At 33.3% G+C, this 111611-nt stretch overlaps 4 protein-coding genes across 4 annotated transcripts in view; 2 read left to right on the forward strand and 2 right to left on the reverse strand.

The window, feature by feature from the left end:
- Nucleotides 1-3094: 3094 nt before the first annotated feature.
- LOC124353067 (39S ribosomal protein L40, mitochondrial) lies at nucleotides 3095-25921 on the forward strand (the record flags this gene model as incomplete). Its single annotated transcript, XM_046802883.1, has 4 exons — nucleotides 3095-3195; nucleotides 7701-7877; nucleotides 13212-13410; nucleotides 25744-25921. Coding segments are annotated over 4 exons (591 nt in total), but the record flags the coding sequence as incomplete, so codon positions are not given.
- Nucleotides 25922-30609: 4688 nt separating this feature from the next.
- On the reverse strand, nucleotides 30610-35999 carry LOC124371227 (E3 ubiquitin-protein ligase RNF139-like). Its single transcript, XM_046829563.1, has 2 exons — nucleotides 35842-35999; nucleotides 30610-33063 (listed from the first exon to the last, which is right to left on the reverse strand). The coding sequence occupies exons 1-2, from the start codon at nucleotides 35989-35991 to the stop codon at nucleotides 32275-32277; spliced, it is 939 nt and encodes a 312-aa protein (XP_046685519.1). The 5' UTR covers nucleotides 35992-35999; the 3' UTR covers nucleotides 30610-32274.
- Nucleotides 36000-39325: 3326 nt separating this feature from the next.
- LOC124371234 (cytosol aminopeptidase-like) lies at nucleotides 39326-69687 on the reverse strand. The gene is made up of 9 exons (XM_046829574.1): nucleotides 69508-69687; nucleotides 68122-68299; nucleotides 66606-66708; nucleotides 55919-56099; nucleotides 49455-49601; nucleotides 47182-47373; nucleotides 46009-46158; nucleotides 42657-42733; nucleotides 39326-39547 (listed from the first exon to the last, which is right to left on the reverse strand). Exons 2-9 carry the CDS (start codon nucleotides 68157-68159, stop codon nucleotides 39401-39403), a joined length of 1035 nt encoding a protein of 344 aa, XP_046685530.1. The 5' UTR covers nucleotides 68160-68299; nucleotides 69508-69687; the 3' UTR covers nucleotides 39326-39400.
- Nucleotides 69688-94870: 25183 nt separating this feature from the next.
- LOC124371244 overlaps nucleotides 94871-111611 on the forward strand; it is a 21502-nt gene continuing 4761 nt past the window's right edge. Inside the window, exons 1-3 of the mRNA XM_046829584.1 lie at nucleotides 94871-95204; nucleotides 107249-107399; nucleotides 109495-109561. Of these exons, the coding sequence (XP_046685540.1) occupies nucleotides 107269-107399; nucleotides 109495-109561 (198 nt within the window). The 5' untranslated portion in view covers nucleotides 94871-95204; nucleotides 107249-107268. The remainder of the gene's footprint in view (nucleotides 95205-107248; nucleotides 107400-109494; nucleotides 109562-111611) is intronic.

The following is a 111611-nucleotide window of genomic DNA, read 5'->3' on the forward strand; positions in this document are numbered from 1 at the left end:
CTGAACTAAATTAAATTCAGAGGAGTACAGAGCGAGAACGCGCGGACTGCTCATTCCACTATTCTAATACGCGGGCTATCTCTAGTTGGCAGGAGGGGCCCCTCCATCCCCACTCTTTCTCACCACCTGGCATGATCGCCCCATTGAACACACACGGGAGGAGCTTGTCGAGGGAAATATTTCGGCTTCTCTTGGGTACTCATACCCCCCCCCCCCCCCACCCCCCCCCCCCCCCACCCCCCCCCCCCCCCACCCCCCCCCCCCCCCACCCCCCCCCCCCCCCACCCCCCCCCCCCCCCACCCAGATATCTAGCTGGGCAAGTTATTAATGTTGTAAGGTTTCTTTGATATCTAAGTCTAGGCCATAGTTGGTTTTGTTGTTTTGTAACGTTAGTGTTAAATTTGAGTTTTTTAAAATTTTAATTTACGAGATTCTTCTTGTTTCTGTATTTTATTAAAACATTGTGTATAATTTGTACATATCAAATTTGGATAATATATCGAGCTGTCCAATAAAACAACCGAATAACGAATGTAGGCCTCTTATTAAAGTCTCCCCGGCCCAAGTTGCAAAAGACGAGTTTCGTGTTATTAACCTAATGCTATTATCCTTCTGAATAAAGCAATATAAGGTGACAAAATGACAAATAACAATGTCATAAAATTAAAAGTTTTTTTAATTACATTTTAGTGTGGAGTTTTTTTTCTTGTTCTACATCTGTACTAGGAGTCGTGGTCTTGTGACTGAGTCTATCTTGTATTTGCTGCTGTGAGCCGTTGCGCCATCTATGGATATGTATAATGATAATAATGTTGAAATCAGGGAAATTCAACCCAAATAAAAGACGTTTTTATTAATTTAGATATTTTGAGAATAATAGTTCATATTGGCCTGACACAAGTGCTTCCGTCTATCAGCACAGTCTTTGTTTGGCCCACTGGCCTGAACTAATGGCAACAAACGAAAAACATCCCTCGAGGTGGTACCTGTCACTAAAAGATCAAATTGTGGAGGGTCTGTCTGATAATGACCCCCTGAATGTAATATTACAGAATGGATCACAAATACATCATCATAATGTACACTTTCTAGTATTGTACTTTTCTTGTATTATTTTCGATTTTATTCTAGTATTATGCTTCTTATTGTATATTGTTGTTCTTCATGTATTGATTATCATTGTTGTTTCATTTGTATACTAATTATTTTATTTTCTGAATTTGCAACAATTCATGTCCTAACTATCAATACTATTACTAGTGTATTTCTACTGATATTTACGTGCACACACACCATATAGCATTTTTTGCGTAACATTTCCACTTAACTAATGTGTCATTTTGCAGCACTCAAAGTGTTGATATTTTGATTACTAATGTTATGCCAGATAATACACACATTTGTTGCCATATTTGAGTGGGCATTACATCCAACTATCCTATTACACAGGAGCAAATCAAAACAGATCAATGTTTGTACATATTTTAAAAGGTAAAATGGTAATAAAGCCTTGCGTAAGTTTTAAAAATGCTGTTAGTGAAGAGATATTCTTGCAGTGGTCTGTATGCTTCCAATAGTCTGTGTCATTAACAGTGCTAGGTGAAATCCTCTGTCTTGTTATTGTGATGAAGTATCAGTATGAATAACATATAGATACAGGATATTTATGGAATTTAGTTTGATAAAGGATTTAAACATTATATCATTACAGCTCAACTATCCTCCTAAAAATTGGATAACTAATGAAAAATGAAACAACTTAATCTTTCTTTGTAAATATATAAACCAATTGTGGAATCAATACTCAAGCATAACAATTTTTTCAACACAATTTTGTTTCTACATGAAAGCCCAAACTTTAAACTATTTTCAACATAGTTTCCACCGATGTTCAAACACTTGTTGTAGCGGGTGATTCATTTGTCTATACCCTCTTCATAAAAGATTTCCACCAATGAATGTTGCCCACAGCAGTTTTCACTTCATCATCGGTTTCAAAGCGTTGGCCGCCTAGCTCACGCTTCATGTGCATGGACAAGTGGTAGTGAGACAGTGCCAAGTCCAGGCTGTAGTGTGGGTGATCGAACTGCTCCCAACGAAATTGTCAAACCATTGTTTGAGTGTCACCAGCGGTATGGGGTGGAGCATTTTCATGGGAGAACACAATTTTGTTACTGAGCATTCCTCTCCATTTGTTTTGAATTGCCTTAGTTTTCTTAAGTTAAGTTCACCTGTGCGGAAATACATAAGGCTTTACAATACCTTGCCGCATTAATGGTTTCACCTCCTGAGAGAAAATGAATCAGCAAAACCAATCCCAAAAAACAGTGCACATGATTTTTTGTGCAGATATTGTCGTCTTGAGTTTTTTGTTTCTTTGGGGATTGTGTTTGTTGCCACTACATTGACTGCTGTTTGGATTCCAGTGTAACATGACGGACCCAAGTTTTATCACTTTTCACAATTTTGTTTAAAAAAATCCTCACCATCATCACTTCCACCACAAAGAAAACACCACTCACTCAACAAAGCAAGAAAGAAGTTCAAGTCACTTTCTTGACTTTTCTGTATCGTGTGAGAAAAGTCAAAGCACTTCCGAGTCTCTTGGTTTTGTGCACATCAGTGAGCATTTTTGGAACCCATCGGGAACACAGCTTGCGATAACATAAGTGGTCCATAACAATTTCGTACAAAAGAGTGTGTGAAATTTGTTGGAAATCGTCAGATAGCGTTGTCATAATGAAACGTCTGTTCTCTTGGATTTTTTTGTCAACTGCCCTTACCAGATCATTGGTGAAGAGAGATGGCCGACCATTCCAATTCTCATCATGCACATTTGTTTGAACGCCATTGAACATTCTAACCCATCTTCTAACCATTATTTCACTCATCATGTCTTCCCCATAAAAATCTCAAAATTGACGATAAATTTCAGTCGGTTTTCACATTCCTTGCGTTCAAAAATGTTATTATATAATGAATCTCACAATTGGCAGGATCACTAATTTTCTAGTATTGAAATATTGATATGATATTTTGAAGTAAAATGTAACTTTTAAGTTAATATAATATTTATTGAATTTGTATTCTCTCTATTACAGATTAACACTCAATGAAAAAATTGGCACTTCATTAATAGCCCGGTCGGTTTCTACAGATTCACCACTTTGTTTTCAGGTCACACAGTTTCTTTGGTAAGTGTTTTTTTTGGCTGCCCTATGTTATCTATTTATATGGTCTGTAGATCAGTATTTAAAAGGGTGATGTTGCCTTATTATAAGTCATAGTTTTTAACATTCTGTAACACTGAAATGATCTATTATAGCCTAGTTGGGTTTTCTAAAACTCCACCTTCAAATTATCTGAAATCCAACTTTTTATAACAATAAAGACAAACCATTGGCTGATGTCATAACTAATTGGCAAATGCTGAAATCTTCCTTGTTACTGTAACATTATAAGAGGAACATTTTCTCAAAATTCCCCAACCATTCCCTTGTACTCCACCCACCCCTTTAACATCTAATTATGCAAATCATTATTAATGTCCCATTATATTTTCAATAAAGAATGTTTGTTCGTATATATTTTTTTTTCACTATCATCCTTACAAAATCCTCTTTAATGGTGTCCTTACTTTTTTGAGCAATTAAAATAAATTACTATTATTATATGATTATTAGTGATGTAAAAGTATCAATATTTTATTAATTGAATACTAATAACATTGCATCATAACAGTACTAGGAGAAGTTCTAGTCTCTTTCATAAGCTTTAAAATTATATTTACATTAATAATTTGTACAACTGGATAGGGAATGGTTGAGTTTTTATCAACTGAGTGTATAGATGTGTCAGTAGAGGTTGTGAGTGAAATAGTACAGGGTGGGTTAGTTATGTGCTATCTGGAGTTTTGCACTATGGCTTTTATATTCTGACATAATTATATGTGTACTATATTATATTTATATTATGTATATTAATTTATGAAGGTGTTACCTAAAATTGATTATCATACGTTTTTTGCTGAGTTGATTGATATTAATTGTTATATTGTTCAATTATTATATTTAAGGTTTTGTTGTTTTTATACTATATTATCTCCATTTGTTGTGATATCATTGTTTATAGTTGTTTTTATATTGTTCCTTAATCTAATATTAGGTATGGAAGTTATTGTAGTCATACATTCAATATTATGATGTGTAAGCCATTCAATATAATGATGTGTAAGTCATTCAATATAATATTTAATTGATGATTTTTGTAAAATGTAACCGTTGTAAATATGTAAATAACATATTTATGCATAAAATATTGTTTTAATCTCTTGAAAGAGAAAGATTTCTCTGTCAATTTTGAATTGGCTGAGTGTTAGCAGAGACTGTTACTCAAAAGCTGAAGAAATTAATTTCTGTTTGTCTGCCAGTTTATTTATGCACATATCTTAAAAACAAACTGACCTTTAGATTTTAAATTTTTTGTGAAGTTTCATTTCTATATAGGGAACTTTGTGTTCGATGATGATACATATTATTCCATGAGATTTCGTAGAGGGTGGGCGAACTTTTTTGATAACAATGAGAAAATCACAGAACTAACAGATTTATAAACTGATTACAATGACATAGTAAAACACACATACACGCGCACACACACGTTACATTGGATCTGTTGGATTCTCCGATATTCCATTGAGTTGGTTTATTTGTATATAGACAAAATAGAGATCTATGATGGTTAATTTGAAGGACTTCAGTGGTTTTCTTGTAAGGTTGTGCTATAACACATGAATGCGTAAGTACAACGTAAGTTGAAACGCTTATATTGGGCATACATATCCTTCGAGCGTGAATCTGTAGGCTATTAGTATTTGAAAACTTGAATATTGGCCATTTTACCACCTGTTCTGCTAGTCCTGCATTCTACTTTAGCACTTGTTTGATATTTAATTTACCGCTTATAAAAGACTCAACTCTGCTTACTGTGAATACCTCAAATAAAAATGTTGGGTTGGTTTAAACATGGCTTCTGATCTGCCATGCTTTTTCCAGCAGTGTATCAATAATTATAAACAAAAATGCCTTATTTACAAGTGTTTTATTTGTATATTTACTGTTTTTCTGAACAACTAAGTCATCAGTGGCCTTAAATTAATGCAAATTAACAATTACCAAACTATGATTTACAATTATAAGCTAAATAAATTAACTGGAATCTAGTTGCTTATTTAAATAATTCATATAACGAAAATCTTATAAACGAACAGTCTAACTATGTTTGTTGTGAACAAATAAAAATTCCTTTAAGTTATATTATTTAAATGGTTGACAACTGTATTCTTTGAGGCAAGCTGAGAAGTCATTGCATAACTGAGAGGCCAAATTATGGAAAGCTCCTCCTCCCAACTTCAAGTCTGACTTTACAACAATTTAGCAGGTAGCTATGGTGTGTGCTATTTTGCTAGACCTCCTCCGAGAACAGTAATTGCTCGCTCAGATACTTCGGTTTCTAGTGTGATAATCTCTTGTGGACCATGCAAGGCGTAAGTAATCTGCAAACGAATTTCATTGGCAGCAACTTGATAGCCTCTTGATAGGGATATACACGATCAAACCACCTCAAATTAAAAATTAAACGTATAGCAAAGTTTTGAAGGTTCTGAATACGATCCATATCACCCCAAGAGATGCTATTACTGTTAGCAGGTGAAAACATGAGCTGAAGCTTAGCAAATTCCTGCAATACACTTCTGAATCTGTACAGTTCTCTCAGTTTGCCAAGAGCACGCTGAATAGCATGAGTGACATAATCAGTAAAAAACTATTAAGAAGATGCAGAGCGCTTAAATTCGATCACTCACAGCCAAAGACCCGCCATCAAGAGCGATCCCCACACTCCTGTCCATCAATGCCTGTACTAGGTTGTGTGGGATGACATGAAAGACAGTACACTTGCCTACATTTAGCTTTAGACCATTTTCTGCAGACCATTTCCTGATGTTTTCAAAGTCAGAATTAATATCGGTAATTTCCTCTGAAACTGAGTTAGAATCATAGGACAAGTGCAAGTGGCAGTCGTCAGCATACAGATGTGTCACTCAATGTTTAATACATGTTGGGAAGTCAGAAGTGTATTAATTGGATTGTGCAGAACCAAGACAACTTCCCTACTGTACAACTTGCCTTCTAACCAGAGAGACAGAACATGTCTCAATCTTAACCTTCATAATAAAATCATCTTGGCTTCTTTCTCCAAGATAAGATTTCACCCATAATAGCATTTTCAAAACTATAGAAATACATCTTAGCTAAAACCACTTTTCGACTTACAGAGTCAAAAGCCTGTGAAAAATCTAACATGATAATTGAACTATATTTTCCGGTGTTTTTAGCATCAGTGCGATAACAAAATAGATTCGTCAAGGCAGTACATGTACTGTGGTTGTATCTACAACCAGATTGTGTATTAGACAGAATATTCTTATCGTTAACATGTTTTATGATCTGAAAAATGACTAGTTTTCCAGAATTTTTAACATTGCAAGCAAAATTGAAATGGGTGTAAATTGGTTAACGCTTTGAGGGGTGGGCACCTTAGGTAGGGGTACTTTCTTTCCACCTCCGAAGGAAAACCTTTGGCCAGAGACTTGTTTATCAGATGTGTAATGGCACTTAAAGGTTAAGTACTCATGATTTTAATTATCTGTATTAATATTTCATCGGTTTGTGCTGCTCTTGATTTTATTTTGTTCATAACTGATTAAGGATCTTTAATAGTGACTGCATAGAAAAAAACAGCTGCCACTTCATCTTCTTTCTTCACTTAAAAATAATCAATATTTTCCATCTCAATGACAGCAGCTACAGGACGTTCTTTATTAAACTTAGAAAAATCTATGTGCAACCTGTATCACAAGGGAGATTGATCTTAGATTATTTTGGGTTGGAGATGAGGTTTTGAGAGGGTAATTCCTAAATCATTGAACACTTTGAAAATAGATCACTAATTCCCTAAGTTTCTTTTAAATCTATGACCAATGGAAATTAGCAGGGGCTGTGCTTTTGATTGCCATAAAATACTTACATACCTTCATATGTGTTAACAATAATACACAGGAAGAAATGAGGAATGTTTATATTTATGGTATACATGTGAAACAGAAAATAGTAATAATAATAATAATAAGAAGAAGAATATCTTTATTAATTTACATTAAAAACATAAAACCAATATTTAATACATTTTATTGTTTTGTGAGGCCTTTCGATATCCAAGATATCTTCTTCAGACACATCACAAAATTTGTGATGTGTCTGAAGAAAATATCTTGGATATCGAAAGGCCTCACAAAACAATAAAATGTATTAAATATTGGTTTTATGTTTTTAATGTAATTTAACAGTGACCAATATAAGCTCCATCTACGGCATCTTTATTAATATTCAATTGTACTTGTATAAAAAGGAAATGGTTGATATCAAAGATCTAAAATATTTTTAGTGAATATTTGTATTTTAATAAGATTTGGCACTTAAAAAGTTTATGATTGTCTACTTTGTTATCAGCCATTAAAACTATTCTATAGCGATTTTATTCTGTCTGTATCTTTTGTATTTTAAGTTATTTTAATAGACACATTTAAACTGTGTTCTAGTTAAATTGTCTTCTAGTTAAATTGTCACTGTATATTTTCCAGTGGTGAACCACTTAAGAAGAAGAAACGACTTGATCCTGCTATCATTAGAGCTCGTGAAGAAAAGAAGAAAAAGAAGTTGGAAAAGCAGATTCGTCGATTAGAAAAGAATGCACGACAATCCAAACCCATTGATGAATGTGAAGTACCAACGGTCCTTATTGAACCTGAAGAAGAAAAGTAAGTAGGGAATTAATACATTTTTTTCAGTTGAGAACTAACTCTAGCGTAGAGACCATGCCTTTTTGTGTGGTAATTGAAAAGGACCAAATTGATTTGTTACTAAGTGTTATGCTGAATTATCATTTTCAAATTAAGGGCCAATCTCATTCTCTGCCTTATTTTATGAAATATAAGACCCTATGGGGTTTAATCAAAGGTAACAGCCTGTCTAAAAAGAACAATAATTATTTTTTATTATAATAATATATTTACATTCTTTAGGATAATAACAATGACCAAAGATGTCTCCTTGTCAACCTTAGTGTCTCAAGTGCACTAAGCATAAGGTTTTACAAATGAGATACTGAGGTGGCTAAGTCGTACCTTAGGGATCGAAAGTAATTTGTCAAAGTCAATAATTACTGCTCCGAACTGATTGAGATTAAATTTCGAGTCCCCAAGAGTCAGTACTTGGACCAATTTTGATATTGCCTGCATTTTTAAATTAAGTACAACAGAACTCGAAATTAACAGCAGTGTAGTGTTATCCCAGGCCTATCAATTTTTAAATAATCTCAATGAACATCTTAATTTCTAAAAACACAATTTACAGAATTTTCAAAAAAATAATCGTCTTTATTCTCCTTGTATGGAAATAGACGAAAAGAAATAGCACACCAATTGAATCACTGAGATGTAAAAGGATAACATTTCATTATTTCTTAAATTAAACTGAGATATCAATTTTTTTTGTCCAGCCAAGGTCTATCAAGTGAGAAGAACAATAATATACCATACTATATTGAAGTTGTCATGGAAATATCTGTTCTCAATTGAGATTTAAAAGAATGGTATGTTGTCTTTTTAGATCTTACATGAGAAGCAGTTTTCATACTGATGTAAAAGGATAACATTCCAGTGTTGGTGTTTTGTATTGTATTACTTATTTATTATCACTGCATGTTATTTGTTTGTAGGTCTTTATTTTTGTATCGGCTGTTAATAGCTGAACTTCAAATCATTTGTTTTATTTTGTCCAACTAAACCATATAAAGTTAACAAGCAAAATAAATCTATTTTCTCTAACTGAACCTTATAAAATCAACAAGCAAAATAAATCTGTAATTGAGAGAGTAGGCTACTATAGATAAACTGCTTCCAAAGAAACCTGAGCAGAAGTAAATTTCTGAGCAGCCACACGTAGGAGGGGCTCCCCTCCAGTGGTGGGGAGTAGGACAAGCATCTTCTTGTCTCTGTTTTATCAGCTGTGTGGATCATGTATCGCTCATGCCATTTTGTTTGCATTGCAGCTACTGACCTATTCCATAAGTATATTATATTTTTGTGTCTAGGCCTAAACAGGTGTAAAATGTTAATTGAACAGACTAATGTAGCCATAGACATATTCCAGGAGCTTGCGTTTTTATGTGAGATTAGACACTAAGTGGTAGCGGCCAGAGCAAGTGTGCGAGTGCCAAGCAGTGGTGGGAATACTGGGAGAGGACGGCATCACTGTGGTGGAGGGGTATTTACCCAACACTGCGTGAACTAAAATCGCCTAGTGTCTTTTTGTAAGCGGTTTACTTTATTAGACAAACACATGGGTCCTAATTATATTGTGTTTGTGATTAGGGCCCATTTTTTTAAATTTTGATAAGTAAACTTCTTAAAATGTCTGACTTGGACTCTGAAACTTACGATGGTTCAATGAAAAAAAGAGGGAGTGGAAATATGAGAAGCAGAAAAAAGGCAAGAAGAGAAGGTCTTGAGTGTGCTACAGGGAAGCTGGTAGAACAAAAGATACTTTCTTAATGGGTTTAATAAGTTGATGTTCAATAACATTAGCCAAAATATGATTCCTCAAAGAAATACTAAAGTTTAAGTGTGCAGAAGTATTTCCTGAGTTTGCATAGCATTATATAAGGCACTTCAGAGCTTAACTGGTCTACTTTATAAGGGTGAATTGCCCAGCGACAAAAGAGGATTTCACAGTAACCAATCTAGAAAATCAGATAAAGTTCTCATGAGAATCAAAGATCATATTGAATCTTATCCAATAAAGATTTCACACTACTCATCCAGTCAGTTACCTACCTTGATGCTACTGTAACTATAAAATAATCCATGAGATGTTTATTGAAAAATATCCTGATCTGAAAAATGAAGTAAAGTATGAGTATTTTCTAAATATATATAAACAGGATTACAGTTATAGGTTTGGACAACCCCAAGTTGATGTGTGTTTATAATGGAAGAACTTAGACACAAAAACAAGATGTTCCTTAACGCTAAGTCGACAGCGGCGGCAGATATGCTAGAACACAAGCAATAGGCCAACAAGTTCTACAAAAAAATGCAAAACGTTCCAGCAGTGTGTGAACCTAAAAAAGATGCAATGGCTATTTCTTTTGATTGCATGAAAAACGTTACATTGCCTGCTTTGCCAATGCAAGAAATGTTTTATCTAAGAAAACCATGGTTGAACGTATTTTCTGTGCGCAACTTAACCACCAATAAAGCTGTCTTTTACACGTACCATTAGGGTTCTGGTAAAAAAGGCTCAAATGAAGTATGTAGTATGTTTCTCAATTATATAAATAATAAAGTACCTCCTGAAGTATGAAGAAAGACTGTTCATGACTCTAACCATGACTGGCTGCTTTTCAGCTATTCATCTATATTTCCCAGTTCATGGTTACAGCTTTGTACCTTGTAAACGTAACTTTTCCGCAGTTAAAACGTGCTATTCGTAAGTTTGATAGGGTGTGCACACCAACACAGCACAATGTGAAGGGATACAAGGTTTGTTCTAAAGAATTTTTTTTCTCTCTTAGGACAAGAAGCTTATAAATTGCACTTAGTCCTGTAAGAACCTTTGCGCTGCTTCCAGAGTGACAGGATATTCAGGATAGGTAAGGTTAGAGAGTAGGGGCCGCCTCCGATCGAGATCCATGAGGAAGAATTATGGCACTACATCTCAAAGTCATGTCTCTCCGGAAGAAGGGGAGGCCAGCTCTGAACCAGCCTCTCCAGTCAAAGTAGGTAGGGGGTGCCACACCCTTGTTTAGGCTAGCAAGAACCTCTGAAGTTAGGGAACAAACCCCACCAACTCCAACAGTCATCTCCCACAGTAGACTAGACCTATCAAATTGTCCATGAACCCCAGAATCTCAACATTCGCGGTTAGTGATGTGCCGCTCCTGGACATCTATAAGATTGCTCAGATTTAAGTGACACATCGGTTTTTGCTGTGCCCAGTGGTGGGTTCAACTGGAAGGTATAAACCAGCCAGAAGTGATCCCTGCTGGGTTAACTAACAACCCTCTTCTAAAGAGATTACAACACAGCGATTTTACTGAGTTCAAAAACTGATGGCCGACAGTTTTCAAGAAAACCACCAAAAGTGTTGACAAACGTGAAGACTTCTCCATCAGTAAGTATAAGCACTTAGAATACAGTGCTGAAAGGCCTGAGTATGTTGTGGCTCGTCCTTTCATTGACTCAATAGTATCAGGCACCTCCAATTTAAAAAGTCAGGACCAGTGAACCTGCCTTCCACTAAAGCATATCACGGTATGTTATTAGTAAAGGCCAAAAAAGTATTGGAGTTTCAAAATACAGTCCACTACGTTACGGAAGACCATCTCAAATTCTATCAGAAGATCCTGACCTGGGACCAGTCCATACCTTTGGAGGGGAATGTTGTGGAAGAAAACAACAGTAAAGTGAATACGAAGAATAGGGACATTTTATTATTTCAAAAAATAAAAATATTTAAACATTTCAAAAATATGTAAAAGAAATTTTTATATTAAAAAAAATATATACCAGTACATGTTTAATAAACGTTCCATTTTAGTATGCAATTTAAAATGTATTGTAAATTAAAAAAATATTTTTTTACATTTAAACGCATTTTTATTTTATTGAGATTTTTAAGGATATAATATTCCAAACCATAAAATACATTATCGTTAAATAACGTTTATCAAAATTAGATATCAGTATATGAAAAGCTGAACACAAGTCGTAAGTCTACATATTTGTAACTATACATTTTCCTAATTTAAACAGATAAAGAGTTATTTTTTGTATATGCCATATCCAAAAACAGAGGTAAATAGAATATTATCCTTTTACATCTCATCAATTCAAATAAATGAAATATTTGGGACTCCAGGTGGACAATGACTTGACTAGGCAATCCCACGTAAACTGTGTGTCTTCTGCTTCTTTGTCTTCATCATCCTACCTGATGTACAGTTTGCAAAATACCACCATATTCAGTTATTAAAACTAATATTGTTGTTTGGTAGAGTCACGGTTGTGGTATGGACTTCTTGTTTGGGGCTCGGCACCTCAGTACCAACTTGCTAAAAAGGCTTTTTGTTTTACAAAAATGAATTGTATGTGTTGTTGCTGTCATATCTCGTAGAAGTTCATGTAGAAATGCATTTAAAGACAGAGAACAGCATTTTGACTTTCCCATCTTTGTATATCTACGAGACCGTCGTCAATGCCAGGTTTCATTGTGCATGTGTACTAGATGGAGCCGAGTAGATGACCAAAATACGCGAGTCCGAGTAGACCTGTGACAAACCCAACATTGCTCAGCTGAAGCGGAATGTCTCAAAACTCCCCTGTCATTTAAAAAATATAACAGAACAACAATTTTTCAAAAACAACTAAAAAAATACCTAATAGAGGGTTGTTTTTACTCAGTTAGGGAGTATCTAGCCTAAACTGTATTGGATTAATAGTTTTTATTATTCAATATAAGTTTAATCTTGTATTGTTTATGACTCTCATACAAATATTATATATGTTTATATTGTAATTTACAATAGTGTACTACAGACGGTTTCCATACATGTAATACATGTGAACGACAATAAAAAGATTGAAATTGAAATAAGTGTACTGCATAATATATTAATTAATCATTTCCTCTGTGACACAAAATATTACTAATTTACTGAACAGTGGAACTACCTTGCAGTAACATTGACAGATCAACAATAGCGTACAAAAATATATTTTTTAAATAATTCATCAATACTTAACTCTAAGATGACCAGTAAAGTACTATCCTACAAATTTCAGCAGATTGTAGAATAAGTAAATTAATTTTGACTTTCCTCGAATACTTGTGAGGTGTCGATAATATTGGTACTTCCTTCTTTAAACTTAATTAGAATATTTTTAAACATTTATCATTTTATATTTTGGATAAATATTTCAGAGTTTATATTTCACTTTAAATTTATGAACAGAACAATTTTATTTTGCATTTGTCTAGGCCAAAGTTTTAAGTTTTGTTAATACAAATTAATTGAATCGCTGGATGTGTAGGATTCGCAAGCGTAAGATACCACCTCTGACTAGCGCTCAAGTGGACGAGCGCGTGTGGCTCACCAAGGACTGGACCCGGTACCGCTACCAGCAGGCTATTGGTGATATTTCACTAGTAGAGAGACTGGCATATTCCCAGGCTCGCGCACTGAATGAGTTGCGTCAGGAGAGTGAAGAACTGTACCAGGAAGCAATACAGGTAGAGATATCTCTATAATATCGTATTATACCCTTTATAAACTTTTATATTACAAACTTCTTATAGTCAGTATTAATTAAACAAAAATCATCAACCATATCTGGCAAGGATGTTTTAGTTTTAGTTAATATTTATAAATAGGTGGATAAATAGTTTATAAGAGTTTTGATAGTATATGATTTCTTAAAAGGATGTGTATAACCAACATATGTGTCAAATTCAATATGTATTCTTCACAATTTTCTCCACTAATATATTTTAATTTCAAAATAAAAATTATTTCCAAACTTAGCAACGGTTTTAGATACATTCTCATGCAAATTTTAGAAAATGTATTGTTAATAACATTATTATCTTAGTGTACCTGGTAAATGATTGTAGGTGATGATGAAGCAATGATTTAGAGAAGTTTTTAATAATCATGTAGCTGAATACAAATTTAAATCTTTCAGTGTCAAATATTTTTTTTTAGTTTTGATGCCAAGAAATGCCTCATCTCCTACTATTTGCCTCACATGATAGACCAGGGTAAATTTGTCATAATAGTACTAGTTTAGTAAAATTTAATATATCTTAATTTTTATGAAGCAAATTTATGTAACTTTTTAACATTTTTCTTAAAAACATATGTTTTGACATGCAGTAATTAACTCCTTCACTGTGTTTGACGTAATATTACGTTCGTAGTGATTACGTAATTATTTGCGTAAATATTATGCATTTTTATATTGTTCCTGTTGTATTGTTTTCTGTTATAATATTGTGCAAAAAGCATTTCTATGACAACCACCTATCACACAAGTATTCCTGGTGTTTTCTACTAGATGCCAGTACTTCCTTGGTCCTTTGTCATGAATCCTTAACTACCATGTGTTGTTTCATGTCACCCATCCTAGAATATTTTTTGTTTTATTTCTAGTGTTCATTGCACCATGGAAACATCTGATGCATAAATAGGTGATTGGCTATGTTTGTGTGATGATACAGACACGGATACTGTAGTTAAAATGACTTAGTGGACAATATATAAAAATTAACGAAAATTTGAAAAAAGGCACTATAAAAAACTATTTTTGCACAAAAAGTATATGATATATAAACTCTACAAACCTGTTTCTGTAAAAAAGCAAAAATTTAAGGAAAACAATATACTTTACATAACAGCCAAAGTGTTAAGGGATTAAAATAACAATATGCAATAAAAATAATTTTGTATTTACATAAGTATATTTAAATAATTTTTCTAATTTCTAATGTCATGAATCCTTAACTACCATGTGTTGTTTCATGTCACCCATCCTAGAATATTTTTTGTTTTATTTCTAGTGTTCATTGCACCATGGAAACATCTGATGCATAAATAGGCGATTGGCTATGTTTGTGTGATGATACAGACACGGATACTGTAGTTAAAATGACTTAGTGGACAATATATAAAAATTAACGAAAATTTGAAAAAAAGGCACTATAAAAAACTATTTTTGCACAAAAAGTATATGATATATAAACTTTACAAACCTGTTTCTGTAAAAAAGCAAAAATTTAAGGAAAACAATATACTTTACATAACAGCCAAAGTGTTAAGGGATTAAAATAACAATATGCAATAAAAATAATTTTGTATTTACATAAGTATGTTTAAATAATTTTTCTAATTTCTAAGATATAATATATCTACAATGAAAAAACCTTATGAAAGTACTTTTTTAAACCTATACAATAAATAATGATCAAATTGGGCAACTTATTTATAGTGTTTTCTTTTTTTTTATTTGTACACAACAGTTTTTTAAAAACGTCTTGTTGCTATCGTGTATAACATTGGAAAATTTTTCTTAAATTATAGAAAACTGAACTTGATGTAAGCCAAATTTGATGAGATGTCAATTTTGATGAGGACCGCTCGTTGCTGCGCCTATTGATGTAGGTCAAATTTGATGTGAGTGTAAATTTGATGAGACTCCCAGGTTATAACACCAATTTGCTATGTGTCACTCCCACGTTGGTTACGATAATTTGCTGAGTCAGTTCTTTAGAATTATTCACTCACCATGTAGTTGTACGCGCCTTGTCACCAGTGGCACGTTGTTATACCATGTTGTTCATCATAGTATCGGTCGCCATCTTGCCCAATGCTAGCTGTATTTCCTCGTATTACTCAAAAATTATTAGATTTGAATGTCTCTGGTGTTATCACCAGAGACAAGTCTGTGTGTATGTCAGGGTTCCAAAATATATTAAGTAATAATTACAAAATTTAACATCACTCCACACTTTTTGTAAAAGGGATATTTAAAGAAAGTCAAAGCAAGTGACCACGAGATTAGTTTATTAAATGTCACACTCTCAACAATATTATAAACTCACTCACCTTGCAGTGCTTTGATAATTTTAAAAGTCTAAACAATATCCCATCCTTGATTAAATTTCAATATACTATACAACAGATCATTACTTTCCCAGGAGAACTAACACAACCTCCTTGCTTCGAGTCTGATGGTAGAAGAAGGAATCTCCGTATAATACGACGGATACTGATTCAAAACAACACTCATCACTTCTCTCGTTCAAATCAGCGTCTTCACGAATAAATTTAATTTAATTCTTTCTTATAATTGTTGAAATTTATCACGTTTACTATAATTAATCAATTTAAGTATTTCTATTTTCTTTTTATTAATTTTTCAAAGCTTTTTATTTAAATTTTTAGCAACATGTGCTTTATGACGTCATAAATTTACAAGTCATTCATACCACAATTGGCTCTTCTGCGTAATTCTATTTAATGTTTTTGTAAAAACACGAATTTTGGTTATGTTTACTTCATTTTAATTAATCAAATCTTTTCCCGTATAAAGTTCAATCAATGTCTTCGTTATTAAATAAATCTCAATTCCGACAACATGTGATTCACTGATGTCACAGTCTCCCGATTCATTGACGTCACAGTCTGCCAATTCCCCGCGAATATTCAAATGTCGTAATTTGACCTGTTACACAACCCCCAAATATAAATTGATCATATATTTGTTATCAATTTATATTTCTCCTCCAATTAAATCTTTTAAATTTTTGTCCAATTACGCTATTATTTAAATTTCTTGATAATTTTGTTTAAAAGTATTCATTTAAAAGAAAGTAAAATATCAAAGCAAAGCTTACAATCATATTACACAAATTACAATGTATTAAATGTTCACACAAATTATAATTAATATTAAATGATTACACAAATTATAGTGTACATATAAATCAATACAATTAATACAAATATCAATGAATATATATATCAGCTACACAAATTATAATTAATATTAAATGATTACACAAATTATAGTGTACATATAAATCAATACAATTAATACAAATATCAATGAATATATATATATATATATATATATATATATATATATATATATAAGAATAGTACTAAAGTTTTAAATATTTTAAATTGAATACTTGTAACCTCTATATGTTTTGAACATAATGTTTAACGTGTCCATTTCACATAACACAATGTTTAATACAAGTTAACTCTATCAGATTATACACTCACAAGTTATAATAATACACAAATACTTTGTAAAAATCCTAAATATATTCTTACTGATAAACAATATTGTAATATCCTTATATTGTCATCTCCTACTAGAAACATATTACATATACTATCTACTATATTACATTATCCTTGTCACATCTTATTCTAAATATTTATACAACCCTATACTAATCTGACTAATTGTCAGTTTTTTGGTTCAAATGAATTTTATACTTTTTATTGTTTTATCTGACCGTTAAGGTCAGATATTTTTATGTCAGCCCGTTTTTTGAAAAGGTTTATTTGTCATTATTATGACGGGGCATAGGCTGACTACATGGGAGCCTACAATATTTTGAAAGAAAAACTGGCTTATTCCCCTCAAGGTTAAATTTTGACAGGTAAAAAAAATATTTATATAATTAGAGGGGTTATTCTTTTATTGGCACATTTCATTAAAGAGAAGGTCACAAGTTTTATTTCATAAACATGTATTGTTTTTTTTTTATGTGCTTCTCTGTACATTCATCCATCCACACAAGCCAGTTTATAGACCATGTTTTAAACATTTCTTAAATAAAATGGTCTCATTCAGCATCAGTATGGTCATTCACACTTTTGAGTTTTCACACTTAAGAGTTTTCATACTCTTATTCTATGAATCTCTTTAGTTCCCTTACATTACGGATCCCAAAGAATTCATTATTGTCTAATCTGGTTAATGCATATGCATTTTCTCTTTTAATGCCTGCGATTACATATGGTCCTTCATAAAGTAAGAAATATTTTTTAATCTTCTTATCTAATACATTTGATAAAATATGGTTTTTTACTAATACTTTGTCACCTATTCTATACTTAATTGGATTTAATTTCTCATCGTGTCTTTTATTCCTTATTTCTGCCTTACTTATTAAGTTTTCCCTTACCATTCTAATTTTATTCAAATGATTAAATTTACATTCAATTGGAAACTTAATTATTTTACTTAGAAAATTATCAGATCTTCTTCCAAACATTACTTCATATGGTATTGCTTCAATGGTGTCCTGTACTGAATTGTTTAACACATGTTCAGCAAATAACAGAATGTCAGGCCATTGAGTATGTCTTTTATGACAATATATCCTACAAATTTTATTTACTTCTTTATTTGTCCTTTCCACTATTGAACTTTGTGGGTGATAAGGTGTACTGTGATAAACTTTAATATCTAAGTTATTAAGAGTTGTGTTCCACAAATTTGAATTAAAACATGGACCATTGTCGCTGACTATTGCTTTCATTTTTCCTACTTGAGGTATAAACTCTTTAGTTACTTTACTTAATACACTTCTACTGTTTGGTTTCTTTATGGCATATAATTTCACAAATTTTGAAAAAACATCTACCATTGTTAATATGTATTGTACATTTCCTCTTCCCTTTGGTAATGGACCTATCAAATCTATTGACACCAAGTCTAGTACATTCTGAGATATTATATTCATTTGTCTACCTTCTTGTCTTACATTCCCATGTTTACTCTTTTGGCACAATATACACTTTTTTAACTGTTCTTTTACACTTCTTTCCATATTCTTAAAAATACAATACTCTTTAAGTATATTAAATATTTTATGACCTCCTAAATGTCCATATTTTAAATGTGTAAAATTAACTAAATCCTTTTTAATACCTTCTGGAATACATACTTTCCATACATCACTATTTTCATCCTTTCTCTTAAAAATTATCCCTCTATACTCCATAAATATTTTATTTATTTTTCCATAATGAACTCCTTCGCTGTCATTTAAGATATTTTTTATATTTCTCAAATACTCATCCTGTTCTTGTTTTTTATCTAGATTCTTTAATATTTCCTTTATCTCACTATCTTTAAAACCTAAATCAATTTTGTTGTACAAAACCTTGATACTGTATTTTTCTACTGAATTTTGACTATCCTTCTGTGTAATCCTTGACAGTATGTCTGCTGGAATCTTCTCTTTCCCTTTAACAAATTCTATTTCAAGATTAAACTCTTGTAATGCTAAAGCCCATCTCAACAATCTACCATTTGTTAATTTACAACTTTTTAAGAATGTCAATGCTTTATGATCTGTTCTCACTATCACTCTGGGATGTCCTATTAAATATGATCTAAATTTTTTACAAGTTAATACTACAGCTAACAGTTCCTTTTCTGTGATCGTGTAAAATTTTTGCGCTTGTGTTAAAGCCTTGCTATAAAATGGTATCACCTGTTCCTCATTGATTTCATCTAACTGGTATAATATTCCACTAATGTTAAGGTCACTTGCATCTGTATTTAAATAAAATGGTTTGTTAAAATCTGGATGTTTTAAAATGACTGCATTTAAAAATTCCGTTTTAATTTGTCCAAATGCCTTTTCTTCTTTTTCTGTCCACTTCCATTCTATTTTATTACTCAATAAATGATTTAACTGTCCTATTAAATTGCCATAATGTCTTTGAAACTTTGCATAATACAAACATAATCCATTAAACATTTGTAGTTCTTTTATGTTTGTAGGTCGCTTAAAATTCACTATCTGTTCAATTTTATTTTTATCCATTTTAATTCCTTCAGCTGAAATAATGTATCCTAAATAATTTATCTCTTTTCTTAAAAGTTGTGATTTTTTTAATTTGACTGTTATTCCTCCTTCTTTTAATCTACTTAAGACCTGTTCTACATGTTTTAAATGTTCTTCATATGTGTTTGAAGTGATTAATATATCATCCACATATGTAGTTACAAATTCTGTCAAGTCATGACCTAATACTTTGTTTAACCCTTTAATGAACAACGCAGTACTAACATTCAAACCATATGGTAGTCTTTTATATTGTAAATTCCTCCCTTCGAAGACAAACGCTACATATTTTCTGGACTCTTTACTTAATTGTGTTTGTAGAAATCCCTGTGATAAATCTAATGATGTCATATATTTGACTCCTATAAACTTTTTCAATACATCATCTATGTTTATTGGTGATTCCCTATCGGGTATTATGTGTTGATTCAAATTCCTGCTATCTAGACATATTCTCAATGACAGATCCTTTTTAACTACACACACCAATGGGTTAGAATATGGACTATCAGACTCCTCTATTATGTCTCCTTTTAACATATTTTCTATTTCCTTTCTTACACCTTCCCTCTTTGAATAAGGTATTGGATAGGATCTCCCTACAAATGGCTTTTCATTTGTTATATTTAATTTGGCCTCATAATTCTTTATACAACCTGGTTCATCTGAAAAAATATCTTTATTTTTCATCAGTATACTTTTTAATTTATTTAAATCTTCATTTTCCTTTACTTCACAATGTTCTAATATTTCTAAAACCTGTTTATCCTTCTCATCATTAACTTTGTCCTTCATATTTTCTGTATGTGTTTTACATAGAAATTCTATGTTGTTCCAAGAATTTTTCAGCTCATCTTCACTTACTAATGTATTTATGTAATTGCACCTAATTAACTTTATACCATTGACTATATCCTCTGATTCACTGTTTGATTCAGTAAATTCAACATTTAATACTTCTTTATCTACCCTCCAGCTTTATCTTACCATGTTCAAAGTCAATTTTTGCATTGTGTTCTCTTAAGAAGTCACATCCTAGTATTATTCCCAAGTTCACTGCTTTAACTACTAGAAAATTTATTTGAAATAATTTATTTTCTATTTCCACCTCTATCATGACCTGTTTATCAATCTTTTTACTTCTAATATCTGTTACTCCTATTATACTTAAATTTGTTACCGGCAGCTCTAAAATTTCAAGTACACTTCTTTCTTTTATCTCATTATAATACTTTTCGGACATTATTGTCGCCTGGCTTCCTGAATCTATTATCATGTGATACTCCTCTTTATTTATTTTTCCAAGTATCTCAGGTAGTGCTTCTGCTACTGGTTTTATGGGAATTTTATTATAATTATCTTCATTGGTCAATTCATCAAAGATGTCATTTTCTGGTATAAAAGCTGTATTCACCCCTAGTCTTAGTCCGGATTTTTTCTTATCTGATCTTATCAGATTTCTAAGCTCATTTGCTAGAATTGTTAGACCCTCTTTATTCAGATGTATTAAATCTTCACACCATTTTCCTTTATAGAATATTTCCTTTTCATATAATTTCACATTACAGTCTGTATTATCATAGTTATCATAATACTTCTCTGCCACTTCTAAAACTGTAACTTTTTCATTATTTTCTTTACTTTTTATATGTTCATTTATTCTTTCAAGTTTATTTAAATGATATATGTCATTCTCACCTAACTTTGGTATGGGTGGAATGGTTACCAAGATTATTTTATCAGCTTTCTCCAGTAAAACCTCTACTAGTTTATCATAATCATTACAAATATTTTTTACTTCTTTATCCCTTAATAAATCATTTGTACCTATCATTACTATTAGCTGTTTTTCTAAATTATTTGTATGTTTTAGCTCTCTGGTCAACTGTTCAATTGTCTGACCTCCTATGCATAAGTTAATTCTCTTTCCTCCTTTCTCTCTATATTCACCTCTTAAATTCATTATTTTCTCCCCAAATCTCCTAAGTTGAGAATCTCCTATCATTTGGTATCCCTCAAAATTAGGTTCCTTTTTCTCAATCGTTTCCTTCATTCTAGCCTGTCCTACCCATTTGTTTTCCATCCTGTTTTCCTCTAGTCATCTATTACCTCTCATACTTCCTCTTCCCCTTGTATATTCATATTGATCTCTCTGATGCCTCGTTTCGTTGTTTTCATACCTTTCTTTCTCCTTTCCATAATCATTTGTATCTCTACCCCTATTATTGCTTTGTCTTCTCCTATCATTCTCAAACTCTAGTCTCTCCCTATTATATGTGTTCCTATTGTAGTATTAGCCTACTCTAGTCAAATTATTTCCTCTAATATTCCCTCTAACTTGTGTCCCTCTATATGGTGTATCTCTATGTCCTAAATTCTTGTATTGATTTACATTTTTATTGAGTGTTGTCTCATTTCTCATATCAAATGATCTGTCATAACTTCTATATGTGTCACTATTCAGTATATTAAGTTGATTCAACAGGTTTTCTAGATCTTCTGATCTTTCAACATTTTGGGCTGCAGCAATTGCACTACTTATGGTTCTAGGAACATGTTTGCTTATATATGCTAGGAATGTTCCCATGTCAATTCTAGTTTCCAAATACTGGCTTTTATTATAAAATTCCAATACATAGGTTACTAGATTATCAAATCCAACCCTGTATGTACCGTTACCCATTAGTTCTTTTTCAAATTTTTTCTGTTCCCCTATGGACCAATATTTCCCTTTAAAACTCCTATAAAATTGTTCAAAGTTTTTCCAATTATTTATATGCTGTCGCCCCCACTTTCCTGCTTCATTTTTCATATATTTTAAGATTATCAATACCTGGAAGTCCCATCCTTCTCCATTTTTCTCTATATATTTTTTACAAGCTTCCAAAAATTCCATAGGATGTACATTATTTTTTATTGGATCAAATTCCAATAAGAATATTTCTGTGTTTGCTGGTTGGCTTATTCTCATGCCCACCATGCTTTGATTTCTCATCATATTTTCTAGTTGTGTTTGTTTGTTTTCTAATTTCCCTAGAGTTTCATCCAATCTCTTATTCAGGGATTTTTCTACCCTATTTCCCATGTCCTCTATTTCCTGTAAACTACTGCCCGTTACTGACTTGTTTTCTACATCCCTAGTAGCCTTACCATTTTCTGTATCCTGGTCAAGTTCTAAGTTAGTTCTGTCCCTATCTACTCTACCATTTAATTCATCTAGTCTTGTTTTAAATCTCTTATTTATCTTTTCTAATCTTTGATCTATTTTCTTTTTATCATCCTCAATGTGTACAAACCTTTTCTCAATTTCCCTCATATCTTCTTCTCTTTTATCTTTTAATTTCTTTATCTCCGTAGTAACCTCTCCTCTAACCTGACTTTTAAGTTTATTCCTCTCACCTTTGTTTTTCTCAGCTTGTTCATTTATTTCAAGTCTGACCCCCTCCTCCAAGTTCTTTAAGTCTTTATTTAAAGTATTTAAGTCTTTATTTATCTCTATTCTCATAACCTCCGTTGTCTCTACTATTTTATTGTTTAACTCACCTCTCATCTGTTCCATGTCTCGTTTTAACAGTTCATTACTTCTTTGAATTTCCTTTTTTAGTTCCTCATTATTCTGATCTATTTTATAATTCAGATCCCTTAATCCCTCATTATTTTTATCCATCTTTTCATTATTTTTATCTATCTTTTCATTCAAGTCCTTCCTTAATTCCTCATTATTTTTCTTTAACTCCTCATTATTTTTATCCATCTTTTCATTATTTTTATCTATCTTTTCATTCAGACTATTCATCATAGTCCTCATGAATGCAATAAGACCTTCATCCCTATCAACTCCTACTGGACTACTGACTCTGCTAACCTCATTCTCTAATGAATTTCTGTCATCTCTTGTCGACACCTCCTGTTGTTGTTCTGTATTAGGGGATGACCAACCTAAAAACCCTGTATCTCCTGAGCTATGAAGATCTATTTCTATTGATCTAAATATTGGTGTGGGCCCTTCATTATTTTGTTCGCCTTCCATTTTGTAGCCTATGTTTAATTTGAAAATTTAATTTAGGCCTTATTTTTGTTTTATTAGCCTACCAGGAAAATTTTACCAATTTATATTATAACTAGGTTGTTCAAAGTTATCAAACTTATAGACTAATAATAATTTGTCATACTTCTTCTAGACACACACCTGAAAATACAATTTACAATTATATAAAAACAGTAATTTTCACTTAGTCTAAAATATGCTACCACTAACCTACTTAAATTAGTTGTGGAAGTTCGAGCCCTCCAGTTGGTGCGCCATTTGATGTAAGCCAAATTTGATGAGATGTCAATTTTGATGAGGACCGCTCGTTGCTGCGCCTATTGATGTAGGTCAAATTTGATGCGAGTGTAAATTTGATGAGACTCCCAGGTTATAACACCAATTTGCTATGTGTCACTCCCACGTTGGTTACGATAATTTGCTGAAAGTCAGTTCTTTAGAATTATTCACTCACCATGTAGTTGTACGCGCCTTGTCACCAGTGGCACGTTGTTATACCATGTTGTTCATCATAGTATCGGTCGCCATCTTGCCCAATGCTAGCTGTATTTCCTCGTATTACTCAAAAATTATTAGATTTGAATGTCTCTGGTGTTATCACCAGAGACAAGTCTGTGTGTATGTCAGGGTTCCAAAATATATTAAGTAATAATTACAAAATTTAACATCACTCCACACTTTTTGTAAAAGGGATATTTAAAGAAAGTCAAAGCAAGTGACCACGAGATTAGTTTATTAAATGTCACACTCTCAACAATATTATAAACTCACTCACCTTGCAGTGCTTTGATAATTTTAAAAGTCTAAACAATATCCCATCCTTGATTAAATTTCAATATACTATACAACAGATCATTACTTTCCCAGGAGAACTAACACAACCTCCTTGCTTCGAGTCTGATGGTAGAAGAAGGAATCTCCGTATAATACGACGGATACTGATTCAAAACAACACTCATCACTTCTCTCGTTCAAATCAGCGTCTTCACGAATAAATTTAATTTAATTCTTTCTTATAATTGTTGAAATTTATCACGTTTACTATAATTAATCAATTTAAGTATTTCTATTTTCTTTTTATTAATTTTTCAAAGCTTTTTATTTAAATTTTTAGCAACATGTGCTTTATGACGTCATAAATTTACAAGTCATTCATACCACAATTGGCTCTTCTGCGTAATTCTATTTAATGTTTTTGTAAAACACGAATTTTGGTTATGTTTACTTCATTTTAATTAATCAAATCTTTTCCTGTATAAAGTTCAATAAATGTCTTCGTTATTAAATAAATCTCAATTCCGACAACATGTGATTCACTGATGTCACAGTCTCCCGATTCATTGACGTCACAGTCTGCCAATTCCCCGCGAATATTCAAATGTCGTAATTTGACCTGTTACAAACTGAGCTGTTTTTCATCAGTGAAAAAGAATCAAATTACTTTTCTTAATAAAAATAAAAGGCTAATTCTACATTACCTGCCCGTGTCAGGACTACTTGGTTTTTCTGAGACTGTTTTGCTCTGGGCCCAAGAAGAAGCATTTTCTTCTTTCCTTAGATATCTTTGTTCCTTATATACCACCACTACAACCAATAACAACAAATAATGGAAACCACACAGCTACCAAGTGCTGATTAGCAGACAACTGGTGACCAACTGATTCGCAGCAGAAGGACAAACTACGAACATTATGAATAAATTTACACACCATAACAAATTTTTTAGTTGAAAACCATTAAATTTTGGCGAGATTTGAGTCGTAAGAGCAATGAATATAATTGTAGTAAAAAAATTATAGACACCTGCTAATTCTGTTGTTAGCACTTCATGCAGAGAATGCTGGTAGCTGTATACTCGCCGTTGGCATTTCTTAGGGATGGCAGATTTGCCTGTCAATGATACTCAAATTATTACAAGAGCTTTTAATTTGCTCAAATGTTATTATATTTGTGAGATAAACTATGGGTTTTATTGTGTGTTTAGTTTTAATTAAAAGTGCATTAAAGTATTATATTTGAACTACAACCATGATGTTTAATAAATGTTAAATTTATTGCATAAGAGGATGTTTAAAATACATATGTAGATCCATTAAACTAGCCTACTGTACATTATATTCTATGTGTTTTTTCATTGACAGATTGACCCTGCGTTGCTACCATTTGTAGTGCAAGGCCCAGTTGTCACTCCTCCCATCCCAGATTATGAGAGTCCTGATGGAGAGTATGTGGATATTACCAAGAAGTGGACATAGAACTACTAGCTCTCTAGTATTATCACTAGTCTCTGTTATAAATAAATGAATGTATACTGGTAAACAGTTCATTTCTTAATTCAGTCCTTCACACATAGTTATAGCAGTAACTCACGTTCTGATAAGGATGAAAGAGAGCCCTGTACAAGTTGAGCTTGCAGGTCAGAGTCTGGCCGTGTGTGAGACAGTTAAATCTCATGGAGTCTTGTCGTACTCTCCAATCTCTTGGAGTGACTTGTCATTTTCTGATCATGAGATATATGCCTGCCAGCCGGCTCTAGGTAGATTGAGGGGATTGTACCGATTCAGAACACTGCTGCCTGAGTCTGCTAAATTGCAAGTCACTGGTTTTGTCGGTATTCTACTACTGTTTTCAGCTTATAGCAACAGCATCTCAGAAGAAAATGCAGACCAAATTCAAAGAATGCAGAATGCCGCATTACAGTTTGTCTGTAATGTGAGGAAATTTGATCATGTTTCTGTTTACCAAGAGGCTATACATATGATACCAATGGAAACAGTGTGTAGAATACAGACTTGCTGTTTGGTATATACGGTCCTTACACTGAATGAACCATGCTCTCTTTATGAGAAGCTCTATATCGGGAAGAGGTCCATCGGTGCACTACCTGGCAGAGTGAGAAGCTGCACTTTCCTAAGGTCTTTTTGGAGATCGGGGAATAACTGTATAACGCCCAAAACTGTACAAAGACCTCCCCTGTGACATTGTTCACTAATCCTGTACTGCATTTAAGAAAAATGTAAAATTATTGTACAATTCTGGAATTGCTGCTATTGGAATGTTGTAATATATATAAGTTAATGACTAGGAGTTATTTTGAAAACCAGACGTATCTGAAAATCGCTTTTCAATAAAAGGCATTTTTATTTATTCATTGTTATTATTATTATTGAGATATTGGATTCAGAAGAGTCATAAAAATTAAAAGTTGTTGAGCTGTTGGTAGGATTTGTGCCAGAGCCAAGGTTACTTGTGGAACAAAGATTGAATAACTGGTTCAATATGCAAAGCCTCTCCATCAGTTGCAGCATTTAGAACAATCATGGTACTTCAGACTCAGAACTATAGTATGGGTACAAAACCTCTCTTTTACAAGATAATATTATATCAGCATTTACTGAACTGACACACGTTTCATGTTATGAGTAAATAAAATATTAGCATTTTACTTCATTTCATATATTAAACAATGAAAAAGTATCTCATGCTTGTGGGTTTTACATCTCTGTAGCTATTTGTGGGCTAAATAAATTATAGAAATGAATTATATTTATAGAATTTTCGTATTATGCTGGTGCAAAATAACTTGCAATTATCAGTGGACATTTAACTTGTAATGTTGTAACAAAATTCAGGTTACTTATCTTAAGAGCTGGCTGAATTGGTGGCAATCTTGATTGTAGCCCCCATAAGAACAATGCTAAACCTCATGTACTTTAAAACTTAATTTTAGTTGCAGAATTAAGGAACATGACTCGTATTAATGATACAATCAATATGCATCAAAAAATTTGTAGTTTTATCAATATTTTTATAGGTTATTCAAAAAAATCTCAATTTTTGTACTTTATAATTTAAGTATTCAATAAGTATACTATTTACAACAAACACTAAAAAGCTTTTTGGCACATATTAATTTTTTTTTATTTAAAATTTACATAACACTATGTCAATAGTAAGGGTGTAAAAGTGTGTGAAGTTTAATATTGGTCTTTGGGGAAAAAGCTCAAGTTTACTTCAATACAGTTGACTTTTAAACTGATGTTCAAATTATGCTTAAAACTGCAATAAGATAAACATATAAAACTATTGGTGAAGTAACTAAAATTGTTTGAACTTAAGTAAAAGAAACTCCTCCTGCCAATCCCAAGCCTTTGAGACTGTTGTCTATTGTAATACCCAATTATTTGGCTACATCTGATGCTTCAATGTTTAGAAGCACTTTCTCTTGTCCCATGACTAGCTGCCTGCATTTAGTTGTATTTGCCACTAGATACCACTTTTCCCAACTGGCAGAAAGCTCACAATAAGAAATTCAAAAAAGGTACTGCTGGTGGAATATAAGGAATGTGGTATGACTATTAATGTGTGAATGTGGATACATATACTGAAACACTGAAAACATATGATGGGCAAATAAATATACATGTATTCTGTGTTCGTCTGTCATTTTTCAGCATGACAACGCTATTTCCAAGCTGCACAGAAAACAAAAGACTTTTTGCGATTGTTCAAATAGAATGTATTTTAGGTATGTCACAGCCCAAAGTTGGTGATCAGCAACTTTCACCTTTTGTGCATATTTATGCAACGATTGAGGATGAACAACGGATCTGCAAGGCAGAGGCAGGATTTGTTTGCAGAAGGAATCTCGTAGTTATTAAATAGATATGTGCAAGTTTGTAAACAAACTAAGTACAATCATATGATAATTAAATAAACATGTGACATAGTAACGCATTTAGCATAATGAAATGAACAATAAAATGAAATTTTGCATTCAACCTCAGCAAAGCCTGTTACTTGACATGTAGTGTGGCTTACTCCTACAGTAAAATTCCATTAATCTGGCATCCTGTAGTTTCGCAAGCTTGATAATCCAGCATGCCTTTTAGAAAAAGTAGGTAACATTTTCCTGAATAACGCAAAACATCAGTCATTTAATATGCAATGTTTTTCCATTCATGTGTCCACCAGCGGTTAGACAGGCAAAGAGAAGAGGCTTGGCATTGGATGTCGGCCTGTGTAATCGGTTGGACTTTCATATTTTTGTATCAATTCAATTGAGCCCAGTAATGGTAATTCAATTTCAGAGTTAATGTACTCAGCCCAGAACGACTGACGTCTCGCCATTTGAAATAGGCAGGCAGTGTCTAGAGAGGCTGACGGTGGCAGTGCGGTACAGAGTTGGGATGAAAGCGATCTTGACAGGGTTCCGCCCAATTGTTGTGATGTGTAGAGTACACACTGTAAATAAACCGTAAAAAAAATAGATCTTATAGATCCACGTATAAAGAGAACTACATGAAGATTATATTTGAATAATAAAAACATGTTTTACTGTGATTATTTCTTTTTTATTATGTCTAGATTATTTCCATGATTTATATCCGATAATCCGGCACATTTGATCATTTGGGATGCCTCAAGTTCTGACAGTGCCAGATGAAAAGGAAGTTTACTGAACAACAAATTTCAATTGATGACTGAACATAACTTTACAGATGCTAAAAACGGAATTATCTTGGTAATGTTATTTTATATTTATTTATATTTAAAATACCTCAATTTTTTACAATTTGTAATTTTACTGTATTTCAAAAATATTATAGAGACAGTTCTATTCATGATAATATGATATCAGATGATTTCAAAACTGCCATGTTCAATAAGTTGTTCCATGTTTTTCTCAAATAGCAATCTAAATGGTTTAAGAATTATTTTCTACTTTCTTTCGAACAATTCATAGACTATATTGTTTTTGTGCTGCAATATTTAAAATCATTATGTGTACACTTGTAATGTCTCATACTTGAGTTAAGAAAATTAATTGTGGTACAAAACTTGTAAGTTATGTGTTAATACCTACAATTTTAGAATGTACTTGCAATAGATATTCAAAAGTAAGTTTAAATTGTTTTCCAAAAGAATTGCTCTCTGAGATTGTTGAAGAATTCATTAAAGTGGGTGGGTTTAATTAGGACTAGTTGCCAAAGTAGTCATTGGTGATTATGCTTCAATTAACTGTCTTAAGTCTTTTTTTTTAAATTTCACAGGTATTTATTTTAAAACCTTTTAAAACACTATGGCACATTTTTAATACAATTAAACAAATGGGAAAAATTTTATCTTGATGAAATTGCCAGTTCATACTAATATTTTTGTCGCTGTTTGCATTTGGATGTATATAAACCCTCAACATCACTTTATTACCAACATCCAGTTTCACAACACTGAAAAAGTACATAAAACTGTAAGTATCTGTAAAATTGATGTCTGCCCGTATATGTTGTACAGGCAATCACAAAACAATTTGTAAAATATATTTGCATGACATATTAGCAGTTATTTAAAATCATGATCCTCTTAGAATTAAACATTTCATCATTCTTTTATGTCACATTCTATGAGCAACTGAGTTATATTAGTTTTTTAAGTCATAAGTATATGATTTTTATTTTTGTATATACAAGCTAGAGCATTTTATTGTTCCATAAAAATGTTATTTATAAAGGTATTCTATGATCATTTTTTATTGGTTCGGACATGTGTAATCTATTATGTTATCTAATGAGTTTTGAAGAAATACTAAGTTGGATCTTGAATATTCTATACCAATTCAAACTAAACAAATAAAAAGGTAAAAATAGTATAGTATAATTTAAAAAAATTACAACACCAAATATAACACATGTATGTCTACACTTAACATGTCTGTTATGTACATTGTTAATTTGTGTATTATTATGTAAAAATTGTAATACTAATTCTAGTATGTAGTAAGCAAACTGCCTAGCAGGAAAAGTATTAGAATGAAACATTTTGTGAAACTGAATGTGAGTTAGTATTGTTATAGACCAAATTGCAAGGTCATTGTACTGCTCTCAGCTCTTAAGTTCTGTGAGAGAAATGTAAAGGAAGTATCATTCAACACTTTCTTCTGGTAATGGTAAAGAAAACCAATTTACCCAAAATGTGTGAGTGTAGTGGAATAAAATAAAACCTCACTGTATGTTTCTAATATTTTAATCTATTAAGTATAAACACGTACCGATATTGTAATTAAGCTTCTGTTTACAAATTGCATTACAAAATATACAGATTAAGGTACCTTAACATATGTGAGACTATGTACAACACTTAAAATTACATTACTTACAAAAATGTCAAAAGCAAAATTATAGTTACAGACAGACATAACACCAGGCTTAGAAAGAAACTTACTTTGTACAACCTAAAAATCTAGAATGCTTTTGTTTTATTTTTTGCAATTTACCATGAGTGATAAAAATTTGTATTGATTTTATTAAGTAGTAAAAAATACTTAAACATTTCTGAACTATGTTGTTGATATCTTCATTAATAGATTTACAATTACAATTTTAAGTTTCTAATGAATTGGAATACCATTTAAGAATATATATGTATGTAAAGTATTAATACTATTTGGAAACATTTCTTTCATATGGTTTTGTTAATGTTTATACAAGATCTGTTTTAATTTAATGCAACCTATTCATTTTGGATGTGTGTGATATTGTGTGTATTGTTTTTCCCATTATTAACTTTTGTAATAGAAGCACCTTCAGAGTTTTTGTTGAATAACCATAACAGTAATGTAGCAAAAAATTAAAAACCATCGGATGTGTACAGATCAGTGAGACATCTCGCAATCGAAAACAACAAAGACAATTTATATTGGGTTTAATTTGTTTTTCATATGAACTTTGAAACTTATTACAACTTAAGGAATCTCCATTTAGGAAAAACAATTTTATTTGAAATATTTAGTTGATACTCTGCTCATGTGTGCTTTCCAATTTATAGTGTTTAAAAGCACCCCTTTAATTCTACTCAACCTCTGAAAGGTAGTATGTAATGTTTTTAAATTATTATTCACATTTTGTATTATAATAATATAAGTGACTTTTGACATTTTTCAATTATTAACTATTTTTACATAACCAGTAGTATAAGATTAAATAAAACCAATAAAGTTACAGCCTATTAATGTCTGTAAGGTAAATTACACGTACAACCATTGATAATTAATTACACTCACATCATTTATAATTTCAGTTATTATAATCATAGCAATCAATACATTATGAGAGAATGTGCCATTTATTAGTTTAATAATAATAGTATTATTATTGTAACTACGAGTATAAGTTCAAGACTAATTACTTTTAAGATAAAAACCTTCATATTATATATTTGATAATTTTTAAATTTTTACAAGTATTTTACCCTAAGATCAATAACCTTTTTAAAAAATAATATCTTTGGTCCCAATTATTTTTATCAAATAAATAACTTGAAAAACCCAAATCATTGAAGATATTTTATAGGAAAATATCATTAGTAATTTGCAAGTACAGTAATAGAATAATTCTGTATCAAGTGTACATATTATGATAGACTCTTAGACTGTCTGGACTAATTAATTTTACTGATCAATGAAGATACCAGAACACATAATAAATCAGTCTTTTGTGCTGCTTACTTCCAGTAAGCTGATTATTTAAAAATTCATGAACGTTTTACAAAATTGCAATTCTTAAATTACTAAACCACATCTCACAGTTAGAAACACAAGACTTGACACTGGTAGTAAGATAAGCTGGTTGATATGTCGTCACATCACAGAAATGCTCAGTATTTGAGAGACACGCTCAGTCAAATTTTAGTTCACGCTTGCAGATTGGGCAGTGGTCCGAGGCCTTGAGACATTGTCTGAGACACTCACCATGGAATATATGGTGGCAAGGGGTGATGCGTGCAAGCCGCATGGGGCTGAGACACACCGCGCAGACGTCATCGAACTCTGAGAGCTCCTGGCTGGTCGCGTAACGATACTGTGTGAGAACGGCTCTCTCCATACTGAGATTATGGAGGCTGTTGAGCTTCATCTCCTTGTAGCGGAGGAAGACATTCAAGTAAATGGCGATACAGGCCGAACGATACTGACCATAGAAGACAAGGGGAATAGCGAACAAGAACGAGATGATGGCTGTGTACGATCTGAAGAGAACAGGTACCCAGAGAGACTCCAAGTTCTCCAAGATGGGGAGCTGTAGGAAGATGATGAAGGAGAGTAGGAGTTCCACAAACACTTTCTCCGTCACGATGTAATATAGACCTGTAATGAAGTTGTAAACCAATGTGGGCTTGTAGTGCTCTAGGCCTTGCTCCAGTCCAAACACTAGCAACATGAACACTACAGTGATGATGAAAGTAACAGCCTTGGTCCACTCAAGTACAATCTTGGTTGCAGACATCGCTAGGTGTTTTATGTTGGAGTGTTCAGCCATCCGGACCCATGGTGACCAATCCTCCTTCTCAATGAGTTCCCGGATGTATGAAACACAGTATGCGATCACGTTGTAGAACATGAGTGAGTAGAGGGCTGTAACACGCTGGTTCGGTACCAACACACGGTCACACAATACGAAGAACACTAGCTGTAACAATACATTAGTTGGTTAATTACTACTTCACTTGCCCTCTGAAATCAAGTATTTTTCAGAAAATATGTTTCTCAGTTTTTTTACAATATAGTTGCATAGACAAAATATTGTTGCATTTCTTCAAAATTAGTCTGATTATGTTGTCTATTAAAGGTTCCATTTATGTTTACTTTCCCACCCATACGAGTATGATAAATTACTAAATTTTGGATTTTAGATATCTTTGTAAGCTTTGATTGGAACAAAATGAACAGCCTAAATTTGAAAGAATTTGGTATGCAAATGTTGTTGGTAAAAACAAAATCAAATGATTTTCAGTTTAAAAAATTTTACATTTATAGGTATTTATCCATAAACAAAGTTTTTAACCCAACATATCAAAACTGTAGCTTAAAATATTGCTTAAACCACTTTTATTATGTTTTTATACTTTTTAATAATATTGTAATATTTGTATGATACTTATTACATTTTCAAGAAATGTAGCTATTTGAAGATTAACTTGCTACTTTCTCATATTTACACAAAATTTATAAAATAATAAGTTATTTTAATTTCAGATATTATGTGATATAAAGCATACATAGAGTCTGATTTGAGTAAACAGACAATGCCGTTTTATAAATATGTTCATAGAATTTTTATTTATTTATTTTTACATTGTAATATGTTTTCACATTAAAGGCAAGGTATTAGGCAACATATATGGGTTTACAAGGGTAAAAATGCCATAAATAAACCACTTTGACATTTTGGAATACCATGCATACAAGAAGCAAAATAAACTAAAACTTTTTCAAAGTGATGAGTGAATGGAGGCCTTTAAAATAAGGTACAGCACAACCTACCTATACATTTGAAAATCTGCCAAAAATTACCCTTACTCCCCAAAAGCACCATTCTGGGGTACTTTTGTGTGTTAAAAATTATATTCCTGAATTCTTTGGCATTGAAATATGGAAGTTTATGTTAAAACGAAGAAGGAAGGTTTCTCAGATCAAAAAAGAGGCCGCTATATATCACGGACAAGTGGTCAGCCTCACTCTATATACATACACAGGTTTGAGAAGCCTACTTTTGTCAAAAGACAACTAAGATGGGTTTTATAATAGTCTTTAAATTTATAGTAAAAGTCAGATAGTAATGTTGTCTTTGATATCTAAATTACAGTACTGACCAAGCATTGCATACCTAATATTTGCTAAAATGTCCAGTTAAAAGTATATTTGTACTAAAACTTTTATTTTTCAATCTGGATATTTTCTTACTCTGTGCTAATAAGTGGTTGCAGAAAAGGTTGAAATAAGAAGTGCTATTACTATGAAGTTTACTTTATGCTTTCACACCATACATATAAACAAATTGAAAATAGTGGTTAAATTAATAATTAAACATATGGTTCGCCATAAAGCTATGTTTACACAGATTAGTTGATCACATACAACAGGCTCTTACAGTTAATATTTGGTTGCGTAATACAACTTTAGAGGCCAGTGGGGCATAGCCTGGAGAGATTTTTGTAATAAAAATTGGTCTATATGTTAACCAGAAAATGTATTAGAGTTACCAGAGAATATTACTGTAAAATATCAGTAGTCTGTCCAGTAGTTTTTTACTTAATTGAGTAACAAACATACGGACAGACATCATTGGCTTTTTATATAATAGTATAGATTTAGTTCACTTATTTTATATTGTCAACATTGGCAAGAAAATATTTATGAAACAATAAGCTTTTTATTGCAAAATTTGTTATGAATGTACTAAAATAAACAGACTTAGTATTCAAATTCTTTTCCTGTAACAAGTTGTTATTAATCAAGCCTCAGTTGAAAGCCTCTTCTCATATGTATAGAAAGTCAAGGACATGTCCCAGAGAGATTCTAAATAAAATTTATGTTCAGAAATAAAATATATAAAACACAAAAGAGTCTTAAAATACTCAGTGCAACAAATTTCTCACCTTTGGCAAGCAACTGGGAAAATAGTAACAAGAATGCCACGAGACTGCGTGGCACAGGTTGTAGACCTGTTTCCATGACCATTGTATTGACTGAGTCCACAGTTTTTCTATATGGTATCTCTACTGCTGATATAATCTGGATAGTGATATTAGGCATTGGAGTTGACATGATGTGTTTTGGTTGCAATTCACTATTGTGGTTCCGTGATATCTTACTTTTTTAAATATTTTGTTTAGCTTTGTGATTTAGGATCTAGTGCCCAAAAGTAAAGTATACACCAAAATTATGTTATACATCAGTTTTTGTAACGCAGATGTTCATACATTTTTTTCAATGTTTTGACTGTATACGATTGTTTTGGTTTCATTATCACATAATACAAATTAATACTTGTGTGAATAATATCACAGCTTTTTCATTTCACTGATATACATTTTATTTTGCTATATATATGTTCTTAAAATGTGGAATGATGTTTCTTCTGATATAATCAGATGTTTTAACTTTTTCTTTAGTATTTCAAATTTTATACCTAAGTTGCAAAACCACTTGAAAATGATGGAATTTCTTTGTCTGGCTGTATTACATTTAGTGTATCAAATTAGGTAATGTGATAATATTTTTACTCAGTTGACTACAGTGAAGATATTGGTCATGTGCATTTATACTCATTCCACGTGTCCACTGTTGCGTATGCTTGGTTCAGAATATCTCCACTGGCTGGGCTAATATCTATATACTTCTCTATAATCATGTCAACTGTCTTCCTAGGAATAATCAACTGAGATAATTTGACTAAAACTTTTACCTGATTGACTAGAGTGAAGATGTTGGTCATCCGCATGTATGCTCTTTCAACCATGTCCACTGGTGTGTATACTCGGCTCAGGAATGTCACCACAGGTTGTGCAAAGTCTGTACACCTCTCTATAAACATGTCGAATAAAATGAAGGACATCTTCTAAAAACTTCTAAAATAAATTATGAATAAATAGTAATAAAATAGATTTTATAATTCATGTCCATCCAATTTTATTATAAAAGGATAGCATACCAAATCCTTTTTAAACAATCTCCTAAATAACTATAAAAAATGGAAGGATACCCCCCCCCCCCCACCCCCCCCCCCCCCCACCCCCCCCCCCCCCCACCCCCCCCCCCCCCCACCCCCCCCCCCCCCCACCCCCCCCCCCCCCCACCCCCCAATAAATGTTGCTGTTAACAACTTATTTATTGGTTATGGGTATTTTAAAAATATTGTTAGTTGTTTTAATGTTTGACTTTTAAAAGGCTACGCACTGAATCTGATGATGGCTTATAAACCTTCATATCAGCTAAATATTTTTCTAAAATATTGTTGAAATGTTGTAAAATGTTTTTTAAAAACATCCACTAAATCCTTGGTTGAACTGAGATAAAGCCAAGGCTTTTTACTCAAATACCTCCATAAATACCAGGTATACCTCGAAGAGGTTTAAACATTTGATTTTATATTACTTGCCCATTTATGCACTGAACATATTCAAACTCTACACAATTCATTAAATAGGTATTAAAAAAATTCTGTGAAAATTTTAGCTCTCTAGCAATTGTTTAAACGAAATGCTAATACAGTATTTTGAAAAACTATACTTTAAAAACCGTAGAAAAAAACTGTATTTTTGTTTTGTAAAAATTATTTATTGTCATATTCTAATCAAAAAATTAGAACATAGCCTATTAAAAAACCTAGAATCACAGTCAACAATTATTCTAACTGTTATCCAACCACAGTGACACACTAATAACAGTGCTTAACAAATGAATCGTTAGCTCTTACAAAGAAATTCTGTGGTTTCCGGAGAAGTTTCCTCTTCAATTGTTTTTAATTCCTCATCATTATTGAAGCTACGAGTATAAACTTGTTCCTTTAAGTAATCCTATAGAAAAATATCACACACAGTTAAATCTGGGGATCGGGGTGGCCAATCTAAAAATTCACTTCCACGACAAATCCAATGGCCATTTAGGTTGTCATTTAGTAATCGACAGGATTTGCGAAATGAGGAGGAGAAACATCTTGTTGGAAGATTGCTTCAAACCATTTCTGGAACCGTAAAACGACAATGAGCGTTGTTAAACAGCTGTTCTTTAAAACTGCAACGCAAAAATCATATCAGGTAAGTCAAGAAATTAACTTTTATAGGAAGCAAAATGGTCAAATTTTCAATATGTCACAATTTTGTTTTTACAATTGTTAGGGAGCTTTAATTTGCACAGAATATTTATAAAACCTACTTTATTACTTGTTTAGAGTTTGAAAATGTTCGATGCATAAATGGGCAAGTAATTAAAATCAAACGTTTAAACCTCTACGTGAGACTCTGTATATTGCTGAAAATAGGAGACAGTGGAGAACCGATTGCCATCCCCTCATCTTGATGGTAAAATTTGATCGTCGAAAATAATTGCATTGATTGCATAGTTCTAACAGTTCCATAATTAATGTCACAGGAAGTTATTTCCCTTAATGTTTGTTCTTTGAGACGTGATTTAATAATTTCTAGTTTCTGGAACTGGTACATTTTTTAATAGACTTTCAATGTCAAAACTTACTAGTTTGTCAGTTTCAGCCAACTTCAGGAATTTTAGCTTTTCTACAAAAACCCTGGAATTTTTTATAAGAGATTCAGTTTTTCCTATCAATGGCATTAAAATGTCCAAAAGAACTTTAGACAATTCCCTTCAAGGTGAATCATGAGAACTAATGATAGGCTGGAGAGGGATGCTAGGTTTGTGGATTTTGGGAAGGCCATACATATGGCGAATCTTTGAATGGTGAGGAGTTAATTTAGATCTAATATTATTTGAAAAAATATGTTTGTGTTCTCTTTAAAGTTCATACAATGTGCTAGTTTTACGTTCAAAATAATCAATTTGATCTTTATTTAAAACTGCATATTTGCCAGTACTTAAAGTTGCCGTAATCTTATCTTTATATGTTACCAAGTTAAGTACAACAGTAGTGTTGCCTTGATTGGTAATATTTCAGTAGTACCTTTATTGTACTTTTTTATTAAACTCAATTATAATTAAGAAAATATTACAAATCACCAAAACTCTACTACAGAATTGAATCGTTAGTGGTAAATTTAGTGGTCTGCAGAATATAGATTTCAGCCATCTTTTATTATCTTAACAATGTTTGTCAAAGCTGATCTTGTTTCATGATTTTACAGAATTATATTTGTATAATATTAGACTATAATAAATTTTAGGATGAAAAAAGTATATTTATATTTAAGCATTAACAATAAAACTGCAAACCTAGATTTTAAAACGTCCTAATTGTTAACTAGCTACTTGTGATTCACTGTACTGCATCGCTTTATTTAATCAACACCAGTAGGGAATCAGAAACAGAATGATGACTAGTAACAGCCAAGTTTTTTGTTATTGTTTAAATTTTTTTATTTAGATTTTGACTGTTTTTATGGTTGCTATTGTTTATTTATGAAAGAATAACTAATAACTATGTATACAATATTACCATTTTACATATACTCCTTTTGATTGATTTGGGATTGTGTTTTATATATCTTTGCTTATGTTGCAAGTGACTTCAGAGACTTCACCTAAGGCAATTTCCTAAAAATACCAAAGGGTATTCAAACTAGTAATGACCTACTATTTTGAGCTATTGAAGTGTATTTTTTACTTCATTCATAAATTTGTTTAGTGTATTTTGGATTTCAGAGAGGTCACACAAAATTACTCCAACTTATTGAGTTGTCCTCAAACCGATATATTATGCTACTTTTAATATATTTTATGTTCTGTTGCAGTTTTCTTGGACATTAATTAACAAGGCATTTGACATGATAAGCTCACTGAGCTAGCATTACAGTAACTTATGGTATAGCTCAAGTCATGTCTGGCTGGCAAGTTCTTCCGTATTTGTGTAGATCATTTCTTTTTTTATAGTTTCAGGAGCTCTTCCACCAAAAAGGCCAGTTGTATTAGTATTTAGCAAGTAATTTTACATTGCACAATTATATTGATTTTTTTCCATAAGTAAAATAGTTAAATAAATAATACCAAATATTGAAATATTTTCAATACAACTTCCCAGCTGTCAACAGATTGATACCCATCTGTATTAACACGTTGAATTGTCTGTTATCATATTCTGTACATTCAATACATCACTAGTGAATAGCCATTATTACCTAAACAAAGTACAATGGTTACTATCTGGATCTATTGGTAGCATAAAAGATAGAAAAACCGTCAATTGTCAATAGTGTTTTATTCCATAACAAGTAAGCGTCAAATTTTGTAATACAGGAAATGCATGGTTAACAACTCCACATCTAAGGTAACTGCAGTCAGCATTCTACAGACTGAATAAGTAACTGTATGAGAGTGCGAGTAGGACGCCCAGTCATTCCTTTTTGGAGGTAAGGCAGGTTATCGGCTGGTCCCATCACACCCGCGATGTCTAGATGTATCCAGTCTCCGGGTGGAGCAAACTCCTGGCAACAGCACACAACTTGAGTAACAACAATCAGGACTATACAGACTGGATAATCAACTGTAAGAGATTGCATGTGGGTCAGTCTTCCTCTTCTAGAGATAAGGCTGGTCATCAGCTGGTCTCCATCTTGATAGTGATTCAGTTTGTATAGCAAGAACTAGTAATAACAATGAGAACATTTGTATCACTTTTAGAGATAGGCATTCAGGGATGAGACTTTTCTGAGGATGATGACGATCAGGATGCGGACCCAATTTATCAACCAAGACCTTACATGTCAAGTGATTCTAAAGGCAGTTTGATGAAAGCAGGTTATACCATTATTTAGTTGTATTTTATATAATATTTTACGAGGGTTGTCATGAACCTTAAGTTGTCTCGATAAATGGCTAATACCACCATGATTTTATTTTAGGCGAGTTCAACTTCGAGTCTTTGAGTTTCATTTTAACTATGAGTACAACTTTGAGTATTTCCAGCATTCATGTTTTAGACCTCTAGTGTACTAATCTTCACTCTTTCTAACTACAGCAGCAATGTCCCGTGCTGCTTGTGAGTTGACATCAACATAAAGGGAACTCAATTTTAATAATTATTAAGTTCGTATGCAAAATTCCCATAGAACATAGGAACCATTAGGCCCACTCCCATGACATTATTTAGTTCATTACCACTCTATTTGGCAGCAACGTATGAATACATTATTATTTTATTTTTAACATCTAGAAGCGGTGATTTGCCACAATTAAACATATAAGTGAACTTTGCTATTCATTACTAAGACCTCAGAGGTATCCAACCCCATGTGTTTCGTCCATTCGGTTCAAGGAATCGCTGAAGTTGATCATGTACGCGATAAAAACGCTACATGTGTGTTGGGCTATGGAATAGCTCTCTGTGTGGTACCTGTTTTGCTGGCTACCATTTACAGAAAAACTACTAAAAGTAGTGAATTTTCTTCCGGAAAAAAACTTTTTATTATTATTATTATATAAAAAAGTTATTATTTTCTGTGTTTCTGTTAATTTCAGAGAAAAATTTGAGTTTTTCTTTCAAAATTAGGATCATTTGGTAACCCATTCATTTTGTACTTTTTTATGACTTTTTTTAATTTGATTTTCTTTCCACTGATTATAGCTTCTTGACCATAGTGGTCTGAAATTTCTGTATTAACCACAGGCACTGCAACATTGGAAAGGTTGGAAATTATGTTATTGATAGCTAATTGTGAGGTTGTTGTTATTCTTGTGTGGGTTTTGATTAATAATTCAAGATCAAAAGACCTTAGTAAGTTGGCTAGATGTTTGGTGGATAGGTGATTGTTGTCCAAAGCGTTAATATGAAATCGCCCATCAGGACGAAGTCAAGATCATGATGAGTCAGGTCTAACAGCAAGGATTCTAATTTTGAAAAAATATGTTTTAGTTTCCACTGGGAGACCAATAGATGCCAATGATGACCAATTTTTAATTTTTGGTTTGAAGTTTAATCCTGGCTGCTTCAAAATGTTGTTCGTCCATTTCTCTTATCGTATAGGTTACTGAAGTGAAACTTCGTTTAAAAAAATTGCAACACCTCCACCTTTAGTATAATGACGGTAATATGAGTTGGTCAATTTAAAATTTTACACACCTCAATTTTTATATTGTTAAAACGGTTTTCGATTACAACAACTAGATCTCTACTTAGATCTTCCCACTGTGATGGAGCAGCCTTAAAACAAATTGATTTTGAAATTTTGCAATTGTTCTGCCAATTTGATTTGAGTATGTCAACTTTGCTCGTCGCCTTGAAGTGGGGTCTCTAAAAAAGCATGAGAAACTTCCGCCATCAGAGAGTCGGTCTGTCATTGCCGTGGTGTTTGGAGGTTGGAAACTTTCTATGGAGGGGTCAGTAGACTAGCCAGTCTTGGGCTCAGCTTGTCTAGTTCTGGCGGCATTGAACGTGGCGCTTGAGTCGATTTATTTCCTCCATCGGATCGAAGGTAAGTCAACAGGAGACGTACGAGGACTTTCTTCCCAAGAAACGTAAGATACATCCCATGCACTGTGAAATGTTGTCTTGGGATGCCAGCGAAATAAAAAAAGTCAACACAGGGATGTCTCTTGCCTAGCTCCACGATATATGTATTTACCAGGAAAATTTGCTGGTTGATCGGGTGGCATGATGGCAAGTCATGGCAGTGCGGAAAGGAATAATAACCCTATGTGACAGTAACCCTAGAGAAGGACCCCAGAAAGTTCACCAAGCGTCCTTCAAGATGCTCATAGATGATTTTATCATCTCCATCTGCCACATCGTTGGTGCTGGCTATTACTATAACACAAGACCCCAAAGATAGGGTACCAGTGGATCCAACCGTTAGCAGGCCAGCTCCTGGTTTACAAAACTCCAGAACATTAGTTGATGGTTGCACCAAGAATCCCCACCACGTGACGACTGTGACTATCGCTTTCTATCTGGATGACAGGGTAGGTGAAGAACTCTTTATTCTCCATATCCACCGCAGCCGTTTTTGTGGAGTCTCGAGACAAGCGGTTGTTTTTAGGAATCAGACTTTCTCTTTTTCTTCCTATTTTTCCTTTTCTTGACGAACTGTTTTTTTGTTCTTCGGAACAGCTAGTAATACTGATTTCAACGAAGTATGATAAATTAAAGTAACCACAACTGTTCCAAAGAGTATCAACATACTTATAGCTTATAATCCAACTAACCGACTATTGAATAGTTTAATTTAAATTAGTATGAATATTTTTTAAACTGATATCTTAAATATAGCATACATAATTGTGCTACAGGTGTCAGTCATTTTCGTCTAAATGTCCATATATATTGACACTTTAGTGTGTATACAAGATACATATCACAATTATTGTCCTCCCCTCTTCCCTACCAATACGACTGTGTAGCTGTTCACTCTACTTAGTTACACCAGCTGTAAAAATTCTGTGATAATTCATTTTGCTCTGACTAAATTGGTTGACTTTAAAGACCACTGATAAAACAAAGCATAACTTAATCGTTACTTAAATATACTGACCAGTAAAATTGACATATTTTGAAAGCACACTTATTTAAATACAACAAATATGAAGATGTTCTCTAACCTTCAGAAAAGCCGCTGCAGTGCAAGAGCCTCCTCCTTTCCCTTTTCCGAGGTTGTTCACATCAGCAGCAGGGAAATCTGGAACATTGCACATTTATCTACACGTGCATACCAAGAGCAGTAATTATAATTAGTAGTGACGTACTCTCACTAGATGATAATAATTATTTTAACCCTCTAACTGGTAATTGCTATATATATGGCAGTTTAGGTTACTCGCCTACTGGCACTGTCAGTATGCAGACGTTTCGGAAATCGGTTATTTCCATATTTTTGTTGTTTCGGTTTAAAAATAAGCATCAATTGATGGCAGAATAATCAAGCTATAGACAATAGACAATAGACAATAGACAAATCTCTTTATTTCATGAACTTTGAGTACAGAAATGTCGTCAAAAGTTTGCAAGAGTTGGAATTGAAGTATATTATTACTCAAAAAATCAAACTTTATTTCTCTTTGTATGGTTAGAAGAAACATCTTGTACGGGCAACTGATTTGACTATGACCAGCTGACCGGGTTTACTGTCTTATTAGTTTACTTCTGCTATTGTTTTGTTTTGGTATCATCTGCCTAATTGATTTATATTGAGTTTATGTTTTGGTTATTAGTAATATGGTGATGAAGACACACTCAATTTTAGGGACAAATCAAGTGATTTGTGAGAACTGTTAGATTCTTAAATTGGAACTAGCTTCCTTATCAGGCTAGTTCAAGGTTAAAAAATTGCTAAAATATAAACTTTTTTAATAACACCACTAAAACTATATATATATTTTAGGTGAGTATAAAATTTAGCACCTTTTGTATGTTTTGGATTTTGTATAAACCTTTTATACATACATGATAAGATAGTGCAAAGTTATAAAAAATTCATATCAAGCACATTCAAACACCAAAATCTTTTTATTAAATATGAAAATAATAATGAAGATAATTTATTACTATTACTTTAAATATTCTAAAAACAATTATATATAATAAGTTGTATATTCGAAGAATTTTGAAAGGTATATAACAGTTTAATGTAAATCTGACAACGGCTGAAAAAAGGGTGCCTGTCCAGGAGCAGACACCACCAGTTCGAGGGTTAATGTATCACCATTCTAATGGTGTTATATATTAAACTAATTGAAATCTTGCATTTAATTTCTATGTTTAATGGCCTTTTGATTTATAATTAAATATTTCATATGACAATTTACTTGTTTTTACCGATTTTTATTTAAAGAAAAACATGAATACAAAGTTTGTTGTAGTTCACCACATGAATGTACTTTGCTGTTTATAATGTGTATTGGACTGATTTTTTTTCTATTTGTATAGTGTATGCATAATATAGTCATTTCAAGAAACAGTTTATCCATGAAAGTTGAATGACTTATGGAACATTCTAATGTAAACTATGTTAGGAAAGGTCAAATTACAGCACATCCAGAATAATCTTGAAGAAGACAATAAACTGTCTCTGGCAGTATTTGTATATAACATTTGTACTTAAACTAATACAATTTATTATATATTTTTTTACAAAGACATCTTTCATACCCCATTAAAACTTACAAGATAACCTATCTTCTAGCTAAAGTAGAGGCACCAGAGTAGGAATCACCACACTCTGTTCCTTGCAAGAATCTCTGCTGATAGATAATCATGACCCTGACTCAAACGTCAACCTCATAAACCAGAGGAGAGGTGGTCAGACTCTGTCGCCCATTAGGACCCCCTCCTGATGGAAAACCAGAGTAGCTCACCTGTCATCTGCTTAGAGTAGTGGTCCCAGAGGGGAAACCGCCAAACTTTGTCACCTGTGAGGGCCCCCGCCTGATGGACAACCAGAGTAGCTCACCTGTCATCTGCTTTTTTTTCCTTCCTGAGGGAAAAAGACAGTTTGTCCCCGCGCTTAATCCTAAAAGGACCTTTGCGCCCCCCTTACTTTAATTTTGTGTCCTCAAAATCCGAGACTTTTTCAAAAACCAATCAGATTTCAGGGCTCCTGCTCTCTGATATCCTTGGGGCGGAGGAGATATACTCCCAGATATCTTTTCCGAGTTTCTAAGATGGTAGGACAATCTAACTAAATGTGCTCTGTTGATTCCTCCTCTTCTCCACAGAGTCTACATTCGTTAGTCTGGCTAAGGCCTACCTTCATAAGATGTTTCCTTAGGGGGCCATGTCCTATCAACATTCCTAATAGTCTTATATCCTCCTTATTCTGATCTAAGAGAGATGTCCACCCTTTAACATAAGGAGAGATAAACATTTTGGATAGTCTTAATCCCGAGGCTCTACTCCAATTATTGTGTTTTATCCTCTTTTCCCAATCTTTGACCAGAGCTTTAATGTTGGAGAAGGCTATCCCGCAACCTGGCTCAGGCCCCACCATTGTGGATTCCGCTATCTTTTTGGCGAGGATGTCTGCTTTTTCATTTCCATGAATACCTACATGACCCAGTACCCAACCGAGTATTACTCTGTTATTCACTGCCAGCTCTGCTAGAGCATTCTTACATTCCCAGACCGCTTTCGAATCAAACGAACAGATATCAAGTGCCTTCAGTGCAGCCTGACTATCAGAAAGTATTAGGTATTTTAATCCTTTTGTCCTCATTTGTATGAGTCTTCTGGAACATGAGTCTATTGCCATGTCCTCCGCCTGAAAAACCGTGGCATGTCTTCCTAGGGGCACAGCCATGTTGACTCCTGGTCTGTGTATCCTGCCCTAGAGTCAAGGCATGAACCCTCTGTGTAAAACTTCAGAACTCCTTTTGTAGGGTAGGCCTCCTTTTTAATCCATTTCTCCCTACTTCCGATAGAGACCATATATGGGTTGTCAAAGGAGTATTTCTTAACCATTGAGTCTGACACTTTGGTTAGCATTTCAGCCTCAGGAAATACTTGCAATATCTTCATGTGGCCTTCTAAGGAGGTAGCATTTATTACCTTTGTTCTTAGAAGCTTCATTGCACTTAGAGCAGCTGTTCTCACCACCTCCTGCCCCAGAGGAGCGTATCTCAGGACCGCTTCAATTGCTAGTGTTGGGCAGGAGCTCATCGCTCCCTTGATGCTTAAGCAAGCTAGCCTTTGAAGACTCAGTAGCCTTTTAGCAGCTGTTGTTTGTTCTACTTTCGGCCACTACACTAAGGAAGCATATTTGACCATTGGTTTAATTATGGTTTTGTAAATCCAATACATCATTTTGGGTTTAAGTCCCCATTTAAATCCAAAAAGTCTCTAACAGCCCCAAGGGCCATAGTCGCTGTCATCTGCTTAGAGTAGTGGTCCTAGAAGGAAAACCGTCAAACTCTGACACCCGTGAAGGCCCTGGCCTGATGGACAACCAGAGTAGCTCACCTGTCATCTGCTTAGTGTAGTGGTCCCAGAGAGGAAACCGCCAAACTCTGTCACCCGTGAGGGCCCCTGCCTGATGCAGCTGGTGCCAAAGAGCCGTTGAGTTGCTGAACACCCCTGTTGCAGCCTCACCCAGCGCTATCCTCATGGCCCCTGCATCACAATCATCCATATACAACTCATCTAACGGTTTAGTTAATAATTTGTCTTTTTGTGTATCTCGAAATTATTAATCATTCCAGCACTCTCTGAAAAAAGCAGAAGAATACAAAAGTAATCTTTAGTTAAAAACACTTCATTACATTCTAATAACTGATGTACATTTAACAATAAGAAAGTGAAGATGATCCTGACATTAGCAGTGAGTGCTCTACATTGTGTAAGTACACTGCAGGCATGAGACCCAAAAAATTTGAAAGGGTAGGCAGACAATCTTCTTGTGCCCATTCCAGTAAACGTACAGACAAAATAGCCCGAGGTTGTACCATATGGCTGACCCACTGGTAGCCTTTGACTTGTGACGTACAGTTATGCAGATTTAAATCTCCAAATTCAAGATTGATTATCATCAATACACATTCATAGACATGCTTGGTAAAATTTATAACAATATTCATAATATATTTAGCATTTTATGACTTCTATCAGTGAAAATTTCACAATGAACATGTTAATGGCAGAGCACACAAAATTTTTACATTAAAAAGCTCTCATTTTGATTTGGTTACATTTTGTACAGAAACAACATAAGTAGTATATTGAACTTTATTTATGTTTGAACTTATATTATGCACATATAGTAATCAACATTAGATGCATACTCCAAACAGAGCATGTTTTCATTGATTACATTATGTTTATTTAACTTTCAAGAAAAAATGGACTTGTACTCAATACAGGTTTATCTTCTTTATGAATACCTACATGTGTATATTCAATGGATATTGTACTTTTGTACATGTATCCAAGATAAATAAATATAAATATATATATATATATATATATATATATATATAATCTTTCTGTGATTCTTCTTGTATGAAGTATGCATTTAAGTATGATTTTATTCACGTACACACTGTACAAAATGTTTAATATAAATAATCATATATACTCAAAATATTCTTAAAACAAGAACAAAGAAAGTAACTCCTGTAATTCTACAATGTATTGTACCTGTGAGGGTGGCGATGTCAAGGGTGAACTTGGGTGTGAACTGTGCTGCATAACACAGAGCATCTGCAAGCACCAGCCTGCCCTCTGCATCTGTATTGTCCACTTGTATAGTCTTACCATTCATGGCCACCACAACATCACCAGGTTTGGTGGCTGATCCACTCGGCATATTCTCACAGAGAGGCGTCAACCCTGCACACACATTCAAACAAACTCCAAATATTTTTTAATCATTTAAGGTTGTAAAATAATCAATACCCAATGTTTTAGCTCTTAACACTTTGACTGTGGCAGACACTTTACGGCACAGTAGTCTCCTGACACTAGTCAAGATCACTCAGTATAGAACTGCAGTGAAGGTTTACCTCTTAGCTACAAAGTACTTGATAGTACCCAGAATCTTGGCTGTCACCACAAAAAATTAAGGGTGTTGGTCACAAAGAAACACAGAATTATAAAAATGTATTATTAAACAAAATTTGAATTCTAAAAATACTTAAAGAGTGAATTTGAATACTTTTATGTAACTGACATAACATAATTGAACTGATTTAAGTAAGATTTTTGAGAAATGTTTACAAAACTATGGAAAACTTAGAGGAAATTTGAAAATTATATAACTTGATCAAAGTTAACTCAGCATGTCCAAATATTTGTTATAATGAACCTAACTTCTTTATACCTTTGATTGTGGTTGTTTTAGTGTTTACACTGGTCCCTACAGTGGAACTTTTGTGAACGAACCTAGTACAAAAACAACACAGAGGTAATAAAGTTTCACTAACTTAGCTATTTTATTCAGATCTTGATAAATTTTTTCTGTTGATACTCAATCAATCGTCAATTTTGTATTAACATTTTCTTGGAGAAAAGCGAAAGTGTAATATTTTTTGCAAAACAGTAAATAACAGAATAAATTTAGGATAGAGCAAGTATGCATGTTGACAGGATATCATAGACCTTACCTAAAAACAACTGAACACTACATACAGATTGTGAAATCTTCACATGTACTGACAAAGTAGCCAGGCAACCAAAAGATAAGTTCTGTGCAATTATAGCTGACAACCATGGCTGAGCATGGGTTCAAAGACACAACAAAACATATTGTTATTTGTGGCACCTCAGGGATCAATACTAGGCCATTTCTTTCTGTCATTTATGTTAAGAGCTTATGATAACAGGGTAAATAATAACAAAAACTGTTCATCAGGTATAAAGAAACAGACAATATTTTTCTCTGCTCAGATTATATGAAAATAAGCATTTCTATATGAGAGCAAATTTCTACAATTTAGTATCAGAATATCTAAGAAGAAACTACCTTTAAGACAACATTAAGAACCAACCGTAGTGAAATTACCTCAAATTTTACCCTATAAGATAAGCTGCAAATACTTTTATGTCCTTATTTTTGGTCACAATTAATTATGGGAGATGTCGCTTTAAAGATCTCATTTATGCATCTCCAAACACTTTTATCTTGTATATTTTATACTTTTGAATATTTAAATGATTAAGTATAAACAATTTAAGTTTTTTTAATACCCATTAAAAATATCAAAAACAATAAAAAGCATTTGGATGCCTATTAATTAAATCTTTAACCCATTAAGGTAGTAGTTAAATGAGCCTCTGCAGGCCTGGTAGCAGCAATTAATTTAAGTGAAAATGTAAGCGTTTAGTTATACAATAATAACTTTTTTTTGTTTATGTTAGAGCAATGAAATTTGAAACATTGTTTAAAACATTTGTTCCTCTACATTGCTATATAAAATTGAAAGAAACAAAATGCTTAATTTAAAATCTCTGTCAGAGAACACAAGTGTATAAGATGACCTATCAGCTGATCAGTAGGAAAACAGACAAATAAAACAGATTAGCCACAGTATGAAAATGAAATTATTTAATTGTTAGTGGCATCTAAACACTTAATAAGAGAACCATCAATGATATCTAGTGGAAATACGGTGAACTACGTGAACAGTATAATTTTAAATGCTGATCACATAACCAGCCACCACGACAACGTTCGGTTCCAGCCGAACACCACGTAACCATCACGTATGTTTACCTCAATGGGTTAAAGGGTCATTTCCCATAATAATATGATAATTAAATATGGGTGTAAAAGTGTTTAACAGAGATTTAACACCGTTTATATAAGGTTAAAATAAAGATGGCCATCAGTAACGACAGCCGATCCTCAACAGACTAGCTTCTACCTTATCCCTTGAATACAATTTTTATTAATGTGCTCAAATCACACTCACCGACAATGTTGATTGGAAGTTTAAGTTTGGCAGCAGCTTGTAATGTTGCTACTACACAGGCAGCTCCCCCCATGTCTGCCCTCATGTCACTCATACTGCCAGCAGGCTTGATACTGATGCCACCCGAGTCAAACGTGATCCCCTTACCTTCAACCAATAACTATAAGTGAATAGACTCAGAGACGGTTTCCAATAAATGTACAATTGTGAGATAAAGAATGCTAAGAATATTTTTTGATATTGCAGACATAAGTTATGCTGAACATTTCTAAAGCATCAAGGATCGTATATAGCTGTGTAAACTATAAACTTATTAAAGTAACTTTTCACCTTGCTTAAGTACAATACTAGTATTATTTAAATCCTAAAAAAATAGGACAGCTACTTATTTCTAAACGGATTTAAATATTTTAAGACACTACATTTTTGTCACAATTAATTTATATTTTTAGGAATGGCTCCATTCATGAACATCAATTTGTAATAATATATTCCTTAGTATATACTCTTGTTGGTTCACAGCATGAAACGGTAATAATGGACAAAGCACATTACAACTTAAATGAAATCTTAGCAGTACAAATAAAACAGACTACAAACACAACTCGATTAATCATAAACTACCATGACTAGATAATACGTAAAAAGTTAATACATGCACATAACCACGACAAGCAATCATCATCTAATTGTAACCCCAGTAAGAAGATTCCGGTAATTGTTAATAATTAATTATTGTTTCATAATACTCTTGAAATAATTTTAATCGTTTTAAGGTTCAACCAATAGAATGTGTTAATTTATTTTCTTTTTATTACAAATAGCTACTGTAATAGCCAGGTATTAATTTATTAAAATTTTGTTTTATAATATATATTTTCTAATTAAATAAATACTATGTTATGAATTTTTATAGGCCAAATTAAATTTGGAAAATGGGTAGTAATTTTTTTTATTTAAACAGAAAATATTTATGAAAATTTAATTTTAACGAGTTTTCCAATTGTATAAAATATTGATTAAGTAAATATTATTTTTTTAATGATTTGAAAGTTCATGAGTCATTTTCTTCATATTATTGGAGAGGTTATTAGATATATTTCTTCCAATGTGACATGTTGATGTTTTATATGGTTCTAAACATATTTTACAAACATCATTTGTAAAAAGTACTTATAAAAGTACTGAGTTTGAAGTGATCAGCTTTGATTTGTTGTAAATTAAACTGTTAACTAGCATCGTGGTTATTCATAATTTTAAAGACGCCTATGACTTACTCAAGCGATGATTTCAGAAAATACATGGATTTGTGTGTCTTTAGAAACTGTAAAGTGAATTCTATAGTAACAATTACCCCTGGCTTCGCACACAATTTCGTAGGCTTTGTAATATATATGAGCACTTTTGGTTTGAGTGATATATTTCCAACGCCAATGTTGAGTTTGCCTTGTTCACACAATCAAGAAAATATGTCAAAGAGTGTATATTTGACCATTGTAATTTATTTCAGTATTAGTATTTTTGTGTGCCATAGTTGATTTTGCCTTGTTTTCCCAATCAAGTAAATATACATACATACACAGGTCATGTGTATGTAACGCAACGTAACAAAAAAATGATAATTCACGTGAATGGAGATGACAGTGACAGTGAAACTAGTGACCTTGAAGATTTTGCTGACGAATATAGAGTGCAAACTGACCAAGGAACACAGGAAATATACGTCAACAGAATGTATGCTGACGGTGTTTGAAGTATTTTGACAGCCCCCGCAATAATAAATATAAATAATAAATAAATGTATTTATTTTCTCTTTCTGCCACAAAAACATACATAAAATATATGAAGAACTTACATGATTAAAAATCATAAACAATATAGTTATACTTGCCAAGACTGACTATATGTACTAAATGAACATGTTTTAGATTTTTAAAAAATAACATAACGTAACTTAAAAAATAACTTAACATAAATTTTTTCAGTCTCCTTACATATAATATTGTTATAAAAAAACTTGTAAATATACTAGATTATATAAAGATCAGAAGAGAAAATTTAGGGCCTCCAAGGCACGTGGCCTGTTCGGAGGTTCCAAATATTAAAAATACATTAAACTTGTTTTACAGCGTCCAGATTGTGAAAGAATGAATATTTTATTTAAACTTTTTCGGCCAATTTTCTTCTTACTATCAGTGCTTCTTTTCTTTGTTGCATGATAAATTATTGAAACAAAAATAATAGAAAATATGTCATATAGAAAATATATATATATATATATTTTTTTAGTTTACTGTATGTAAAAGAGCATCTAAGCGAAAAAGATGGAAAATATTTATGGTATACAAACATAAATGTTATTGCTGAATTTGAATCAGAAAGTCAATGTGTTCCAAAGTTAGCAGCCACTCTCTAAGTCTTTTCAAAAATGTGTCAATATTCAATAATTCTTTAATATTGCTTGGTAATTTGTTAAAAATTCTTGGTGCTATAAAATTTAATGTTCTTGTAAAAAATGTAGAATTTGGTTTAGGAACTGTAAATTGATTCCCGGATCTTAATTTTTGCTTATATTCTATATTTTTTTGTGGCATATTACCACTCTTGCAAAAGAAAATTTTCAGAACTTTATAAACAAAAATATATTTCAATGGTAAAATTTTCAAATCCAAAAAAAGCGGACGCGAATGGACTGTCTTTCCTTTATTTAATATTAACCTTACTGCATGTTTTTGTTGAACATATATTGCATTCAGATAAGTATCGTATGTACTGCCCCAAAAGATAATTCCATAATCAATTCTGCTCTGTATCAATGAAAAATATAGCATACGCATAACTCTTTCATTACATAACTTCCTAAGAAAATAAAAATACCTTAAAATATTATTAATTTTGTTTTTTAAATGATTTATGTGAATTTTCCAATTAACCTCGCTATCAACAAAAATTCCTAAATACTTTATATGCGTTACTCTATCAACTACAGCACAACTATTCCCAATACATACAGTTTGAACACCTAGACACTTAGCACATTTGTAATAAACTTGATTTTCGAAGTTAATGTCTTTTTTGAGGCTGAAATTTATATATTTAGTTTTTTCTACACTCAGCAGCATGTGATTCATAGTAAACCACCACTGAAGTGCTTCCAAATCATTTTCCATACTGGACCTTATACTGTTCCAACTAGATTCTGAATAGCAGAGAGCTGTGTCGTCAGCAAAAGAAGTTATTTTTCCTTGTAAACTACCATTGTATAAGTCATTTATGTAGACAATGAATAATATTGCTCCCAGGACAGATCCTTGGGGTACACCTTGCTTTATTATTCCAGAGTCACTTAATACAGAATTAACTCTTACACATTGCTTCCTATCTTCCAAGTAACTCTGAAACCATTTGTATGCAATTCCACGCACTCCACATTGATGTAATTTATCCAATAAAATTTTATGATTCACAGTGTCAAAAGCTTTTGTTATATCGAGGAAAAGACCACTAATACATTTACCCTCATTCAAACCATCATTCACATCTGTCATGAAATGCAACAGTGCATTCTCTGTATTCATACCAGATCTAAATCCAAATTGATTATTACTAAAAAAATCAGTCATTTCAAAAAATTTTAACAACTTTTGTTTCATTAGTTTTTCAAAAATCTTTGAGAAGCATGAAAGCAAAGATATAGGACGATAATTACTGCTGTTCAAATCAGAACCTTTTTTAAATATTGGTATTACTACTGCATTTTTTAACTGCGTTGGAAAGACTCCACTGTTGAAACTCAAATTAATTATGTACAACAAGACATCCATGATTTTGGGATAGATATTCTTAATCGTGAAGGAACTAATTCCATCCAGACCCGGTGAAGTATTATTTTTAAGTGATTTAATAACGCTCACCAGCTCATGTGGTAGAACTGAATCAATAAAAATTGAATTTACTTGGTATACTTTTGTAAAGGAATTTTTATAATACAGTAGAGGAAAATTTTTTAATTGAGGATCGTTTAAGTTTAGTTTACTCACTATATTTAAAAAGTAATCATTAAAATAGTTTGCAACAGAAAATGGATCAGAAATCAATGTGTGATTTATGTCTAGTGTTATAGTCTGTTTGATTTGTTTAGCTTGACCAGTTACTTCTTTCAAAACTTTCCAAGTGCCCTTGGAATTTCTATTGCAATTTTCAAACTTTCGTTTATAAAAATTTTTTTTGTTCTTTTATGTATGTATGAAGTCTATTTCTAAATTTTAAGTAATATAGTTTCAATTTGGTATTGTTTGGGTGGTTCTTAACCAGTTTAAAAATATGGTTCCTTCTCTTAATTTTTGAATAAATAAAATTAGTAATCCACGGTTTCTTTAATTTATATTGATTTATCTGTCGTAATTCCACTCTACTTTGTATTAAGAAACTTTGTAAAGTTCCCACAAACTCATCAAATGCCAAAGACGCATTTGCCTGATTATAGACAAGAGACCAGTCTGCGCTATCCAACAGCTGATCGAGCCGAGCGTAATCAGTGCGGTAGCGGGGCGAGGACAGCAAAGGCTTGCCACCCTCTCCCCGCGCACCGCACACCTGCACGCTCACACAGACCATGGAGTGGTCTGTGATGTCCGCGTGCATCACAGACGCGTCTACAATAATCCTGTTCTTACTGGATACTCTCATATAAGCATGATCGATGCAACTTTCAGACTGTTCTGTAATTCGTGTTGGCTCCCGTATTAAACTCTCAAACCCGTTTACAGCCATCAGAGTTTTATAACTATCTACAGACGCACAGACATTGTCCAATAAATTTATATTAATGTCTTCAATAAGTAAAAAGTTTGCCATATTTTTAAAATTACAATTTGACTTATTAAATTGGTTCCTCAACTCATCGATGAAAATATCAGCTGCATTAAACACAAACCTATATACAGCAAGTAAATAAAATTTTTCTTTACAAAAAACAAAAGATATCAATAACGCATCTGCCGATTGTAACTCAAATTGGATACAATTTACATTGTTGATTAAATCGTTAGTATAAACCGCCACACCTCCAGCTCTATAATTATTAAATTACACATTGAGTTTAACATTGAGTTATTAAATTATAATTTGGTATTTTATAAAATTCAACTTCGTGCAATAAATATATTCGTGCTGTGAATGCAATATTAGGTTTTCAGAGTACCCAAATTATTTGTCCTTCACGATATCCGAATTATTTAGTAGTTGTAGATTATTATATAGTATAATGGTAACATATTAATATCGCACATATTTGTGTTAAGTTAGAGAAATTTCGTTTCTGATTACTAGTGTAAACAATCAAAAGACAACACACACTGACGCGTTGTTTGTTGGTAAGTACGCTGGCGCGTACCGTCTGATGTTCTCTTCTCAGTGTTCGGTAAGAAAGTGCCCGCACCAACGCGGCAACACCGCGGCATCAGTCTCCCCACTGCTCGCTGCCTCTCCACACGCTTCCAATACGAAAGTTACATCTATTCAACTATAGTAGTTAAATAAATTAAATAAACATATGATTGTGCTGTCATACAACAATGTTTAAACAGAACAGTTGATTACATTTAAGGAACTCTTTCAATCTATAATATTATATAAAAATCTTTTTCATTTTTTATTTACCTGAATTTTTCCGTGAACGTTTACGATATTTTAATAGTTATTGTTATTTGGGAATGACGCAAATCCAATAAATAAGATACCATTATAATCTGTACAGCAATTCTTCAAGTAATTATATAAGATTCTAAATTTGTGTTTAAGAAATTACAAATAAATAAAATTTATTAAAAATATTATTTAATATATAAATTTAAAATTATTTATATATTACATTATTAAAAACTATATTGACTGATATGAGGTGTATCCAGAAAGTAAGTTCCCTAAAGCAGGAATAATACAAAAACATTTAAACAAGAAAAAAATTATTCTTTTATTTTTTCCCTTACATCATACTTTTTATTTTTACACTAATACTTTTCAATCATTGTTCAAACCAAGACATCCGTATACCAACCAACCATCGACTTCTTAGGAAAGAGAAAAACTAGTTTCAATGGAACAATACCAAAAATATAAGATAAAGCAGTTAAGACAGTTGCTTGGGAAGTATATTGTGAAAAGGGTAAAAGGTATGGGAGAAGAATACTGGAGAGAGTATTATAAAAAAAACTATAGCAAATCAGACCCAACGGTGCAAGAACCTGTGACAGATAATAATCATAGTGATGATGTCTAAATAGAAAAAACAGAAACATGGCCTAGAGTATCTTTTCAATACATAATGTACTTGGATTTTTTTATGCTATCACATAATAACATGATATTTCAAAATTGTGAGAAGAACCTAAAGATCTTCCAGCAGTACATCTCCATAAAAATATATTAATATAACAAAACATTAAATGGATTGAATCATTACCGACTAGAAGAATAGGTTTATCCCCAGACTTTCCACCCTTATAGGACATCTCCAGGAAGACTGGGGGTTCCACAGAGCCTCTGGTGACACTCAGGAATGAGCCCATTTTATGGTCCTGAGCCCAATTGGCGTCATGAGCTATAACTTCTACTCCATGGCTGGTCAGTGCTTCAGCAGCATTCTGTACCAATCATAAATTATTCACATATTCATCAAGAGTGGTAACAAATTCAATCTTTACAAAATAATGAAATAGGATAATGAAAATTGGAGGATTATATACCAAAATAAAAATCGTAAAAGTTAGGTGTTGTAAGAAAAAGTGACAAAAGAGTTATTTATGCATGTATATTCATTGCTTACATATTTAATTAGATTATGTGATTCGAGTTGTATATTTATGAGGTTATTTGGGTTGGCAGTAATTTGTGGTAGGTATTATCGACTCAGTTTTATCTGTAATTGTTGTCATATTAGTGGTGGTTATATTGAAATCTCTGCCTAGGTTTGTATCCAAGCCATGTTCAACTCACACCTCATTTTTAGCTGGGTGTTGGGTCTTTCCTTAAATGGTAGGGTTTGTCAGTCATTATATATGTTATACAAGTACAAGTGATAATAATTAATAAAAATACAATTCAGTATGCCAAATGGTTGATCTGTACTGGCTTAATATAAACTTTAATCATGCAATCCAGACTACAGTATTATTTAGACTAGTATAAATATTTTTCTGAAAAATTTTATTTCCTCTACTGATGATTGCCTTTCAACAGTTGCCACGGTTGTAAAATTTCGCTAATATTTATTATTATATTAAACTAAATTATACTATAATAAATAAAACATAGATTGACTTTTTACATTTAACAAAACAAATATATTCATGGATATTTACAAGGCTGTTAACACGTTGAGTGCTGCATGCCAAATCGTAAAACAGTGGTACGGGCCTAAAATTTTTTTTACATAAAATTCTTATATTAACATACATGGACCTCAGAAATGTTGATAGAAGTCAGATGAGAAGATTCTATGGTGCTGATAATGACGTCACATTCGGCGTCGGGTTAACCCGTCACCAGGCCCACAGATGAGACAAACATAATTTTAATAGTTCTAAGTTAAACAAAATGAAGTACAAAGATTTTCTTATTGAAGTTAATTTCTTTAACACTTTTAAAAGTTATTTTTCAGGTTCTGGGAACAAAATTAGTTAATTACATAAACGTTGGGTATACCCGTCATCAAATCACTGAACTTAGTTTATAAGCTAAACACAAAAAATAAGACAAAGAACAAACATTTTTAAGTTAACACTGTAGGATATTTATTGTTAATGTTTATTTACAACACACATGTGTTGGTTAGAGCTATTTACATCCCCACCTACCCCTATAAAAAGGTTCGAATTTTATTCCTTGTGGTACTTGTCAAAGCACCGCACTACACACAATGCTGGCTCTTCAGGACACTGCGAACAGAAATACATGCTTTCTTTTCTTTTCCCTTCTCTGCTGCACACTCTGCATCTTCTTCCTCTGGATTTTCCACCAGGAGTTTGAGAAATTTTCGAAATGACATGTTCAGTCAGTCACTGTCTTTTTGCTGGGACATTAGGTATGTCGTCTTTTGGTGGAAGAAGTTGCTCAATGATTCTCAACCTAAAGTCGTATAAGGAAGTTTTCACTTCAGGATTTGCAAAGCAATAAAGGCGATAGGCATTGGTGACAAACATCTGCAATACGTGGACAAAAACCTTTTTATACCAGCGCAGGGACTTGTGATCACACGGGTAGTAAGATAAAAGTTGATCATTGCGATCAACACCCTTCATTTTGGCATTGTAGTGTATTATCGGAATGGGTTTTTGTTTCATTTGTCCACGCCTGTTACTTGCTTCACCCATGTCGTTTTCAAACTCTGTTGATATATAATTGACAACTCTTTTATCTTTCCACTTGCCTACCATAATCCCCTCCGCATAACGTTCTGCTTTTTCTCCCTTCTTGAGTGTAATAGTTTTCAAGTCTGGTAGTGCTTTTTTCTGTCTTTTCTGAGAGTTCCAGTGCAATAAGTATCTTTTTGCAGAAGTTCCCAAGCAAGTGTAGGACTGTTATAATAATTATCCATATATAATGAATGTCCCTTGCTCAATTTTCCAGTCATCAAATATTTTACTACTTTTGAGGTATGACTTTTCCCTGACAGGATTCCCTCACTCCCACTGTAAACTGTAAAATTAGTAACAAGGCCATCAGGTTCAGTCAAAGCATAAATTTTTATCCCATACTTATGCTTTTTGTTTTTTATGTACTGCTTGAAGCTAAGCCTGCCCCTCCACAATATCATTCCTTCATCTAGAGAGAGATCTTTGCCAGGAGAGTAAACCTGCGACGTTTTATTATTAAATGAGTCAATAAGCAGGTTTACTTTAGACAGCTTGTTAGTGGTTTCTAGAGTATTATTATTGAAATGCAAACACCTCAAAATCAAAAGAAATCTGTCTCGACTCATTGAGTTCCTGAAAACCTTGAAATCAAAAAGATAATTAGTCTTCCAGTAATCTTTAATTCTGTTCAGTCTGACAGTACCCATGTGCAACAAGATTCCAATAAAAGTTTTAAATTCATTTACTGTCAGGTCTTTCCAATCATTTATGCGAGACTTAGGTTCCAAGTTGGGGCCAAAAAATAGTTCCCTGGCATAGAAGTTGGTAATTTGTATTATATTTTCAATTAGTATGATGTCAAACAAAACCCAAAGCCAATCAACTGGCCTATTTTGTGTTGGTTTTGGCCAAAGAAGTTTGTTTTCCCCTGTAAAAGGAATATTACGAAGACCATGTTGGATCAAACGTACCTTCTTCAACTGAGTCGGTGTTGTATTCTTCCGCGCTGTCTTCGTTGCTTGAAAGTTCATTTTCACTGTCTTCTGAATTGTTACCAGAAGTTTCCGCCATATTCATGAACAAAGTACTCAAAATAATAAACAAACTTATCACTAAACACAGCACAATACAAAGTAAACAATAAAGTATAGGTAATTACTGATATCAGAATTGAAGCCGAGACTGGCGCGCACAAAGAACAAAGGAGTAATATCTGAGGGCCTGACAGTGAAAACAACCTCCTCACTCAAGAGCTGAGCTCAGACTGAGCCAGTAACTGTGGAGGGGACAAGCGTCGGGTAAACCCGCCGCCAGGCTGTGGCAGTAGACACGCGTGACGGGTATACCCGACGCGCCGCACCGAATGTGTTAAGTCAAATCAAATCATGTTTATTGCAGTAAGACTTCTACAAGTATTGACAATGTCTATTTGCCGCTAGATGGCCAAGTCAAAAGTATATAAAACAATGTACTATTCTAAAAACTAAATAAAATAAAAATCATACAGAGTTCGAACAGTAGCATTTACAGCTACTTTATATAAGCTTAGTGGTTTGAGACATCTTTTCTAGTTTTTATTTATTTATTTATTGTTTTTTTTTTAGCAGGCTGCATTAAATTTAGTCAGAACAAGGTATTAATAATAATTGTAAAAAGCAACAAGCTTGTAACAAAATGTATAGAACTCTACAAAAGTCTCCAATATATATAAAAATAAACAATAGGTATGAAATTCTACAATAAATATAAAATTCAACAACAAATATGGTTAGATGTGCCGCTTGGACTAGAAGCAGCTTATATATCAAGGTTAAAGATATTGTGCCTATGCAAGCCTGAAGGGTTGCCACATCTTGCAAAGAAAATCAGTCTCATTACTTTATTGTCACATTTTGTATATCAAGTAAGATTAAATATATAAAGGATTATAATAGTTTGAAGTTCCATCTCCACAAACAGAGGTTTGCAATGGTCTTGTATACCAGCCTTGACTACTACTCTAACAGATGTTTTTGCAACAATAAAATACTGTCTATTTTACTACAGTTTCTCCATAGGACCAGGCCAGATCTCACGATTGAATGAAAGTATACGAAATAGGTAGTACGAAAATATTTTTCAGGGAGGAATCAATATGTCCCCAGGTTAGATGGTGATCAATATATATTCCTAAGAATTTTACAAAGTCCAATAAGTCATTGTCCAAATAATTATTGTAATTAAATCTTAAACTAAAAACTATTTTTTAAGCTTTTGACTCATTAAGGAGAAAACCATTAGATTTAAACCAAAGGGAAGCTTCTTTCATTGTATTCTCTGACAAAAGTTTTAGATCATCTAAGCTCTCACTAATATTAAAAAAGGTAGTGTCATCTGCATTTACTATCAGCGGCAGTAACTGAGCTAGGAAGATCATTAACACATATCAAGAAAAGCAAAGGCCTAAGTACAGACCTTTGAGGGACTCCACATTTGATTTTAATTTCTTGTGACCAGTTGCCTTAAGTTGCCCAGTTGTAACCCTAAGAATGTTCATGTAATATTTCAATGGAATTGGTCCAGTAGCTTTTATGTGATTAACAGACAGACACCACTAGATTTTTATGTAATAGTATAGATTGGTTTATTTACTATTCTTAATATTTCATGTTATGGATCACTTCATATGGGCTAAACCTTTAGCTGTTGTATAAATAGATAATCTGTGAGTTGTAAAGTATTTAGTGGTAATATTATTAGAAATCCAAAATCTAATAAAAATAATTATCAGCTACATTGTGAGGTGTACAGAAACATAAAAAGTTAATGACTGAAGTCAGTTATGAGTTAGCAATATTTATTTTTAATGGAACAAATGTCAATAATGATGACTGCAGTGGTTATAACTGTAACTTTTTATTTTATAATAATATGTTACAGAGCCCTGCCACTACTTGAATTGTTACTTGTTATACATTGATGTTTATCATTAATAATAAAATAAAATAATATATTTCCATTTGTAGTTATAAATGTTATCGATTATTTATGCAGAGTTTCAGAACTATATATATATACTATTTTGATATTTGCTGTCCAATTAAAACTAAGCCTACCTAATGATGTACCGGTAACTGGAGTAATGTCTCATAGTATAGATAAGAAATGGTATACTGTTGAGATGAAAAATATTAGATCAATAATGTTAATATATTACAATAAGTCCCTTGTTAATCCTAACTACAAAATCAGTTACTTGAGGTTAAAGCAAATTTACAGGTCTCAAGTTAAGATAGCAAGAAAACAGGCAAATGAAAACTATACTATGAATGCTACAAATAAATGTAAAGCAGCTTGGCATATCATTAACTCTGAGTGTGGAAGGTTGTCTAATTCAACAAATAAGTATGATAGGCCTATACCTATTTCTGTCAATGCTTTGAATACTCATTTTATAAATGTAGGAAGTAGGCCTAATGTTAACAGTCCTACAAGTCATGATAATGTCTCTGATCCTGTTGATATAATTATTGTCAACATGGAATGCACCTCCTCCAAATGTTATTAAATGGAAAGAAGTTACTGTAGATCATGTAAATAAAATTGTAAATAGTTTAAGTAATTCTAAAGCTCAGGATGCCTATGGTATGTCTAATTTTGTTCTAAAAAAAGATTGTTTCTAGCATAGTAGATCCTCTAACTTTCCTGATTAATTGGGTTCTACATGATTATTGTACATACCCTAAGTGTTTAAAAATAACAGTTACAGTACCAGTTTATAAGAAAGGTGATAGGCAGGATGCTAATAGCTATCGACCTATTTCGCTCATTCCTGTAATATCTAAGGTGATTGAAAGTGCAATAAAAAGTCAAATAGAGTGTTATTTTGAAGCCAACAAAATGTTATCCCCATCTCAATATGGGTTTAGGAAAAACCTTTCTACTATTAAGGCTGTGGAAGATGTTGTATCACATGTAATGAGTGGTTTTGAGACCAAAAAAGAAACATCTGCTGTGCTATTAGACCTAAGTAAAGCTTTTGATGTTGTTCCTTATAATGTTCTTATTAAAAAACTACAATCTTATAACATTAAGGGAAAAGAATTATTGTTAATGGAGACATATCTGACTGATAGATATAAATTTGTAAAAATTTCTGAAGAAAAATCTGATGTTTTAAGAGTTTTAAGTGGGGTACCTCAGGGCTCTGTCCTAGGCCCTTTTCTGTTTGTGATATTTGTCAATGATCTACCTGCTTTTATCCCTGATAAATGTATTTTATATGCAGATGACACGACACTGTTAACTTCAAGAGCTAATTCTGAAACTAACTGTACTGTTAAAAACTATATGGTTGAGAGATCTAACCTATGGTTCTGTGCCAATCAATTGTCTGTAAATAGTAGTAAATCAGAGGAAATTGTATTTAGTTTATGTAACTTAGATGATAAGACTGTGAAATTGTTAGGAATTACATTAGACTGTAAATTGGGCTGGCATCATCACACAAGTAACTTGTGTACTCGCTTATCTAGAGTAGTTTTCCTACTAAGTAAGCTAAAATTGCTTTTATTGTGTTGAGGACTAGGAAACTGCTGACATGAGTGACCTTAAGTTTTAACAATACATAGCCTACCATTCTAGTCTAATATTTTATATGTTTTATGTTGTAGGCCTTTATATTTATATTTTTAGCATAGAGTATATTTTTATGTTCCTATTTGACAATGTCTATTACAATGTTGTATGTTGTTTAATGACAAGAATATTGATTGATTGATTAATTGATTGATAATATATATATATATATATATATATATATATATATATATATATATACTGTTCAATTGTTCCTTGGATCCAAACAAAAATAAAATATCCGATAAAAATATAGCAAAAACACTTATGTTGTCTGTCTATATGCATTTTTAACATCATAGCTCAAGTTACACTGTTATTATTTGGCACAGATATTTTTTTGCAAAGAATGTCTTTTGACTAAGAATTAAAACATATTTTCGAATTGGTTTCAACCCACTTGATAGTTTTTAAACTTGTGTCAGATTTCATAATGTTAAGTGGATTATGTACACCTTAGAATTTCCAAAATATAAATTTTTTATTTTGGTTTTATGCTCTTTGATTATTTTAAACAAGTCTGTGAAAGTTTTTTGCTTTACTTAATAAAAATATTAATAACAAAGTCCAATTTTATATTTTAACCCCTCTCCACGTGACCATATACGTTTGTGTATGCAATGTGTACGCCTCATTTGATACAATTCCCAAATTTGATGTTGTTCCATTTACAATTTGTTTTATAATAATTTATACATTTCTCCAGGTATTTCTTATTGCAAATTTTGAATTCCCAAAATGATTCCAAATTAAAAATTGTTTCATTCTGACTTCTGTTATAAACACGCCAAATTGAACTAGTGTAACAAATTCCATGTCTTAGTACATCAGGAAGCACTCAGTCTGTGTTGATGAGTGGTTGAGTGTATTGTTGTGCTGTGTGTTTTATTTATCACCAAATGTCAGTTACTTTCCAATACTCTTATATGTTAGTGGTACTCGGAAAATCAATTTAATGTAAACTTAGCTATGTTATTAGTAACAATATTAAACTTGAAAACTAAATTTAAACATTCAACATTTGTTGTTTAAAACGCTATGGAAATTAAAATAACAGTTTGTATTTTTAAGTGCCAAATAATTAATGATGAATACTATCACCCAAAGAAGTTTGTGACATCCTTTTGTGAACATCATGTATATTAACAAATCATTAGCTTATTATAACATTCTTTTCCATTTAAATTCAACATTTCATTTTTCATAAGTATCATTACTCATATTCAAAGTTCTCATAACCATATTTCATAATTTAATTTTCTGTTTTGTAGTAGTAATATTTTTCATTTAAATCATTTTGTTCAATGTTTAACATATTTTTTGCCTTCTTATAAAATTTATATAAATAGGCCAGTTTCCCTCTGCACTAAAGTTGTCAAAAGTATACCCGAAGCACAAAGAAGGATCTACAAATGATGTGCAAAATTATCGTCCTATTTCCCTGATTTCAACATTTTCAAAGATTATTGAAAAAGTTGTCCTCATCAAACTTATGACACACCTCAAGAAGCTAAATTTAATCAACGACTGCCAACATGGATTCTCAAAAGGAAAATCTACCATTTCTGCCATTATCAGCCTAATTGAAGACATCATTGACCAAATAGACAAGGAACAATACATCTCCGCACTTTTTCTCGATTATAGTAAGGCATTTGACTGTTTGGGACATGACCTCATCTTAAGAAAACTAGCATTACTGGGAATCACAGACACAGCAAACAAATGGTTTGAAAGTTACCTGTCAGGACGAACCCAAGTAGTTGAGGTACAGACAACCACACTTGGAATTACAAAAACACACCAGTCAAAACCACTTCCTATTCTCCGGGGAGTTCCACAAGGGTCTGTACTGGGCCCAGTCCTCTTTATTCTATTTATAAATGATTTCCCAACACATACCCAAGATAATAATACATCATGCGTAATGTACGCAGACGACACAACACTCCTGATAAGGAATCTCACTGCAGAAGGTGTTTGTGCAGCTGCTACAGCCTCTCTAAACAAGGCTCTGAATTATTGTAAAACAAATTACCTGGCTATAAACCCACAAAAAACTATACAAATTAATTTCAGTAAGAAAAGAGACACTACTCCCCAGCATCGCCAATGTAACAGTTGAAAATCATGTAAAATTTCTTGGAGTCATTCTGGACAGAAACCTAACCTGGACTGAGCAAGTGAACAATGTCTGCAAAAAATTAGCATCTGGAATATATGTTGTTCGACGCATTAAATGCATCAGCAACTTGGAATCAGCCAAAACAGCTTACTACTCATTAGTAGAAACTCACATGAGGTAAAGACTTGCGGTTTGGGGTGGCTCCTCAGTTGGAAACCTTAATAGAGTTCTTACCCCACAGAAAAAAGCCATCCGAGTTTTGGCTGGCTTAGAACTAAGGCAGAGCTGCAGACATGCCTTCCAGACACTCCAGATAATGACTGTTACTGCGCTATACGTCCAAGAAGTTATCATGTATCCACACCAGAAGAATATCAAAACTGGAAAAGGACCTTCATCACTACAACACACGTTATGCAACAAGCTATACTCTACCCATACACCGCACAGCACTTTTCGAGGAGAAACAGACCTACATTGGGCGAAAGCTATGGAACCATCTACCACAACCATTAAGAGAGCTTCAGGGTAACGCTTTTAAAAAAGCACTCCATGACTTGCTTGTTGGACAGCCTTTCTACACAGTTGACGAATTCTTGAACCAAGACTGGAGGCCTCAACTGGAACTCACCAATCGCTCTCAAATGTGATGCATCATCAGACTCAAAAATTATTTGTCCAAAACAAGTTTATCTAATTTCTGACTCTATTACTGTTCTTGATGAATATGCTAAATAAAGAAGTTTGTCTATTGTCTAGTCTAAATTGTGTATAGATTTGGTCAAAGTAGAGCAAATTTGTGATGTAGTTGATTCATTTAGCAATAGTTCATGTTTAGATGTCTATGGTTTTAATTCTAAATTGTGTTACCTTCTGAATCTTTGTAATAATAATGGTATATTTCCAAGATGCCTCAAACAAGTAAAAGTTATATATACCACTATAAAAAAGGATCAAGAACTGACTATAAGAATTTTCAACTTGTGTCTATAATTCCAATTATTTCATAAGTATTTGAGGTGGTAATTAATCGACAAGTAATCAATTATTTTGAAAGCACCCTACTGTTATAAAATAGTCAATTTGATTGTAGGTCAAGAAGGAAACACAACACGGTATTGTAAAATTTGTGAATAACTGTATTTATGGTTTAGATGATAAGAACATAGTCATAGGAAAGTTTTTTGATATTTCAAAAGCATATGATACTGTAAATCATGGTCTTATTGCAAAAGCTCAAGTACTATCATTTTAATGTCTTGTCTTTTTGCACTTCTTTAAGTCCTATATTAGTGAGTGATATCAAATGGTTTCTTTCAATGGTAGCTCTTCTCAATATATCACAGTAATGGCAGGAGTCCTCTTAAGGCTCAATTATGGGACCAGTATTATTTATAATTTATGTTAATGACCTACCAGCCTCTTTTAATAATAATTTAGTAAGTTCACATATGTTTGCTAACAACCTAGCAATTTTATTGAACTATAAAAATTCTTGTCTGATTAACAACTATTTCAATGTTGATATCTCAACTGTGGATGATTGATCTGCAGCTAACATCCTTCGTCTTAACTATGATAAAACTCAGCTTATTAATTTCAGTCTTAAATAGAAACTACATCATGAACAAGTTAAGTTTTTAGTAGCACACCCATAGCCCCCAAAATGGTGGGGAAAATATAATTAAATTAAAATTACAAATATAGCCTCTTTCAAATAAAAATACCTTCATGATTAAATTACCCTAGATTCTACTCTACTGTAATTATTTAAAGCTTAAAACAACCCAAATATTAACATAGATTGGTTTTGGTTCATAAAAAACTGTTGTTAGTGGTACGTGTTTGTGTGCGTCCTGTGTACAGAAGCAAGGCGCAATATTGAGACTGTTTTTCCACTATTTTTCCAGTCTTGGAATAAACAAACAAAACGTTCATGGGTAGCCAACCAAGTGTAGCACAAAACTCTTTATACATTTCAAAACTTTTAGTAAACATTTACAAGTATTTATTGCATCTGAGAAGAGTAGGTATGATAACCAAAAGATCTATACCTTTGCAAAAATGGTAGGTGTCATAAGGTTGGCAGGGGTATCACTCAGTCGTCTGGCAAGATTCTGGGATTCAGCCTTTACAATACCACAGCACCAAGGATCTCTGTAAAACAGTGAAATTTGAATTAATACAATTTTATTTAATTGTGAGAAATATACTCATATAATGCCAACACCAGGGGAACTTGTGAGAATAAAAGTTATTTAATATCTTTTTTATACTTTTTTATTTCTTCTACGTGTTAGGGTTTCTATTACTCAAATTTAAGACTTTAAATATTGGAAGACAACCATTATTTTTTTGTTATTCAGAGATTTATATTCAATTGTAAATTAACTTACAATTTACTTAGTACAATTTATGTGTTTGAAAAGTAAGCTGTTTTAATTGATGTTATAGCTGTTGTAATACTTATTAGTCTTACACAGAAATTATGAAATATGTCTAAGAATAGGTATATACAGTACAAGGCATGTTCTTTAAGTAATTACCATATATATATATATATATATATATATATATATATATATATATATATATATATATATATGTATGTATAAATAAATCAAGCAAACTTTATGTATGAATTTTATTTTGATATGAAAACTTACACTTTTATCTAGTTTTCTACACAATTGCCATCAATATTTAGGCACTTATCATTTCCAAAAACAATCTTTTAAATACTGCGTCATAGAAGATTGTCACCTGATTTAACAGTGACTGAATGCTGATTTGAAAACGACGTCATTTTGACACTACTGGTGTCAGTGCAATGCTAACCTTCAAAATGCTTCTTCTGATGAAAAAACAAATGGTAACAAACATGTACTAAATTGGGCCTGTAAGGAGTTTTATCAAATTGTTCCTAGCAAAATGCTGTGATGAGATCTTGAGATTGTATTATTGCATGTGGACGGGCATTGTCATACAGGAAAACATGCTTCTTGATAAAAATGTCATAGAGAACACTATGTGAAACTTGAGGAAACTTATCTGATAAAGAAGAAATTATGAAATGTCTGTTAATTTTCCCTTTATCATTAACTTTCTGCATTAATTCTTAGATGATCATTGAGGGTTGTCCACTGCAATTCTTATCATGAACATTTTTTTGCCATCTTTTCAAAGTTCTAACCCATTTAAATGCCATTCCATCACTCGAGTTCAGACACATCACATTTCTGTTAGGGAATTTCAATGCTTTCTCACCTTTAGTACCAATAAAACTAATAACAGCTCATACTTCACAATCGGTGGTATTCTCAATTGATAGTAGTTGAAGTATGCATTAACAGATGTAAAAACAATCGATTTTTGCGGATTATGGCGCAACAACAATGAAGGTACTGGGGTGGTACACCAACTGTAGCACTGCAGCAGTGAGATTACAAAACAGTATTTACTTTTAAAAAATACGTCTCGTACAAAGAGCTACACAGTCAGACTAATTTTGCAATAGCCTTCTGCCTAAGACACCCAGCAATGGTAAAGACTGATATAATAAAGACTTACTGATTTTCACCTAGCTCTAGACAGTGCACAAGTGGCATCTTCTTCTGATTGGCTTGTTTCTTGTTCTCCTGGTACAGCCAGAGCCCAAGGGTTGCTCCTTCTGCTGCAGCCTCAGGATTTCCTAGACCCTCTACCCAGATCTCGGTCTTTTCCACATCCTGCAGACTCCTGCACCCAGCTGCCCAATTCAACCAGTCACATGAATTGCAAAGGACATTTTTCAAACAGATGGAAGGTATTGGTAAAGGTGAATGAAGGACTAAATTATGGACGAGAAAGTTGTTAATACCAACAAAATAAGATGTTACTAAATGTAAAGGACCATTCAAAAAATGGTTTGATTTGCATTTTTAAGAATTTTTATGTTACTTTATCCTTATTCTGAATGTCCCCATAAGCCACAGTATGTGCGAATAACTTATAAAACAATGGAAGGAATTGGTGCAGTATGAGGTGTACAGTACTAATAAAACATTTTCTGGTCATAGATTATATTTAGAACTTGTCATATCTCTAATCCAGACTCAAGAATGATGCCTTAGATAATATAGCTACTGGCTCAGTATTCTCTGGTAGTACATAGTGCTAATTGAGGATGGCTTGTGCAAATCTACTCATTGTCAGAACTTTGTGGTCATATAACCTCAAATCCCCCAGCCTCCAAATTATGCCAAGATTTTGAAACAGAAAGCTAACTTTTGAGGGTAGGAGACTAACACAAATATTAGAGATCAAACACAATAGTCTCACTGAAACAACTAATTACTGCATGATCAGGCAGCGACACCTAGTATTAGCACTGACAGAACTTAATGCAACACAAGCAAATTTTATAACTAGTCCTAATTACTGACATAAGATATCTATATCTGTAATGTTTATGCTTTTATATATTGGTGGATATTATGATTAACTGTTATTAGAGGCCGTATCTTGACAAATTTGACAAATAACATCTTTAATTCAAAAAGGGATACAGGGGAATACAAAATTAAAAGGTCAACAAAACTTTTTATTTGAGAAATTTTCTCCTCCCAAGTTTTTATTTGCCACAAGATAACTACACAGACTCTCTACAGGTGGGCCAACCTTTATATCGCTACGACCTCAGGAAGACTTGGTCGATTGTTTTCAACATTTGCAGAAATTGTAAACTGTAGGATTCAATTTCATATTTGTCATTACTGGTGCATTTAATAATCTTTTGTCACTTAAGTAATTAGTATTAGGCTGTTACTGAGAAGAAGAAATCTATTTAGTAATTACACAATCATTATTACAAGAAGTTACAAAAATGTTAATTTCAATGCAACGTTTTAGCTGTAGACAAATGTGTTTTGCATACATTAAATTTTTACTAAACAATATTAACTAATAGAGGCTCACCAGCAGCTGCTATTCGCACACTTTCTCTATCTTCATGAATCTCCTCCTGCTCATTGTAACCCAATCCGGGCTTTCCCAAGGCCTACCACAGCCACAGCTCCATATTCAGGGCACAGGTCGTGGAACACTCTCACTTTACCTTTCTTCAAACCCGGTCCTGCTCTGTGGTTTAACAAATAAACATAAAATGTAACAACAGTCAAGTCATCCCTTGTGATGATTATTTCAGAGATTTTTAACCTCTGGATTTTTATAAAAAATATGCATTAAAAATAAATTGGCTATATAATAGAAACAATTTAACACTTTCACTGTAATACCTGTACACGGTTTTTTATGTAATATTACGTTCATAGGGATTGAATAAAAATGTGCTACTGTTTATGGCTGTTCTAAATTTGATAAAATAAGTTTTAAGTGTGTTTAGCTATCAAATGCTTTATTTTTACATATTGGTATCTATCTACTAAGAATATTTTAAAACCAATTTAGAGATTTGTCAACTGATTCAATGACTGACCATGAAGGTTAGTATTATGACTGATCTTCCAGACCTAAAACCATGTTATATGTCATTTAACAAATTGTTTTGCTCTAGATGTGATGTTAGCTGCAAACAAGTTATTTTTCCAATATTTTTGACATAGCACACCACTTGTGAGTATAATAAATAAATCATTCAGTCTTAGTCAGTTCCCATCTGCTTTGAAACTCTCCAAGATTTATCCAAAACACAAAAAAGGCTCTACAACTAAAGGAGAAAACTATCGCTCAATCTCACTGATTCCAATCTTTTAAAAAGTCATAGGGAATGCTAACTCACCTAGGGCATTATAAACTCATAACAAAAAATCATGGTTTTCTCAAAAAAATCTACCATCAGTGCCATTACAAGCTTAGTTGAAAATGCCGTCGAACAACTTGAAGACAATCATTATGTATGCAGTTCTATTAGACTACAAGGCCTTCGACTGCTTAGAGCATGAATTGATTCTAAGGAAATTATCAGCACTGGGAGTTCAAGGTCAAGCAAGAGATTGGGTAGCTAGGTATCTTAAAGGACACAAACATATTGTTTGAACTGCATTAAACTATAAATGAACAAAGCTGTACTTATAGATTGTAAACATTTCCAGCAAACAGAGGAGTCCCACAGGGTTCAGTTTTGGGTCCATTCTTGTTTGTCATGTTTACTAATGACTTCTCATATTACATCAATATGGACAATGTAAAAACTATCATGTATGCAACCCCCCCCCCCCCCCACCCCCCCCCCCCCCCACCCCCCCCCCCCCCCACCCCCCCCCCCCCCCACCCCCCCCCCCCCCCACCCCCCCCCCCCCCCACCCCATAGCAAAATCATAATATATGTCCTAGAATGTTTTCCATGGTGTTAGTAGTTATTTTGTTTGTGTGGTCAGAGGCACTCTAATCCAATTCAATAATAACTATTAGATGCAATGGATCGTTTCAACCTATATTTGTCGCATTTAACATACAGATGTCAATGAATTTTTTTCCTGATACTATTAATTTTCCTAAATAAGTAAGTTACTCTTATTATGGTACTTAACTCAAAGAAGAGCTACTATAACTTAATATACTAAGGATTTCACTTGCCCTTAATGCAATATTAGGTTGTAAGACCACTTACCCTAACCTCAAAACTTATAGAAATTACATGCAATACTAGGCATAATAATTTTTATTATACATAATTTTAAAGTTCTAGTGCAACAAAAGTTATGAAAGCACTTTCCTTGATTGCTTAACATTTCTTAAAAACAATCACACTGAGATGTTTTAATACATAACCACTAAACATTTTAATACAGTGGAGTATCCGAAACCCGAACTAATTTGGACCGAACTCAGTTCCCAATTACACAATTGTTTGGATTAGCCGGGATGACAGAAAAAAGTTTTGAACGAGTCTAACTTATTATAAAATTATCAACGTTGTTTATTAAAACACGTTTTCTGACTGTTGTACTGTATTTCATGTGACAAATGTGTTGGACTGTGAATAATAGCACAGTTAGTACGTTACAGTACACCATAGTTCACTTTTTGTAGCGCACATTGGACATTTACAGGTGTTACAGACCAGATTTGTATTCCCTTTAGGGCACGCAAAAAATACACATACTGACTCGGAGAAGAGCTGCCATCACTGCAGTCTGCAGTGGTCGACAGAGCATCATCTGTTGTCTCAGTCCAAAACATCAATTCCACTGTTGTGATGCAGGTACCTCTATGGCAGTTCACCTATTCACATACGTTTTCAGTGCTGCTTACTATTTCATTGAAATTTTTGTAACTATACATAATTTATGAAGTAAAACATTTTAATATGGTGTGAAAGGATCTGTTTTATAAATATAGTAAAAGGTTTGTACTTAGAAATAACCGTCTACATTGATAGTAGAAGAAAGTTTTCTCTGGTACCTTTTGAGGTTTATAAGATTGAGGTTAGACATTACAGTCTTCATTACTAATCAAACAATAAAAACATATTAATTGTCAGTCATACGCCTTAATAACGTAAAGATGTTTTGTGGAAGCTGTAAAAAGTCAATATCAGGTGAATGGAGATAAAGTTACATGTGGTAAATGTAAGGCGGAATTGCACTACACCTGTGCAGGGCTAACCAAAACGTCTTGGAAGGCTAAAGACTGTAAAGTATAGGTCTGAGTGGGAATGTTTGAAGTGCAGACCTATAAGTAAAACATGTACAGAAAGTGTAGAGTTGACAGAACGAAAGAAATTGAAAGTGATGATCCTACTTACATAGCCTTGAAAAAGCTGTTGGATAAAATGTTCCTGAGGCAAGAGAATTAAAATTGCCTCAAGAGTCGATAGTATAATTGAAATGATTAGTAAGTTAGAGGCAACTATGACTAACATCATAGACCGAGTCAAGGAGATGGAAGAAAGAGTCTGTGAAGTTGAAGAATCAGATGCGGGATTTGAAAATGGAAATGGAAATGGAGAAACAGTATGGGCGGAGTAGAAATTTTATTGTGACCAGTATTCCTCAAGACGACAAAGAAGACGTCCCAGTGAAGATCACAGGATTGCTCCAGGCCATGAATATCGAGCTCAGAAAAGAAGACATCACAGCGCACAGACTACCTTCAGCACAACTCGCCGGCGCCGATCATAGTGCAGTGTACGACTAGAGCCATTAGAGACACAGTAGTCCGTAGTGCACGTAAGTTTAGGCCAAGTACAAAACTAATAGGAAATTCTCATCCAGAAAGGGCAATATACTTCAATGATCATCTAACTCCCTATTTCTCAGAACTAATGAAAACAAACCAAAGAAGTGAAGGATAGGTTAGGGTTTAAGTACATATGGCTAAATGGAAATAGAATTAATGTTGAAAAAAAGACAACCAGTCAAAAGCTTTCAGAATTCTTACGGAATCAGATCTGGAAAAGGTAGGATAAGCGGTTGCACAAAAAAGTAATGATCCCTCACACTAACAAAAAAATAAAAATTCAAACAGCCTAAATTTCAACGTCACATTAAACCAATATCAACAATTGATTTTAGAAGAAATCGATTTGAATATTCACGGGAACTTTAATGTAATATCTGATTGGAAAGATGCATCAAATTTATTAAATAAAAATAGTTTACAAACAGAATCAAAACTAAATTTAATAAGTACAAATATTAGAAGTTTGCGAAAACATTGGGACAGTTTAATTTTAAGTTTGTGCAACACCTTAGATTCTGTGGATGTCATAGTACTTACAGAAATTAATGTTAACTCAGGAAGAAAAGTAATTTTTACAATCTGCCAGGTTTCAATTCAGTAGCTAAATGTAGGCCTACGGGTCGTAGAGGTGGGGGAATTATGGTTTTTTACTAAAGAAGAATTGCAAATAAAAGATATAACATTAGAATTCCATTTCAATTCAACAGAGTTCCTTGTTATACAATTAAGTTACAAAAAAGAATATGTTATTTTAGGAGCTTTCTATAGACCTCCAAGTCAAAATGTTAATAATTTTAATGAGGAAATTGGAAATATTTTCTCCACATCAAATCTAGTCACTAGAGCTAAACACCTATTTATGGCTGGAGATATCAATATATGTTATTTAACGGGCATGTATGGATCTGAAGAATATTTAAATGTCCTTTATACAAATAGAACGTTAAATACAATTCAAGAACCCACAAGAGTAGAATTTTATGGTAATAATTTAGTAGCAACTTGCCTAGACCATATCAATATTTAGAACCATAGCTAAAGAATATACAGCATTTATAGTAGAAGAAAAACTATCAGATCATTACTGGACAGGATTAACAATTAGTCTTAAAAATTATAACTTAAATAGTAATGTTTGTAATACAATAGAAATTAATAACGTCATCATAAAAAGATAGACTAGTCAATGAAGGTATTCGAGGTGAAGATTGGTTATCTATTATAGCAATTAGAGATACCGAGCTCATTTATCAAACACTAGTTCATAAGTTCCAATACAATCTATGCAATGGCTACTAGAGAGGTATCAAATAGAAAAAAAACCCAAAGAGTCAACCCTTGGATGAATAATGAACTTAGAGCTCTAATAGACTATAAAAAGTATTTATGGACACAATGGAAACGAGATAGGTATAACATACATTATATGAGGCTATTTAAAAATGCCAGAAATAATTTAACAAACAGAATTAGAATTGTAAAGCAAAATTATTTATTCTAAAATAATTAAGGAAAATATGAAAAACAGTAGAAAAACTTGGGATATAATTAATAGTGTTCTTAATAAAAAGAAAAAACCGTCAGTTTATGAAAATATAAAAAATAGTTTTAGTCTAGATAGTGTAGCAGATGTAATAAATAAGGCTGATGACTTTAAAGATTTTTTCAAAACATCAGTTGAAAGTATAAGCAATGAAATGACTGATAGCAAATTTGATTATTATTCAAGACTTTCATGACGGAAACCATGATATTGGAATAACTCAAAGTATGTATTTTCAACCAATAAATGAAAATATGATAATTAAAGTAATTAATAAATTTAAATGCCCAATCGGCACCAGGTCCAGACCAAATTAGACCAAAAGATATAAAGAACAATATTGTATATCTGCAGCCTATTTTGTTACATTTGGTGAAAAGTATTGTTAAGAATGGTAAAATACCTATTGACATGAAAAAAACTTATTTGAGGCCAATTCATAAGAGCGGTCAGTAAAAAGATGTTACAATGTTATAGGCCTATAGGTTCAATTTCAGTAATAACAAAGATCCTAGAACACTATATTTGTGAACAGCTAAAAAAATATCTAGTAAATAACTCAGTAATTAATAAATCTCAATATGGATTTATGCCAAACAGATCAACTATAGATTTATTAGAATGTTTAACCAATGAAATTAACAAATCACTAAATGAAAACAAGTATGTACTGGCAGTAGCAACTGGATCTTTCAAAGGCCTTTGACCTTGTTGATTATACCATTATGTTGAATAAATTAGAAAAAATAGGAATAAGAGGTCCTCTATTAGAATTGTTTTAAAGATTATTTTAAAGATAGAAAGTTGTTTGCTAGTATAGGGCAAATTGTCAGTTAGTGGATATGAACAAAAATTTGGTCTGATACAAGGAGGAATCCTATCTCCAATTTTATTTAACATTTATGTAAATGATTTAGCAAGTTTAAAATTAAAAGGTAAAATACTTCAGTATGCCGATGATAATATATTCTATGTAATTAATAAAGAACTAAATATAGCCCTAAATAATATGCAACAGGATCTTGATTTGGTAGTAAAGTATTTTTTTAATAATTCAATAAAACTTAATTCTCAAAAAACAAAAGCAATAATATTCAAAACTCCAAGAAACACTATACAGAACAATAATATCAACATTTTATGTCATTCTCATAAATGTTTTAGAAACAATAACTGGTAGAGATCAATGCAGCTGTCAAAAATCTAGTTTTTTCATCAAACTATCAAACATCTTGGTATACTTTTGGACAGTAATATGAAGTTTGAATCGCATGTAACCTATTTAAAAAATATGTTAAAAATGGTTCTGTACAAATGTACTAAAATTACTGAATATTTTCCAGTGGCTACAAAGAGAATAATATACTTTAGTCTAGTGCAATCTTTGTTTGTATATGGCATATCTGTCTACTATCAGGCTCCAGAATATAAACTGATCCATCTTAAGAAAGTATTATGTAGGATATATGAAGTGTTGTTCCCTTGCATTGAACCTAGACTGTTGGGAATTTTGATGTTTGATAATCTTGCAAAGTATATAGATATAAACAGAAACTTTCTAAACGAAGAATATAGGATACTAGAAAATGTAGATTATAATTTAAGAAGGAGACTATATGTTGTAAAATAGATATGCAAATAGTTATGGAAAATGTTACTTTGCAAACTAGGATACCAATGCTTTTAAATGCGTTACCTGAAGAAATTTTGAACGAACTTTAGAGTAAAAAAAATTCAAAATCAAGTTAAAAAATCATCTTCTATCTATAAGCAACAACTAAAAAGGCTTACGCATTTAAGTAGCATTGAAGGAAAGAAGGACAGTCTACTTACCATATTCATAGGATTAGGTAAATGTATCACACGAACACAAAATAATAAAGCCACAATTGGGGAAACATTAAACACGTACCGGGGTTTTCTCACAACACTAGGTAGACAAGAGTAAGGACAGATTTTACACTTAAACATAAACACATTTGATTTTATTTCAACACGGTAAACAAACATGTATAAACACTCAAAAATACTCTATAACATTGAATAACATAAAACATCTTTCAACATAAATTAAACAACAGAATAGGCAACATAAAACAAACAACCAGCAAGCAATCTAATTCTGTCAGTCAACAAAACAAGTTCAACGTCATCACAATCAAGAAAGACTGCAAGTGAGTTGCAGTACCAACCTCTCTCACGCACAAAACGAAAATCCCCAACGCACAAGCACTGTAAAAACACGCCAATGCCACAATCATCAAACATGAACCATCCAATTAAAATAACACACACGCACACATACACAGTTTTAACTGTTTAAAATATCTATATCTTTCCTTGATTTAAGTAAATATGTATGTTCTAATCATAAATATTCAATTACTGTTATATAAATGTTAAAATGTAAGCAATAGGTAAAAATAAAATATTATGTAATTTAAATGTAGATTTTCCCCCTCAAATAGCTAAGCTAGAGGGGATAAAATTGTAATAAAACTGCATGATCTGTATTATGTTTTCTGAATAAACGTTTTTGAATTTGAATTTGAATTATTTGCATAATAAAAAAGTGAGAGCAGATTGTTATGCCGAGTAAGCGAAAGCACAACACCGTCACTTTTAAAGAAAAGCTAAACGCCCTTTGCCCAGTCACTCAAGAATCAATAGGGTGTGTGGAAGAGAGAAGAAACCTGTGTGAAAAAGGAGAGTTTGAGCCACATGATGCAGACGGTGCAGTAACACTTGACCTTGAACTACGATACCTACAGCAACAGGTAACATACACCTGCACGTGCTACACCTGCCGATATCATGTTTATAACAATATGGCGAAACTACGCGGCATCCAATAGACTCTCTTCTCTGCGACAAAAAGACAATTCCTGAATTCATATCTTTTAACATTTAATATTGTACTCAACAATAATATCAGTACTGTATGTCCAGTTTTTTTTTATTTCACTTCTTAATTTAACTCGTACTTAACCTATAAGCTTTAATCTGGTACTGTATTTAAACTTCATTATTTATTTACTGTGCTGTATCATAGCAAATTGCCCTAATAAAATACTGTAATGTAAAATACCATTTCGATTTTTTAGGTAATTAGTTGCTATAACTGTGCATTATCGTTATCAATACATATAAGAATTTCCTCCTGGACCTGTTTGGATTAACCAGATGTATGGATTAGCGGGACTCCACTGTATGTCCTCTTGGATAGAAAAACTGTGCAGGAGTGTTTAGACATTACTTAGTTTGGTTGTGATAAATGACGCATGTACCATATTATACAAATCAATGGTACATGCCACCACCAATGACGCCATATTAAAAATTAAAATATGCGTGAACGCATTTGTGCTGAACAAAAACCAATATATTAAGCGGCCACCGCCACAATCGGATCGTAATTATAGGTTTTAAATATCGATACTATTAAATACAACACTGACCTATAGATATACACAATTAATCATTGCCAGCTGTTGTTATTTCGTTCATGTAGTTAGTAGGCTAGGTTAGTGACAATGATAAGAACAATGGCTTTGAACATGCAGATGTTTAAAATTCAAACTTTGCAAATCCATTAACTTCTTCAAACACCCAACTACAAAATCTAATTGGAGAGCTACAAATAAATCCTTAAAAACTTGTAAGCTATCAGAACTGACTGAATTATTGATCATCTTGCAGAATATATGTATCAACGAGAAGTAATAAATTATTAGTGTGGTGATCCATTCGAGCATTTTGAAATGATATAACACGTCTACCCTGGGAAGTAACTGTAAGTAAACTAGGTACGTAACTCAAGAGTAGTTTAAATACAATTAGTTATATTATACAATTTGAAATAAATACATTTCTATTTCATATAAAAGTATAGATTCTCTATAATATAATTTTAAAATGTAAAACTTAAATCACTTCCACAATATTCTATAAAGTGAAATCATGTTTGTTTATCAACTGATAGCAGCAAGAAAAATGACACATGTGTTCTTTGTTTCATAAGGAGTCACAATAATCCTTGAAAATGGTTAAAGATAAGAAAATGTTATTGTTTGTGGTTATATTAATTATGTATTGTGTTTTAATTTATAGGCTACATATTAATTTGTAAGATTTAAAACCAGAAAACTAACTCGTTGTTTGAAATATCTATCACGTTATTTGGTCCGACATTTTGCTTTCGGTATTTTTAGATGGTTGGATGGTTATGCATATGGAAGATAAGATATAATTCGATAATTATGATCCGATTGTGGTGGTGGCTAATTATTATACTGCAGACCCAAAAACTACTAAAATGTGTCATTAAAAATTAGGCCTAATTCACTTAAAACTAATAACATGAAACTACCAACACAGAGGAAACATTCATGTCTTTCTGAGTTCCACTACTTTAGTCTAACTTTCTCCACGAATAACAACTCACTATTCCATAGTGAAAAAGTAAATAGTGAACAGTAGCTTAGCTTACCCTAGCCAATCTACAATGATATAAAATGTTAATAAACTATTAACAACCTACGATGATAAATGAATCTTAAGACAATTTTTAGTTATCTTGTGACATGTAGATACACAATTATTCTTGTATTGTGATAATAATTAATTCAATTTAATATACCTAGTATCAAATGCCAATTACTCTAATATAATACTCTTATGACGTTTTTGACCAGCAATGAAATATCGAAAGCACCAAATAAAATTAAAGCAACACATGTTTTCATAATGTATAAAAACCACCTTAATATAATATCAATAGCAATACCTTAAAATTATTTTCAACCTGAGAGGACAAAGTCCTAATGTTGGAAATAGTTTTTAATATTGCACGATTGCCATTCAAGCACGCAGCCATTTTTCATCTCGCCAACTCCAGCAGTCCAGCTTCAGGGTTCGGATTTCAGTCAGACTCGACTCGCTCGGGCTTTAAACGAACTAAAGGTCGTCTTTTTTCTTCCTTTTTTTTGTTACAATAAGACGTAATCACATAGCTGCAATGTTCATTGTGACTTTTTCCATTCAGTGGTTGTATTTTGCTTTTTTTTGTTACTTCTTTATTCTAAGGGTTTATCTAGGGTGCAAGATCATCAAGTTACAAAATAGTGTAGATCGGACAAATAAAATAAAGGTGTCTAAACACCTAAGGTAATAACTGATTCAACCTTTTGATTTTCAATTTAAACCGTTTACATAATCTATCAAGAATTGTTAATTTGGAGTACAACCGGAAAGACGAGTAAATACAGATTATGTTCTATGCGTGATCCGTTTCAAGCAAATTATTTTGTTCATACCAATATAGTACATTTTAAAGAGTATACTAAAAGTTTCTAGAACCAACCGCTTCCACATTTTCAAAAGCGATCTTCCAAAGCAGTTTTAGTAGTCAGTCTGTTTCAATACTTGGCAATAAGAAATGCTTACTTAATTTATTAAAAAAGTAAAAAATATTGAGGTACTTTGGTATCAACCGGAGGCCACTATTGTTTTCACAGTTTTTCTAACTGGGAGCCTAAAAACTACATTATTAAAAAAAAACACATACATTATTTGATTTCCGTAAATGTTACATGTCATTATGACGACCGGTTCTTGTTTTCTGCCACACAAAAGAAAGAGGGCATTCTGTCCATATTTCTTATTACGCAATACATGCTTGCAAATTATAAACATAAAAAGTTAAAGATGATATTTACGAGCGCTCACGTGATCTGAGCTTGCATTTAGGTAATATCAAGGGGATGGTTTTCTTTTTCGCCATTAATGTAGGGTAAGGTAGAAGGCGTCACCGAACTCCCCACTGATGGCCAGGCGCATTTCCGATCGGTACTTGATCGAGATCGTCCAACGTGTTCTGATCTCAGAAAACCCGATCGAAAAAACCACTAGCCATCAGTGCGAGATACCACCCCGTACTTCTGGCGAAAAAAGAAGTACTCCCTCAAGATAGTACCAAAATTCAAGCTCAGATAACGCTAGTGCTCGTAAAGGTTATCTTGAACTGTGATACAACTATTAATACAGTTATAATAACATAATTTAAACCTGCTTTTATCGAGTAAGGCCAAGAAGTACATAGGGATAGAGTAGTCTCCTTCTCACCCGCATCGCTTCCTTTCGAGAGGCAGAAAAAAAACCAGATCCTCATAATGACATGCAATTTTTACATTAAGTCCAATGATGTCTTTTTTTTAATAATATAGATTTAGGTCCCTGCTATGACAAACTGTTCTAATTGTGGCCTGCAGATAATATTAGAGTACCGGTACCAATATTGTTTATTCTAACCATCACTCTCATTTAAAATACTGTTTAATGGAATCTGTAGAGTTAAGACACAGTGTTCTTCGTTTCTTAAGTACTGGAAGAACGATTGTACAAATACAGAAAAAATAACCATCCAAATAAATAATAGTTGTTTCAAATTAAATATACATTTTAAATGAAAGTTCTCAGTGCATTATCAATTTGATATTTTTTCATTTCAGCTTTGTAGTAGAATATTTACACAGTTTTCTAAGCTTCAAGAATATCTGAATGAATATAAAATGGTTGACAAAACTAGTAGTAATTGCAGTAATTTAAAGAAGATAAAACATTTGTCCTGCACTTTATAATCCAAACAACATTTTTCTTTCCGGAACCCAAACTGAGTTGTAGGGAACTGGTAACAATCTGGAAACGTCTACTCGATTTACCGTTAGGACAGATCCAGTAATACCAGTTTGGAGATTTCTGGCGTGAGCTTTCTTATAGCTGTCAAGAACAATATCCGCTCCCTGGAAATCCAATATAATTCCAACCTAGAAATTGTATTCATCTCTCAACCGTAATATAAGTGTATAATCAATTGCGTTTACATACACTCGGGTCAGCCACCTGCAACATATGAAACCTTTAGTGACTATATTGATGAGATGTTTACCTTATCAACTTCGCCCCTTCTTATAACTGGAGACTTCAATATGCCGCCTTGTGATTTGTACATCCAATTAACAGACCACATTGAGAGAGCTAGGAAAGGAGTTATTGAGAACCTAATAGAGTTTCTCTCATTGGAACAAGTCAATCATGTAAAGAATTAAAGAAATGAGACACTTGACAATATCTTGAACTCAGCACCTAATAACGTCCTATATAGCTAAAGATGAACTTGTGAAATCTGAAACCCACCACCCTTCTGTATCATTGTCTCTCCCAGTCCATCAATACTCTAATTATACGAGTTGTCCTAACCTAAAAAATGCGACTTGTATACTGCGTTGGCTTTGTTGTCCATGTTGAATTTTTGATTCGTTAAACCACACTGAGCTTCAAAATAATTTTAACACTCTCATAAACATTATGGGAGACATGTAGAAGTATGCAACCCAATGAAACGAATTGGAACATCCCCTTCCCACATTGGTTTACAAAAGAACTGATGAACCTCACGATTCAAAAAAGTAGGTGCACTGACATAAGGCTAGTCTACAACCCACGGACTATTATTAATTTAGTTATTTACGTGACTATTTGTCTACGTGACTAGATCAAATAGGAAACTCTATATGCTCAACAATACTAACGTTTGGATGTTGAACTTAGTTCCAGTTCATTTTCTTTTTTCTACAGTGCCTGGTATCTGACGCTGTTTCGGACTTGACTTCTGGAATCTGGAGTCATGTTCGTCTAAAGACATCCAAAGAAAGTCGGCGACGAAAACTTTAAAACTAACCTTTACATCGTTTTGACAATAGAGAAATCATAACGTATTCTAGAGTATTGTTTTGATCGAACCATCGACCGGTTTTCTCATCTATCCCTAGACAAAAACACCAGTCTCGATCCTCATGAGATGGCTGTGCAATCTTTCCCATCTTTTGCATTTGGGAATTACTTCGTGTTGGCCTAAATCAAATTTTCTCCTTTTGAAGTCTTGGAAAGTTGAACATCAACAAAGGCGCTGGCATGATAACATCCACCATCATTTTTGTTTAATTGTCGTGCACTTCTTGCTGGACCAAATTTCTTCCTCTTAGGAATAGATCAAGGAAACTTTCTAGACTTCCTCCAGATTGGTCATGTTTATATTCTGAAGGGAGGCAGTCTTTCTGAAGTTAAGAACTATAGGACCACAACTATCATACAAGACATCGGCAAGATATTTTTGTCGCTTGTGTGCTAGACTCAAGCCATTACTCAGGCCACTCATTGGTCAAAGTCACATACGCATTCACAGTCTCAAAGTTATATTGTTACTAACCTCTTACTATTCGAGATTAGTATTCTCTCAGCTATGAGAAATGGAAGGCAGCTTGGACGTCGCCTTTGTTTTCAAAGGCGTTCGACAAAGTGGACCATCCTATCCTTATCTACAAATTGAGACCATATGAGTCCTTGGCTCACTCCTTAGTTGGGTGGACCTGACCCTCCTGAATATGGCACCTGAGGGTAAAATCTAGGGCAAATTTACCTTCAGGTGCCATCTTCAGGTGCACCTCTCGAGAACGTATTTAGATATCAGGAGTTCCTCAGGGTTCATAGTTAACATCATACTTCTTTGATAACATTCATCAGTGACATATTGGATATGATTGATGTAGATACTGTACTCTTTTATTACAGACGATGTGACGATCATTGTTTATGTTGAAAATGGGGATGATACCGCCGGCTACAGGCTACCCTCTAGGCTATATATGATTGGTGCATCTCCCACAACATGTTCTTGAACTGGCCAAACTGCTCCATTATGACTTTGGCAGAATTCGTGTACCGCAAATGGCAGAGTACACCTTGTTAGATCAATATTTGAAGTGATTAAAGATTTGGGTGTGATCTTAACATTTAACATTTGATGAACATGTTGATTCTGTTTGTAGAGAATCGATCAATCTACTGGACTTCATATGCCATGCCTACTGTGGTCTAACTATCCCTTTAGCTCTCAAGACCTTTTACTGCACCTTTATCTGACAGCTATTGGGGTTTGCCAGCCTTATTTGGTCACCCTATCAACTCGGGCTCATCCTCAGACTCAAATGTATTCAGAGGAAGTTCCTCAGAATACTACGTGTTCGTTAGGTCTTGTATTACCGTGACATATCTGTGGCCACATTACCGGCCGATTTAAATCTGCAGGACCTTTAAGTCATATGTTATGCGGATGATTTGGTTTTCCTCCATACATTCTTAAATGGACAGGTCAATTGTCCTTCCTTGCTTGTATAAGTGGACTTCTGAGTGCCATCCAGAACCCTTTCTCAAGAACTGTTTGGTTACTGATACTACACTTATAGACACGAATACAAGGATTATAGCCCTCCAGCAAAATTACTACGCTTTGGTAACAATTCGGTGACAGCATCGACTGATTCAGAGATCGGTTACGGAGTATGTTCGGAGGAATATGCCGACCCGTGTAAATGTCTTGATGTAGACTTTATATAGTGCAGTCTTGAAATCCTTGAACTAGCTTTGTACATTCTTAGTCTAAACTTAGTAGTATATTTTACGTTACATAGCATATGCTACTAATACCTTGTACCGAATGGACGAAACACACGGTGTTGGCTACCGCTAAGGTCGTATTAATGAATACTAGATTTGCAAAGTTTACTTATATGTTTAATTTAAGCAAATAAACATAAAAGCACCGCTTTTAGATGCTAAAAATAAAATAATGTATTTCCACGTTGCTGCCAAATAGAGGGATAATGAACTAGATGATATCATGGGAGTGGGCCTAATGGTTAAAATGTTCTATACGAACTTATTAAAACTTTATTCGTAAGGAATTTTGCATACGAACTTAATAATTATTAAAACTTTAAAATTGACTTCCCTCCTCGTTGATGTCGACAAGCGCGGGCGTCAGCATCTTGGCTCGACATTGCAGCTGTAGTCGGAAAAGTGAAGATTAGTAAACTAGAAGTCTAAAACATGAATGCTGGAAGCACTCGAAGTTCAATAACAGACTCGAAGTTTAACTCGCGGACAAGGCACGTAAGATTTTGCTCGGCAGCAAGACGGTTAACTACAAAGTTCACGAGAGAAAAAATTAACACGCATGCAAATTAAGTTATTAATCCTCCAAGAATTTAGTTCCAAGAACAAGGGATGTAACTTATATTAACCAGTAACGAGTAACAGGGTTGCGAAAATATGTATTATATAAAATACAAAAATAACGGTACAACATTCTTTTAATTAATTATTGTTCCATTCCTATCGTAGGTACTGCATGTATACAGTAGTTCTTTATATATGGCTCCGAATAAAACGTAGACATCTTTCTTCTTATAAACTTGGAAGACATGTCTAAAATTTGTACATATTAATAATTGTCTTCCTAGGTTTTGTATTATCAGTATAATATGAGTCTATTTATCATTACTAAAGTTTGCATGTTCAACTTCCGTTCTTGCTTAGTTATAACTTATAAATTCAATTCCTGCTAACTAATTTGTTGAATTCCTACATATTTGTAAATACTATAAGGTCATATACGAGTATTTGTACAATAGTTAGTTTTAAGCAGCGTATATTTATGTGCAGCATAACACTTACCAAGGATTTGAGTAGTCATAATATAACACTGGCGAAATAAAAATGAAGTCCTAAAAAAATAAGACTAATTTTAACAAAGCAACAAACGCCTACTTTTGATTTTATTATCTCTTTTAAGCCTTAGCTTTCGGCTATGCTGGATATGTTTTATTATACTGTACATGCTATTCTTGTATGATTGGACCTGCCCGGGATTTGAACCCGTGATCTTTAGTGACTATATCCGCTAATCTACGGAGGAGGACTATAATAATATACGATAATGACAATTGAGGAGGTTAGAATCAAAGTGCACATGATCCAAAATATTCAATTTTGGTAAAACAAAATCTAATATATTTCTAGCAGCAAACTGTTAACAAAGAAAAGTGAGTTTAATGGAAAACTATAGCAAGATTTTATTAAACTAGTAAAAAAGATCAAAATTTCATGTTAACATGTTAAAAAACTGTTAATAAGTTTGGAACATTTTTACAAACTTACAACAGATTACAATTTTCAAACTTGTCTAAATTAATAATATTGGAATTTCTTCACGCGGTTCACACATGGTTAATTGATTTCCGTTGACCAATAGTTCACCTTCTATGATTTTTTTTTATAAAAATGGAGATTGTCATTATTTTTCCAGGTTTCTCCAAAGTGCTTACGTAGAAGTTTGTCAACGTTTTTTTTTTCTTTTCTTCGGTCACAGAGTTGCTTTTCTTGATGGCATCATGATTTATCCTATTTACTAGAACACCCTTTTTTGTGAGTATCTGTTTTTTACCCAGGTCACTCACGTACATGTACTCTCCCCTCTGGTGTATATTACCTGATTGTTTCCTGCCTTGGTGAAATGGATTCTTCTACACTTTGAAATCTGGAAATTCCATTGTTTCAGGTCTTTCAGACAATCGAGGGCCACAGAGCGAAAATCCCCTACTTCGAAATCAACTCCAACAAGTTTTACGGTGGCGTGAGCCGAGAGAATGTTAATAATATCTTGTGGATTGATTATCTCTTCTCGTGTTCTTAGTTCTTTCTCAACCACTCCAAAGACCCTATCCGGAGGGAGAAAACTGTGGCCTGTAATTGTGAAAATCAACTGGATCTCTTCGATATTTTTGGGTGCAAACCGACCAAACCAGGAGTGGCACATAGCTATCAATATGGAATTTTTATTCTGGCCACCACAGCCATCTGATATAAGTCTAATTCTTTTATGCTTGCTTAAGTCGATTGATTGAAGGGCGTTCAAAACGCACCATGGGATCAAGTTGGAATCCTTATGGTATTCATTCTCCGTCCAACAAAATGCAGTCACAGTTGTTGGGTTAAGCGGTGATTTACTGTTTCCTTTAACTACAGTAAAATTTTGGAAGTAAAATTGTCGGCTGTAGTAAACCGACTGATCTGGTATTTTAGGTAGGGCCAGATTTTTCTGGCAATCAAAAGAGAGCAATAACGTTACCGGATCTTCATCTTTCAATTTACTGAAGAATGCTTTGTATTGTAGCCTATGAACTCTCTTTTCAGTCATCGGTTCAACCTTCTTGCCTGGATCTCTTTCGATTTTGATTTTTTTCTCTTAATCGGAGGCACGTAGAGCACACGTTTGTTTGAGGCATTCCAAAACCAACATTGTATTTTGTTTTAAAAATCATTCTGAAGTAAGAAAGTTTTACTGGTAAGTTTTCGGACTTTGACGAGTACATTCGCCACAACTTCTTAACATTTAGCTCTGAGGATAAGTATTTGCGCTTACTCTTCTCCCTACAGTAGTGAACTTCATTGCACTTTAAAGAGTTAATGAATTTCATTACACACATTTTTTGGTCTTCGTACTTTTTAGATTTACGAAATCCTCCACGTTTCTCCTTAATCTCTCCTTCTTTTTTATATTTATTTGTTAGTCTGTTTACTCGAAAACGAGACATATTCAAGATTCCCATAAAACTAGCCATACATACTGGCACTTTTCCACCATCTTTGTTCCTAACAAAGTATTTTGTAGTCCTTTTTAGCGAAGACTTTTCCTTAGTTGTATTGGTTCTAGAGCGTCGTCTTAGAACTGGTCTATTTTCAGTATATCTCAAAATGAAATTGTCCTGATGATTCCGGTCCGCTGCTTTATAAAATGAAGCATGAAAATTTTGCACTTCTCTCATTGTTAAACTCCGACACTGAAAGGTCCTCGATTCTTTGAAGTGGTTGCAGTTAGGATAATCAGGCATCGTTTTAGGCTTGAATCTGAAAAAGAAAGACACCAATATTACAATTATTTTGTAATGATTGGTTCTTTCTGTTCAGTTTTGAGAGCACCGGTATACTTCTTAATGATTAATAAATTTGCGTAAGCCTAGTAAGAATTATAAAATAGCCGATAAGCTAAAATGTTAAATTCAACCTATTGTTCTAATGAGCATAAAATAATGGAAATTAAAGGTTTATAGAACTTTAAAGGCTTAAAACTAAAATATTGCTAAATTCATAGGTCCAAGGTTATGGTATGAGATAGGCTAACCTAGTCCTACCTGGCTATCTTTTCTTTGATTTTCTTCCAGTTACTTTTATTAGGAGTCCTTTTTGTAGGCCTTTCATCTTCAGCTGAAGGTGTCAAAAACTCGTCCATCTTCTCATAAGTTTAATAAATAAAGTTAAGTTTCACTCACAATATACAGATTTTAGGTTAGGCAACCTCTTGTATCGCTTCACAACTCTGTTTTTATTGGTCGAGAGGAGTCACGTGACTTGGCTGATTTCATATTCGTGTCAAAACTCGCATGTTCCACTGGAACATGTGTGTTGTGTTGCCAACCTTACTTTTTCAACATTAAATTACATAGGAACATGATTTTTTAGGAACAAACCTAAAGCATAGCAATGTGCATGGCAATGAGGCGAAAGAAAATACACTGCTATCAAAATTTAGAATTTTTTGGAACATGTGCGCTTTGATTCTAACCTCCTCAATTCATTGGGAAAATGAAGTACAGTATTTAATTTATTTAATTTGTAAACATTGAAATTGTACAGCAGTAAATATACAATAGAGTACCAAATAAAATTTAATGCAAACAAACAAAGAAACCTAAATTTGCGTGACATCGAGTTTATGGAAGGAGATAAGACTCATATACTTCAATGATCGCTTAATTATGGAAAAATGAAATTGATGAATGCAGCGCGCGCTTTGAAGAATGGTAAAAACACTTATTTGTGGGTTTCAAATAGCCGGATACATATGAGAAAAACAAAGGAGCTTGGATATATCATCAGTCAGGCAGCCAAGGAAACGTATTTAAAATAGACATGTTTTAATTTTTAGATTTATTATTTCCCTGTTTACTGTTGTTTCATTAAGTCTTGGGATGGGAGTCTGTCTGTTCGATAATGATGATGTTGGTAAACGCATGGAGGAATGAAATCAGGCATCTTACAAAAGAAAGACGTCTGGAAAGTGGTATGAGAAAAAAGTAGTGAAGTTCCTGGCATGAGGTAGCTACGCTGTTTTCGTTCGAAATCGCTTCCTTAAGCTGTCTGTCCATTGAACAAGAGCTCTTGGAGTGATTTATTTATTTATTCGGTACAAGCCAATTTTTACAAAACTAGTATGTTTTAGATTACTTAAAACATGCCCAACAACTTTATAACGGTAATCTATAAATACTTAACGTGAGATACAATGTTAACATCAATAACAATAATAACTGAGAAAAATGCACTATGTAATCAAATGCGTATGACACACATAAGTGTTGTAAATGATAAGCAAGATGCAACTAATAATAATTAGCGAAAAGTACTATTCCAAGTAAACAGTGACAAATGCAGTACATCTAAAGGACAACACCTGAAATATTTCGGTTAATATACACGAGATGCAACAACAATCAATAACAATGAACAAATGTACATATAGAGAAAGATGAAATAAAATGACAACTTGGTGGGCAAAACACAAGACACAGATTGCATATATGCCATAGTAAGTTACCATCTCACGTGACAACCAGTATGCCCCTACCCCAAAGGCACCACAAGGAAACACCAAGAGGCCCTCACGAATCGAAGACACCATATAGTGTGGCCCTCTAAAGGCACAACCACAAAACACCACCACCTAAACAACACCAGATACAAGACACTGCACCACCGATCTTCTGAAGGCAGCCTTGGAGTCAGCGAAGAAGTCCATGAGTCCTGCATTACTGTTGCTCTCTTGCTGTAGCGTTGAGATGGGACTGTGAACCAGGTAGTTTGTGCCAGATTGGCCAGTGACACCGGGTTCCAAATGACACTCTGATCTTGAAAAAAAAAACAGAGAAGGGCCAGGCATTCAATTTTGCGTTCAGAATCTTTTGGAGCAGTGGTCGGAAGGTTTACGTCTAGGAGAGAGGGGCGGGAGTTCGCAGTAAGGTTCAATCTCAGCAATAGGGACGTCCAAATAGTTGAATCCCATAGACCGCCCTAATATTCTATTGAACCTCCTCTGAACGGATTGGGGTCTATCGATCTGTCCAATCTGACAAGGAGTCCAAATTACAGAGGCGAATTCCAGGTTCTGGTAAACTAATGTCTTGTACAGGACCAACAGGGCCCGCGAGCCAAGCTCAAATCTAGCCGACCTAGAAATAAATATAAACATTCGTGACGTTTTGAAACAAATGCTGTCGATGTGCTCGTTGAATTCCAGCGAAGAGTCAAAATTATCACAGAGGTCTCTGATACTGTCAGATTTTTAATGGCGATTCCGTCCAGCAGATAGTCCACAATATCGGGTTATTTTTTTCCGATGGAAGGTAATTAATTTGGATTTGGAAGGGTTAACCGGTATAAGATTATCCTTGCACCTTAACTACAGTTGGTCAAGGGCCTTTTGAAGCATGAGGCAATCCTTGGAGTTGTTAAATTCTAGGAAAAGCTTCATTTAGTCCGCGAAAATCAGGTAACTTACTCCAGCGTTGTCACTAATATCGTTTATAAATAAGCAGAAAAGGAACGGTCCAAAGAAGGAGCTCTAGGAACCCAGGGTGGCGGTGAATGGAGAAGAAGTTCCCGTAGCGAATATAACTATCAAAGACCCCCCTCAAGGTAGCTCCTAAACCAATCCCACAAAGCTCCAATGACACTATACCCCTTCAGTTTGGCCAAGAGATGTGTGTGACTACACTTGTCAAAGGCCTAAGTAAAATCGATAAAAACACGCGTTGACTTAGCTCCTTCTATTAAATGATTCCAATACAAAATTCCGTAGCAGCATTACACTGGTGACCTTGGATCTACCCACCTCAAATCCGCGATTTTCCTCCCCAATCACTTGATTAAATATAGGTTTAACACGCTCCAGAACCAAACTCTTGAAAACTTTGCCCACTGCAGAAAGTATGGCTATGGGCCTACAGTTCTTAACGTCTGACTTGTCCCCCGACTTAGAGAAGGTCACAACCCTTCTTGAGTGAGGATAGAAATCAGGGTTCCCCTCTACAAAGACTCACTGAGCAGACAAAGTCCGTCAGACATGCCGTTAGCTCATTACAGCAATATTTTAATACAGCATGCGTTATGCCGTCAGGCCCACATCCCCTTGTGACATCCAGGGATAGCAGCTTCTTTCTAACATCTTCAGATGAAAGGAGCATGACAGAACAATAATAGGCCTAGTGTTGAAATTGTAAATGGGATCAGGGACATCTGCCAGAGCGTAAACTGACTGGAAGTACTTTGTAAAAGTGATACACATCTCTGCCGGGTCTATAGCTTCACTCAAAACATATACAATAACTTTGGGATTCTTTGATTCCTTCTTTTGAACGTTGATGAAGGACCAGAAAATTTGATATTCTTGGGAATAGCACTATCCAGATGTACCATGTAGTTAGCTCGCATGATTTTGCCTCTTCCTTGCAGTCTTCCGTATGTAATCATAGTGATTCAGTCTCTTTGTATCTTCTGTGCAGAGTTTTTTTTTTTTTTCAAAATGACCAGCTGCTTGAGACGTAGGTTGAACCAATAAGGACAACTACAGAAACCAAGCCTCTTCAGGGGAGATTTTGTAGCGCATGTTGCCACATAATTCCGAAAATAAGTGATCAAATTTAGAATATATGCCTTCCAGAGCAGAATCCTTGTTTAGGGCATTATTAGCCAGAAGAAGCCTAACACTCTCCAGGTTGCACTTTTTAGGCTTGGATATGTCTGTGTTCAGATAGTAGGACTTGTGAGGAGGAACATTTTACGGAGATAGGCAGTGCTGGATGAATATTTTTTGCTGGGTAGCAAAGGATCGATAAAAGGTGGTACAGTGTTCATTAGGAGCATTACTGAAAAGAGGTCTGATAATCACATGTCTGCTATTCAATTATCGGGCTGATCTGAGAACGATCCAGTAGTGAAGAAATATCTCTTAATGCTTGTTTTTGTTCGGAGACCGTTGACATATTGGTATAACACATTAGTGTAATTTTACAGCTGGTCCATAGTCCATTTTGCAAGACAATTTTGAGATTATCGTTGACGTATCTGATAGTGAGGTTAACTTCGCCCGCCTTTGTGCGACGAGCAAGTTCGTTCCTCAATCGCTCCAAGTGTGCCATCTCCGGTTTTGTTTTGGTACGAGTTAGATTAACCCGAGAAAAAACAGGGTTCAGATTGGTAAGCATTTCATTAGTAGTACATTTAAGGAGCTGCGTTACTTGAGAAGAAGAATCTAATATTACTTAAACTGGTCTGGTTTTGTTAGTAACACTTTAAAAAAAAAAACGTGACTGTGGATGGGTCACTTTTCCGTAAAACAGATGTTACCAAACGCTGGTTTTTATTAAAGTCTTCTTTCTTCTTATTTACAACATTAGGGCTAGAGCTCCCAGCGAGGCCTAAAAACAAGACACTTCTGGACCTCAAAGCTTTTTCGTTCACCTCAACGAAAACTCGGTCAATATCCAAGGTCTGTTTCATATGTGGCAGAACACCCTTTAAGAGCGCTAGGTTTTTCTTCATTTGAACCTACTCTGGAAGCTTATCCTCCAAGAAAATTTTGTAAGGGAGATATATGATCCTTGGTAATGGAGATTCTAGGCTCCATTACTGACAGCCCACTTCAGATAAAAGCTGTATCGTTTTTGATACTGTTGATGTCCACAGAGATAGCGTCGATCTTACCCATTATGCCTAGAAGGCATCTAATTTTGCAATCACGCTTCCCATTTGGTTTGAAAACCAGCCAAGGTTGCAAAATATCCTTAATACAATCAGTTCCCTAGCAGTTCCATTTTATGATTAGAATCATCGGCATGTTTTTTGTTCTCGGCTTTTGTTATATTGATACAGGATCTATGGAACCAACGTTTGGAAGATTTAACGCATTGTCTTTTTCTTCCTCGCCATCCAATACAGACTTGACACAAATAGCACAGGAGTTTGCCATGACGCAATCAGTTTATACAGTAAGGGCGAGTCAGATAGTACGTGGGATTATACAGTTGACGGAAAGACAATTTTTATACTACACGTCATCAAGGGAGAATCGTAAGCGATATCAATTTATTAAGCATGCAGTAAAAGGAATTTTTTGAAAACCAATCATGCTTTTTCAGTTTTCAATGACCTTGAATATCAACGTGGGCAAGATTGATAGAAACTGGCTCCATGCATAAGAGAGCTATCGGATGTTAGACTAATGCTGTATGCAAAAAACAAAAGCAAGTCTTGTTACAATAAGTTGAAATTATTGTAATCTCTATGTACTTCAACTTAAGATGACTGAGTTTAGTAAACGTCAAACTTGTGAATGACGTAGCGCGAACTAGGCCAAGCTGAAAAAGGAAAAGTGTACGCTTACTTGGGAAAAAATAAGGTAAAGTTGAGCTCAAAGGCATTTAAAATAAACTATATAATTAAAAGAGCCAACTGTCCTCTTACCGGTCCTGAACCAACGTGTGGGGTCTCATATAACTTAGCACGTAGATCAGTTACCAAGTGGATGGTTAACAAACACCTACAACATTGGAGAAATACTGAGGGGAATGTACAAGCAAAGCGGATGCTCAAGGGACCATCAAGGAACATTGCAGCAGATGCCCTTAGAATTAGTAGAACGGAGATCCGAAAGGTGACTGGTTTTATTACAGGTCATTAGATATTCCGAAGTCACCTGAACAGAATAGGTATTCCAGTTCAGGAAACACTGTGCAGGAAATGTGGCGAGGCTGACGAAACAGCCAAGCACGTCATATTTGAATGTCCGACATTACAGAGCAAACGCTCAAGATCCGTGTTCTTATGCATAAAGGAAGAGGGGTTGGAACAGGAAAGCATTGTTCAGAAGATCTCATGGTTTTGTAAAGGCCTAGACCTAGGATTTGATACAGCTTAAACCTGGGAGAGGGTGCATAATAAGCCGGATGGCTGAGAGGCAACTACCAGGCCTAGGAAACCTGGCCCTCTGTTACAAAAAAAACATCATTAAAAGAAATCTCACCAACCGGCTACAGGTGAGAGGGTGAACAGTTCAAACACTTAATTACTCACAACCCGGCAAACACATATCTCACAACCACCATCTTGAGGCCAAAACTGTTGTTCTAATATCCGTCTGGTACCGATGTGATGGCTGGGTTATAATATTATGATATTGCCATTCAAGCAGATGCTGTTGGCACATACAGATGGAAAAGCACGGGTGAGTAATCTAGAAGCTTGTGGCCCCCAACCAGTTAATGGAACCTGGGTCATGTTACGGTGGGGCCTGTGACTCAAGAAGAGCTGCGCAGCCCCTTCATTTAGCCGTTTGAGTCTCACCGCTATTATAGCACCGGGGAATGCTTTCCTCAGAAACCTGACAAGCAGAAGTTAGGTTACTTCGGCACACTTCGCACAGCGTGGTGGCAAATAGTCGTACGCGTAACCATGGTTGCAATTCTGGTATCTGTAACATTGGGGAAAATTCTTTTGTTTTATTAAAACTGTCAATTTTGATCTTGACGCAAAAGAGAGTCCGAAGTTCCTAGACCTTTTTTCAGTCGCCAGTGTGTCTGAAACGCATATAATAACAGTTTGTTTCAAGACTTTTTTCGTTGCGTCTTTAAAGAGATGCCACATGGGCAAGTTCAATTATGGGTCTATGTAGCTCTAAATTACTTCAGTACATGGTAAAAAGGTTGTGATTCGCGGATTTTGGTCTCCACCTTAAGTCAAAATCAAGTTTCCACCTTTCGAGTTCTTTCTGCTCTGACACGCAAAAGAAGAAAATTTTATGTGTAAAAGATGGCCTACAAATTTGGCTTCGAAATAGTCTTCAGACTCTTGTAAAAGTAAACGGAAGTGGCACATAGGCCATGAACTATAGGTGGAAATCTTCTTCCTCACATATTCTGGTTCCTTTTGTGGCAACGACCTAGGGAATCCAGAGCAATCCGACATTGTTGAGCCAACACTGGAGTAACCATCTTCGTATCATTTGCCGCGACGAACTGTCTGGAAAAACGTGTTTTTATTTTTACAACATAAGCTCTAATATTAAGAAAAAGACAACGGCACAGCGATGAAAGTGGGCCGTGCGGTTAAGTGGGTAGGAATAATAACGGTGCTGTCATATGTTCATGAAGTACAGCCACTACCGACTTGATTGTTACTTAGTACAAAGCCTAGAATAGCAAATCAAAGATCCCCTTACAGACTATCATAATTACTTTGCCTGATAGTACCGAACCATAAGGATGTAGCTACAGAATTAATGCAAGTTTGTAACTATTACGGTTACCAGATACACTGTTCCACTAGCACTGAATCACATACACTAATAAAACAGAAGTGATGAGGCACATGTGTACAGCTTAGCGATCTAAATGGAAATTTAGATAAACCAAATCATGACTTTATATTTCATGCTTTTTGCTGAGTGTCGATAAATAAGTTGTTCGTGACATCTTTATTTATATATAGTGTAAAAAATCCCTTTTTAGTCCACTAGGTACTGTAAAAGTTGAATTTCATAGTCCATGACGACTGGGACTAAATGAACACAAAGAAAAAGAATAATGAAGGAAGTTTAGTTTGTGCTCACTTGCGGCCTGCGCGGTATACCGTTATTTAATTTGACGGATTCACCAGAGTGGGAATATTTCAGTACGGTATACACGTGATGTACACTGTGAATAGTATATTGTTGTCATTCCGGTTCGTTATCTGTATTCTGTAAGTGTTCTAACTGTAACTGTTCTTGTCTCATTCGAATTTATTAGTGGAAGTTTTAAAAAAATTATATCTTGTATTGTTGATTTTTCAAAATTATTGGAGGTTATATTGTATGCATAACCTGTTCACAACGTCTCTGTGGAACTTAATCTCAATCTCAATTGGTTAATTTCAAAGGGTAAGTTATTCTATAATGTAATTCCTATCCTGCTAGGTCTATATTGACCTTTAAGGAAATATGGAGTTAAGGGGCTCTTACTTGAAGGGTCTTTAGGCCTTGAATTTTTAGATTTTGATTATTTTTTGTGTGGAAGTTGTACCTACCAAGTCTAGTGCTAATGTGAAACTGGTAACACATTCCACCCTTTGAAAGAACAAGTATTCTGACTTACTTCCTAACTGAATCCTAACCTAGCTCACGAACTAATCATGGTCAAAATGTTTATTAATTTTATAACAAAGATATGTACTAGAAATAAAAAAAACAAATTCTGTAGAATCTACTGAAATATAATCCTAATACAGGTTTTTAATTAGCAGAGTCTACATTTATTATAATAATCGGTACTTTGGGATTATACCGACCACACCAGTATGAAGAACACAAAAATAGAAATTTATAGAAACAAACATGATAGAACGAAAAAACAACTCTTCAATTACAAAATTACAAACTTACAAGCATTTCCAGGTATTGTGATCGGTATTGTTGTCGCTGTTATCTTATCTTTCTCGAGAATCCTGATTACGGCAGGCCGCGCGGCATCACGTGATTTGCACGGTACATAATTACCTTTCCATTACAATTCAATTTATATTTCTGATTAGCCCCTCTAGAATTTGATATTTTACTGATAGGTACTATCTCGAGGGATGTTTTTTCTTTCGTCGACATCAGCGCGGGGCAGCACCGAAGGTGCTGTCGAAGCCCGCGCTGATGGCCGGAGGCACTCGCATTTTGGGTGGCGGAATGTGATCAAGAATAAAAACAAGTTTTGAGTGTTTTTTAAATAAAGAGTTTAGTTTGGTAAATGTTTGTTTTTGTTGAATTTTTGTGTTTGGAGAAATGTAGAGGTAAAACACGGAAGTACAACAAAGCGATGCACCAGCTGAACGGGCGGCGAGACTCTGCAATCACGTTATCTACTAGACGCTCGACTTTGACCTCTGTCTGAGGATGGGGAGGGGTTTGCGATAAGACAATTCCTGTTTTATATTGACGAAATATTGTTCTACGCTAATCTAGTAATCAGTAGAAACGAAATGTGAAATAACGATTCATGTCTGGGTGTGGTCGGTATAATCCCAAAGTACCTAATAATCACTATCTGTGCGGCTATTTTCATGATTTTACTAATTTTTCTGATCAACTCCTTTAAAAAACCTGTAGATGGTCCCTTATTTAAAAAACTTACGTGCCGATTTTGATAAAACTTTGGATACACATCGTAGACATTGTCTATTATACTGCACCTGCATTTTTAGGCTAAACCTAGGCTAAGTTTGAAGGTATTCCTATTGGTTTTACGGTTCAAATACTGAATAAGTAATTTATGGATGGCCCTGTAACACCAAAACATTAGTATTATTTTGATACACTGAGTACACGGTATCAATTTACATTAACGTGACCATGGAAAGGTATGTTCATTTTTTTCCTGAAAACTACAATTTTTCCTGAAAACAATATTGAAGAAAAAATTCGTCGGCAACGAAAATCAAAGGAGCTACGAATTTTTAAAATCCTCTGAAAACTGTTTTTGACAGTTTCCTATAACTCCGCGTCTGCTCAAACTCAGTATAGCCAGATTTAAAAAACTGATTATCATACCAACAACGAAAAGTTATCGTACTTTCATATAAAATAATCGTACCAAACACATTTAATGAAAAAGTATGTTATGTTCATATAATAAATTGTTATAATTAACTTTTGGTTTGTTACTTGTATAAATTTGTCAAAAATCTTTCATGGTACGATAATAACTACCCATCGTGTATCTTACTGGCACATGAAATCAATGAAATTATCGCACCTTTACGATAATTATCGTACCTCTGGCAACACTATCCATATTTGACAGTTTGGTAATACTCTGCGCCTTCTCAAATAAAGAAGGAACGCCATTTTGAACTATCGTTGTTCCTCCACGTCTATTCTTAACCTCCTAGTTCAGTAGTGGTAATGGCACACCTTTGTGTTGGATGTTCGGTATCTCACGTGGCCAAGCAATTCGTAAAGTCGAGTCTGACTAATACGTTAATCCTGTCAACGATGCCTGCCCGCTGCGCACTGCTTGTTCTTTTAGAAAAAAAATTAACTCGAGCTTGCAAAAGTCGAATCCCAGATCACGTGATGCCCCTGCTCCTTAACGCAATAATGTCCGAAAGGCATAAATATAATACAATAATATATTTTCCCCCCAGTTCATATGCACCTGTGATAATAATACTTGGCTATAAATGCCCAACCCATGAAAAAAAGTCCCATTTTCCATGGTCACGCTAATGTAAATAAATACCGAGTACACATTATGTGTATAGTCTACTATATTACATTACAACTCTCATTCTTAGACTCTACCTGTTTTTGAATCTAAGATCGATGTTACTAGGTCAAATGAACCTATAAGTTATGAATGATATCTTGCTTCAAAAAACTTGCAAGTTGATTGTGATAAAACTTTGCAGTAATTGTAAAGTTAACAGTCGACCTAACATTATAAACATTTTCGTTTTATTAACCTATTTTCATCGCCGTTCTGAACAAAACAGTACAGATTTCAATGAGTGAAAATGACAAATAATGAAGTTACAGAACATTAAAAGTAGATCTACTTTTCTCGCAGGAAGTAATATTTCATTGCTCTACATGCATCATGTAGTCTTGTTATGATCTTAAGTCAGTCTCCTGTTGGTTGCTGCTGACATCTGTTATGGCATCTTTGGATACGTACAATAACAATGTGTAAATCAAGGGAATTTGACCCAAATAAAAGAGCTTTTGTTAATTTAGACCTTATAATAAAAGTTCATATCAGCCTGATACAAGCCTCCGGTTATCAGCATGGGCTGCAGCAGCCGGTTATATACTTAGCACACTACCTAGTAACTTCTGATCACATAAAAATATCTTTTCTTGATTTAAAAATAGTACACAATTACACAACGAACCTATTCTCTCACTCTGATGACCAATTAAAAAGGAATTAATTAATTTCTTAATATTTTAACTGCTCACATAATCCGCATTCACACTCATAAAAAACTGTCGAAACTTTAATGTATTAGAGTTAATTCGCTGCGATTGAGAAATACGAGTAGACACAATTGTTGAAGAGACTGCTCGGAATGTTAGTTGGATAACTAAACTGTTTTGACTAAAGAACAATCAGATAAGCGAGCAAGTAAGCTATAAATTATAGATAACAAGAAGCACAGTACACAAATATAACCACAAATTTACATTTACATTTAATTATTAAAAAACAAAAGTTATTTGTGATTTCCCCCACCCAAAACCATTTTTTTGTTCAATGGGATGAGCAGAATACGTTAAAGGGGGAGACTTTAATAAGCGGCATGCACTCGTTATCCGATTGCTATTATCGAACAATTAAATGTATTATCCATCTTCGATGTATGTATATATTGTACATAATAAGAGTTATAATAAACTACCGTAACAAGAAGATCTCGTACATTAACAATTTTTAATACACAAATTCTACAATAACATTAATTACAAAACAAAAAACCAACTATGGCCTAGACATAAATATCAATGAAACTTTACAATATTTATAACTTGTCCAGCTTGATATTAATAAGTAACCGCTTTTGTGTGAAATGGAGGAATGAATTCTTCCCATATGTTACCAGGAGTCAAACCTACACGTTGATGTTACATTGAGTAAACAAATCTCGTCACTTGTGAGAAATATCTTGCATATTTTCCTCGTATTCATCGCCATTTTCAAAGTCTCAGAATATTAGTTACTTCTTGTTGTTTATTGTTTACATGAAAATTATCCTTCGGATAAACACAACTGAACCATTCGAGACTAGCAATCGAATAACAAGTGTAGGCCGCTTATTAAAGTCTATCCCGTTAAAATATTGATTGGCTATTCCGGCTGTTAACTCCTCTGATACCATGCTTTGCATCTAGACATAGTCTAGTATATTGAATTATAACCTCCATTCTTAGGCCATGTCTAAGAACATTATTAAACTTATGTTTGTATATTTTACACTATTTATTGGTTTGTTCAAAGTTTGATTCAGTAATTTCTGTATTATTTTCAAACGTATTTGATCCACACTGGAAATGAGCGCGGGGCAGCACCAGCTACCATAGCCATGTGCTGATGACCGGAGGCACTTGTGTATCATAGAATTTTTTGGTGCTATCTGGTAATAACAATATTGTTGCAGTAATTGCAAGGAAATGTAGGGATCGCTGGCAACAAGTTAGCTGATCAAGTCACAAGAGATGCGGTGAAACTTCCACAATTTACACAAAAACTTGTACCAGATATTAAATCCATTGTATATAAGTTACTGAGAACAGTGTTGATAGCAGTATCACCCGGAGGCCACTTATTTTCCTTACCGAGGACCTACAAAAACTACATTTTTAGAAAGAACAGGCTTACTGTGGAAATTACATGTCATTATGATGATCGGTTATTGCTTTCACCTTCCTAAAAGGTAGTGATTTTGGCGAGAAGGAGGCCACTCTGCCCTTATTTACAGTTTTTTATGAAGCTATATTGGGGTAAATGTATACGTACCTACTTATTATAAATATTAAAAGTTAATGAGCGGTGGCATGATCTGAGCTTAAATTAGGTACTATCTCGAGGGATGTATATTTCTTTTTCGCCAGAAGTGTGGGGTAGAGGTGAAGGGACAACCGAAACTCACACCGATAGCCAGGTTCATTTCCGAGTGGTACTTTCCCAACCTCAGATCACATCCCAGATCGTCCAACGTGATCTGATGTTGGAAATGTTGGATGATCTTTCATCAAAGATCTGAGTTCTGGCACTTTTCCCTTCGCTTCTGGTGAAAACATCCCTCCAGATAGTACCCAAATTCAATCTCAGATCATATGGGCACTCATAAAGGTTATCTTTAACTTTGGTACTACTAGTAACATATTTATGATAACCTAATCTAAACCTACTTAGGCTATATAGCCTAATAACAAATAGGAGATAGGAACAGAACAGCCTCTTTCTCAACGAAAGCGCTTTCTGTTGGGAGACAGGAAACAAGAGCCTTTTGTCATAATGACATGTAATTTAGATTGTTAGTAAAATAAAGTTTGTTCTCATTTGTAATATAGGTTTTGTTGGTCCTCGGTAAGAAAAATAGTGGCCTCCGGGTGATACTGCTATCAACACTGTTCTCAGTAACTTATTTACAATGGATTTAATATCTGATACAATTTTCCAAAAATAGTGACCTCCGGATAATACCAAAGTACCTGATTAGTAGTGAGATAGCAGGAGACCTACACATCTATCGATTATGATCTATCAGCATCAACTGCATATTACAAAAAATGTACTTTGTGCTGACAAGGCCTATAGTCAATAGTCAATAGTCAAATATTCTTTATTCAAAAACATATAGTACATTTCTTACATTAGAATAGTGTCAAGTTTCAATAATATAAAATAAAGACTACATCCAAAACTAAATCTAAAAATCAATTGTTATTATTAAAAAATACCCTTTTCAAATTCCTCTATAGAGTACAAAGCTAAACCTGTCAAAAATGCTTTTAACTTTTTCTTAAATATATTACAATTGTCCTCTTTTTTAATTTCTTCTGGTAACTTTTTCAAAAATTTATTTCCTGCTAATGTTGTTTTTTTTTTTGTAGAACTCCAGACGGTAACTTGGAAAATTAGACTCATTTTTGTGTCGTGTATTGTACGAGTGAACAAAATAATGTTGATCCCTTAGTGGGTTGTATCTTAGGAACATTATGCACTCATAAATAAATAGCCCATAAACGGTCAATATTTTTAATTCTTTGAACTTTTCTTTGACAGAATCATTAAAATTCAGATGTAACATGACTCTGACTGCTCTTTTTTGGACTTTCAATATTTCCGTGAGGTTTTCCATTTTTGTTGCTCCATATACACAAATGCCATAGGCTATGTGAGACTGGATATGAGAATAATAAATCAATTTTAAAGTTTCCAAACTACACAAATTAACATCTTTTGAATTGCAAATAGGCCTGAATTTATTTTGTTTAAAACCAATTTAGTATGTTCATCCCATGACAAATTACTATCAACCAATAATCCTAGAAATTTTATCTGATCAACCCTCTCAATTACACTGTCATTAATTTCAATATTTAAATCTAAAATTTGATTGGATTGTTTTGTTTTAAAATTTACAAGCTTGGTTTTATCAGAATTTAGAGTTAAATTGTGGTTTTGAAAAAATTGTTCAATACAAGCCAATTCGATTGAGGTCAGTAACTCTATCTCTTCTACTGTCTTCCCTGAAACTTTCAAGTTAGAGTCGTCAGCATATAGACAAAGTCCTGAATAAGGCTCAAAATTTAAACATTTTGCTATGTTATTTAAATAACACAAAAAAAGGAGAGGTCCTAAAATGGAGCCTTGCGGTACCCCTACATTTATTGATTCAAGGTTGGATTGAAATTTAACTACATAATTTTTTTCAGTAATGTGGTTAATTTGAACAAATTGTTTTCTATTAGAAAGATATGATTCAAACCAACTTAATGCATTGTTTTTTATACCCAACTCTTGCAGCTTCAGCAATAGCAGTGAATGATTCACACTGTCAAATGCTTTAGACAGGTCCATAAAAATTCCTATTACTTTTTCTCCTCTGTCTATTGCCTCTATAATTGATTCAATAAAGCTTACCACTGCTGTGATTGTTGATTTTTGTTTTCTGAAGCCATGTTGAATAGTCTCCAGAATATCATTATTCTCTAAAAATTGCATAAGTCTGCTATAAACTACTTTTTCATAAATTTTTGATAGTGATGGCAACAGTGATACTGGTCGATAATTTTTAATATCCAAGGGGTCATTTTTTTTGTAGATTGGGATAACTTTTGCAATTTTGAGTTGATCAGGGAAAATACCACAAATAAATGATGAATTTATTAAATGTACTAATACTTTGCTCAGTTGTTTATTCACAGTTTTTATGATTGTCATTGGGATGTCATCATGGCCACTTGAAAATTTGTTTTGAAAAGAGTTTATTATCTTTTGGATTTCCATCTCATCTGTTTGTGTTAAATAAAATATTTTTTCAAAATTAGAACCAAATAAATTTTGCCCACTAATGACCGATAGATTATTGTTTATGCAGGTGCCATTGGCCGTATTTACATTGGCAGATATCATTCCTGTAAAGAATTCATTGAAAATTTTACTTATTTTCAGTGGATTCACAATTACTCGGTTATTATTTTTAATTTTGATGTTGTTAAAGCTCTTTAACTTGTCACCAGTTTCTGAATTTATTATATTCCAATTAGTTTTATTTTTATTTTTTGACTTTTTAATTTTTTGATCAAAGAAATCTTTTTTAGCTGTCAGTAAATTTTTTTGTAGATTTTATTTTTGTGCTTACATAGTTTAGATAGATTCAAATCATTTGTTACTCGAGCTGTCTTATTTAGTTTAATTATATTTTGTTTTTCCTCCTTTAACTCTTGGTTTATCCATTTATTCAGAACTTTTTTTGTTTTAAAACATTTCTTTGGAAAAGATATATTAAAGTAGTTGATGAATGTACTGTAAAATATACCAAATTTTTCATGCACAGGTGAAAGAAAAACCGTCTGCCACGTTTCCCTCTCTAATAGTTCTTTGAACATTACCATATTTTCTTCTGAAAAATACCTCTTGATATTTATTAAACAATTATTTCTTACATTATTTCTACATGTATTCCACTATTTCTAATACTTGACCATCATCATGGTCAGATAGCATAGTTATTACTCCCAGTTACTAATATTTGATATTTTTTTTAAAACTAGTTAAGAAATTATCTATTGCTGATACAGACCCTTGGAATACTCTTGTTGGGAAATTTACTGCATAAATTCATATCAAAGCTTTTCAAAATATTTTTTAAGTTTTACATGTTCGCTACTATTTTTTAAAAACTTTATATTTAAGTCCCCTGCTAAAATAATATATGGATATTTTTTAATAACTAAATCTATAAGAACAACTTAATTTATCCAAAAATACATTTAACATTTGAGCTGGGGGACCTGTAAAGACCAATTAAAAACAAACTTAAATTTTTAAAAAGGAACAATGTTGCACAAAACTCAAACTGTCTCTCCCTCACACAAACCCTTTGGAAGACGAATTGCCACCTGTGTCCACTCAATTTGTTCTTTCAACTTAAGATTATTACTCCTCCCTTATTTGATTTTTCTCTGCAAAAAATATGATGTTACTCTGTAATTGTTAATATTAAGTCTGTCAATATCATGAGACCTCATGTCATGTTCAGATAAAACAATTATATGCGGATCTATTTCATCTAAGACAATTTGTAAAGGTTTCAATTCTAGATTGTAAATTTTGAATATTTTTGATGAAAAAATTGTTATATTCTTATTTTTACCATTATTTTTTTAAGTCGTAGTCTGGCTTTGAATGACTGAGGAGTTTAAAGAGTTAACAGATGACAATTCCTCTCAAAGTGAACACTGGATATCACTAGAACGATCTAATGACTCTCCCACTATCACTTAATATAGAACTGGTGGTCAACTGCACTGGTCCTGCGTGTGGAATGTCATTTCTTTCTTCCAAGGTTGAAGAGTCATCCAAAGTCAAATCTGATGTTTGGTTTGTTTCTCGCTGCCTGTCGAATGATGCCTGATGAATGCTGATGATGTGTCTCAACTCCCTCAAAAAGTCTGCGTGTGAAAGTCCATTTCTTAAATTGTGGTTTGAATTTTCGTTGTAAGTTATTATCTGTATATGAGATCCCGTGGCTTGTTGAAACTTCATCACATTAGCTGCAAAATGTTCAATGGAAATTCTGTCCCTGACACACCCCATTGGGGAAACAGATTAATTTCTTTAGACCTCTTTTCTTAAAGTCCTGTGTAAGTTCTTCAAATGCCAAGTTGTAATCCGTTAAAATTTGGTTTGGTATAATATTGGGGTTTAGTTATTAAACCATAAACTGTAGCACCATTTTCTATCCTCTGGATTGAGAGGTGGTCAGAGAACACAGTCAAAGGGTGCTGGTTTGCCAAATTGATCTTTGAACACTGTTGCTACTCCTGCACTTAAGCTTCTGATATTGTTCAAGTCCGCTGAATAATACAATGAGCAAAAGCTACTTCCTTGTTGTATCGGTAGCCTTGGATTTACATCCTCCATCTTCAGCTCATTAACGTGAATTGGCTTGAGATGTTCACCAACCTCATGAGACTTTTGCACAGAAGGTGAAGTGCATGTTGCAGCTCCCTTCGGAGGCACCAAGGGGGGAAAAGTCAGCCATCGAGTTGATTTTAAAATTTCCCTTTCTTGTATTGACTTTTGTTTTTGATATTAGTAAGGTGCTGTATAATCATGAATGCCAATTTTCTCTTGCCCCTAAGATTCAAATGTAAACCCCGTCGTGAAAAGTGGATTTTTTTCAAATCGTCCAAATCAATATGTTGAACAGTTTTCATTCTGACAGCAATTTCCTTTATGTAATTATTGGCTAATGCTATTTCATCCTGAATAGGATCAGTTTTCTGAATGTCATAGCGAGGTGGGATCGTAGTAATTATAACTGGTCTGGCCTCACTAAGAATTTGGAGATCCCTCTCCATTGTCTCATATATCGATTTAAATGATTTTTTGACAACGTCATTGGATCCTGCTATTAAGACAAGTGGGTCACTGTGAGATTTTTTTAGCATTACTGTAAACTTGTCCGACTGTGGCACCAGATGTAATTAGTCCGTTTACATACACCAAACCCTTACTGCAGGAGCCAATAATCTCAGGTAATTCTCGACCTTGACTGTCTGCAAAACAACTCAATTTTTATCCTTTCTCTCTAGACTTTTATTTCTTTTTTTATGCAGACTTTCATTGGAAACAGACCCCTTTTGCATATCTTTAGCTTTTGCTAGACCCGTTTGTTGGCCGTTAATGGGATCATCGTTCGAAACAGAGTCTTTTTTTTTATTATAAATTTTGTCCAAAAATGTCATTATTGGTTAGATGTGGGGATTGCAAAATTTAGTTAGTGATTTATTGTTTGCACTATTCCTATGTATATTGCTTTTTCCAACAGTTCTCCACTGACCATCTCCATCCCTGTGGTTTTGTCCTGTTTTATTATCGTTCACATCTGGACACTTTGATTCATTGATTGTTCCCAGTAACAACTTTTGAATTGTACTTGGGGGTTAAATTGCAGGTGCTGGTCTCTGTAACACAAATAAGCTAGACAAGATCGTTTAGAAACAATGTCACTTTCACTTATCCTCATAAATCTTGAGCAGTTGGCGATGAAGTAAGACACTTTATTTGCAATTATTCCTCTCTAAACAGCCAGTCAACAAACAGACATAAATAAATTCCACAATCAAAAAGTGTTGTGTTGTTGAGGGCATTGAATGTTTTCAAATTTAGCGTTTTCAAAGATCTTAAGTGTTGTAAAATTTAGATATTATTTCTTTTGCTGCCTTTATATTATACTGTCCCATTGAATCATCAAAATGGTAAAAAGTGTTCACAGACCTTTGATAGAACAATAAGCTCCAGTGTGACCCCAGCCACTGTGTTACTAGGTGCTGCATCATTTACTGGGATGAAAACCATAGTTCACTTCCTGTAGGTTAAGCGATGATATTGTAAATTCCATATCAGGAAAGCACCTGATAGCATGACTAATAACAGGATTGATACATATCGTGCTAATGTCCAGTTCTTTCACACTGTAGTTCACAATATCTAGATACCGTTTAATTATGTCATCCTTCAGCCACTCATTGCCCAGCAGCTCAAGGCTAAAACTACTCTGATTTTGAGTTTGAGAAGCATTATCCTGTTTAGAGATGGATTTTTTAATTAAATTTTGTGGCTTATTGGGTTCAATTGAATCATTATTATTTGTAAAAAATGCATTTGACCTTAATACATATTCATCCAATTTCTTCTGAATCAGTTTAATCTTGTTTCCTAGTACCAGTTTATCTTTGGTTAGTTGATTTATTTGTGACACATCATTAGATTTTTCACTCTCCAAATGGCAAATCAACTCATCTTTTTGCCTGTGTTCAATTTTACTTTTTTCTTGAAATATTCTCATTTGAGCTACAAATTTTTTTTCAGAGTTCTCATTTATTTGTGATGCATTCAGAACATTCACTTCAAGTTCCTTTATTTTATCCTCCAACTCCAATTCTCTTTTACTTTTTTTATTTTGTAAATCATGGAGTTTTTGTTTTAATTTCTCATTTTCTGAGAGTAATATGTTACCAGCCTCTGCCGCTAATGTCAAAGATGTTTCCAAGTCTTCATTAGCACTTAGATTGTAAATTTTTTCCTGCAGTTTGTCCATTTCTTCTGCCAAATCACTCAATTTCCCATACAGAAACAGTTCAGTCTGATATTTTGTCAATATCACAGCAAAAAAAAGCCTATGAGTGGCATTACTTTTTTAAGTATGAATTAATTAAAGTAATGCATCTAACACAAGGTAAAATGTTCCATTAAATCCTGTTAAAATTTGTTTAAATACATGTATTTGAATTGTAAAGTTTTAGCATATTTTAACAACATACTATATTTTTGAGCAGTACTGAGTGTTTATTAACGGTGTGTCTAGGACACTTAGACCTATATGCTGATAAATTGTGATGGTATAGAACTTAATAGAAAATATGGAACTGAAAATATAGGGAAACAAAGATTATGATAATCATAATAAAATAAAAGTACCTTATCATAGTATACATAGTTTTCTTTAAAAATGTAACATAAGCCTATTACATGTTTTTATTTGTGTGCATGTTTATGTATGTAAAATATTGTGGAATTGCTTTATCTTGTGGATGAAAAGGAATGAATGATATTATAATATAGATCTAACCATGTAAATTTAATATATTACTTTGAATTTTGGCTTTTACATACAATCTTGTCATAGTATAAGGTTTGTTTTCAGTGTGGTGACGTACTGCAAATATGTCAACTTCTAGTTCCACTAGAGGTGTTGGAAGAGGACGAGGTCTAAATATCCCGTACAATCCACATAGGAGTTTGGAAATGTGGGAGGGTCGACCCGGTCATCCTGCAGGTGGAACTCCCTCTGTTATGTGAGTAAAGATCTATTTTTGTTAAAATTTGTATATTTAAAGTAAATAATATGTGTACAGCTAGAGGAAAGTTGTTAAAAGGAGAATGTTTATTCAAAATTGTGAAACTACTACAAATATTTTTTTACTTTTAACAGCAATGAATATCCATGCCGAATGACAGCACAATAATTTTAGTTATAAATGAAGTTCTTAGGAAAAGCACATACAGACTGATTGATAGTCAACTAAACAAGATAGAGTTTAGTCATATTGATGCTTGTTATTTATATATTAGCTATTACTGATTTCTTTTGACCTTTCAAATCATCTGATGATTTTTAATTAAGTAATTTTTGGGCACTCTTGAGTTTGTGAAGTGTACATTCTCTAAGTATGTGATGCCTTTATGGAATGATACTTCTAAAAAAAGACAAAACTTGTACAAAATTTTAGCCTGATGTTTTTAAAATATGAAATAGACTAATTTATTCACATACAATTAACACAATGATAATTTTGTAATAAAAGGTTGAACTCGTAAGAGAAATATACATAGGAAATTATTTGATTTCTAAGATTAGAATTTTACAAATATTACAACATCCTAAATTCACATGGGTAAGTAATAATTTTTCTACACAACAGTAATGTGCTTAGAAAAATATTTAAAAACTATAATTTAATTCAAATTAGTACAGATTTTTGGTAGGTACGTTTTCATTTTCATCCATTTTTTCAAAAGGATTGTATAAAAGCATAATCTAAACTTGTTTTCTCCTTTTAAATTTTGAATTTCAAAAGTTTTTCATATATTGATAACAAATGTTCAGAGTTGTCAATAATGGGCTTTAAACAAAAAATTGCTAAGAAGTTTAGTAATTACTTTGTCAGTATTGTCTAATATATAAATATGGCCAAATTATTAGACCTATTTATTTTATATTTTTTATAAAATTACAATTTAATATATTTTTATGGCTTATTTAACTTAGCCTATATTGTCATGTTAACAAGTCAAAAGGTATTTCTTTGTTTGTTTCTATGTAGGCTGGCACTAATTAATGAATCAGAAGCCTTAAGGGATTACCAGAATATTACGACATATATCATTCTTAAATCATAGAAACACTAGCAAAGATCTTTGCATTTAAATAGATAATTATGGTGTTAGGATTTACCAAGAAGTGTTAGAAGAAGTTTGCATAATCAAAGGCTAAAAGCTTGCATGATGAGAAAGAAACAAAAAATCACTCCATCCATGTCCAAAAAAAACTTCTGGACCTGATAAGATGATAGATCTTATCTAGAAAACATTAGATAAGAAAATGCTCTAATAATTAGTAGTTTTTTTTTCAATTTTTCAGTTTTATTATTTGTTATTATTATTTGTGTTAAAGAAAATGTTTGGAATTCATTGGCGTGCCAAGTGTTAAGAGACTAAGAGCTGATCTGGATTAGATTTTAAATATCGGAAGAAATTTATTAAAATAATGCTGACTGTTGAGGTTGAGAAGAGATGAGTTAAATAAGCTAAAGAAGACTTCAAAAGTTAAAGATGTGCTGTGTCTGAGTACATCTTTGATAATATATCAAGACAATATCCGAATAAAGAAAACTCAAATAATAATATGATGTTTCATTATTATAATACTAGAAACTAAACCTGTATCATCCAAAATAATCAAAATCTTTAGTCAGGTACAATAAAAAAAATAAATTATACATTGTTCAGTGATAAATAGTATTAGTTTATATTAAAATGTTAATATACTGCTTAGATAAATTTCATAATAATTTGTTATTTCATAACAAAAAGTTTGTGCTAATGTTAAGCCTAGTTTTGATATTTTGGCCTGAAAATATTTTTTGTTTTAGTGGTAATGTTCTTTTTTTTAAATGTTATGTTGATTGTATGAATAGTGTATCACGTAAACTAAGATGTTATAATTTAACCACAACATTCATGTAAGAAAATGGATGAAAGAGATTATGTACACTCTGTGCTTGTACAACATCTATGGATATTATGAATTAAAGTGGTTTGGATTGAATTTAATTACTCTTTCACTATAACCAAACATATTTTGACTAAAATACACTTTAAATTTTGCAGCAAACCTGACCCGAAATCTGGTTGCTACAAGCTCCATGTCAAATCCATTCCTTTGAGTTGGAATGAGGTGAGTTGCTAAGTTTTTCTTCTTTATTTGTATGTTGGGTTAGAACCTTTTTACTTTTTTGGGATTATTTTGTTCATAACTCTACATTTTTGTATGTTTGTGGACAAGCAGTTGAATGTTAATTTGCATTTTGACAACTATCAAGTTAAAAAATGTAATCTGATTCTTTTAACTTTAGGCAATAAATTCTTTTTGTTGGTGAATTAATGTGAGGATAACAAATCCATAGGTGGCAATTGTATACTGCTTCATACTTATGAAAAGCTTCCAAGTGGTACATTTTGTTGTATGCTGGTTTAGTAGTTTCAAGCGCTCTCAAAACAAATATTTGTAACAAGAAATAACTATTTGGCTTTATTTTTATTACATTCTGGGTGGCCATGCTTCTGGAATTCCTGGAAAGTCATGGAAAAAGGTCATGGATAGTCATTGAAATTCAAAAGCCAGTCATGGAAAATTTTGAGGTAGCTGTTTTTGGCTGGTTTTCCCGCTACCAGACAGCTCATGTTGCTGCCGGCGGCTTGGAGGTGGTTGGCGGCGATGCTGAAGAGGGGCGGCGGCCCGCTGTAACTGGTGTCACATGGGCCGTTGCGTTCGTTTGGCTTGTCTTCTGCCTGTTATGTTTGTTATAAACACTGCTCTCTCCAAGGTTTCTTCTATTTAAAAAGTAGATAGAAGTAGTAGAGTAGAAGTAAAAAGTAGAAAGTAGATTTAAAAAACAAAAACATCTTGATTGAAAATTTTGAGTTTAGTTTAGGCTTAGAAAGTGAAATATGGTAAGCAAGAGCTACTTAAGTTTAAGTCAGAGTGTGTAGACTTTCTGAAAGCAATGTGCACAAAACTTCAGTTTAAGTGTCCGCTGAAAAGTGACCTGTGCGTAGCTGTAGTATTTTGTGACCTATCCCTTTTGGGTCTCAAAACCGACACTGTTTTTAAGAGACTGAAAAGTGCTCTTGAAATTTTGTATAAGAACAATTGAATCAAGGCAAACGCATGCGACCGAATCCTGAAAGAGGTGAAGTCAATGGTTAGTAGGGAACATTAAAAAACTCCTCAAAGCTTACGAGCGTGTGACAATTTCTGGACGAGATTTCGTCTTAGAAAACAATGCCTCCGACGAATTTAAAACTTGAATAAAGAAGATTCTAATTTTAAGTCATGGAAATGCTTTTGTGGAGCGAGGTTTCTCATTTAATAAAGAAATCCTAGATGACAACCTTCTAGAGTAGTCGCTTATTTCCTAGCGCCTCGTTTATGAGATGATCAAGAGAGCTGGTGGAGCAAATAATATCAACATTGATAAAAAGATGACCATGAAATGTCGTCAGGCCAAAGCCAGTATCAAGAATACCTCGCAGACCAAAGGAAGGCAAGTGCTGCAGCCGCTGATAAGAAGGAAACCAGGAAGAGAACTCATTCATTCAATGAAAGTTTCACATCGTGTTTACATTCTTTAGCAGAGCTAAAATAAACATCTGAATTGTCACAGTCATCACAACAAATAAAAAGAATGAGAAATCAAAAGGAAATAATTACACTTTTGCTCATAAAAATAATTTAAGGCAAATAAAAAATATAAATAGATACATTAAGTATTTAAGTACTCTTCAACAGAGTATTAAGCCCGGTTTATGAGGTAGCACTTTAAGGAATTTTTAAATGTTTGAATTGAATATTAATTTTTAAAGATTCTGGCAACTTATTGTAAAGTTTTAATGCTAAAAAATACACTCCCTGCGCATAGAGTTTTAACTGATGAACAGGATAGTGTAGTATCTGATTCCTTGTATTGTAAGGGTAAAATACTTGATTTTTATGAAACAGTTCACTATTAGATCAAAAATGTACAATCAGGTATGCAGTGACTTGCATACTTAGTGACTATTTGGAGCAAAACACTTGAGTTGTCCATGTATTTCTAAATCATATGACGGAGGTTGAGAAGCTCATTTATTTTTCAGACAAAAATGGTAATTAATATAAAAATAAGAATTTTTTAAACCTCTGCTACCACAAAATATATTTTGGATTTGAAGCTGAGTAGCGTTTT

The sequence above is a fragment of the Homalodisca vitripennis genome, chromosome 1, assembly GCF_021130785.1.
Source record: "Homalodisca vitripennis isolate AUS2020 chromosome 1, UT_GWSS_2.1, whole genome shotgun sequence".
Classification (NCBI taxonomy): domain Eukaryota; kingdom Metazoa; phylum Arthropoda; class Insecta; order Hemiptera; family Cicadellidae; genus Homalodisca; species Homalodisca vitripennis.

What these genes read in the sequence shown, in the direction of transcription:
- LOC124371227 (XM_046829563.1), bottom strand. Translation starts at nt 35,991, where the DNA reads ATGTCCTTCATTTTATTCGACATGTTTATAGAGAGGTGTACAGACTTT. An exon ending in TCTTCACTCTAGTCAATCAG is followed by an intron (nt 33,064 to 35,841) that starts GTAAAAGTTTTA and finishes GTATTGTTACAG; the next exon opens with CTAGTGTTCTTCGTATTGTG.
- LOC124371234 (XM_046829574.1), bottom strand. Translation starts at nt 68,159, where the DNA reads ATGCCACTTGTGCACTGTCTAGAGCTAGGTGAAAATCA. An exon ending in CACCTACCATTTTTGCAAAG is followed by an intron (nt 56,100 to 66,605) that starts GTATAGATCTTT and finishes TGATTGGTACAG; the next exon opens with AATGCTGCTGAAGCACTGAC. An exon ending in CTACACTAAGCAGATGACAG is followed by an intron (nt 42,734 to 46,008) that starts GTGAGCTACTCT and finishes GCAATGTTCCAG; the next exon opens with ATTTCCCTGCTGCTGATGTG.